General features: G+C 35.2%; 8 protein-coding genes, 3 long non-coding RNA genes and 6 other non-coding genes across 21 annotated transcripts; 4 read left to right on the top strand and 13 right to left on the bottom strand.

Annotated features, from left to right (window-relative positions):
- The first annotated feature begins 45,299 nt into the window (after window positions 1-45,299).
- On the top strand, window positions 45,300-52,466 carry LOC113703240 (protein ALTERED PHOSPHATE STARVATION RESPONSE 1-like). Its single transcript, XM_027224543.2, has 4 exons — window positions 45,300-46,939; window positions 47,209-47,384; window positions 48,883-49,106; window positions 51,495-52,466. The coding sequence occupies exons 1-4, from the start codon at window positions 45,955-45,957 to the stop codon at window positions 52,297-52,299; spliced, it is 2,190 nt and encodes a 729-aa protein (XP_027080344.1). The 5' UTR covers window positions 45,300-45,954; the 3' UTR covers window positions 52,300-52,466.
- LOC113703241 (uncharacterized) lies at window positions 50,623-51,698 on the bottom strand. The gene is made up of 2 exons (XR_011819656.1): window positions 51,559-51,698; window positions 50,623-50,909 (listed from the first exon to the last, which is right to left on the bottom strand). It is a non-coding gene; the product is annotated as an uncharacterized lncRNA (long non-coding RNA).
- A 1,221-nt stretch (window positions 52,467-53,687) lies between the features above and the next one.
- On the bottom strand, window positions 53,688-53,882 carry LOC113705093 (U2 spliceosomal RNA). The gene has a single exon (XR_003451742.1). It is a non-coding gene; the product is annotated as a U2 spliceosomal RNA (small nuclear RNA).
- Window positions 53,883-56,243: 2,361 nt separating this feature from the next.
- LOC113705105 (U2 spliceosomal RNA) lies at window positions 56,244-56,439 on the bottom strand. The gene has a single exon (XR_003451753.2). It is a non-coding gene; the product is annotated as a U2 spliceosomal RNA (small nuclear RNA).
- A 1,770-nt stretch (window positions 56,440-58,209) lies between these two features.
- Window positions 58,210-58,405, bottom strand: LOC113705139 (U2 spliceosomal RNA). Its single transcript, XR_003451788.1, has one exon. It is a non-coding gene; the product is annotated as a U2 spliceosomal RNA (small nuclear RNA).
- Window positions 58,406-60,701: 2,296 nt separating this feature from the next.
- LOC113705117 (U2 spliceosomal RNA) lies at window positions 60,702-60,896 on the bottom strand. Its single transcript, XR_003451765.1, has one exon. It is a non-coding gene; the product is annotated as a U2 spliceosomal RNA (small nuclear RNA).
- A 1,679-nt stretch (window positions 60,897-62,575) lies between these two features.
- Window positions 62,576-62,771, bottom strand: LOC113705128 (U2 spliceosomal RNA). The gene has a single exon (XR_003451776.1). It is a non-coding gene; the product is annotated as a U2 spliceosomal RNA (small nuclear RNA).
- Window positions 62,772-67,735: 4,964 nt separating this feature from the next.
- Window positions 67,736-71,304, bottom strand: LOC113704382 (group 2 truncated hemoglobin 3-2-like). Of its 3 annotated transcripts, none has more exons than XM_072061546.1 (5): window positions 70,991-71,303; window positions 70,630-70,686; window positions 70,375-70,505; window positions 69,016-69,160; window positions 67,736-67,953 (listed from the first exon to the last, which is right to left on the bottom strand). In XM_072061546.1, exons 1-5 carry the CDS (start codon window positions 71,125-71,127, stop codon window positions 67,851-67,853), a joined length of 573 nt encoding a protein of 190 aa, XP_071917647.1. In that variant the 5' UTR covers window positions 71,128-71,303; the 3' UTR covers window positions 67,736-67,850. The 3 variants fall into 3 exon arrangements, with proteins under 3 accessions (XP_071917647.1, XP_027082069.1, XP_071917648.1); XM_072061547.1 differs by having other exon boundaries at window positions 67,813-68,012; window positions 70,991-71,304; XM_027226268.2 differs by lacking the exon at window positions 70,630-70,686 and having other exon boundaries at window positions 70,991-71,296.
- Window positions 71,305-75,194: 3,890 nt separating this feature from the next.
- On the bottom strand, window positions 75,195-75,978 carry LOC113703671 (uncharacterized). Its single transcript, XR_003451505.2, has 2 exons — window positions 75,839-75,978; window positions 75,195-75,441 (listed from the first exon to the last, which is right to left on the bottom strand). It is a non-coding gene; the product is annotated as an uncharacterized lncRNA (long non-coding RNA).
- A 1,851-nt stretch (window positions 75,979-77,829) lies between these two features.
- LOC140012530 (uncharacterized) lies at window positions 77,830-79,624 on the bottom strand. Its single transcript, XR_011819703.1, has 3 exons — window positions 79,499-79,624; window positions 78,461-78,611; window positions 77,830-78,078 (listed from the first exon to the last, which is right to left on the bottom strand). It is a non-coding gene; the product is annotated as an uncharacterized lncRNA (long non-coding RNA).
- Window positions 79,625-82,199: 2,575 nt separating this feature from the next.
- On the top strand, window positions 82,200-86,883 carry LOC113703902 (serine/threonine-protein kinase AFC3-like). Of its 2 annotated transcripts, XM_027225408.2 has the most exons (12): window positions 82,200-82,628; window positions 82,832-82,955; window positions 83,660-83,686; window positions 83,775-83,928; window positions 84,021-84,069; window positions 84,492-84,606; window positions 84,779-84,870; window positions 84,951-85,095; window positions 85,375-85,439; window positions 85,546-85,643; window positions 85,762-85,864; window positions 86,054-86,883. In XM_027225408.2, the coding sequence occupies exons 1-12, from the start codon at window positions 82,527-82,529 to the stop codon at window positions 86,189-86,191; spliced, it is 1,212 nt and encodes a 403-aa protein (XP_027081209.2). In that variant the 5' UTR covers window positions 82,200-82,526; the 3' UTR covers window positions 86,192-86,883. The 2 variants fall into 2 exon arrangements, with proteins under 2 accessions (XP_027081209.2, XP_027081210.2); XM_027225409.2 differs by lacking the exons at window positions 84,779-84,870; window positions 84,951-85,095 and having other exon boundaries at window positions 86,054-86,657.
- Window positions 86,884-86,970: 87 nt separating this feature from the next.
- LOC113704868 (putative ripening-related protein 1) lies at window positions 86,971-87,717 on the bottom strand. Its single transcript, XM_027226738.2, has one exon. It carries the CDS (start codon window positions 87,693-87,695, stop codon window positions 87,093-87,095), a length of 603 nt encoding a protein of 200 aa, XP_027082539.2. The 5' UTR covers window positions 87,696-87,717; the 3' UTR covers window positions 86,971-87,092.
- Window positions 87,718-88,795: 1,078 nt separating this feature from the next.
- LOC113703670 (uncharacterized) lies at window positions 88,796-90,862 on the top strand. The gene is made up of 2 exons (XM_027225113.2): window positions 88,796-89,199; window positions 90,224-90,862. Exons 1-2 carry the CDS (start codon window positions 89,000-89,002, stop codon window positions 90,687-90,689), a joined length of 666 nt encoding a protein of 221 aa, XP_027080914.2. The 5' UTR covers window positions 88,796-88,999; the 3' UTR covers window positions 90,690-90,862.
- A 1,728-nt stretch (window positions 90,863-92,590) lies between these two features.
- On the bottom strand, window positions 92,591-94,950 carry LOC113703667 (putative pentatricopeptide repeat-containing protein At3g15130). Of its 2 annotated transcripts, XR_011819954.1 has the most exons (2): window positions 92,782-94,950; window positions 92,591-92,700 (listed from the first exon to the last, which is right to left on the bottom strand). XR_011819954.1 is itself a non-coding variant. In XM_027225108.2 (1 exon), the coding sequence occupies exon 1, from the start codon at window positions 94,948-94,950 to the stop codon at window positions 92,872-92,874; it is 2,079 nt and encodes a 692-aa protein (XP_027080909.1). In that variant the 3' UTR covers window positions 92,591-92,871. The 2 variants fall into 2 exon arrangements, 1 of the variants encoding a protein (XP_027080909.1); XM_027225108.2 differs by having other exon boundaries at window positions 92,591-94,950.
- Window positions 94,951-95,349: 399 nt separating this feature from the next.
- On the top strand, window positions 95,350-97,427 carry LOC113703668 (pentatricopeptide repeat-containing protein At2g20540-like). The gene has a single exon (XM_027225110.2). The coding sequence runs from the start codon at window positions 95,350-95,352 to the stop codon at window positions 96,976-96,978; it is 1,629 nt and encodes a 542-aa protein (XP_027080911.1). The 3' UTR covers window positions 96,979-97,427.
- Window positions 97,428-100,114: 2,687 nt separating this feature from the next.
- On the bottom strand, window positions 100,115-100,198 carry TRNAL-CAA (transfer RNA leucine (anticodon CAA)). The gene has a single exon. It is a non-coding gene; the product is annotated as a tRNA-Leu (tRNA).
- Window positions 100,199-102,086: 1,888 nt separating this feature from the next.
- Window positions 102,087-106,858, bottom strand: LOC113703485 (DDT domain-containing protein DDR4). Its single transcript, XM_027224864.2, has 11 exons — window positions 106,484-106,858; window positions 106,266-106,376; window positions 105,641-105,727; window positions 105,521-105,558; window positions 105,339-105,420; window positions 104,970-105,076; window positions 104,742-104,895; window positions 104,546-104,638; window positions 104,303-104,417; window positions 103,513-103,555; window positions 102,087-102,899 (listed from the first exon to the last, which is right to left on the bottom strand). The coding sequence occupies exons 1-11, from the start codon at window positions 106,670-106,672 to the stop codon at window positions 102,326-102,328; spliced, it is 1,593 nt and encodes a 530-aa protein (XP_027080665.1). The 5' UTR covers window positions 106,673-106,858; the 3' UTR covers window positions 102,087-102,325.
- Between the last annotated feature and the right edge of the window lie 5,530 nt (window positions 106,859-112,388).

Raw genomic sequence — 112,388 nt, 5'->3', positions numbered from 1 at the left:
TTGTGCGAGAGTTTAATTAGAAATATCTTCCATCAATAGTATAGGAGAAAAGAGAGGACGATTTCATTAGGCTACGTCAGGGAGGCTTAAGTGTATCTGAGTATGAGACTCAGTTCACTAAGTTATCGAAATTTGCTCCTGAATTGATAGCTACGGAGCAAAGGAGAGTGAGGCGGTTTGTACAAGGATTGAACGTAGAACTACAAGAGGCTTTAGCGGCGGCACAAATTAATACTTTCACGGAGGTTCTTGAGAAAGTCCAAATGATAGAAATTGCAAGGGCGCAAGTGAAGGCTTTTCATGCAAAAAAGAAAGGGGCGTCTAGTGGAGACCAAGGATAGGAACAAGGTGATCTAGATATGCCACACTCTAAGGAGGGTCGAGGAGCTGGTGGTGTGAGAATTTCGGGGACACCTATGGAAGTTACTCCAAGAGGAGCCTAGGTGTAGAGTACAACTGAAAGGTGCCTCACATGGAGATCAAACATCAATCCTTTGTGGATATTGTGGAAAGACCAATCATACTGAGGATAATTGTTGACGAAAGGCACAGAAATATTTATGGTTTGGTAGTGTCGAGCACCAGCTTGCAACCTGTCCCCACAGATCAAAGCTTAAACAACCCAATGTAGGAGGAAATAAACCCAGAGTGCCTGCCAGAGTGTATATTTTAAACCACCAACCGGTGCCTAACCCGTCTACAGGAGTAAAAGGTACGATTTATGTTTTTCATTGTTATGCCAGAAAAATACCCTGAATTATTTTCGAATAAATGTATGAATTTCGAGATCGAAATTCTTTTAAGGAGAAGAGAGTGTGAGGACTTCAAAATTCACCTATATGTTCCTTATAATTCTCTTTTTTTGAATAAGTTAATTTATAAATTCCTTTTACTACTTATTTTATTGCATCAATAGTTGTAATATATACTAGAATCGAGAGTTTGCCTATACGTTTATAGTTAGCGTAAATTAGGATTTTTGTGCACTTTGACCGTGTGATCACTTGATGAGGTGTGTGTACTAAATTTGGTGGTTAAGAGTGAGTTTTAGATAAGAGGAAGTGTGTGATTAGAAGTACTATTAATAAATTAGTGAATCATAAGTTAAAACACAAGTACGCGGAGTTAGAGATAATAGGTTTGAACCGACGTATACCATTTGCTATCGATTGAGTACACCACTTGAACACAACTTTATTACCTTAATGGCCTTGTTTTTATTTGAGCTAATCAGCCCTAAAATATCCTCTAAAGCAGTCGAAATTCTTGACTCAAGAAAAAGGAGAAAAGAAAAAAAAATAAGAAACCATCTTGTGGTGCCAAGTGTCAGAAATCCAAGGAACTTTGACCAAACTTATTTCTTCCTTCTTACCTTCTATTTTGGCTCATTTTCTTCTTCCTTTCTTCATGCTTGGCCAAAAGTCTTGGAGAGAAAAATAAGAGAGGAGAAACCTTCCATTTCCACCTTGATCTTGCTTGTTTGAGTTGAAACCACAAAAATAAATCGATTAAACTTGCATCTTGGTGCTTAAAAAGTTAGGAGTGGTGAAAGTTTTGGAAAAAATAGCTTGATTTCTCACTTTTAAGAAGGTTTTGTAAGGTATAAGCCTAGAACTCCCTTTTATCATTCTTAATCTAGCTAAATATGCTATAGAATCTTTTAATCTTGGCATATGATGGATGATTTTCTAGTTTTTGGTGTTGTAGTGAAAATTTTAGCTAGAGTTTATATTTTTCAACTTTGATTATTGATGTTTAACTAGCAAATATTGTTATTGAGCTTGAAAATGGAATTTGTGAAGTGATTTGTGGCATGATTGTAACTATTTAGAGTTGAAAGTTGAATTTCCAGCTTTGGCAAGTAAATTTCAGCATTTTCAGGTGAATTTCAGTCAATTTCCTGAGCTTACCGGTAGTTTTAGGAGATGAACTTGAACTTGTTTTTTATACCTTTCGAAACCTCTATGAATCTAGTTTTAAATGCCGCTGACGGAGCTCAATTTCGATTTTTCTACACCAAGTTATAGCCATTTTACCAAAACTGTTCAGTTATCCTGTTTTGGCTCCGACAGAAATTTTATATCTCTATTTTTGCCAATTTCGACCCTGATAATGTTTGAACTGGGATTGGATGCTTTCATCAAAGTTGTAGGCCTATGTCTTAGCTTCAAAACGCCATAAAATTTATCTCGATCTAATATACCTAGCTACAGTTATGACCAAAACACCGAAAGATGACAAATCTGACACTTATAATTTCCTCTTTAAACTGGTTTCCAGCTTTGATATCTATGGTGATAAGTTTATTGTTTGGTTGGTTTGGTTGGTTTTGAGGTCTTGAGTAAATGTATGTTGTTGGTTATCACTTGTGGTTAGATTGAAGGTTTATTGGCTTGTGAATCCAAATTGTATTTAGATGGGGAAAAGTAAGAGAATATGGGAAATGCTGCTCAAATTTTCGTTCGAAGGATAAGCGAGTGAATTTGAAACTTGAGCGATGATTTGAGGTCGAAGCGAACTTGGATTGTCTATAGTATTCAAGTTTCCGTTAGTAGAGGTATATAAGATGAAATTTTGCCAAAACTCGTACCCTTTAAAAGGTGAAAGTAGCGACCACTATAAATATGTTTTTCTCGTCTTTTAAATCAATTTGTGAATTTAAAAGTGTTAATCGCTTCTTTATCGAAACCAAACGAGCGAGCATGAATTTTCTAGAGTTTGATCAGTAACATGAATACTACTTAAACGAGTTTCATTTACTTGATTTTCTTTAAGCGAAACTCCTAAGTTTCGAACCCTAGTTGATTTCAAACTCTTAAATGATATTTTATCACAGATTTGGACTCCAACCTAGGAGTTGCACTTGAGCGTGATCTTGAAAAGCACTAAGTATTTGGTGAGTGTTTTCCAATGCATGATTGAACTTGATTCTTGAATGAAATGATTTGTTAATGCGATTGAAAAATACTTGACTTGTTTGGACGGGTAAGGGTGTACTTTATCGCACTTACCCTAATGCGATTTCTTACTGTTTATTGGTTATTATTGACTTGATATACCTGTACTTGTATTGGTGCATGTACTTGACTTGTAAGTGATGAGCGGTAGCATGTACCACTCTCAATCCAAGTGGGAAGTGTCTTTCATCCCTTCTCATTACTTTTATCCTCACCCTATTGGTTAGTCAGTCGAATCGAGCCTGTAAGGGTCTGATCGAGGAGACTAGCGAACCATAGGTACTACTGTTTATTGTTTATTATTTATCCTTTGGATTTGGTCCACTGGATTCGATATACTCGAGTATTACCACCACTCTTATTTTGGATTTCAGCCCCGGTAGGGGGGTTGATTGGTGGATGTAAATTGGTGTAAAGTGGAGATCCACGATCATGGTTCTGTTTTTTCAAACGTTGACGGAGTGTCAACGGGTTTGGATCAAGTTATGCAATAGGAATTTGGCTTCTGAGAGTCATCTGTATCTTTTTACCTGGAATTTGCTATTTGAAGTATTATTGTTTATTTCATGAACTCTTATACTTGCTACTTTGATAGTTCAAATTTTACATAATGATCAACTTGCTAATTGGGTATGCATGAAGTTTTGAAACCTCACTGAGTTTTAATTCACTCTATTAGAATTTTTTGTTTTCTTTACAGGGGGTACAAGCGAGGACGTGAGGCTGGTACAGGCTAGCATTGTCTAGTTTTTAAATTTTTGTGATTATACTCACGCTAGTGCTCGATTAGGGTTGAATGTATATGAAATGTTAAATATTTTGAGATATTTGGGAATGTATGAGCCTTGGAGCTTAACTTAAACATCAATGTACATTTAAAGTTTGGAACGGTTGTTTTTTTTCTTTCGAAGTTACAACTTATTTTCTTGAAGTGAGTGACAACTGGTGAGAGTTGGGCAAGCGGTTCGCTAAACCCTGGGGTACGCCCTAGGTGGAGGTGGGGTCGTCACAGATGGTATCAGATCTCTTATCCAATTCAAGCCGGGAGAGGGTTCTCGGACTGTGGGGATTGGCTTGTTAAGTGTGTAACAAATGTCTATTGTTGCGGACATTAGATATGTATGTTGGGTAGAAATCTGAAAAGTAGTTGATTTTCTCTTGAGACTAGGTATCTTGAGTGGTGAATTATCATATTTTCGGATTCTTGTACCCGAGTACCAAAGAGTAATTCCTTTATGATAAGTTGATATCTCGATTAATATTAGAATAAGTTTGGGTGGCGAAAGCCAAGACACGGGGAATGCGAATAGTCTGGACTTGGGAGATATTGAAGATATTAGTGAGATTTGGGACTCTTATTATTCAAGTGTACATACCTAGTTGTACTTTTTTGAGTTTTGATTAAGTGTAGTACTTGAGCAATACCTAGGGTTAATGTCCCATAGGGTATGTGACTTGTTATGATATGTATATAAAGAAAGTATTTTATTATAAATGTGTTCTATTATTTTCATTTTATGATTTGAAAATGCTTTTATCGAGTTTTATATCTACTTTATTTTGCTCATACCTATATCGTCTATTTTTGAAAAGAAGCATGGAGGATAAGCGAAGTCAGGGACGTGGGACTAGTCGAGGACACGATTCTAACCGTGGACGTGAGGTTAGACGAGTACAAAAACAAGTACAAGAATCGAGAGACGAGAGAGGTGCAACGGTTGACCCACAACTTGGATCCCGAGTTGAAGGAGGGGATCAGGTGGCAACGGCCATCCAGCAAATGACTAATATTTTAGCTCGATTGGTAGAGCAACAGGGTCAAACCCCTGTTAATCAGTCTAGGGACCCTGAACTAGGGAAAGATAAGGTCCTAGAGCGTTTTCAAAAGTTTTATTCTCTCAAGTTTCTTGGAGGACCAGATCCTGAGGTAGCCGAGAGATGGCTGGAAACAATGATCAACCTTTTCGCCGCCTTGAATTATACGGAGGAAAAACAGGTGAATTTTGTGGTATTTCAATTTGAGGGACCAGCCAGAGTCTGGTGGAATGTAGTTAGGGCTAAGTGGGAGAGAGAACGGACAGTATGGACTTGGTTGAAATTTGTGCGAGAGTTTAATGAGAAATATCTTCCACCAATAGTACTGGAGAAAAGAGAGGACGATTTCATTAGGCTACGTCAGGGAGGCTTAAGTGTATCTTAGTTTGAGATTCAATTCACCAAGTTATCGAAATTTGCTCATGAATTGATAGCTACGGAGTAAAGGAGGGTGAGGCGGTTTGTGCAAGGGTTGAACGTAGAACTACAAGTGGTTTTAGTGGCGACACAAATTAAAACTTTCACGGAGATTCTTAAGAAAGCCCAAAGGATAGAAATTGCAATGGCGCAAGTAAAGGCTTTTCATGAAAAAAAGAAAGGAGCGTCTAGTGGAGACAAAGGACAGGAACAAGGTGATCTAGGTATGCCACTCTCTTAGGTGGGTCGAGGAGCTGGTAATGTGAGAATTTCGGGGACACCTATGGAAGTTATTCCGAGAGGAGCCCCAGGTGGTAGAGAACAACTGAAAGGTGCCTCACAAGGAGATCAAACATCAATCTTTTGTGGATATTGTGGAAAGACCAATCATACTGAGGATAATTATTGGCGAAAGACAAAAAAATGTTTATGATTTGGTAGTGCTGAGCACCAGCTTGCAACCTGTCCCCTCCGATCAAAGCTTAAACAACCCAATGTAGGAGGAAATAAACCCAGAGTGCCTGCCAGAGTGTATACTTTAAACCACTAGTCAGTGCTTAACCCGTCTATAGTGGTAAAAGGTACGATTCATGTTTTTCATTGTTATGCCAGAAAAATACTCTGAGTTATTTCCGAATAAATGTATGAATTTCGAGATCGAAATTCTTTTAAGGAGGAGAGAGTGTGAGGACTTGAAAATTCACCTAAATTTTCCTTATAATTCTCTTATTTTGAATAATTTAATTTATAAATTCCTTTTACTACTAATATTATTTCCTCAATAGTTGTAATATGTACTATAATCGAGAGTTTACCTTTACGATTATTGTTAGCATATATTAGGGTTTTTGTGCGCTTTGACCGTGTGATCACTTGGTGAGGTGTGTGTACTAAATTTGATGGTTAAAAGTGAGTTTTAGATAAGAGAGAGTGTGTGATTAGAAGTGCTATTAATAAGTTAGTGAATCATAAGTTAAAACACAAGTACGCGAGACTTAAGGAAAATAGGATTGAACCGACGTGCACTGTTTGCTATCGATTGAGTACACCACTTGAACACTACTTTATTACCATAATCTCTTTATTTTTATTTGAGCTAATCAGCCCTAAAATATCCTCTAAAGCAACCGAAATTCTTGACTCAAGAAAGAGGAGAAAAGAAAAAAAATAAGAAACCATCTTGTGATGCCAAGTGTCGGAAATCCAAGGAACTTTGACCAAGCTTATTTCTCCCTTCTTATCTTCTATTTTGGCTCATTTTCTTCTTCCTTTCTTCATGCTGACAGCCCCACCTCCCCCTAGAGTATACCCAAGGGTTTGGCGGACCGCCTATCCAACTCTCTCCAGGACTAAATCACGTTATACGAAATTTATCAAGTATTAACCTCAACAATGAGAGCAATAACAATTACAACCTTAGATATATACAATTGTGGACATCAAATGCCCAAACAATCTCTAAATACAGTCTAGAAGTTAAACTTACAAAATAAAATCAAACAAGCCCACTAGAGAGTTAAGAGTTCCTACTCGAGCACTTAATAAAATTTATGCAAAATCTATGTCTTCTCCCATTCCCACTCTCACGTTCTTACCCCTGTAAGTAAAACAAAATTCATGGAATGAGCTAGAAACCCAGTGAGGTGCCAAAAAGTCATACAGTCACAAATTACATAACTAAACTTTTAATCGATCAAATATAAACATCAAATAATGAAATAAGTAAACACTACAATTCATACAAAGCATTCAAGTAAAAGGATACAGATGACTCTCAAAAGCCAATTTTTTCCGTTGCATTAACTTATTCCAAACCCGTTGACACTTCATCAACGTTTAAAGAGACAAAACAACGACCGTAGATTTTCACTTTATACCAGTTTTTCATCCACCAAACATACCCTTTACCGGGCGCGAACAGCAAATAGAACAGTGGTGGTAATACTCGAGTATACCCAAGCAAGAACAAGTATGGTCGATGAGATAACACTCCAATCGACTTAATCAAGATAGAAGGTACTGAGACGGGATAAGAGAAACTTCCCATTCGGATTGAGTGTGGTACATGCTACCGCTCAATACTGGGATCGATGAGTTAACTCCCTAATCGACTTAATCAGGATCAAAGTACTAAGACGAGATGAGAGGCACCTTCCACTCGGATCGAGTGTGGTACATGCTGACGTTCAGCACTTACAAGTCAAGCACAAGTACAAATACAAGTACAGGTCAATCAAGTTCAAGCGAGTACAAGATCATTCAAAAAGAGAAGGACGAGTGTGATAAAGTACACTCTCACCTCATCAAGTTCAATATTTAACACATAACACAAAGTATCATTTAAATCAAGACATCAAGAAACATGCACTTGACACTCACCACGGTAACAAATTCAAATGTTCGCCTTGAGTGCACTGCCGATCTCACTTCCCCATCCTGAAATCACATATATAAAGTGTCATAAGATCCACTACACCAAGTCACATTATTCAAAAGAAAATCAAGTTCAAAATGGTTTAACAACTCCAACTTAAAGTTGGAAATGAAAGTAATGACAGTTTTTGTAAAATGGCTAAAATTTGGTATAGAAAAATCAAAATTGAACTCCGTCAGCGGCGTTTGAAACTAGATTCAGAGTACTTTCTACCGTGAAACTTTCAGAATTTTTCACAATTCCTATGAATATCTGTGATTTTTCAAATTTGACTAAATTTTCATTCATGTTCTGTCTTTCTACTAGATAAAGCAGCCGCTTGAGATTCGATTTTGACTGACTTGTGGACAGAATCTTGCAAAGGTCACAGGTGAGTAGGTGTTAAGAAATTTCTTTGAAACTTGCAATGATTATGATTTTTTTCCTTTTTCTTAAAAGATCAAACTTGCAGCTGAAGACATAAATTAAAAGCAAAAATTTTATAATTCAAGATTACTAATTTACCCATTCTCTTTTCTTTTTTTCATTTTTTCCTTTTTTCATTTTTTTTCTTTTCTTTTCAAAAAGCCCACAAAATACGAAAATTTTATGTTAGAATGTACTAAAATAATGATTGTCGCGCCCTTTTTTTTTAAAATAAAATTTATGTGTTGAAAAAATGAGTTTTTGATTTTATAAAATAAAGAAAAATTTGAAAATTTAATTTAAAAAAAAGCCTAAAATGGAACTTAAATAAAGAAAAAATATGCAAAAAATAAATAAATAAAGGGCCTAAAATAAAGAAAAAAAGGGTCTAAAATGGGATTTAAAATAGGCGATGGTTTGAGCTCAAAAGAATAGTCTAAAAAGGATTTTTAAGAAAAAATAGGAGTCGCCATTTGGTATTGAATTTAGGTGTACCAAATCATTTAAAGTATATTTTTAAAATAATAAAACTCCCTTTTAGACGACTCCAAATCTTTGAAACAAGAGAAAAGAGTTTGGGAGTCACGGTTGAAAAAAGAGAAGGCAAAGATTTGATAGGTTCAAACCTAAGGCATCCTTTCAATCTAATCAAGGTTACTTGCGAGATTTAATCGAAAATTTTCCTATTCTAACGTATAAAACTTATCACGTTAGAATATTTCTATATGGATGCGAATCTAGACTTAAGGGGATATCGAAAGGGTTGGAATGTCTCTTCAAAATTTGATTTGTGCAAATCATATTAATTGTGATGGCCAAGAGTGATTCTTTGAAAAGATCACGAATATGCAAAAGATGAGATTCGAAGAAATAGAAAAATTATAATATATAGATATACATGACCTAAAAGAGAGGAATGCAACATAACGGGTACGAGAAAATAAAATTCGTGACACAATTTTCCTTCTTATAGAGAAGGAAAGAGCGTGCTAAAGCCAAGAAGTCATATTCGTTCATTTTTCATATTTGAAAGATGACTCTCCTAACTTAATCAAGCAAATAGACTAATCTATTTCTAATTCTCTAAATAAAATGTAAGTCTAAATGTTATGTTTCACGTACATAGGGATAAGGGAGATGATATATAGAGGAAAGATCGTGCAAGGTGAGAAAAATACCTTAAAATAAAAATATTCATGAAGTGCAATAAATGTCATACAAACATGTAATTCTAGCGCGTAGGCGGCTCTAAGGGTCTAGCATTAAACTATACTATATCTATAAGTTCCCACTAGCGTTGGACTAGTGAGAAAATAGGAAAAAAGGTCACAACTAACGTTGAACTAGTATGGTGATGTCATGCATTTATTATAAATAAATAAAACATATGAAGCATAATTAAAGTGAATAAACACATAAAATACATAGATCAAATAACACATAGGCATAATATTTAGATGCAAAATTCTAGAAAAAGCAAATAAACACATAAGCACACAAGTATGCAAGCACGTAAGCAAAGAAACGTACATAAAGATCTAACTATTGCATTTGGGGTTCTAACTACAATCTAAGGGGGGAATTTGAAAAAATAATAATCTAACTATTACATTCATCTAACTGATTACATTTTTGACAAAAATTAAATCTGTCTATTGCATAGCCTAACTAAATACATCTCTTGAGTATCTATCTATTACAATTTGACGTTAAAATGCCTTCCAAATAATCATCAAAAATTAAATATAATAAATAAAAGTTTAAAAAGAATAAAATGGGTAAATACAAGGAAAAACACACAAAACATGCAATCAAACATAAAAAACATATAGGAGCACATAGGAGGATTTAAAATAATACTAGAAAGTACCTCTCTTGAAGTAGTGGTTAAATAAGGTTGGATTTGTCCTATTTATACTCCAACACAACAAAATGATCAAGACACCAATTTAATTAACAAGTAAAAAGAATAAAATGTAAACACGTGGCAAATTCACTTTATTATTATAAAGAAATAAAAATAACCATGAAATTTATCAATTAAAAGCATTTAAATGAAGTATAATTAACAATTAAAGAAGATAGACAAATTATACTTAAGAAATCAAAGCTGACAGGGATCTAATTACAAAAATTAAGAAAGTTTTTAGGTCAAATTATATTTTTGAAAAATATAGGGGTCAAAATTAAATAAAAGATAAAGTTTAGGGACTGAATTGAAATTAAATTAGGAACCTAATTGATAGAAGTCAAAAGTTTTTAGGATCACAGAAAAATTACTCAAAAGATTAGGAGCTAAACTGTAATTTTCGTCTCTAGTCTTTTAAGATGAAAGGTTACTTGGGCCATTCTTCATTATTTCTTGGGCCAAAGATCATCTTGACCCAACGAAAGTTCAAAGTCAGAAGAACGGGATAGCCCATCTTTTTACCCAAGCACACCAACTAAAAAGCACGGGATTTATCCCCCCAAACCCATACCACAAACCCAAAAATAAGATCAAAACCTTTAACAAAAATCCAATCAAAATAACATTACCCAGATCTTACACTCTTTTTACTACACCCAACAAAACATTAAATCCATCTTAATTATGCTCTAAAATCTAGAAATAATTTGCTGAAAAACATGTATAAAATATACAAAAGAGGATCAAAACTTGAAGAGGGCAGATTTGATTCATTTTCACAACATTTTGAGTCTTAGTATAATTATACAAAAGTTAGGGGACAAAATTGCAAATATGCTATTACTGTCTCAAGCTCCACGCAGAATCATGCAACTGCTGCGTATATTGCTGCTACGAGAAACCAAGCAATATTTCGGACCGAACACAACATCAAAACCATCATTTGATCTTGCGTGAAAAGGAAAAATAAGACCTTTTTCTATGTAAAACAAAGATTAGCCCCAATATCGCAACAACTAAATACAAGATTCCAAGCTCATCACAAGATTATGCAGCTCATGTTCAAACTAAACAGAAATGGCAGAATAAAGAAAGAAAAAAAAATCTTGGTTCATGGTTGCAAGTGAAAAGTAGCCCGATTCATGGCTCTAAAATGAGCATTGACCTATTTTGGTTTTAATGAGATTTCATTAGGCCTCTAAACGGCCATTATCGAACCAGGAGTCATCAGGAAACAAGCATAGCAAAACCATGAAGTGAGAAAATGGAACCAACAGCAAGAGTGCAAGAGTTCATGTCCAATGGGTTTAAATCTTCTTGAAAAACGTGTTAAATTAACAAGAAGAGGAGTCATGGTTACCTGACAGCGTTTGTACGATCAAATGGACGTGAGATACTCCCATAAATGCTTGCTGATTTCTGATATGAAGCCAAGAAAATTTTGTCAGAGAGGTCGCAGTGCTGATGAACCCTCTTCTTTGGGCTTCGATTTGACTGGTTTGAAGACTTTTTTCTTAAATTATTTAAAAATAAAAGTTGTTCTACTACATTCAGGGATAGTGCAGAAATCAATAGTTCGCTCAAAAAGCTAAAATCGACGCTGAAAGTTGGCACGGAACCAGGCTGATTCGTCAGCCTGGTCAGAGATTTTTGCAGAACTTTTCTTGTTCTTCCTCTTCTCGTTTTCTCTCTTTTTTTGCTGCTTTCTCTTTTTATGCCGCTCTCCCCTCTGTTTCTTACCCTAAGGGCTGCGTTTTGTTGGTATTTATATGAAAAAAAGCTCCCAAACCCTAAGAACGAAGGTGGAGATAGAGCTGTTTTTCTTCTTTTTTTTTGTGTGTGGCTCATTTGGAGCCATCGATTCTCTTGTTTTTTGAAATATTCTTGATGATTCCTGCTGATATAAGTTGGCATTGTACTGGAAAGTTTTAGAGCAAAGAAAAAAAAAAAGAAAAAATGAGCTAAAATCAACTCCAAATGGCTAGCTGCCTCGTACCATTTCTTGCTTTTGGTACGAAGCTGGAAGAAGACGCATGCATACGGAGGTTTTTTTTTTTTTGAATCTGACTTCCATTTTTCTTTTCTTTTTCCTTTTCTTTTCTTTCTAATTTTTTCTAAAAATGAATCGAAATGATTTTCTTTAAGAATTAAAAAAAAAATAACATAACATAACATAAAGTAATAAATAATTTAAAAAATAAAATAAAAATAAAATAAACAAATAGATAAAAAATGAAATAAGAATAAAAATAAATAACATAAAATTTTTGGTGTCTACAATGACCAATAAATAGACAAAAATTTTGAAAGGATTTTGAAAATAGCAAAAATTTGATACCAACACTCTCCTAATTGTGTACATGCCTCTTATGGCTTTGTGAGCTTAAGCATAGCATGATTTCTATTTTCTCATTGAGTTAGTGCTCTATGGGATCCATGCGGTTTTCGACATGTTTTGTGCTATTGTGATATTTTTGCTTTATAGGGCAACCGTAAACTCCATCGATAGGGTTAGAATTGCCCATACATAAAGTGGTAAAATACACAAAAACCCCCACGTGGTATTGTCGAAAGACACAAAGCTCCCCTATTCTTTAAAAATCCTCACATAACCATCTTATATTTTTGACTAAAATGGAATTTGACCACTAAAGGTTTGTGACTTGGGACTTTATACTATTAAAAAAAAAGTTCAATTAAGGGGCTTCTTCCTTCGAGACTCAAAATTAATGGGTCAAATTAAGAGTTTTAAAAGAAACATAGTCAATTGAGCAACTCTCTCATTCAAGACTCAAAATTAGTTGGTCAAATTAAAATTTTTAAAAGTTTTCATCTTCTTTCCCAATTCACTTCTGCCCCTTACCATGGCTGTATCATTTTGTTCCTTCCCTCCCTTTCCACCATCACCGCTCGCCACCGTCTCCTCCTTCTTCAATCCTTCCCCGTACAACCCTTTCATCTCCTTTGCCTCTCCCTCTTATCTTTCCCGCCTCTTCTCCTCTCTCCCCTTCCTCCTTGGTGGCCAGAGGAGATCTAGTTGCTGAGATTTTTCAGTACTTTTATACAATGTTTTGTACATTATTATACTTCAACTATTTAGGCATGCTCAAGATTGTAATCATTCTAAGCTTTCCAATGGCTGCCATTTTACAGTCAACTTTCTATACAATGATCAACCACTTTGTTGAATTTTTAGTACCTCAATCGATAAGCATTTCCCTTCTCAAAATGATAAGTACTATTCCAGTCTCTAAGAACTTCCAAGAAAGCCCAACTTATGATTAGTTCACTAATTCTCAAACAAAAGCATCTGTGTAAAATGACAAACTAGAACAAAGCATGGACTTCTCCATATTTGTTCTTTATTGGTAGCCTTAAGGATTTGTGTTGTTGTAACTTGCAGCAAATTTTGAAATGGTGGATTTGGTTATATTATATAGTTCTTATATCGTGGATGCTTAATGGTATGCTTACTTCACAATACGAAGACATCAACAAAGAGATTGAGGTGTTTGGTTATAGTATTAGCTAACATAATAATCAAGAAAAAAGGGGAGAGATGGGGAAGGGGTGGGAAAGCCAAGGAGAGGAAGAGGAGAAAGAGAGTGAGAGGATGAGAGAGGGGAAAGAGGAACAGAAAGGTTGGGGAAAGTGGGAAAGAGGGAGAGGTGGTGGTAGCGGTGGCTGGCAGCGAGAGAGGAATGAAGATGAAGAAGGAGGTGATGGTAGTGGTGGTGGTGGTGGTAATAGAGAAAGAATGAAAGAAAAAAATAGAAAATAAAAGGAAAAAAGTAAAGAATAGAAAAATAAAAAAAGAAAAAGAAAAAAAAGGATATGACTTGCTATCAATGGTATAGCAAGACAAAAATCATTTTTCCACTTTAGTTAAAAGTATAAGGTGGTTATGTAGGGGTTTTGTGTCTTTTGGTGATACCACAGGGGGTTGCATTTTACTCAAATGATTAACCAAAGTTGAATAATAATCTGTCGAAATTTCATAGGGAGGGGAAAAGGGCTAATTTGATACTCCAACTTTTTGGCTAAAGCCAATATTGTCCTTCATTTTTTTATTTTGGAATAATTTAGTCCCTTAACTTATATTCTTTAGTTAATTTCATATTGGATCCTTAATCCAACGTTAGACTTATATGTAATTAATTATGTGTTGCAAACTGTCAAATAAAGTTAAATTCAATTAAAGTGATTAATTATGATTTGGGCTTTAATATATCTAATAGGATGTAGGTATTTAATGTGTAGAAATTTAAGAGTAATTTCTATTTCTATGATGGGTTGAAATAGGAATCCAAAAGGTAACAAAAAAGTTATCTGTAAATAGGGTTATGGTCCCTAGGTCACACGTTTTATTATGATTGCCGTATTTTTTAGTATCACAAAACAACTCTTTTTTGATATCCCTTCATCAGGAAAGATATCAAAGAGAACATTTAGTTTCTCTCTGAGAATTCAAGTACCAGTTAGTCAATATAAATTCAAGTACACTTTCGCAATTTTGCCGTTAATTTATTTCTTAATAATCACCATAATAATTTTGAATTTAATAGGTGATGATTTTCACCAAAAATTGATATAAACAACCACTAACAAGTGGTATCAGAATTAGATATGATTGATTATTAGGAAATAATTTGAATTTAGTAATTTATAGTTATTTAAATAAAAAAACTATGATTAATATTGGTTTTATTTGCATGGCCAACAAATTTTGGTCATAGTTTGTTTTGGTCATGATTATTCCGCGGTTCGGGTCATGATTGTACGGTTGTTGACAATCTTAAATTGTAGCTTTAATGTAATTTTATTGCTTATGTATTCGGTGAAGACAGTGTCTAATTCATGTGGTGATTTATGCTTGGTTTTTGGTTTCGGGAAGTTGTTCGTCTTTTTCCTATTTCAATAAAAAACCTTGCAAGCATGTTCATTGATTGTTTACTATTGTTTCATGACGCAGATATTGTGTTTTGACAATCATGGTGGGGCGTGCATGATATGTAATTTATTAATATGTTAAGGCACAAGTGATAATAGTTATTTTCTTTGGCTTGTTTCTTTGTTTAAAAATAAATATGCATATATTTATGTTAAAAAATTAGAATTTCTCCAATTTTAAAACCCTAATCAAGTTAAATAGGACATTTAAGTCTTACAAATTCTATAAAGTTGGCCCACTATATGTATAGTCTTATAAGGCATTTATGAATTTCAAGAAAATTTTGGACTTAAATGATAAATTTGGATCAAATTATGGATATGAATTTTTAATTTGATAAGTCTTGACCCATTTGACTGATTTTAACCAGATTTGAATAGTTTGACTGGTTTGACCATGTTTGATCATGTTTTGACCAGAGTTGATCAAAGTTGATTTCGATCAAAATTTTTGTGAAACTTGGGTAATTTTAAATTTAAATATTGGTATGATTATATATATTTTAAAATAAATTAATTGAAATAATATCCCACCAAAGTGATCTCTATTATGAAAATTAATTTATTCTAGAATATAACTAATTGAGTATTTGTAATTTTGTGAATATTGATCGGTTCAAAGGAAGGTCAATGTTTAACAAAATTTTATGTGCACTTGCGGTAATAAACATGTGATGATTATTTGGATTTTAATATGTGAATTATAAATTAGCCGAAAGAAAATTTTATTTTTGACATGTTATTATTGTCAGTATTTATTATTGCATCAAGATATCACTTAGAAATTAATATTTTTGTCCAAAGATAAAATATTAATGAAAGATCGATATCTTGATATGGGGTTACATTTATTTGAATTTATTATTATTTTGGTCTATGTGAGTTTGTTTTAATTATTTATATTTTCTGTTCAATTACAAATCATCTTACAAATATTACTACCAACATCAATAATATTCCTATATAGAATGATACAAATTTCAAGTTCTGAAAAGAAAATATCTTGATAGTTTTTGGAGCAATGGATCTCGATCTTGCGTTAAGGGTTGATTCCCATCTACATCTTACAGATCAGAGTACCTCTGATAAAAAGAGAAATAAGGAAATGTGAGAGAGATCAAATCGCTTGTGTTTGATGATTATTAAAAAGTTCGTTTCAGAAGCATTCAGAGGAACAATATTATAAATGACAACTACGGCCAAGGCGCTCTTTCAGAACATTGAAAAAATATTTGTCAAGAACGAAAATGTTAAAATAAGTACGCTCTTGACACGTCTAGTTTCAATGAAATATAGTGGTAAAGGTAATGTCAGAGAATAAATCATGAAGGTGTCTCAACTTGCTTCAAAATTAAATGGACTTAAATTAGTTTTCTTTGAAGAGTTACTAGTGCTTTTGATTTTAACATCTTTTCCTACACAGTTTAGTCAATTTAAGGTAAGTTACAACTGTCAAAATGAGATTTGGTTTCTAAATGAATTCATCTCACACTGTGTAGAGAAAGAGGAAATGGTGAAGTAAGATCAGAGAGAGAGTGCTCATTTGATTTCAACCACTAATAATAAAGGTAAAAAACATAAAAGAAAGCAAATAAAGAAGTTGCAGATACGACACCTCAAAAGAAACAACAAAAGAAATAGACTAATTTAGAAAATAATAGTTATTTTTTCTGTGAAATTGAAGGGCATAAAAAGAAGTATTGCATCAACTATAACGCTTGACATGCTAAGAAAGGTATGGTTCTTAATTTGATTTGTTCTGAGATTAATTTAATTTTGATATCTAGACACACATGGTGGTTAGATTTGGGTGCAATAAATCACATCAGTGTATCAATGCAGAGTTGTCTGAATTGTTGAAAGTCTAATGATAATGAAAGATATATCTATCTAGGCGATGGCAAAACAGTTCAAGTTGAAATAATAGGAGTTTTTAGATTATTATCAAAGATCAAATTTTATTTGGATCTTAATAAAACATTTATTATACCATCTTTTCGACAGAATTTAATTTCTATTTCTGCTTTAAACATTTATTGGTTTAGGTTCTTTAATGTACTATGATAATCTATATTTAATTGATATAATTACCCCATTTAATGAATCTTTGCATTTAAGTACTAGAAGAGCAAAGAGAAAATTAATCAATGAGAATTCGGCTACATTATAGTACAAGAGATTAGGTCACATCTTTAGATAGAGAATGGAAAGATTTGTGTCAAATGAAATTCTCAACCTCTTGAATTTTATAAATTTTGATGATTATGTTAACTATATAAAGAGAAAACAAATTAATAAAATGAGATTTGAAACCAACAGGTCATTGCACGTCTTAGAATTTATATATGCAAATATTTGTGCGTCATTTTCTACATCTGTTTAGTATGGTCAATAATATTTTATAACGTTCATAAATGATTTTTTAAAATATGGCTATATATATCTCATTTCTGAAAAATGCAGTCACTAGACGTGTTTAAAATTTTTAAACTGAAGTTGAGAACCAACTCAACAAAAGAATCAAAAGTATTAGATCTGATTGTGGTGGTGAGTATTGTGGTAGATATAACGGTTCAACTGAATAACGTTCAAAACCATTTGCTAAATACCTAAAAGAATACGGTATTGTCCCACAGTACACTAAGATAAGGAATATGATATATCATTCTACCTTACCAGAGCCACTCTGAAAAGAAGTACCTAAAATTGCAGCATAGATTCTTATCAGAGTTCTAACTAAAACAACTATCAAAATTTCTTATGACTTTTGGACAAGAAAAGAGTCTAATTTAAATCATTTACATATTTGAAGATATCCAGTTGAGACAAAACCTCATAGGCCAAATGAAAAGAAACTAGACTCAAGAACAGTTAGTAATTATTTTATTGAATATTGTGAAAGATTTAGGGGTTACAAGTTCTATGATCCCACGACTAAATGAAATTTCGAGACAGAAAGTGCTCAATTCTTTAAAGATGTCGAGTTTGAAGGAGAAGACACAGTTAGGAACCTTGTATTTGAAGAGGAATATGTTAGTATTCCAATAGATATCATTGATCTTGTTCAAAATCTTATTTCTGACCTTGATCGTGATACAACAAATCAAGACAATGTCGAAAAATAAACTGTTATAAAAGAACAAATTCTATCTCTTCAAAAATCAGTGCCATTAAGAAAATTTACTAGAGAAAGGAAAAGTGTAGTGCTAGATGATTACTTTATTTTTTGTTCAAAAACATTAGGATGACACTGAATTGATGGAAGATGATCAAATCAACTTCTGTCAAATCATGAAAAGTTTAAATTTTTAAAAATAGATATATGCTATGAATGAAGAGATTAAGTTCATGGAAGACAATAATCTCTGAGATCTTGTCTCATTGTCAAAAGGAGCAAAATACATTGGTTGTAAATGAATATTTAAAATCAAGAGAGATTCGAAAGATAATGTGGAAGGATACAAAATTCATCTTGTCGCTAAGGATTTTACACAAAAGGAAAGAATCAATTATAAAAAAAATCTTCTTTTCAGTCTCTTCAAAAGGACTCTTTGAGAATTATAATGGCATTAGTCGTGCATTTCAATCTTGAGTTATTATTTTGATAATGGTATTTCAAATTTTATTAGGTGATTATCTCATTTGATTTTGAAATGAATTTAGTTGATAATTGTATATATCATAAATTTTTTGGGAACAATTATATTTTTTTGGTATTGTATGTCGATAATATTTTACTTTCCAGTAATGATATAGGTTTATTGCATGAAACCAAGAGATTTCTAATTAAAAATTTTGAAATGAAAGATTTTGGTGATGCATATTTTGGACTAAGCATACAGATACATCGAAATTGCTCTTGAGGTATTTTTAGAGTATAAAAAAAAAAAGCAATATTGAAAAGATTCTTAAAAGATATGACTTGCAAACTTGTAAATCAGATGACACCCCTATAGGGGGGAGGGATGAGTTGGGTGGTATTGGGGGAGGGAGTGTAAGCGTGAGGTCTCGGGTTCGAGTTTTCTTGCTTACAAAAAAAAAAAAAAAAACAAGTGACACCCCTATAATTAAATGAGACAAGTTCGGTCTTGATCATGTTCTAAGAATGCTTTTGAGGCAAATGAAATATAAAAGATTCCTTATGCGTCAACAGTAGGGAGTCTAATATATGTTCAGGTCTGTTGGATATTGCGTACAACAGTAGGGAGTCTTGAGGTATTTATAGAAAATAAAAGACTGCATGCTCACGTATTGAAAATCATAATCTCGAGATCATTGAATATACTGATTCCAATTATGTTGGATACTAAAATCAACATCAGACTATATCTACTTGTTGGTTAGAGGTACCATATCTTGAAAGAGTGTTAAAGAGTCACTTATAGCCTCTTTCAGTATGGCTGCATAATTTATAATTTGTTATGAGGTGTCCAATCATAAAATTTGACTATAAAATTTTGTCACAGAATTACATGTAGTGGATGGTATTGAAAATCATTCAAATTATTTTGTGACAATAAGTCAGTAGATCTATATTTCAATAACAATAGGAGTTTGACAAAATCTAAACATATAAATATCAAGTTTCTGTCTGTTAAAGAAAGAATACAGAGTGGACAATTATCGATATAATGTGACGCCCCCATTTCTCCCTAAGGCGAACCAAAGAGTATCCGCGGGACGCCTGCCCAACTCTCGCCAGGACTCGGTACAATTCTCATTCAAACTTAATACAATAGTAACCAAAACGACAAGACAAAGTAAGGAAGTGCGGAAACTTCTATAAATAATATCCAATCTTACACCACAAGTTCAAAATACATCAATTTCTAAAATATACAATTGCCAAAAGGTCTAGTCGATTAAATTTGAAACCCTAATACAAAAGTACATTCCAAGGATTTTCTCGAGTTTCACTCCAAATCCGTTCCTGTTAAGGAAAACAAATCTACGGGGTGAGCAATTGCTCGTGAAGCCAAGAAACACACATGTAAGCACGTTGTTCAAGTAACAATCCCATTTGACGAGTAGAACAATGATATTCAAGTAAATAACAAATCGAGCTAGAAAAGTAAACAGAAACAATTCAAGGATATAGGAGCTCTCAAGAGCTATTTTTCACTTGCACGATCAAGAACCTCCACGAGTTGACACTCCGTCAATCGGGTAGGTTATAGTCTGTAGAACTTCACTTATCATGTTCCCGTTCACCGTTACATACTCCTGTACCGGGCTCGCCTGTCACTTGTTTGAGGCGATACTGCTCGAATATGCCAAGCAAGACCTCTCAATAAGTCAAGTTTATATTTTCTCACGGCTCGCAAAGGAGCCCGACCAAACCCGTGCCGGCTCGAGTCCAAGGTTGGCCAGTGAGAATTTGGGAGTCCCCCACTTAGCACTTATGAGTCGAGGAGATTCACTCCAACGACTTATGCAGCCATAGCATAAATAGTCACTTAAATATTTCACTTAATTCACTTAACAAGTCACTTCAAGCAATTCAAGTATTTCATGTCAAATAATTCAGATACATTTCACTTAAATGAGAACGAGTGCGATAAAGTACACACTCGACTCAGCATTTTCAAAATATTCGATTATCAATCACGATTAACACGTAACACGTATTTCACGCATTTGACACTCACCAAATAAAATAAGGAAGCAAGTACAATTGTGTGTTTAGGCGTCTCCTGTGAGATCCTCTTGAAGGTCCTCTTGAGTGCCTGAGCAATTAATAATAAACTATTACACACTATAGCTTAAAACCCCTAATTATCGAGGAAGATTACACCCTTGTACAATCTAATAAGAAATTATGAAAATAATCCTTAATTACTCGCAAATCGAGAATCAAAAGTGGGGTTTTAATAATGCAAAGAAATCTGATTTTTATCTTTGAAATCAAGTGCAGAACGGTTGGGCAATATCGAAGGAAAATGGAGAGTTCTAAAAACTCAATTTCCTTTTAAGGTTGGAAATTTCAGATTTGACAAGCAATTTTTGAAAAATCGTATCTCACTCTCTGTAGGTCCAAAATTAGAAACCTTAGTAACGTTGGAATATACTTTCAAAGTACTAAAAGTTCCTAGAAAACACTTTTCCACGATTTAAAATGGAAGACACTCAAATTTTGGTTTCAAATTGCTGATTTGGACTACCAAGACAGTTCCGGGGTTGGTTTTTGGCCAACTTTGGAAATTTGGCAAAATTCACACAATATGAACTAGCCTCTAAAATTTGAAACTCAATTAGAATTACAATCAAGGTAAAAAACACCACAAATGGAACAAGAATCGGAGTTTTGAGCGTCAAGATATAGCAGCTCAAAGTTGCTGAAAATTTCTCACTAAACAAGGATTTTCCAGATTTGAACATAAACTTTGAGACTTCAGTTGGGCATCGAGAAGGACTTGGAATGGCACCAAATTTTGTAGTATTACCCTACCATATAATGGTTATTCTTCTGTCAAATTTCATGTAAAAATTCACACGGAAGGTCAGTTAACAAAGCCACTAAAATTTCAAGAATTTCCAAGGCAAATCTGCCTTGTACTTCCATTTTTCTTTTTCTAGCTTTTGGCCAATGGAATCGACTCAAATCTGGTTCATTTATAAAGACAAGGTCTAAGAAACATCCAAAATATGTTTGGTAGGTGATTAACACCAAGAGTTTCAAAATAACAAGTCCCAATTCAAAATAAGCCATTGGCTAGCCAAAACTAGGGTTTTCTTTCTTTGAAGCAGGTTTGTAATTCTGCCACAAGTCACTCAATTCAACTTGGAATTGGGTGTGGTTAGTGGTGTTGGAAACTACATTCATAAAACTACAATTTCTAAGAAGAAATTATTTTGAAATTCTATCCATAACTAACTCATATTCGAGCAACAAGTCGTAACTCATAACAGGTTTTCTAGCACAGCAAAGAAACAGGACAGGTGACTTTGAAAGGCTGGTACGGTTCACTCAAGTGGAATCAGGGGATACATTATATACCGTTAAAAAACTAAAAATGTCTAGTTTCAAATGCCATAAACGACACTTGTTTTCGACATCAGAGCAAAGAGTTATAGTCATTTGAAATTCGCTGCCAGAGTAACTCTGGACACGTTTTCCAGCCATGAAGAAATTTCGAAATCCAAACATTTACCCAACCAAATCAAGTGATTTTTGGTAGAAACTTTCCACACAACCTATACAATATATTTACATCAAAATCAAGACAATTTGACCACAAGAAATTGCATCAAAAGGCGCGGCAAGGACAGGGCAGAACCGGCCCTTCCTCATGCATAACTTCCTTTGATTTTCTTTTCACTTTTTCCACTTATCTCTACTAGATTAATACTTAATCAACACAAATAACATCCAATCTCATCAAATCAGATCATCAAGTCCATTGTGAAATTTCATAGAATCCACTCACATGATTTTCTACAATCCAAAGCTACCCACATGAAGCTACAAGTTTCTAAGTTTAATCTAACTTGCAAACGCTAAGATTCAAAGGTTGGATGATGATTACCTCCTAGATGATGATAAACCAGAAAATTTCGGTCATTTGAACTCCAAGAAAAACTGTGAGAATGAAGCTCCTTTCCTAGTTCAAGATGATCTCCAAGTGGTTTTGAGTTTGTGGTAGAAATTTGAAGGGATTTGGTGCAAGATTGAGTGAGATGATGAAGAAGTTTTGGGTCTTCTTCCTCCTTGTGTGGCCGGCTGTCTTGAGAGAGAAAAGAGAGAGTAGAGAGTGTTGTTTAGCTTCTTGAGTAAGCTTGGTAGGTAAGGCCTTAAGGTGCACAAAAGTCAACTCTCCAAAAGTGCGCGACGCGCGCGTTTCGTGCCCGTTTTCTCGTGGGTTTGTTTCACTTGTGCACTAAACCTCCAATGCACTTCCTTTAATACTATTATTATTCACTCTTAATAGTCTAAAATTAAATGTCCAAAGTCCCTCAATTAGTCACGCGCGCGAAAACGCGAACTTCCAACTTGTGCGCGTTAAAATGAAATTTTTAAAAAATTCTTGTAACGATAGTATAACTAACTAATGTTTGGGTAAATAATCATGAAAATAACTATTTTAGAAATAAAACATGAGTTCTCACATGAGTGTAGTATTAATTTCTCAAATCACCAGTTAATTTGTACCAGTGCGTTTTTCGAAAAACTTTCGACGCGAGCACGGTATAAACTTAAATTTTAACGTACTCACATCTAATCTCTCAATTAATTTTTCTTAATCTACTATTAATCATTCTTAATTCTCCAAGATAATTGTACTCTCGGATAGAATATCACCTCAAAACACGCGTATTCATTATTCCTCATTTAAACGCACCTCCGAAAATTAAATATGCTAACGGAACGTTTTAAAAGCATAAGGAAGACATTGTTCCATATAAATGGACTTAAAATGGTTGAAATAAATTATTCGGAGAAAGCAGGTGAATAAATATTTAAATAAACCAATAACATTCGATAAAATAACAAAATTTTCGGGTTCTCACATCCTCTCCTCTTTAAAAGAATTTTGCCCTCGAAATTCACACCCAAGACAATATCATTCCCTTAATGGTTAAGCCTACCAAATCAATTACTAATTTACGTTTTCCAACCCATATTTCACAATTTCTATTCATCCCACTAGCAATCAAACCTTGATCTTTTTTTCTCCCCAATAGGCATTTTAACTTCCAAATCATGTGGCAACTTAATCGGTTTCATATCTACCTCATATAGGTAATGTTTTCACTTCTTTAATGCAAATATTATAGTCACTAATTCCAAATCATGAGTTGGCTACTTCTCTCGTGATATTGTAACTTTCTAGAGGCATATACAATCATCTCATCATGTATTATTAATATACATTCTAAACCATCCTTTGAAGCATCTGTATAAATCACAAAACTACCTTCTCCGCTCGGTAAGGCCAACATAGATGCATCGGTTAAACACTTTTCACTTTTAAAATTTTTTCCTTATATTTAGAATCCCAAATAACTTGCCAAGTCTTGCACTCTTAGAAAAGTCCTTGATAAACCAAAGGTAATATTCGGCTAACTTTAAGAACTCCAAGTTACGGTAGGATTTTTTGGTCATTTCCTCTTAAATAGCTTCCACTTTAGCTGAGTCAATAACAATTCCTTCCTTCGATATTGTATAATCTAGAAAGGCTACTTCTTCCAATCGAACTCACATTTATTGAACTTAACGAAAGTTGGCGCTCTCTCGGGGTTTGTAAAACTATTATCAAGTGTCTTTCATGATCTTCTCAAACATTAGAATATACCGATATATCATCAATAAATGCCACAACAGATTATTCCAAATATGGTTTAAAATCCCGATACATTATGGCCATAATTGCTACTAGTGCATTAGTTAACCCAAAGGGCGTAACTGAATATTCAAAGTGTTCCCATCTTGGATCGAAAGTGGTCTTAAACACATCAGTTTCTAGGATTCTCAACCGGTAATAGCTCTATTTTGAATTCAACTTGAATAATACCACGGCCCCTTGCCATTGATCAAAATTCTCGTTTATGTGAGGCAATGGAGTATTGGTTCTTAATGGTTACATTGTTCAAGTCTCGATAATCTATATATAGCTTCAAACTTCCATTCCAAATATGATATCCGGTCCCTTAATCGTTAGACCCATTAAATCTATCAAATATTTCCTTTCACCAACTCAAATCTCATAATTTAGTATATCAATTTGACAATTAAATATTGGGTCCCACTTCAACACCAAGTTCTCGATTTGATCCGAATCCCTGGTCATCTCCAAGACCTCAAGTTTGCCTACGCTCCCAAGTACAATCTCGATCACGTCTACTATCGTTCATGTCTTATTATCAATCTAAAGGTGTAGGGCAAAGTGCAACTATACACATAAGCCATGAAATCAATTAAAAGAAATGTAAATTTTCATATGTTATAAAAGACCATAATAGTTATATCAAATTGGGATAGGTTTATCAAATCATTTCAAAAGGGAAAGGGAAACAACAAGATTATAATAAAACGTGTCAAGTCGCCAAGATACAAAACAACAAAAGACTTTTCCCTTTTTCAAAAGATTAAATCTCCCAAAAGTGCCAGTCTAGTGTAGGGTAAAACTACAACTTCTATCTCTCGAGTGGAGTTAACCACCCCCACTCGTAAAACTTCCAACGCTTAGACCCCCTTCTGGCACTCGATTGCTTGGTGGCGGATCTAGCTGGCCGTTGAGTATTTCCTCTTTTTAGAGTTACCAGGGCAATTCGAAAACTTATGCTCGGTACTATAGCACCTAAAATATTTTCCTTGCTTTCTCCAGCACTCGGCCTCAGTGTGGTTAATCTTGCCACAGTATCCACAAGTTACGTGAGAAGTGACGGCTTGACTAGTTTGAGGATTTCCTTTGTATTTCTTCTCCAGTTCTACGTTCTGGCGTAGCAATTCAGTTTTCTCTGCATATTCTTGTTTCCACCGTCCTTCCCAATAGTCAGCCAATTTTCTTTGAAATTCTATCTCATTTCGAAGAATGTCTATTTCCTTATGCATTTCTTCCAAAGTTGTCATCTTACCAGTTGGCTCAAGTCAAATGTTAGCCTATCAGGCAAATCAAAGGATCAAAATAAGTAGTTATTCATAATGGAAGCTCGAGCCATATCACTCTTTCTTTATTTAACTTATAGGTTACTTCAACTTATAAATCTTACATGTTCTCTGTTTAATATGGACGAGCTCTTGAACCTCTACAAGATTACTAGTATTACTTGTAAACATAACGAATTACGGAGACTCTATTCCTTAAAAGTTCCACACCGTAATTCACTCTCCAATACTCACTTACAAAGTTGCTCGAGAACAAACCCTAACCTCTTGCTTTCACTAGTGCCTTATTTCATCCCCTCAAATCAATTCTACTATTTCCAGATTAGATTTTTCATGAAACCTAGATAGGCGAACTTCAAGAATCGCTCTATCCTCACACCTCTATTGGTTCTTAGATTGGTTGATTGGTTTAGAGCTTTAGTGCTCAGCTAATCGTGCTAGGACAGCAATCATATGGTCAATGGCAGTAGCTACGTGATTGTTTTTCTTCAGTTCTAGGGTTTTGGTTTGGCCCAATTGCCATTCCTTAAACATCCTCTTGGGTTTAGGTTGCCTAACCCCTCGCCCTCGGTCCCTTTCACTCATTTGGCTGCTCGTAAGTCTAAATTTATAAAGGCATGACATAAAATGAGTACATATAAGCGAAGTTTGAAAACTGACTCTTTGATCATGTAAAACGAAAATAAAAGGAATACACCGAAATAATCGCAAATGTGTACAACCTATAGCATATTTTTGAAGTCATAAGGCAACAAAGTCAAGCACCTCATAAGTAACGTTCAATTCCTTCAAAAAGGTAGGAAACATAGTCAAGCAAAACACAAAATGCAATGGCCTTTGAATAAGCATCACCCCGACTAACTTTGACAAAACCATTAAAGTAGACTAAGTCACTAGCTTAGTGATTGGTGGAGCCAGAAGTCTCTGCTACTTCGGTAGGATCATTTTCATTTCCTGCACTAGAAGTTTTAATCTCATGTCCCTTATCGATTATCTTGTCATTCTCCACTTGTTCAATCAAGGTAACACACCTAGCCATCGACTTATCCGTCCCGGTCTTAAATTTCGTGTAATACCCTAGCAAGTCGGTTCTTAGCTTTTTGAAACTTCTCACAAGGAGCCTTTTCCTTTTCCTCACTCCTCAAGTACATCCGTCTCCACTTCAGGAATTCTAGTAGTCTGGGCCTCCACAATTGCCCTCAGTCCTCGATTATCCTCTCGAACTATCCATGTTTCCTTGGATAGCCATCTCCAGTCATTGACCACCGTTAACACTCCGTTATTTGGGTATGAGTAAGAGTAAGTCCTCTGACAATCACATGGGGTCCTGATAAGGATACGGGCGCACAACAACTCCAACCTTGGGTCAAGGACCCTTTGATCAACATTGGTGGTCCGATGACAAGATCAAGAACCAAGAAGGTGAAGGAAGCTTTACGAGCCTTGATCATTCACCATACAAGCAAGGGGCAAGCTAGGTTTGAAGATTCGATAGACCATGAAGTTACTTTGTTCACTTGTACGTTTGAAGCGAAGGAATGATCTCATACTTGTTAGCCTAGTTGGTAGTTGTTTTAAGACGGACTAGTTTAGTAGTTGTTAGGCGTTTAGTATTTTATTACTTATTGGGCCTTACCGGAAAGCCTTAAAGAGCTGGCTCTTTAAGCTCTTTGTGCGGACCGAATTTCTTCCAGGTTTATTACTTATTGGGCATTACCGGAAAGCCTTAAAGAGCTGGCTCTTTAAGCTCTTTGTGCGGGCTGAATTTCTTCCAGGTTTATGTGGGCCGGATTTTGCCCTAGTTTTAGCCTATAAAAAGGCATCTCTTGTAAGAGTAAAAGACAGATTATTACAACCAGAAATCGTGAGAAATTTTCCTTCAAGTTCTTAATCGAACTTACTCTTGAATTCTTGAGTTCATGGCTTAGAATTCAATTCAGACTTTATCGATTAGCTTGTTCCCTAATCGTGGTGTCGCTTCATCCATCCTTATTTGCTTAAGGTTGCTGATTACCTTTGTGTGTCAGAGGTCTTGAGTTCATGAGAACAATCGAGTTCAATTTCTGTTGGGAGAAAAGATCCAACTCTGATAATTACAAGGTTGGGAGGTTCTAGGAGGGTCTTCCCCTAGGGTTGCCTATATCAGTTGGTAATCAGAGCATCAGGTTAATTCTCTTTTAATTGAAGTTGTTCATATCTTGTTAGTTTGTGTCTTTTGTCAAAAAAAAAAAAAACTGTAGCGATTACTGTTCATCGTTACTGTTCCGAATTACTGTTCATCATATTGTAGCGTACTGTTCACGTTACTGTTCATCCGAGTCAAAAAAAAAAAACTGTTTGGGTGCTGCCTTTTTGTGTTTTCTGTCCAACTTTTGTTCTTGAGTCTGTTATACTTGTGTTTGGGTTGTTAGGGTTTAAAGACAAAAAAAAAAAAAGTCGCGTACCTTATATTGTTTTAGTGTCCAAGTTGCTAGAGTATTGCTGGAATTTTCTTTTGAGTATTGCTGAAATTCTGTTTTTGCCTATTTCTTGAGTATTGGTTGTTGTTCTTGCAAACCCTAGACACCACAACATAATTTGGGGAAATTCTTGTGTTTCTTGAACAAATTCTTGAAGTTCTTGGACCACCAAGTCTTATTTTGAAAATTCTTGAACAATAAACCAAGAACTAGGGATTTCTTGGAATTGGCATAACCTTTCATCCGTTTTCTTGAACTTGTTGGTGTGATCTGAATTTGTGTTCCTTGAATAGACGAAAAAAAAAGAGAAAAAAAAAACGAAAGAGAAAAAAAAAAGGAAGAAGAGAAGGAATTGGCTCTCATACAAAGGAAATCAAGTTTCCAAAAAAAAATCGTGAGTTTCCAATTCTTGGTGGGTTCCCAAATCTTGGTTAATCTCCAAATCTTGGTTGATTTCCCAAAACTTGAGTTTCCTAATCTTGATTGGTTTCCAACTCTTGAGTTCCAATCTTGATTGAATTCCAAAGACCCCAAACGACCTCACCAGCCCCAAACACACCAGATTCTGTTTTCAAAACCAAACCAAACACCTTAGCCCCAAACCGCCTTGGGAGTTCTTGAGTTTCTAAAATCGTGAGAGCTAGTTTTGCAATCCGATTTGACTGAAATTTGAGGACTGATTCATAGATTGTTTGAGCACTCCAGAAAGCACCATTTATACTCCAAAATACTGACCAGAAACTCAGCAAAGCAACTGCTCAAAAAAAAAAAAAAAGTTCCAGCTTCAGGTAGAGTTTTGTTTTCTAGGATTCGCAAAAAAAAAATTCTGCTTTGTGTCTTGTTACTTATAGAGTAATTAATTCTGGAATTTTTGAGAGTTGAGTTGTTTTAAGAATTTTGAGAAGGAAAATTGAGAGTGAGTGTGTTTCCTTGAGTGATACACGAGTGCTTGCAAGGTAGACTAGGATACATTTGTTTTGCAGGATGGACAATATGTCTCAAGAGGGGAACATGCCTGAGCCGTCTGAGACCGACGTGTCACTCAAACTGGTGCTCCAAACTCTTCAAAAACAAGCGGAGAGACATGAATTTGCGATGGCACAAATATCCGACAGGTTGGCTACCATTGAGATGCGAGGTACCGGAGATACCCACCATAGGGTTTCGAGTGTTCAGAGTGCTGATCATGATGCGGATGATGAGGGGTATCATTCTCACACCTCATTTCGATCAAGGAGAAGCCAAGAGGGAGCGAGGGAAGGTCGAGGCCGACCTAGGAGAACCGATGACAATCTTGGTTCCATCAAGACTAAGATGCCTACCTTTCATGGGAAAAATGATCCTGAAGCTTATTTAGATTGGGTTAGGAGAGTTGAGCAAGTGTTTGAAGTCCACAATTACTCTGAAGAGAAAAAGGTGAAACTTGCGGCTATTGAATTTGAAAATTATGCATCCATTTGGTGGGAGCAAGTATGTGCCACAAGGAGGAGAAATAGGGAACAACCAATTGACACTTGGGCTGAAATGAAGCAAGTGATGAGGAAACGATTTGTACCCTTCCATTACACCACGGACTTGTACAATCGACTCCAACGACTCACCCAAGGGTCCAGTTCGGTTGATGAGTACCACAAACAAATGGAGGTAGCAATGATAAGGGCCAATATACAAGAGGATTCGGAAGCAACCATGGCAAGATTTCTTAATGGATTAAATCCTGAAATTCGGAAGAAGGTTGAGCTTCACGACCACTTTGAGCTACAACAAATGGTGTCTTATGCAGAGAAGGTGGAAAGGCAAGCCTTACCTATAAAGACACCTAGTGGCCGAACCACTACATCCTCTTCCACACCTTGGAGACGAGATCAATTGCCAACATCCAATGCTTGGCCAAGGCAAGGCAATAAAGAAAGGGAAAACAGGCGAATGGAGCAACCGTTCCATCCGAGTGCAACTCCTTCTAAACCAACCCCGCGACCAACTCTTCCAAGGACAAATACGTCTACCAACCAGCCAAAGGCATGTTTCAAATGCAAGGGAATTGGCCACCTCATGGCTCAATGCCCTAACCGAAGCATCATGTACATGAATGAAGAGGGAATGTGGCAAAGCGAAGGAGAGGAGGAATATGCGGACATGCCACCACTTCAAGAAGAGGGGAAGGATGCTGACCTGATTGAAATAGAAGAGGACCCCGTGGCTCGAACTATGGTGACTATGAGAGTGCTAAATGCACAAGCTCAAGAAGATGATCTCCAACGGACCAACATTTTTCATACGAGATGCAAAATTGAAGATGAGGTATGTCTCATGATCATTGATAGTGGCTCTTGTACTAATTGCGTAGCTGCTGACTTTGTCGAGCAAAAGCACCTTCCATGGACTTACCACCCTAAACCCTATAGACTATCTTGGTTAAATGATGGGGGGGAGGTCAAGGTGACCAAACAAGCTTTAATCGTTTTTTCTATTGGTCGATACAAGGACCAAGTTTTATGTGATGTAATTCCTATGCAAGCTAGTCATGTCTTGTTAGGGCGTCCGTGGGAGTATGATAGGCAGGCTGATCATATTAGACTCACTAATAAGTATAAGTTCATTATGGACAACCTCAAGATCACTCTTTCACCCTTGACACCTACACAAGTGTATGAGGAACAATTGCATCTAAGAAAAGAGCGAGAGAAAAGGCAACTGAGAGAGGCAAAGAAAAAACCGAATGTGCCTGAGGATGAGGGAAAAAAAAAAGTAGAGGCCGAGTTGAGTGAAAAAGAAAATTCGAGTGGAAAAAAACTTAGTGAGGCCGAGAGCTTGAAAGTGAACAAAAAGAGCTTCTATGCAAGTGTGCGTGAGGTAGGTAGGGCTTTGAATGCACAAAGTCTTCTCATAGTAGATCTGTACAGGGAAGCTGATTATTCTTCTTTTTACACACTAGGCATAACCGATTCTCTTCCTAGTGCAATCTACTCTCTTTTGCAGGAATTCAAGGATGTGTTTCCGGAGGAACTACCAAAAGGATTACCTCCAATTCGAGGTATCGAACATCAAATCGACTTTGTTCCTGGAGCAATTCTCCCAAATCGACCAGCCTATAGAGCAAATCCGGAGGAAACAAAGGAAATCCAAAGGCAAGTCGATTCCCTCCTTGAAAAGGACCAGGTACGTGAATCTCTTAGTCCTTGTGCAGTCCCAGTCATTTTAGTGCCTAAGAAAGAAGGGACTTGGAGAATGTGTACGGATTGTCCTGCAATTAATAAAATTACTGTTAAGTATCGTCATCCTATTCCTAGGTTAGATGATATGTTAGAAGAATTGCATGGGGCAATCATTTTCACTAAAATTGACTTAAGATCTGGTTATCATCAAATAAGGATAAAGGAAGGAGACGAATGGAAAACTGCTTTCAAAACAAAGTATGGTCTTTATGAGTGGCTTGTGATGCCTTTCGGCTTAACAAACGCTCCAAGTACTTTCATGAGGTTAATGAACCATGTTTTAAGGCATTTTCTTGGGAAGTTTGTTGTTGTTTATTTTGATGATATATTGATCTTTAGCAAGTCTTTAGATGAACATGTTGAGCATTTGCGACTTGTTTTAAGTGCCTTGCGTGAAAATAGGTTGTTTGCTAACATGAAAAAATGTGTTTTCTGCACTCCTGAAGTTAATTTTCTTGGATATATTGTTGGTGCAAATGGCATACGTGTTGATCCCGCCAAGGTAAATGCCATCTTAGAGTGGCCGACTCCAACCAATGTGGCTCAAGTAAGGTCTTTTCATGGTCTTGCAAGTTTCTATAGGAGATTTGTTAAAGATTTTAGTACTATTGCAGCACCTTTGAATGAGACAATTAAAAAAAATGTGGGGTTTCAATGGGGAAAAGAGCAAGAAGAGTCATTTAATAAGCTTAAGGATTTGTTAACTTCAGCACCTATTCTTGCTTTGCCTAATTTTGATGTAACATTTGAAGTTGAATGTGATGCTAGTGGGATCGGCATAGGGGCTGTCTTACATCAAAATAATAGGCCCTTGGCATATTTCAGTGAAAAGTTGAGTGGGGGAGCTCTTAATTACCCTACTTATGATCAAGAATTGTATGCTGTTGTGCGTGCTCTTGAAGTGTGGCAGCATTATCTTATGCCTAAGGAATTTGTGATACATACTGATCATGAATCAATTAAATTCCTTAAGGGTCAGGGAAAGTTGCATAAAAGGCATGCGAAATGGATTGCATTTATTGATTCCTTTCCGTACATCATTAAGTATAAGAAGGGGAAAGATAATGTCGTTGCGGATGCATTGTCTAGGAGGTATACTTTGATCACTAACATGAGCACTAAGCTACTTGGTTTTGAGCACATTAAAAACATGTATGCACATGATGACGATTTTTCTAATGTGTTTCAAGCTTGTGAACATGCCGCATTTCAAAAGTACTATAGGCATGAAGGTTTCTTGTTTAAAGAAAATCGCCTATGTATTCCCAATTGTTCGCTTAGGGAATTACTTGTTAGAGAAGCTCATGGTGGAGGGTTGATGGGACATTTCGGTATTGATAAAACTCTTGACATTTTGCATGAACATTTTTATTGGCCTAAAATGAGGCGTGACATTGCTAACATTTGTGATAAGTGTTTAAAGTGTAAGCAGGCAAAGTCAAGGAGTAACCCTCATGGATTGTATACTCCTCTACCCGTACCTCATGCTCCTTGGACAGACTTGTCCATGGATTTTGTGCTTGGTTTATCAAGATCTTCTAGAGGTATGGATAGTATCTTTGTTGTCGTGGATAGATTTTCTAAAATGGCTCATTTTATCCCTTGTAGGAAAACAAATGATGCGCGCCATGTTGCTGATTTATTCTTCAAGGATGTGGTTAGATTGCATGGAGTACCGCGTACTATTGTAAGTGATAGGGATGTGAAATTCTTAAGCTATTTCTGGAAATCACTTTGGGGAAAGTTGGGAACTAAGTTGCTGTTTTCTACTTCTAGTCATCCCCAAACGGATGGTCAGACTGAGGTAACCAATCGAACCCTTGGTGCTTTACTTCGAGCAATTGTTCAAAAGAACTTGAAAAAGTGGGAAGAATGTTTGCCTATCGCTGAGTTTGCATATAACCGAACCACTCATTCTACTACTACTCATTCTCCTTTTGAAATTGTTTATGGGTTTCAGCCGCTAACCCCTCTAGATTTATCACCTATTCCTGTTGATGAGTGTTTAAGCGCAGATGGTGTCAAAAAGGCAGAAGCTGTTCGGATCTTGCATGAGAAAGTTCGAGCTCAAATAGAGAAGAAAAATGCGCAATATGCACAACATGCGAATAAGGGTAGAAAACATGTTGTATTCGAACCCGGTGATTGGGTCTGGGTGCACATGCGGAAGGAAAGGTTTCCTGCATCTCGACGGACCAAGTTACATCCAAGAGGAGATGGACCTTTTCGTGTACTAGAGAGGATCAACGACAATGCCTACAAATTGGAACTTCCAAGTGAGTATGGCATAAGCGCATCTTTTAATGTGTCTGACCTATCCCCTTTTGACTTTGATACAGACTTTGAAGATTCGGGGACGAATCCTTTCGAAGGGGGAGGGAATGATAAGGATACGGGCGCACAACAATTCCAACCTTGGGTCAAGGACCCTTTGATCAACATTGGTGGTCCGATGACAAGATCAAGAACCAAGAAGGTGAAGGAAGCTTTACGAGCCTTGATCATTCACCATACAAGCAAGGGGCAAGCTAGGTTTGAAGATTCGATAGACCATGAAGTTACTTTGTTCACTTGTACGTTTGAAGCAAAGGAATGATCTCATACTTGTTAGCCTAGTTGGTAGTTGTTTTAAGACGGACTAGTTTAGTAGTTGTTAGGCGTTTAGTATTTTATTACTTATTGGGCCTTACCGGAAAGCCTTAAAGAGCTGGCTCTTTAAGCTCTTTGTGCGGACCGAATTTCTTCCAGGTTTATTACTTATTGGGCATTACCGGAAAGCCTTAAAGAACTGGCTCTTTAAGCTCTTTGTGCGGGCCGAATTTCTTCCAGGTTTATGTGGGCCGGATTTTGCCCTAGTTTTAGCATATAAAAAGGCATCTCTTGTAAGAGTAAAAGACAGATTATTACAACCAGAAATCGTGAGGAATTTTCCTTCAAGTTCTTAATCGAACTTACTATTGAATTCTTGAGTTCATGGCTTAGGATTCAATTCAGACTTTATCGATTAGCTTGTTCCCTAATCGTGGTGTCGCTTCATCCATCCTTATTTGCTTAAGGTTGCTGATTACCTTTGTGTGTCAGAGGTCTTGAGTTCATGAGAACAATCGAGTTCAATTTCTGTTGGGAGAAAAGATCCAACTCTGATAATTACAAGGTTGGGAGGTTCTAGGAGGGTCTTCCCCTAGGGTTGCCTATATCAGGTCCTAATTCAGCGAGTTGGATTATCTCTCCAATGAATTTCCCCTAAGCCTTTCTCGATAACAGATCACCGGAAGGCGTCTCAAGACGACTCAATACCATCGTTACCTTCCATAAATTACAATTAAAGTTAAAAGTTTAGATGGATCCAAGTATACTAAATAAACTAGATTTGATCATATCATACTATCCCACATATCTCTTACAAGATCGGAACTCCCAATTGTCCATTAATTCAAACCAAGGTGATAATTTCCATCCCTACAAGCGGTCACTTAACTTTCAAACCAGTTCCACAGTCCGACATTCTAAACTTTTAAATTTAGAATCATAGTTATTAAACTCGGCCCGGCCCAGCGGTCGAACCTGTCAAACCGATGGACCGGTCATTGGACCGGGCCGGATTTGGAATCAGATCGTTTGTGCAAAGAGACCGTTGACTTAATCAACGATCCGGCATTCGAACCGGATTAAACCGGAAACCCGGCCGATTTTGGCCGGTTTTGTCACTAACCGAATTTTGTGGAAAAATTATATTGCTGTTGTTGGAACTCGAACTTCGGACCTCTGCCCCAACACTACCACCTGCTTACCACCAAACTACTTCCAAATATGTTGATATAGCAGCTTTATTATGATATATAAATGTTTTTTCAATTCTATCTTTTTTTCTCTAAAACAAATTTATTTGGAATCTTTTAATAAAAATTTATTACCCTCCAAACTCTATAAGTTATAAAATGGATTTCAAAAATAACATATTACATAATTCATTTAAAGACAAATATTATTTTTAATAATGTTTTACACTTAAAATTCATAAATAAGCTAGATAATTACACTAAATATAGATAAAATTTTACACTTGAAGTTTGGTATATTAATAAATAACTTTATATTTGATTGATTCTTATATGAATTAATTATTTTATAACAAATTAAATTAAATGAGCTTTTGTTATGGCATTATTTATTACAATTTATATCATATATCTTATATAAATAATTATGAAATATAATATTTAAATATATGTAGTGACCCACCGGTTCAACCACTCACCCACCGGTTAAACCAGTAACCCGTTGACCCACCTCCTTCGCCGGGTTGCTTCCCAGGTTGGGTTTAATAATTATGCTTAGAATACATTACAAAGATCTAAAGCCTAAATTCTGATACCAACTGTGACACTCCCACTTCTCCCTAAGGCGAACCAAAGGGTATCCGCTGGACGCATGCCCAACTCTCGCCGGGACTCGATAAAATTCTCGATCAATCTTAATACAATAGTAACCAAAACGACGAGACAAAGTAAGGAAGTGCGAAAACTTGTATAAATAATATCCGATCTTACACCACAAGTTCAAAATACATCAATTTTCAAAATATACAACTGCCAAAAGGTCTAGTCGATTACATTTGAAACCCTAATAGAAAAGTACATTCCGAGGGTTTCCTTGAATTTCACTCCAAGTCCGTTCCTGTTAAGGAAAACAAATCTACGAGGTGAGCAATTGCTCGTGAGGCCAAGAAACACACATGCAAGCATGTTGTTCAAGTAACAATCTCATTTGATGAGTAAAACAATAATATTCAAGTAAATAACAATTCGAGCTAGAAAAGTAAATAGAAACAATTCAACGATATAGGAGCTCTCAGGAGCTATTTTCCACTTGCACGATCAAGAACCTCCACGAGCTGACATTCCGTCAATCGGGTAGGTTATAGTCCGTAGAACTTCACTTATCATGTCCCCGTTCACCGTTACATACCCCTGTACTGGGCCCGCCTGTTATTTGTTTGAAGCGATACTGCTCGAGTATGCCAAGTAAGATCTCTCAATAGGTCAAGCTTATACTTTTTCATGGCTCGCCAAGGAGCCTGACCAAACCCGTGCCGGCTCGAGTCCAAGGTTGGCCAGTGAGAATTTGGGCGTCCCCCACTTAGCACTTATGAGTCGAGGAGATTCACTCCAACAACTTATGCAGTCATAGCATAAATAGTTCACTTAATTCACTTAACAAATCACTTCAAGCAATTCAAGTATTTCATGTCAAGTAATTCAAATACATTTCACTTAAATGAGAACGAGTGTGATAAAGTACACACTCGACTCAGCATTTTCAAAATATTCGATTATCAATCACGATTAACACGTAACATGTATTTCACGCACTTGACACTCACCAAATAAAATAAGGAAGCAAGCACAATTGTGTGTCTAGGCGTCTCCTGTGAGATCCTCTTGAAGGTCCTCTTGAGTGCCTGAACAATTAATAATGAACTATTACACACTATAGCTTAAAACCCCTAATTATCGAGAAAGATTGCACTCTTGTATAATCTAAGAAGAAATCAAGAAAATGGGCCTTAATTACTCGCAAATCGAGACTCAAAAGTGGGGTTTTAATAATGCAAAGAAATCTAATTTTTATCTTTGAAATCAAGTGCAGAACGGTCGGGCAATATCGAAGGAAAATGAAGAGTTCTAAAAACTCAATTTCCTTTAAGGTTGGAAATTTTAGATTTGACAAGCAATCTTTGAAAAATCGTATCTCACTCTCTGTAGGTCCAAAATTAGAAACCTTGGTACCGTTGGAAACTATTTCCAAAGTACTAAAAGTTCCTAGAAAACACTTTTCCATGATTCAAAATGGAAGACACTCAAATTTTGGTTTCAAGTTGCTAATTTGGACTACCAAGACAGTTCCGGGGTTGGTTTTTGACCAACTTTGGAAATTTGGCAAAATTCACACAATGTGAACTAGCCTCTAAAATTTGAAACTCAATTAGAGTTATAATCAAGGTTTAAAACACCATAAACGGAACAAGAATCGGAGTTTTGAGCGTCAAGATATAGTAGCTCAAAGTTGCTGAAAATTTCTCACCAAACAAAGATTTTCCAGATTTGAACATAAACTTTGAGACTTCAGTTCGGCATCGAGAAGGACTTGGAATGGTACCAATTTTGGTAGTATTACCCTACCATATAAGGGCTATTCCTCTGTCAAATTTCATGCAAAAATTCGCACAGAAGGTCAGTTAACAAATCCACTAAAATTCCAAGAATTTCAAAGACAAATCTGCCTTGTACTTCCGTTTTCCTTTTTCTAGCTTTTGGCCAATGGAATCGACTCAAATCTGGTTCATTTATAAATACAAGGTCTAAGAAACATCCAAAATATGTTTGGTAGGTGATTAACACCAAGAGTTTTAAAATAACAAGTCCCAATTCAAAATAAGCCATTGGCTAGCCAAAACTAGGGTTTTCTTTCTTTGAAGCAGGTTTGTAATTCTGCCACAAGTCACTCAATTCAACTTGGAATTGGGTGTGGTTGGTGGCGTTGGAAATTACATTCATAAGGAAACAATTTCCAGAAGAAATCGTTTTGAAATTCTGTCCATAACTAACTCATATTCGAGCAACAAGTCACAGCTCATAACAGGTTTTCTAGCACAGCAAAGAAACAGGACAGGTGACTTTGAAAGGCTGGTACGGTTCACTCAAGTGGAATCAGGGGATGCATTATATACCGTTAAAAAACTGAAAATGTCTAGTTTCAAATGCCATAAACGGCACTCAATTTCAACATCAGCGCAAAGAGTTATAGTCATTTGAAATTCGCTGCCAGAGTAACTCTGGACACGTTTTCCAGCCGTGAAGAAATTTCGAAATCCAAACATTTACCCAACCAAATCAAGTGAATTTTGGTGGAAACTTTCCACACAACCTATACAATATATTTACATCAAAATCAAGACAATTTGACCACAAGAAATTGCACCAAAAGGCGCGGCAAGGACAGGGCAGAACCGGCCCTTCCTCATGCATCACTTCCTTTGATTTTCTTTTCACTTTTTCCACTTATCTCTACTAGATTAACACTTAATCAACACAAATAACATCCAATCTCATCAAATCAGATCATCAAGTCCATTGTGAAATTTCATAGAGCCCACTCACATGATTTTCAACAATCCAAAGCTACCCACATGAAGCTACAAGTTTCTAAGTTTAATCTAACTTGCAAACGCTAAGATTCAAAGGTTGGATGATGATTACCTCCTAGATGATGATAAACCAGAAAATTTCGGTCCTTTGAGCTCCAAGAAAACCGTGAGAATGAAGCTCCTTTCCTAGTTCAAGATGATCTCCAAGTGGTTTTGAGTTTGTGGTAGAAATTTGAAGGGATTTGGTGCAAGATTGAGTGAGATGATGAAGAAGTTTTGGGTCTTCTTCCTCCTTGTGTGGCCGGCTGTCTTGAGAGAGAAAAGAGAGAGTAGAGAGTGTTGTTTAGCTTCTTGAGTAAGCTTGGTAGGTAAGCCCTTAAGGTGCACAAAAGTCAACTCTCCAATAGTGCGCGTACGCGCGCGTTTCGTACCCGTTTTCTCTCGGGTTTGTTTCACTTGTGCACTAAACCTCCAATGCACTTCCTTTAACACTATTATTATTCACTCTTAATAGTCTAAAACTAAATGTCCAAAGTCCCTCAATTAGTCACGCGCGCAAAAACGAGAACTTCCGACTTGTGCGCGTTAAAATGAAATTTCTAAAAAATTCTTATAACGATAGTATAACTAACTAATACTTGGGTAAATAATCATGAAAATAACTATTTTAGAAATAAAACATGAGTCCTCACATGAGTATAGTATTAATTCCTCAAATCACCAGTTAATTTGTACCAGTGCGTCTTTCGGAAAACTTTCATCGCGCGCACAGTATAAGCTTAAATTTTAACGTACTCACATCTAATCTCTCAATTAACTTTTCTTAATCTACTATTAATCATTCTTAATTCTCCAAGATAATTGCACTCTCGGATAGAATATCGCCTCGAAACACGCGTACTCATTATTCCTCACTTAAACGAACCTCCGAAAATTAAATTTGCTAACGGGACGTTTTAAAAGTATAAGAAAGACATTGTTTCATATGAATAGACTTAAAATAGTTGAAATAAATTATTCGGAGAAAGCAGGTGAATAAATATTTAAATAAACCAATAATATTCGATAAAATAACAAAATTTTCGGGTCCTCACAGATAAACTCTATGGTTGCAAATCCACTTACTAAAGGATTGTCACCCAAAATATTAGATGAGCATACTACTGCTCATATGGGTGTCATGTTATTAAGTGATGTTCAATTTTAATAAAAATTTATTATTTTAAATATTCTTATGATATTATATTTTTTGATTATTAATATTTTAAGAATATTTTATGCATAAATAAGTTTGGATTTATTACACTATAATTGTGGTATGATTTGATCTCACAAATTTTAAGATGGATCAGTTGAAAATAAGCATATTATGATCACATGGCATGAAATTTTCATGCTACACATCCACATCATGATTCATGTCATTCAATTGCATCAACATATGTGACCATTGATGAGTCGAATTATGAAATTATAACAAAAGTCATTTTGATTCTATGTTGGTGTAATCGATGGACCGAATTGGCTGTAGATACATTTTGATAATGACAGTAAAATTAAACTCATACGGTTAATTGCAAATTATAATTATAAGATTACACCTGTAGTCCAAATTGGAGATTGTTGAATCCTTAATCCAACATTGGATTTATATGTAAATAATTATGTATTGCAAACTGTCAAATAAGATTAAATCCAATTAAAGTGATCAATTATGATTTGAATTTTAATATATCTAATAAAATGTGGACCTTTAATATGTAGAAATTTAAGGGTTATTTCTATTTCTATAATTGATTGAAATAGGAATCTGAAAGGTAACAAGAAAGTTATCTATAAATAAGATTATGGTCTCTACGTTACACATTTTATTATTGTCATATTTTTAGTACCATAAAAATAGCTCTTTCCATATCTCATCGTCAGGAAAGATATCAAAGAAAAAATAAAGGATTTTTTCAAGGAATTAGCAAATACGTGTTGATCTGAAAGTCCATTCCAAAAATCTCTGGGGATTCAAGTATCACTTAGTCAACATGAATCCAGGTACGCTTTCACAATTTTGTTATTAATTTATTTCTTAATAATCACCATAAAAATTTTGAATTTAATAGGCGATGGTTTTCGCCAAAAGTTGATATAAGCAACTACTAGCATTCATCCTTACATAGAGACACTACTGATTAATATTTCTCCGGGACAAAAAAATCAGCCAATCAAAGGCAATATAGAAAATAGAAATCAGGGTCAACATTAAAACAACAATAATGAAAATTTCCAACATGTAGAGAAGGACAACAAATTTTGTATCAGATTAGGGAGAAAAAACAAGAAAAGGCAAATATTTCACAAAAAAGAAAAACAGAAAGCTCATTATTTCTTCTTTTTCTCTGTCTCATCGCCACATCTTTCTAGCCTTAAAATGGTTGGAATTCTTCTCTTATTTCACAAGCAAGCACGAATACACAATAACAAATGCATACAAGTCCACTCAAGAACAACAAAAACTAAAGAAAACCGCATTTTAAAAAAATGTTTGCTAGCTTTGTCTTTGCCGGCAAAAATGGCAAGCTGACCCAACCATGGCAGTCGTTGTCCTTGCCCACCCAAAATCACATTTGATAGCTTTGTCTTTTGTTTTTCTTGCTAGTTTTAACTAATTTTCTTAATTTTATTCTAAAAAATGTTTTCAAATTTATCCTTTAATGGAAAGTTCTTTGGTTACAACCTTTTTTTAATATGTTACAATCCAATAAAAAGTGGGGGTTTCTTACGCAGACAAGAATTTTCTTAGTCATGCTTTTTATCAGTAAGTTTATGCTAAAATTATTTCTTAATTCTTTTTGGCATTTTTCAAGTTTCTAAACTGTTTATTTCCTTCTTTAGCTTAACACTTGGATGGGTAGTTTGGACGCAGAATTGATTCAGAGGCCTATCAAAATTAAGTTAATATTTTAGCATAAACTTATTAAATAAAAGTAGAAAAAACCTTGGACGTGTTTTAGATATTGAATTATAACAAGTTAATATAACATGGATATTGGATAGATAATGATAAGACAAGAAATTCGTGTATGACCCAAATCTAAATAAACAAAAATTGTTTGTGTATTCTAACAAGCCAAAAATGTTAGGGATTGATGCATGAGAGTTTCTGCAATGCTGCCTATTGCTAGTATTCTCTAGTTTTTTGGTGAAAGTATTGCTGCTTCCTATTCTTTGATAAGGTATTCAATACTTTTCTATTGTTGTTATTGTGGGATAAGTTATCTGAAAAGGTATCGAATGTAAATATCCTTTTGATATTGGTTGGGTGATTTGGCTTTGTTTGCAAATTTTGTACTTATTTTCTAATTCCTCCTTTTGATCTCGGTCTAATTGTGACTCTTTGATTCCTTAATTGCTTTTCTAATTTCTTGGCTGAAAGATTGTACATCTTACTTGATGGTTTCTCTGACCAATCTCTCCTTTTTCTCTAATCAAGCATGTTTGCTAGATTATGAATTTATTCATTATCCACGACGTCTGCTAATTCTTCTTTCTCATTGTTATCTCCATCCACGAATAGATCTTGAGTTTTTTGATAAATTTATTCAGTATAGAATTGCACCAGATTTTCTAATTGCATTTGCTAAAAAAATTTAATATCGAAAAATTTTCATCCACAGTCAATCTTTTAAAAGTTGTCCTCAATTGCAAGGGATGACCAATTGGAGCAAACTTCATTTTCTTCTATTCTATCATATGCGATCCGTCTTACAAGCCAATGATTGATTGCTCCTTAACCGAATGATTCTTATACTTGAGACAGACCAGTGCTAACATTTGAGAATCATTCATAAGAGTGTAAAAAATCATTCGGTTATGGAGCAATTAAATCATTGGATTGCAAGACAGATCATATATGATAGGGTAGAAAAAATTGAAACCCTCTCCTATTGGCCATCCCTTACAATAGAGAAGAAGGGATGAGATGAGACTTGAGAGGAGAAAGGAGAATGGTGGTAGGCGGAGAGACAAGAAAGGATGAGATGAGAGGAGAAAGGCGGGTAAGGGAGAATGAAGAGGGAGGATATGGTGGTGCTGGAAGGGTAAAGATGGTGGTGGGGTGCTTTTAGGGTAATAGGAGTTTTTTGAAAAAAAAAAAAAAACTATTGTATTTTTTGAGGTGTTTTTAGTAAGTACGATGTTTTAGTAAAAATTTTATATTTCTAAACACACTAAAAACTTGGATGACAAACAGAGCCGTTACATTGATTAGAAAAATCTTAGAAGCTTGGTTTATTATCCAACTAATATATCTTATTGTTAAATCTAGTTTATAACTATATGCCTAATTGGAAGGAATCGAATTACATGCTATGGCCTGCTAACTCCATCCCTACCATTAATTTACTTCAGAAATATGGAGAGATAACTTCAAATCCAACCTCAGTAGCCATACTTCATAATTTTTATTTTTTTTTTGCTAATCTACCATTTGTGACAGGCTTTACGAATTAGTTCCTGCTTTGGCTCGAGCAATTTGTTAGGGATCTGCAATTCCATTAGATGGTTGGGTAGCGATCTCCCGTGGAATTAGATTTTGGTTTCATTTGCTTACTCAAATACACTTGATGGTTTTCATCTAGTTTAATCAACACAATAACTTCTCATCAAACCAAGAAAAGATCCACCAAGAGAAAGATGGATCAGTGTGGAAGAAATTGATCCCATGATGCATGATGTGTTTGCTGGAGTGAATTGTTTGTAAATATTACTTTGAATTCAAAGTCTATATATATTAGTTAATCATTTGAATATTTGTCTGGATTCATTATACTTAATATTACTATATGCCTGTAAATAGATCATAGACCATTGTAACCAAAAAGTGAGAAATAAAGAAAATATTTCCCTAATTTCTTTCTTTATTCACCGTGTTCATGATAATTATTTCAACCTACGGGATTATCAACGTAATTAGGTCGACATGCATTGGAAAATTACCTCCCTTTAGCCCTTTTCTTGTGACACAACTAGACCTACATTACTAATCACATTTGATTAGTGAAGAATCATGATTATTAGCCGAAATAACAATGACCCCATTACTGTTGATCATGATAGTAGGCTATGCCTTTAGCAAGGTAATTTTCTTCGAGAAATATACTATTAATCATTTGCTAGTGCCATGAAATTTTACAGATCATGAAATGATAGATATAAACATAAAAAGCCAATGATGGGTGAGGTTAGGGACAGTTTTTCCTTCTTTTTTTTTTCTGTGAAGGAAACTATTTGTAAGGTACTCTTGAGTTTTACAGAGGGTTATGGAGTTAGATTAATTATGTTAGATAAAGACGAAGAGGTGACCAAAGTTCTAGAGGGGAATTCCTATGAAGTTCCTGTACTTCTAAACTGACAACCTGATGAACTTGAGAAACCTAGATATAGTATTGTCTTTTAACTCAAGCATTAAAAGTTAAAAAAGAAAAATGTATTGAGTTTATGTGAAATGTTTGTTGGAATAATTACTTATGGTTTGAGTTATCAAATAGCAAATTGGAATTATATTATCGAAGTATTTCTATTACATATGTTAGTTTAAAATATAAATTAATCTTTTTTACACTATCAATGATATATTGACGAGTTTAGATACTTACCACATTGTTTTAATTTGAATTTGAATATCGAATTTTACATATATTGTGCAGAATAGATCAGCAAAAGCCCATATGTGACTAGTGCTATTGATTCACAGCCATCAGAATGATGAAATAGAGACTAATTATGAAACTTGAAGGACCAATCTGGTTTTGCATTCAAATAATAAAATATGATTCTGCCGCGCGCTCTGCATATTCACTTTTGATACACCAGAGAAATGTTTCTCTATGCTATGCTATTGACAAGATAAAATTTCAAGAATTCTTAGGCAGATTTTTTTTTTTTTGCCCAAAAAAGACTTTCTTATTCTTGACACATAATAAGCACAAAAGTATAGGACGGTGAACCCGGCATGAAAGTTTGACTACTTTTTTTTTTTTTCCATTGACATTCACTTATGCATCTTTTGATAAAATTTGAGTGACCTCACTTTTTATCATGTGTACATAACTCAATTTTAAATACCTTTACAAGCAGGTAGTTTACCTTAAATTACATGATAACTTCTTTATCGTGTGGCTGAAATCCAAGTTTGAAAAATCTATCTATATTTAAGGCAATTCAATGTAGATTACAATAAAGGATGCCATCTGTTCTATGCCTTCAAATATTAATTTTAAGTATTCTATTTTCTTTTGTCTCTCTTGTTTAAACTCAAATAGTAAGAGTGTCAATTAGGTTTTTTGAGCAGGTTTTGACAAGTCTAGACTTGACTCACAAATAATACGAATTTTTAAATTTTAGATTCAAATTAAAAGACTCAAACTCAACTAATATTATTATATGAATTTTTTATAAATTTATATATAAATTATTAACATTTTATGTCATAATATGTATAATTATAATTTATAGATATATTTATATATATTTATATACATAATTATACTTATGTGGGTTGAGTTTTAATTGAGCATGAACCTAGTCTGGCTCAAGGTAGGCTCATATTTGGGTTATATTTAAGTCTAAACTTTATCCAATCTAATTGAAATTTAAGTACAATTGGTTTTTTGGGATCAAATAGGGTGGGCTTGAGGTGTCCAACTCCGTTAACAGCTTTATAAACTTATCCGTATCAATCAGGCAGTATATTATTCCGTTTGGGACAAACATTTCCGCAATAAACATCTCCGCAATAACCCAAAGGAAAGAGAACACAAAAAAGCCCAAAATGCAGATAGTGATAGACAGTTAGTACAAGTACAAACTACAAAACGCTGTCGTCCTACCTCGTGAAATGTGACCGTTATAGGAGGCTAATTTCAAAAAGGGTAATTGTAGACTGTAGACTAGAGATGATTGAGCTCCCAAGCTGCCATACACCCTCCCACATCCAACCCAACACACTCCCTGCACCATGCTCTGTATTCACTGCTCCCCTCTGCCCAAAATTTTTGTCCATATCTTCTTCTTTCCTTCCTTTTCTTTCTTGCTTTTCCAGTCATTTATTCATTTTCCCTTCCTGGCTTCCTCACCCCACCTTTCTCCCCCTCCAGTCCTCATCAGTCATCACCACCACCATCACCATAACCATCACCACCATTGTCCTTCTCCAGCCTCCTCATTTACACACACACACAGAGTGCACATTTTCATGTATTTTTAACTCTCTCCCCACCATCTTCTTCATGCAAAACCCATTTTTCTTGAACACTTGAAGCCCCCTTCCCCCTCCCCCCACCCACTACCCCAGCAAAAAGCAAAAAGCTGAGAAAAGGATCTTTACACCTTAACTGCATAATCTTAGCCTCTTGCAGACTCATCTGTGCACGTAGCCCCCATATTTATGTGATCTTTGGTGATTTTTTAGCTTTATAATACAATATCTGTCGAACCCATTTCGCTAAAATGCCCTGAGAATCTCTAGCACCATTTTTTTTTAATTTTTAAATTTTCAGACTGAAAATCCCAACTTTATTTAAACCTTAAAAGTTCCGAAAAGGGGGTTTTGAAAAAGATTGTGTCTTTTTTTTAAAAAAAATATTGTCATGGGTTGTACACAATCTAGAATAGACAATGAAGAATCAGTGTCAAGATGCAAAGAGCGGAGGAACCTTATGAAAGAGGCGGTTTCAGCTAGGAACGCTTTTGCTTCAGCACATTCCGGTTATGCCGTTTCTTTGAAGAACATCGGCGCCGCCTTGAGTGACTACGCACAAGGCGAAGCGCCACCATCCGCCACCTCGGCGGCAGCTGTCGGCATTGAGCCCACATTGGAGCCACCACCGAGGCCTCCTCCTCCTCCTGGGTCCCCCCTACCCCCTCCTCCTCCTCTGCCTAACTTTTCGCCTTCTCCATCGCCACCGCTCCAGCGGTCCGTGACCATGCCGGAATTTTCATCGTCGAAGCTGATGAGGGTGAAAATGAAGGGAATTGACGAGGATGAGGATGAAGAAGAGGAATTTGAGGAGGATGATGAGAGAAATGGTTCTTCATTGAGGCCTAGAAATAGGCGAAATGCGGTTGAAGAAATAGCTCCCGAGACCGCTGTAAGGACGCCTTATACGCCGCCCCCACCGGAGAGTAAAGGGATGGCTTGGGATTATTTCTTTATGGTGAATAATATGCCGGGTTCAGATTTGGGGGAAGTGGAGGAAGAGGAGTATATAATGGAGGAACAAAATGGGAATGAGGGTGGAAGATTTAGCAATGTGGGTGGCAGTGATGACTTCAAGACTCCAGAGAAGGTTGGAATTGATAGAAGAGGGATGGAGACGGAGGAAGAGGTGACCCCTGTGGTAGTAGTGAAGGAGAAGCAATTTATGCATTCGAAGACAGCGCCTGCAGGAATTAGTGGAGTAGGGAATGGTAATATTGAGAAAGTAGTAGCTAGTAGTAGTGGTGTTGATTTCTTGAAGATTCTGAGTGATGTTGATGATCATTTTCTCAAGGCTTCTGAGAGTGCACAAGAGGTTTCCAAAATGCTTGAGGCTACAAGAATGCATTATCATTCGAATTTTGCTGACAATCGAGGTTAGTGACGCTACAATTTGATGGAAAGTAGGAATCTTTCATTGGTGTTTTCCACTAATTTTCTTTCTGTTAGTATAACACTCCTGATTGTTTTTGTTATTGAGGGATATCATGGTTTTAAGAGTCATCTTTGCTGTTAGTACAGTTTCTTTGGCATCTGGAGTGATGCAATTAAATTATCAAAGATTTTCTTGGTATCAGCAGCTTGTGACAAAAGTTTCGGGCTGGTCATTTTTCTTCCAAGTCATGAACTGATTGCCAATTTGCAGGGCACATTGACCATGCTGCAAGAGTCATGCGAGTTATTACCTGGAACAGATCGTTCAGAGGTGTGCCAAATGGTGATGTTGTAAATAATGATCCTGATGCAGAAGAATACGAGACACACGCCACTGTTTTAGATAAGTTGCTAGCATGGGAGAAAAAGTTATACGAGGAAGTCAAGGTACGCCAATGTCTTAACTGGTTTAATACTTGTTATAGCTTTTTTTTTTTTTTTGGCACCTGCTTTCTAGGGAATGAAAGGAGAATTGCTCAGTACAATGTGTGTTTCGATTACATAAAGTGTCAAAAATTTCATGCATTAATAGCCGCCAGTCTGTTGAACAAATGGCTCAAGTAAATCCTTTTACAGTTACATGATATTAGCTTGTGTTCAGATTAACTGTAGTTCTGAAATGCACATGGAGTACACGGTATGCTGAGGATAGTGGGATGGACTACAATTGGTTTAGCCTTTTACTCATGCCTTGAGTTTAAACGGGCTTGGTGTGCCAAAGTGTTTTGCATGGTACTTATTGGCCTTTTTTTTTCAAAGATGTAGTTTAAATAACTCTGACACATTAAAATTAAAAGTAATGTTGTAACCAAAATATGTTGTTTTGAGTTTCTTCTCGCCTCCCAAATTGTTAAATTATAGTTAAACCACTTGTGGTTGCTAATCCTTTTTTTGACTTGATCAGAATTAATGTCCATGTCCCTCCCCCCGGGGGGTAGGGTGGTTCGGGGGGAGAGGGTGTAAGTGAGAAGTCCCAGGTTTGAGCCTTGCCACTTACACGGTATGCTGAGAATAGTGGGATGGACTACAATTGATTTAGCCTTTTACTCATGCCTTGAGTTTAAACGGGCTTGATGTGCCAAAGTGTTTTGCATGGTACTTATTGGCCTTTTTTTTTTCAAAGATATAGTATAAATAACTCTGACACATTAAAATTAAAAGTAATGTTACCAAAACATGTTGTTTTGAGTTTCTTCTTGCCTCCCAAATTGTTAAAAACATTGGAACTCTATAGTTAAACCAGGTTCAAGAGGGTGTAAGTGAGAAGTCTCAGGTTTGAGCCTTGCCACTTACACAGTATGCTGAGAATAGTGGGATGGACTACAATTGATTTAGCCTTTTACTCATGCCTTGAGTTTAAACGGGCTTGATGTGCCAAAGTGTTTTGAACTGAGTTTCTTCTCGCCTCCCAAATTGTTAAAAACATTGGAACTCTATAGTTAAACCACTTGTGGTTGCTAATCCTTTTTTTGACCTGATCAGAATTAATGTCCATGTCCCGTCCCCGGGGGGGGGGGTGGTTCGGGGGGAGAGGGTGTAAGTGAGAAGTCCCAGGTTCGAGCCTTGCCACTTACACTAAAAATATTTTAAAAAAAAATGAAAGGTCCATGTCTAAAGCAATCTAAGAAAGCCTAGGTCCTGTGCTAACTAGGGCTTGTCACCTGTCTCAGTTTGCGATGTAGCTTATTCTGTAATGATGTTCTTTTGCATGATGTCGAATTGAGAATTATTAGCATCATTTGGATCTCATTCTTATTTAAACAGTCTCACAGACTGGTGAACTTATGAAACTCTGCTTATTCTGTAATGATGTTCTTTTGCATGATGCCAAACTGCGAATTATTAGCATCATTTGGATCTCATTCTTGTTTAAACACTCTCACAGACTGGTGAACATATGAAACTCGAATATCAGAGGAAAGTCACTCTCTTGAGCAAGCTTAAAAAACGTGGTGCAAGTATTGAATCACTGGAGAAAGCGAAGGCTGCTGTTAGTCATTTACAGACACGATATATAGTTGACATGCAGTCACTGGATTCAACGGTCTCAGAAGTGAATGATATCCGTGACAAGCAACTGTATCCAAAACTTGTTGCTCTCATTAATGGGTGAGTTTTTGTTTGTTTCCTCCATTTGTTCTATCATCCTCAAAGACATGATAGGTTTGTAGAGAACAGGAGGTAGTTACTCTGAGCACGAATTTTAAAAATTTCTCCAAATATTGGACAGTAACCTTTCTTATGCTCATGGCAAAGCTTTTATTTGTTGGTCATGCAATGAATGCAATGACATGGTATACAATTTGGACCTCCACCTCATGATATCATTATTTGGTCCTTTGAATGGTATCAAATATCATATATTTTTTATGTGCTCCTTTAATTGAAATATATTAGGCTTGACATGCCAAAGGAACTCTCATTTGGACTTCCACTTCAATAACAGTTTTGGTCCTTCATATTGTAATTCTATTTGAGAAATGTTCTTTCTTCAATCGTTTGTGTAGCATGATAGCATTGTAATTCCACTTCTGTGTACTTTCTTCTTCCTTGCCAACTAGATAATTGTCTAATGGGTTCTATTAAACCAGAGTGCTAGACTTACTAGTGAATACTTTCCACAGGAAACAGATAGATTGAAGTTAGTTAGGTTGAAGTTACTCATTAACAGTTAATCTCGAGAGAGATACACTCTTAAGCAGTCTGGCTAATTATTGTTGATATGAATTGATTCTCTGGTTTGAGTTCTAAATTGACAGCTGGAGAATAGTAGCCCTCCAAACAAGTAGGTGATTTTAGGGGTGGCAATCGGGTCCAAATCAGGTTGGCGGGTCGGGTCCGCCAGAAAATCTGTTGACCTGAACCCGACCCGTCAACCCATTTCGGGTCAAGTATGCTGACCCGAACCCGAAAATTTCGGGTTGGTGGATCAACCCGAAACTTAATTTTAATTTATTAATTTATCACTGTAATTTCTAATAAAATCAATTTCTCACAAAACTAATTACATAATCAAGTAATAAAAATTTAAATAAATAATTCCAAACCAAATCTAAAATAAATTAAACACCGTAAAAGTGTTTTATCCCAAACAAAATATAAAATAAATTAAAACAGTATAAAAGCAAAAAATAATATAATATATTATTTGTCCAAATATAATAATTTCAACTTCACACAAATTAAATAAATTCATTTAGGATTAAGTAATTAATGCCTTTGAAAAAAAAGAATAACTTAGTTTAGTTAGATAAAATTATTTTTATGTTTATTAAATTATTTTTAATTCGTAAACGGGTCATATCAGGTCACCACGGGTTGACCTGAAATCGACCTGTTTTCTTTTCGGGTTCAACCCGATTCTGACCCGAACTCCCGAAACCTCAACCCAAATCCATTAATTTCGTGTTAGGTTCGTGTCGTGTTTTCAGGTCGTGTCGAAAATTGCCACCCCTAGGTGATTTGATAGAGGAGATGGCATTTCAGGATGAGTTGGAGAAATCAAAGTTGATTAGCTAGCTGAGATACATTTAGCAGCAACTCTTGATGAGCCATGACAGAGAGAAGAAAACATTATAAACAGTAGCTAAAAAAACAGTGCGTACTCACAGAGAGAGAGAGGAGATTGTTCCACTAAGCAGAGCATATCTTCTCTGATAATGTCATCGTTAATGGCAAGCAATTTTGAAACACTGGCTTCTTCTTGGTTCACTCTGAGTCAGCCATCAATCGTAGTTCTGAGTAAAGGGGGATGGGCTAGGTCAAGGCCATTTAGTGGAATGGTTTTGTTCCTGTATCTTTAGTGAAACAGCAGGTTTTTCCACATGAATTGGATGCGTTGTCTTGTTTGATGTTGAAGGTCCAGCTCGTATAAATGTCTTTGGCGCTTCTGGAATCCACTCTGTGGTGCATCTGAAGATTCAATGGCAGCTGGAATTTAAGTCTGGATATTCCTTGCATTTTGTTTCCAGCTATTTAGTCAGATTTTTGCTTTTTCATCTTTTTTGCTCCTTTAAACCATAGGCTGGGCTGTGAGTGGCTACATAATTTTATTCAACCTCTTAATCAAGTTTTATCCCCTTTCACATTTGAGCATCACTTGCAATTTAGATCCTTAAAAGGGACACAGATGACAGTGATTTCTTTCTATAAAATAAAAACTGTCTATATTTTTCTTAAGCCTCTTCCCTCTCCCATTCTCCTTACAACTTTGACATTTGAGTCCCATCTTTTGAAAAAATCTCATTTCTTTTTTCATTTAAATGTCTGGTCGTTCTATTTTTGCTTCTCATTTAAAGACTTTTTTTAAAGTGATTTGGCACTTGGTTCTTCTTTGCATGGACCTTGTACTGAGTATGTTTTGTGTAATTTTTCCTTAGTTCCTAACAATCTTGGATTCATTTCTGCTTAACCTTCTGGTCCTTAATTAGTATTATGGAATACAGTGAATCATGCTCTATCTGACCTGGAGTTTAATCTGTGCTTCTAATTTTGCAGGATGACCAAGATGTGGGAATCAATGTGGATGCATCATCAAGATCAGAAGAACATTGCTACTGACCTCAAATTGCTTGATGTTACTGCTGCTCCCAGAGAGACGAGCAAACATCACCACGAGCGCACTCGCCAGCTTTTACATCATGTCGAAGACTTGCATTCACATCTGGAAAAGCTCATGACAAATCAGAAACAGTACATCCATTTCCTTAACAGCTGGTTGAAGCAAAATCTCATCCCAATTGAAAGCAGTTTGAAAGAGAAAATATCATCACCACCCAGATCCCAAAATCCTCCAATTCAACCCCTCCTTCAAATTTGGCATGACCATCTTGAGAAGCTTCCTGATGACGCCGCCAAATCTGCAATCCATACCTTTTCTGAGGTGGTCAAGAGAATCCTTGTTCATCAAGAGGAGGAAACGAAGCTCAAGGAAAAGTGCGAGGAAACGAGAAAAGAATATTTGCGTAAGAGCCAGGCTTTTGAAGACTGGTATCACAAGTACATGCAACGTAGAACTCCACATGATGATGCAGACCCCGATAGGCCTGAAGAAACTAATCCCAATGACCCTCTTGCCGAGAAGCGGTTTGTGGTGGAGAGCTTGAAAAAGAGGTTGGAAGAGGAAATGGAAGCTCACCAGAAGCACTGCATTCAAGTGAGGGAGAAGTCTTTAGCAAGTCTCAAAATCGGGTTGCCTGACCTTTTCAGAGCTATGTCAGATTATGCTGAGGCATGTTTAAATGCTTATGGTAGTTTGAGATCACTCGCACAGTCACACAAGCCAAATGGAGTTTCTTCATGACTGTGTAACCCTTGCTTCACTATTAAGTTAGTACGTTCTTGGCTTTCCCTAGTAAACGCCTAAGTTGTTGTGGAAATCCTTTTTGTGTGAGTTCTATCTTGGAATTTTATGAAGGCGGACTTTTACTGTTTTAAATTTGTTATGTTATAATAATTAATCGTTTGACTTGTGATGTTGTTATAAATATTTCATAAATAACTTTAATAATTAGAATAATTTCATATAATGAAGATTTCATGAGATGATTGAGTAATTTTAATATTTAATTATACATGTAAATTTATCATGTCAATGAAAACATATAGCATTTGAAATCATGAATCAAAGTGGAAAAGTAATTAGCATTAAAAAAAAAAAGAAGAAAAGAAAGGTGGAAGAGTAATTGACTAAAAATCAATAATGTTAAAAGTCATAAATGTTAATATACCAGTGACGTTTCACTAAAAAAATTTTTTTTTTTTTTGGTCTTTAGTAACTTAGTGGTAGTGAGCATGAGTTCTAATTAATTCATGGAATCTGGAGGCAAGTTTAAAATAAGAGAAAAAGAAAAAACTAAAAAAAAAAAAAAAGAGAAAGCTAAATGAAGCAGAAAGGGCAAAAAAAAAATGCACAAAGTAAAAAACTAAAAAGAAAAGTCCCCGGCCATTTATTTGCACCTTTGTTGGATGAGCAAGGTAATCAAAGTCAACTGTCCGGTTGTTAGTCAAAATGGTCGGCTGGAACTCGGGCGGTTCTTCAACAACCGTTCCGATCTAATGGTTTAGTGGTTCAGCCGTCCGGTTCAGCACTTATGGGTTTTAGGACTGAACAGCCCAGAAAATAGTCCGATCGATGGTTTCTATGGTCCAACCAAACAGTTTCGGTTGAGTTTTAAAACATACACAGTTGTTTAGATAGCTACTTATTTGTAAAAATTTATTTGCTTGCAATTTTTAAAATATTTTTTTATTTTAAAGATATCATTTCAAAAAAGTATTCCAGTATTTTTTCAAAAAATTATACTAAATAATCTACTAGCCAAACATACTTCTAGAACACCAACTTGTGTGGATTTTTCGGGTAAATACTGGAGAACATGTTAAAAACTAAAAATTGTGAAAAGGGTTGAATTTTCAGGGAATTGGAGAAAATGTTAGAAACTAAAAATTTTGAAAATGGTTGATTTAAGTTTTCTTCCAAAAAGCCAATGTAAAGGCATCTCTTTAACTATTTATCTAAAGACATTACAAAATTTCAATTAAATTCTTGATTTACACTTCCAATTAAGATTAACAAAATTTAGGATTTAAAACTTAAATTAAATTTTGATTTGAACCCAGTTGAATTACTGCCTGATTTGTATTACAATTAAATTTTGATTTGTAACAAATTCTTCCAACTATGAATTGGTGGGGTGTGCCAGGCCAAGGCAACAGTGCAAAGCCCAAGCGACACGTAAGAGCCCCAGTAGCAAGCTACTGTATTGGGCCCTTCCCCTAAAAAATTAATTTAATATCATGTGGGCCAATGGCCCACGTATCAGATATTAAACTGATAAGAACAGATACTACACTTGATCTTAGCCAAAAGGCCGAGAAAGGTATGCTGTGTAACGTTGTCTCAACGACCTTTTATAGCGCCCTGTTTTCGACCGGTCCTTTTACTCTTTCTATGTGGGATGGGAAACACCGACTTTCTTCTATTTGATCCAAATCCTATTTTCACAATATAATGGTTATACTCTGCAACTAAATTGGGAAGAAATTTTCCTATGGCAGAATCAAGGAGATAATGGTGCAACAATTATTAGCTTGAATAGACGTAATTTTGATAAATATGCAATACTACATAGGTTTGAAGGTTGAGAAAGTCTTTGGATGGTTTTTTGTTGTGATAATTGGTTTGTAGTAACTCTTTGTACCACCCATGGTTGCTCTAGCGCTTGGATTTTGGTAATTTCTGTTGCTATTCTTATTGAATGGAATTCGTTTCTTTTGTTTTGGACTAAATCGAAATCTAAAATTATATACGGTAGCAGAAACAAGAATACCACATATGCAGAAAAAGGCTTGAATTGAATATATTTGCCATAGAGTTTGTTTATTGTAGACTAGTATGGTCGAGTGCACAAGGTGTTGCACTGGCCCGGGGTATACAATTTGCCATTTGCTTCTCAGGACAGACCTGAGAAAACAATTCCAATATCTTGATACCAAGAACCAAAACTTTTTAAATTTTCTTTCAATAAATTTCTTGTAAATATGAAAGGCTAAATTGACTTGCACCAAATTTTCATTGCATACGTATGTGGCATCTTTGTGTGGTGTAGAACCTCTGCCCAAATTTGGTTGCCTAGGCCTTTTTTAATAAATTAATTCAGCATTTAAATTTAATAAATTCATATCTTAACATGGTTAGACTATTTAGTGACAAAAAATTGAACACTTAAATTAATTAAGTAGCTTTGAATTTCTTAGCCAAAATTTATTCTCAAAAATAATTAATGAACTATTCGCTTAGTACTTAATGTGATATAAACTCAAATGTATCATATTTAGTATTTAACAATTCAATAATTTAATGAATTCAGATTTTAAATTTTAATTTTCAAACTTCAGTTTTTCTCTAAGCCATGGCATCAAGCATTCTGTCCTTTTCTTTTGGGTTAATAATGTCAATATGGTCTTTGAAAGTATTCCAAAGTGTCAATTTTGGCCCTCAAATTGAGAACGCCTCAATTTGATTCTCCAAACTAGGGGTGTTTCGCGAATCGAGCCGATCGCGAGCGGCTCGAATACGAGCTCGACTCGAGCTCGTCAATATCGAGTTCGAGTTAATTAAGTCGATCTCGAGTTCGAACTCGATCTCAAAAACATTAACCTCGTTGGCTCGCAAGCTCAATTATATATATTTTTTTATTTTTTATTTTTTATTTTAATAGTAAAATTACATATATATCCCTAATATTTTATTATTTGTTAAAAAAATTATTATTTTATTCATTTTTTAAAAAAAAATTATTTTCTATTTTTTAAAAATAAAATAATTATTATTATTATTTTTTATTTTTTAAACTCGAGCTCGACTCGAATTTGACTCGAGCTCGAGCTCGAGCTTGATATTTTGAGCTCGTCGAGCTTGAGCTCGAGTTCGAGCTTCACAAAATTAACTCGAACTCGGCTCGATTAGCCAAAGCTCGACTCGAACTCGGCTTGTTTGCATCCCTACTCCAAACTGAGTAGAATTTTCCAATTCAACCCTCATAGTCGCAAAAAAAATGTTTAAGCTAGTCAAGTAAACAAATTCTGTTGAGCACTTTAAAAATAATATTTTAACACATAGTGAAATATTTAGTGCTAGAATGGTCATTTAAAGGATCAAATTTCAAAATTAGTAAAAACAGACATATTTCACACATTTAGTGAAATATTTCTTTCTAGATTGGCTATGATAGAGTATTATTTGGAATAATTACTGTAGTATTTTTTGTAATGTGATGTATGTGAGATAAAAAGTAGTTGGGAGTATAAAAAAATGGGTTGAAAAATATGTTTATGATGTAAGCGAAATATTATTTGGAATAATTTTCTATTGAAACAAACTCACTCCTGCAAATTATCGGTTTAAAAAGCTTTATCGCCAGTATAATTTGGAATCTGCTCTAATTTTTAAAGTATTTATCATCTCGAAGTGCGGCTGAACCCGAGAAAGACGCGAATTATATATCATCTTAATCTTTGACATTTTTCTGCAAAATTCTTTTGCTGCTATTTTAATGAACAAAGAGATGCAAAAAATATGGGTAACTGCTACTTCTATTTTAAATGAATAAACATGCAAAAAATTCCCAAACTTCCAATTAAATTCTTTATTTAATTTTTTACACAAAATCAGCAACACTTGAGATTCAAAAATCTTTGTAGCAACACTTGAGATTTGTAGCAAATTTTTGTAACCTTGAATTGGTGGGGCGTGCCAGGCCAAGGCAGCAGTGCCATGTCAAGGCGACACACAAGAGCCCCAGCAGCAAGCTACTGTATTGGGCCCTTTCCCTAGAAAAATTAATTTAATATCATGCGAGCCGATGGCTCGCGTATCAGATATTAAACTGATAAGAACAGATACTACACTTGATCTTAGCCAAAAGGCCGAGAAAGGTATGCTTACTAACGTAGTCTGAAGAAGCTTTTATAGTACATTTGTCTTCAATTTGTGCTTTCAACATGTCCAATGTGGGACTCGGGAACAACCGACCTTCTTTACTTTGAACCAAATCCTAATTTTCATAGTGGCAATTTAATCAAGAAACAAATAATACCCTGAGGCTCTATTTGTTTGACGGGAAAGTTGTGTAATTAAGTATATCGTAGGAAAAGTGAAGTGAAGTAAGATAAAGGAAAAGAAAACTGACCTTCCTACATGTGTTTGGTTAAAAAAAATGATGAAAAAAATATAAATTTTTTTGTTTGTTTAGTCTAAAAGTTGCAAAAAAATGGTTAGTGTATTCATTAATAGAAAATATTCTAGATCGAACTTCTCCATTTTTTATATTTAGTATACATAAAAACATGTAATAAATATAACATTTTGTATATTGGAAGAGTTATTTACCTCAAAATTAATCACACTCTTTAATAATAAGTTCATATATTATATGTGTAATAGTTATTTCACAAATATACAGGCATATAAGAAGAGCATAAAATGTAAATGAAACAAAATACTAACATCATAAAGATTCAACAAATTACTAATTAATTAATTATTAAAATAAGAATAAAATATCTAACTGCGAGTTGGTTTTTTGAATTGTAGATTTAAGATGTTCTATTTGTGTAGAAGTTTAGAATTGAGGAAATAATTTAGAAAAAAAGGAATTTTAAAAGAAATTGAATTAGTTGAAACTTTCCAATGACTCACTCTCCTATCGAGTTTTGCAAGAAAAATTTGCTATAAAATTTATGTGACGGGTCCCATAAATTTCCTAGCAAACAAACATTTAAAACTTGCAAAAAAAAAGTTATAACCTAAGATTTTAAAGTGAATAATAGGTTGCGTGTGGCCTAAATAGCCTTTTTGAGCCCCTCTCTCTCTTCTTTTTTTTTACTCGTGCTCCTCATCACAACTCATCCCATCCGCAACCTAATTGTCAAGACTCTAGAGTTCAAACCTTAAACTTTGACGGCAAGAAGAATTCTAAAAACTGTTTCCTAACCATTGGACCAACCCTAGTGGTTAATTTTTTTGAGCTCCTCATATGAACCCTTTTCGTCCCAACTTGGCTAGCCATATCCATATTTCAATAATTACAGTTGAATTACATGAAAAATTTTCCAGGTCTATCACTATTGCACCATCTTGATGAATGATGATTAATTTGCCTCCAGACCTTTATCCATGGCTACTGAATATTCCAGCCTTGGCTATTTCCCCATGGGGGTGATCCTTAGAAGAAGAGAATGACAAAAAAATGTACAAAAATGAGTGATGATTCCCGCAAGAAATCGGTGGCTACTCGAGAAAAGGAGCCAAGAAGCAGATAACTATGTCTTCATTCTTAATCAGTGCACCAATGTTGGCAGAGATGGCTCTTCGTTGATGTCAGAACAGCTGCCAATATTGCTTGGAAGACTACTGTTTTCAATACAAGATACTGCCAATCAATTATTACAATACAAAACCAGTGTTCATGAGAATTAATCATTAAGTGTACCAAGTACAAGCCAATTAATCAATGGCGGGTTAATTACCACCACATATATTTAGTTTTTTCCACATATAATTAGACACGTTGTGGTTGGCATGTGCACATAACATAAAGGTTTAGCAATTTCAAATTCAAGAGGTGCTTCAATGAGATCAATCTTTCTTTATTTTGTTGGAACTATGTTTAGTGAGATCGCAATGCAATGGATTTGTAACTGTGAATTGGTGGGGCGTGCCAGGCCAAGCCAGCAGTGCAATGCCAAGGCGACACACAAGAACCCCAGTAGCAAGCCACCGTATTGAGCTCTTCCCCTAGAAAAATTAATTTAATATCATGCAAGCCGATGGCTCGCGTATCAGATATTAAACTGATAAGAACAGATACTACACTTGATCTTAGCCAAAAGGCCGAGAAAGGTATGCTTCATAACGTAGGCTGAAGAAGCTTTTATAGTTCATTGGTCCTCATATTGTGCTTTCAACATGTCCAATGTGGGGCTCGGGAACAACCGACCTTCTTAATCTTGAACCAAATCCTAATTTTCATTCCGGCATTTTAATCAAACAACAAATAATACCCTGAGGCTCTATTTGTTTGACGGGAAAGTTGCGTAAATAAGTGTATCGTGAAAAAAGTGAAGTGAAGTAAAGTAAGACAAAGGAAAAGAAAATTAATTTTCCACACGTGTTTGGTTAACAAGAAAATGACGCAAAAAAAAACAAATTCTTGTGTTTGTTCAGCTAAAAAGTCACGAAAAATGGGCTAGTGTATTCATTACTAGAAAATATTATAGATTGAATTTCTTCATTTTTGGTATTTAATATACATAAAAGAACATGTAATAAACATAACATTTTGCATATTGGAAGAGTTGTTTTCCTAAAAATTAATCACATTCTTTAACAATAGGTTCACATACTATGTGTGTGTATTAGTTATTTCACAAATATATAGACATAAAAAAAAGTATAGAATGTAAAAGGAAAAAAAATTAATGTCATATACACTCAACAAATTACACACCTGAATTAATTAAGTGGCATTAAATTTCTTAGGTAAAATTTGTTCTAAAAAATAAGTGATGAACTATTCACTTATCACTTAATGTAATATAGACTCAAATATATCATATTTAATATTTGACAATTCAATAATTTAATAAATTTAGATTTTAAATTTTAGTTTTCAAATTTCAATTTTATTAAACACCCTTAGCTTTTCTCTGAGCCATGGCATCAAGCATTTTGTCCTTTTCTTTGGGAATGTCAATATGATCTTTGAAAGTAGTCCGTCAATTTTGGCCCTCGAATTGAGAACGTCTCAATTTGATTCTCCAAACTGAGTAGTGTGTTCCAATTCAACCCTCATATAATCGCAAAAAAAAAAAAATGTTTAAGCTGGTCCAGTAAACAAATTCTGTTGAGCACTTTAAAAATAATATTTTAACACACAGTGAAATATTTAGTGCTAAAATGGCCATTAAAAGGATCAAATTTCAAAATTAGTAAAAACAAACATATTTCATACATTTAGGGTCTGTTTGGTTGGAAGTAAAATGTTTTCCTTGGGAAAATATTTTCCGTGGAAGTAATTTTCCATGAAAATCATTTCCCTTTTATCATTTTCAAGTGTTTGATTAGCTTATTGAAAATATTTTCTTACTTCATTTTTCTGGTGTTTGTTTAACTTTTGAAATATTTTCACTTTTATCTCTATCTTTACTTTCTACACATTATAACTACATACTTCTTCCCATGCAAAATAAAAAAATTTATCTCATTGTTTAACTTTAAAAAATCTTGGAGAAATGTATATATGAATAAAAAATATCTCCTTAAGCAATAAACAAATTGCTGGTCATTTAGTGTCAAATATCAATTACATGCAATGCTTATTGTGACATATATCTTGCACTCTCACAGCTGAAAGTTTCTCTAGAAAAGAATGTCCCTATTATACATAATTAATTACTAGCATAGGATGAGCAAGATGAGATTTTTTTTTTTTATTTTGAATATACTAGGGGGAGGGTTGGGTTGGGTGGTACGGGGGAGGGAGTGTAAGGAAGAGATCTTGGGTTCGAATCCTCCTGTTTACACTAAAAAAAAAAAAAAACATACTACAAGATGTTTTCAGTAAATTTAGAACATACTACAGGCGGGATGCATGCATTTCGAAAAACAACTTCAGTAAGTTTGGAAGGAAAGTTGTTTTCCATAAGATGAGTGAAAATATTTTACATAGGAAAATATTTTCAGTAATTTTTGTGCAACCAAACACGGGAAATTAGGAAAATATTTTCCTGGAACACATTTTCACCCGAAAAAAACGGACCCTTAGTGAAATATTTCTTTCTAGAGTGGCCATGGAAAAAAAAAAAAAGTGCCTTTTGTTCTGCGAATTATCAGTTTAAAAAGCTTTATCGCTGGTATAATTTGGAATCTGCTCTAATTTTTAATGTATTTATCATCGAGAAGTGCGGTTGGACCCAAGAAAGACGTGAATTATATCATCTTTATCTTTGGCATCTTTCTGCAAAATGCTTTTGCTGCTATTTTAAATGAACAAAGAGATGCAAAAAATATCGGTAACTTCTACTGCTATTTTAAATGAATAAAGATGCAAAAAATCCCCAAACTTCCAATTAAATTCTTTATTTAATTTTTTACACAGAATTAACAAAACTTAATATTTAAAAAATATTAAATGTGAATTGGTGGGGCGTGCCAGGCCCAGGCAGCAGTGCAAAGCCCAAGCGACACGTAAGAGCCCCAGTAGCAAGCTACTGTATTGGGCCCTTCCCCTAAAAAATTAATTTAATATCATGTGGGCCAGTGGCCCACGTATCAGATATTAAACTGATAAGAACAGATACTACACTTGATCTTAGCCAAAAGGCCGAGAAAGGTATGCTTCGTAACGGAGTCTGAAGAAGCTTTTATAGACCATTTGTCCTCAAATTGTACTTTCAACATGTCCAATGTGGGACTTGGGAGCAACCGACCTTCTTTACTTTGAACCAAATCCTAATTTTCATTGTGGCAATTTAATCAAGAAACAAATAATACCCTGAGGCTCTATTTGTTTGACAGGAAAGTCGTGTAAGTGTATCATGGGAAAAGTAAAATGAAGTAAGATAAAGGAAAAGAAAATTGACTTTCCTTTATGTGTTTGGTTAAAAAAAATGATGCAAAAAAATATATGACTTCTTTTGTTTGTTTAACCGAAAAGTGACAAAAAATTTGGTTAGTATATTCATTAATAGAAAATATTCTAGATCGAACTTCTTCATTTTTTATATTTAGTATACATAAAAACATGTAATAAATATAACATTTTACATATTGAAAGAGTTATTTACCTCAAAATTAATCACATTCTTAAATAATAAGTTCATATATTATATGTGTAAATAGTTATTTCGCAAATATATAGGCATATAAAAAGAGCATAAAATGTAAAAGAAAAAAATACTAACATCATAAAAATTCAACAAATTACTAATTAATTAATTATTAAAATAAGAATAAAATATCTAACTACAAGTTGGTTTTTTGAATTGTAGATTTTAAGATGTTCTAATTTATGTAGAAGTTTAGAATTGAGGAAATAATTTAGAAAAAAAGGAGTTGTAAAAAAAATTGAATTAGTTGAAACTTTCCAGTGACTCACTTTCCTTTCGAGTTTTGCAGGAAAAATTTGATAGAAAAATTTATGTGATGGGTCCCATAAATTTCCTAATAAACAAACATTTAAAACTTGATTTTAGAGTGAATAATAGGTTGCGTGCGGCCTAAATAGCCTTTTTGAGCCCTCCTCTCTCCTCATCACTGCTCTTCCCCATCCCCAACCTTATTGTCAAACTCTAGATATCAAACCTTAAACTTGACTATAGGAAGAATTCTAAGAACCCTTTCCTAACCATTGGACCAATCCTACTGGTTAACTTTTTTGAGCTCCTCATATGAACCCTTTTCGTCTCAACTTGGCTAGCCATGTCCATATTTCAATAATTACAGTTGAATTAAATGAAAAATTTTCCGGGTCCGTCACTATTGCACAATCTTGATGAATGATGCTTAATTTGCCTCCAGACCTTTATCCATGGCTACTGAATATTCCGGCCTTGGCTATTTCCCCATGAGGGTGATCCTTAGAAGAAGAGAATGACAAAAAAAAATGTACAAAAATGAGTTGATGATTCCCGCAAGGAATCGGTGGCTACTCGAAAAGGAGCCACGAAGCAGATAACTTTGTCTGATGCGTCCTTCATTCTTAATCAGTGCACCAATTTTGGCAGAGATGGCTCTTCGTTGATGTCAGAACAGCTGCCAATGTCGCTAGGAAGACTACTGTTTTCAATACAAGATACTGCCAATCAATACAAAACCAGAATTCATGAGAATTAATCATTGAGATAAAAGCGTACCAAGTACAAGCGAATCAATCAATTGCGGGTTAATTACCAACTACCAAATCCAAAATTAGACACGAATTCAAGGGGTGATTCGATGAGATCAATCTTTCTTCATTTTGTTGGGGACTAGGTTTAGTTAGAGGGCAATGGAATGGATTTGTAACTGTGGATTGGTGGGGCGTGCCAGACCAAGGCAGCAGTGCAATGCCCAGGCGACACACAAGAGCCTCAGCAGCAAGCCACTGTATTGAGCTCTTCCCCTAGAAAAATTAATTTAATATCATGCAAGCCAATGGCTCGCGTATCAGATATTAAACTGATAAGAACAGATACTACACTTGATCTTAGCCAAAAGGCCGAGAAAGGTATGCTTCATAGCGTAGTCTGAAGAAGCTTTTATAGTTCGTTGGTCCTCATATTGTGCTTTCAACATGTCCAATGTGGGACTCGGGAACAACCGACCTTCTTTATCTTGAACCAAATTCTAATTGTCATACAGGCATTTTAATCAAGAAAAAAATAAGTGTATCATGAAAAAAGTAAAATGAAGTGAAGTGAAGTAAGATAAAGGAAAAGGAAACTAGTTTCTCACACGTGTTTGGTTAACAAGAAAATGATGCAAAAATAAAATACAAAATCTTTGTTTGTTTAGCTAAAAAGTCACGAAAAAATTGACTAGTATATTCATTAATAAAAAAATATATTCTAGATTGAACTTCTTCATTTTTGGTATTTAATATACATAAAAAACACATAATAAATATAACATTTTGCATGTTGGAAGAGTTGCTTACCACAAAATTAATCACATTCTTTAACAATAAGTTCATATACTATGTGTGTGGTTTAGTTACTTCACAAATATATAGACATAAAAAAGGAGTATAAAATGTAAAAGGAAAAAAATATTAATTTCATATACATTCAACAAATTACTAATTAATTAATTATTAAAATACGAATAAAATATCAAACTGCAAGCTAGTTTTTTGAATTGTAAATTTTAAGATGTTTTGATTTATGTAGAAGTTTACAATGGAGGAAATAATTCAGAAAGAAAGAAGTTGTAAATAGAATTAGTTGAGACTTTTCAGTAACTCGCTCTTACTCTCTTATCGAGTTTTGCACGAAAAATTTTATAGGAAAATGAGTGAGAAAATTTTATGTGGTGGGTCTCATAAATTTCCTAACAAACTAACATTTAATACTTAGAAGAAAGAAAGTTACAACCTAGGATTTTAGAGAGAATTATAGGTTGTGTGTGGCCGAAATAGCATTTTAAGCTCCTCCCTTTTCTTTTTTTTCTTTTCCTCCTGCTCCATGTCACACAAGACTCACAACTCTTTCCATTCACGATCCAACTACCAAATCCAAAATTTAAACCTCGAACTTGATAGCAGGAAAAACCCTTCCCTAACCATTGGACCAATCGTAATGGTTAACATTTTTGAGCTCCTCATATGAACATTTTCGTCCCAACTTGGCTAGCCATATCCACATTTCAATAATTACAGTTTTACTCTATATTAGGAACAAATAATTAGGACAAAATTTTCGAGTTGCAGAAACAAGAACAGTACGGTCTTCAATGATTATGATCTTGAATCTACATATCTTGATAAAAATATGTAGTATAGCATAAGTTGGACGGTGCAGAAATAGAGTTGGACCATCCTCTTGTAGTAGTTAAATCTGACATAGGTCTTTGCTAAGTAAATTGTTCGACTGCGAATTAGTCCTATTTATGTCTATGCCTCCAATTAAATTCCTCAACTCTAATTTTTCATTTTTTTTTTCCCGTTGTCTGAAGCATCTGTCAAAAACAAAAATGTCTCAACTTTTTGACCTTTGAAAACAGCCAAATCCAAAAGTTGATATGCTGGTAAAAGCAGTGGGAAATCTCCATAGCACAAAAAGTGGAATTAGAGATGTCATAACAATATTAATTAACCTGAAAAGAAGAAAAAGATGCTCCTAAAACACCTTAAAAGTTAAAATATTAAACATGGACTTTTCTGGGAGAAGATGAGAGATCTTTCGGCTGGCTGTCCTAAACATGCTTTTAGAGATTCCTTCAATTGAAATTACGAATTAGCAGCCTAGCAGTTGCCGTCACTACCTAGTAATCCTCGTGGCCAAAATGATGGTGCAGCCAAGAATGCCTTTAACTAATATGGCTTTTCTGGGTCCATTATGGTTCTTAATTTAATTATTTGCTAGTAATTTGTTGCTTAAACAATTGATCTACTACTTGTTTGTAAAACGTGTTTTAGAAGTAAGAATATAGAATATTGAATCTCTATCATCCAATAGTGCAACTAATTGGATATATTGCTACGAAATTGAACTTTTCTATTTTCTCTGTTCATTTTAACTTTTCACAGGAGTTCCATTAATATTTTCTTTCAATGTATAGGACGGGGCAAGAAAACTGTCCAAGGTGAAAAAAGTTGCTAGAGCAACTGCCTTGGTGGTGCTATAGAAGCTCATGTCCTAACAAGTACAGCATCCTGAATTACTTGCATTTATTTTCATACATGTTTGGATTGCTATTTTTAAGAGATTTTGAAAAAAAAAATGTATTGTAGCAATTTGATGTATGTAAAATAAAAAAGTGATTGAAAAATATATTCACAAAAAACGTAAAAATTTTTCTGCAGAAAATCACAATCCAAACAAGGCGACAGAGGTCATGCTATTCTTTTCTGTAACGTTTCAATTTTATCGGATGTCCCCGAACAGACATTTTCATATGGTACTCTACTTAGTGTAAGTAGCAAATAGCAATGAAAAATTGTCATCACTTACTTCAAAAAGAAAAAAAGGAATTGTCATCACAAAATTGCACATAGTAGCAGAAAAGTATATGATTTTCGACGAATCTATGATCTTTCTTCTATGAAGTAATTATCACGTGAAGTATATGTAGCTTTTGCCTTTTTGATAGTGTTGATGGATTTCTTGGTAGACAGAAATAAAAAAAATAAAAAAAAAAAGAGAGAAGGAAAAATGGAAAGTTAAACATTAGAAAATAAAAAGGAAAGTAGGGAAATTATGGCACCATCCTTGCATTACAAGCCTTTTTCTCTCATAGGAGTAGATTTTAATTTTTTACAACAAAGCAACCACTAACTTTAACTATATTCTATTATCATAAATTCTTTTAAATCGTTCATTGCAATAAGTCATCTAGTAAATTATTCATTGCAATTTAAGTTGAGTCATATTCAGGAAATGTAAATGAAAACAATATATGCAGTTGTGTGCATTGACATGGTAATTTATTCGTGTTAAATTAGTGTCTATCGAGCATCGATCAGGAGAATGAAAAAAGAAAAGAATTAAACTCTAGACAAACAATTGCTTTAGTAGTGGCATAATTTTATTTTACAAGATAATTAGCTATTTTATTCATTTGCTGGTGAAGACAAGATATTGTGGTAAAAGTGATAAAGATGTTTTCTCAGTAGCTAGTTTGATAGCATAGTTTAGTTTAGCCATCTTTTCACGTCACACCAGCCAATTTTCTCAGATTCTCAAGTAGAACCATCTCCTCCTGATAGGATAATTTCATCCAACAAAGTCTAGAAATGCTGTTGTAGAAGTTTTTAATTCGTGGATTTCCGTTAAAATCTGAGGATAAGCCTACTTTCCACAAATTACTTATCTCTTCATTAAAGTAAGTCCTCGAATCTTCCCAAGTATGAAAGCCAAACTCTTGTATCCTCATGCACTCTGCCTCTCGTTATTAAGGTCTTATGTAGCCTTATCTGAGCTCCAATAACTAACTCATAAAGGACTTCCAAATTGTGTGTAGAGCTCAAAATTTGCAGGTTAAATTACTTATTCTTGAGTAGCATTTTGCAATGAGCATCAGATGCTGGAACAAGTCCAGGAGTGCAAGCGTCCGGTTAGGCCAGGCCAGCTTTAATAGAGAATATGAGACTGAACCAAGGTGGTTAAAGTTCTGGAAAAAATTCAGAAGACGCAAGAAGAAAGATTGTTACTCTTCAATGTCAACGCAGACACCATATGATCCAGAAACTTATTTGCAGAATTTTGATGAAGGGTCAGGGACACTGGAGCCAGACAATCTCCTCAGGTCCTTCTCAGCTCGATATGCCAATCCATCAAGCTTGTCATGTAGGAGAGAGTTTCTGGTGGAATTATGCAGTCACAGATTATCTATAGAGTAGTTGTGTTTTCCATCCTCTCAACAAAAGGTATGTTTTGTATATGGGCATCAGGCGTTTCACAGTTTGTAAAGAGTGTATTTGTTTGTTTTTTTCTTCCCCTTTCTTCTCTGATGTCATTGTCTGAAAGGAGTTTTGAGCTTTCTCAGTTCATCATTCAAGCCAATTAACTAGAACTTAAAAGGAAAAGGAAATAGACCTGAACTTTGCTGGCTTTTTAGTCTTAGAAGCATTTAATATGCTCTCTTCTTCATCAGTTCTGGTGAAAACATTGTAGAAGTCATTTGCAACATTCCTATGGCCATGACTTTGTTTAATTATTGCCACATTTAGAACAATCAAGCTGGGTAAAATGAGTAAAACTCTTCTCAAAACCAAGAGATGGAAAGTATCTTTGAGCTAATTTTCATCTCTTTTGAAGTCTCATCTGCCCCAGCAAGAGTTGTTGAATAGTAACTAAATCTGAAACAGTTTCATCTGCTTCCCTCTTGCTTTATCATCTTTCTTAAAGCTTTGGCCTTTTCTAAAGCACTTGGGCTTTAACTTTTTTAGTTTCGCCATGCAAGCAAAGCAAATAAATATGCTCTATAGCGAAGCCTGTGATATTCAGAGTCAATAAAGAGTTTAAGTCGGGATGGACAAGCAAAATTTCAAGCAATTGCCTCAATGCTACATGCCCATATAGTAAATCCGAAGCTAACAACTTTGTATGTTACTCTAGTGAGACATAACGCAACAAGAAGGCAGAAAATGGCAGGTTTTTTTCACTTCAGTAGTTTCAAATTATTGCGAGTATTGTTCATTCCACTAGTTTTACATTTCAACAGTTAGTTTGATTTGATCACAAGCAAGCATATTAGAGCTCTGTTAAGAGGGAACATGGGAACTCAATTAAAAGAAATCTAGATGAGTGGCAGCTTGATCTGATCTCTGCAGCCAATAAATTCCCTGTGCCATCATCATCTGCTACTTAGCTTAATGAAACCTTCAATTGCGATTCCAAAGTAAGGGATTAAAGCATGTGCTGGGAGCATTAGTATGCCTTGCATGGAAAGCATCCATCCAACGCAATGCGAATTATAAGATTTCAGTTCGTAGTGCTATACATAAAAGGGAAGTATCAATCCCCTGCAAATGGAATTATCAATATTCAAGATTTCATTGATGACAGTAATGTTTTATGGATCTATTTCGTGTAAACCACGTACACACTTCAATTTTGATTAGTGTAACAATCAATCTTGTCATCATGAAGTTACACTGCACCGTGTTTGCCTGGATGCTTGCAATTCTTGCAAGGAGCTGCTTGATTCTGATTCTTCAACTCATCTCCAGCGACGAGAAAGAATGCAGTGTGCCTGGAATGATTATTTGGTAATTAACTATGATACAATTCATATACAGTAGGCATATTCACCTGCAATAATAAATTCGGGATAATATCAGAAACCTCCCCTGGGGTTTTTCATAATATCATTCAGGTCTCCTGAGGTTTTTAAAATCTCACTTGTCTTCCTTACCAGCTTGACAAGACCAAATGTGCCTATCAAAGGTCACAAATTGACAACACTACCCTTGCACTATTAATAACTACTTAACCCAAAAGCCAAAACAAAAAAGAGAATTTTTAAATTAAAAAAAACGTAGATAAACAAAACAACCAAATCGCTACTCAATATGGGGGCAAATTGGGTTGGGTTGTAAGGTGAGTGGGTCATAAGTCCAAGACCTCCCATTTACCAGAAAAAAAAAAAAATTGCTATTCAATAATGATCCACATTTCTTAGTATCAAGGTGGTGGTGGGACAATAAAGTCCTTTGGTAAGTTAGATCTAGTCAAAGCCAACAATTTAGAAGGATTTGGAAAGCAATTAACACATTGAAAAATTTTGTGGGACAGTTAAGGAAGTCAAGAAATTTTTTTAGGAAATATGTTTTAATACATGATGTAATTTAAGTTGTATTGAAAATTAAAATAATCTCTTCATACGTGTGATTTGTGACATAAATTCTACTTATAGAAAAAATTTTTATAAATAAGTCCATAATTAAAAAAAATTAATCAAAATATGATAGAATGATGAAATATATATATATATATCTAGGAGTATACTATTTTTTTGGTTAAAACTTCATTAATTATGCTAGGTAATTGTTGTTGTATATCTAATAAATTACTCGTTATTGCATTTATAACCACTCATATTTTCAATTTTTTTCTTTTTAACCGTATTTTATTTTTTTATCATTGTTGTAAGCTTCATAAGTAGGATAACATAAAAATGGTATTGGCATAAAAAATTTATCTTCCTTGTATAAGTGAGATTTTCAAAACCTAAGGGGCATGAAGTGATATTATGAGAAATGTCAGGGGAGGTTCCCGAAATTATCCCAATAAATTGACCAGAATTGTATTGTACCTGAAAAAGTTCAGCATTTTAGTCTTAGAATCCAAGTCAATATCTGAAGTTGCGTCCAAGGCTTGTTGCATGTGGTTTAACCACCTCTCAGCAGCTCGATGGGTGACTGGAAATGGACGATGGCGTCCAATCAAAGCAGGATGGCCTGCAACAACAGTATATATCTGATCGACCAAACATTATAAAAGCGTAAAACCAAGTGATAAGGAAGAGCTCCAGCCAAAGGGGGGGGGGGGGGGGGGGGAACTGATGGAAGAGAAGACAAAAGAATATTTTTCTCAAAGTTGAGTCCTTTCTTTTGCAAGGACATTGCTTTAGATCTACTATAAATTACATCAACAATACACCAAAGAAAGGAGCCCAATCCACAACAAAACCACATTGTACACCAGGAATATATGTCCCACAAAAAAGGCTGTACTAATCAAGACTCAGAGACATAGGTACATCTATTCATGAGGCTCAAAACATTTTGAACCCGGAAGCATGTTGTCCACAATTATCTCAGCTTTGCCATCTCCTTTTTCCTTTTTCCACTTCATTTTGCTTTCATTTCTGGGCACGGGGAGAACAGGATGTGTCTCTTTTAAACTGTTCATGGGTACAAATTCCAGGCTTCATGCTCAGGTGATACACACCATGCATTATGTCATTAATGCAATGAAGCCTTAGGTGATTCAGATCCAATCAAAAGTGAGTGAATTTACTTGTAAACTTTACATAGATGAAGGGACTCTCTAATGATAATGGCATTCAAAAGCTCTCCACAATTGTTAAGCACAAAAATGTATCCAGTAATACAATATTTCATACTTGAAATACTTCTGTGACTTTCACAACCCAAAATACCTAAATTTAAGCCATCGAACAATGACCCATTCCCTTACAGCTACCAGCTCAGAATCATCAACTTCAGATGTATCCAAACTAATTAAGAAGCAACTCCTTAAAATTGAGACTCAAAAGCTAGCTCAAGACCTTGTAAAAGCCACATAAAATTTCTCCCCCCATCCACACACCAAAACCGATAAGCATTAGAAAAAGTTCAAGTAGATGGCCAAACTACACGTTTCTTTTGATTTAGCAATTCTATTTCCACCTTGTAATCTGAGTTCTTCTAACATCATCTGGCTGGCTAATTAACTCCAGCAAATTAAATATATGCATTCACTGTACATGTATAATTTAATCTGTGACACGATGCATTGAAGCTCAAACTACGTGAAAAAACAAAGGATGATATCATGCATTCTCAACAACCATGCTTTGTTGCATTCTGCCAATTTGATGGAAGACCAAACCACAACCAAAATCACAACCTTATAATCAATATAAAGATTATCCAAAATTCCTTGCTACCTTTTCTCTGAGAGTAAAGAGGAGGCCCTCCCATTCTTTGCACAAAGAACTCATACTGATTTTGAATGGCATCTTCCTTCTTTGACTTTGAAAATATTGACCTAAACCACTCTTCCTCATCAGCATATACCCTGTTTTCCATTTTCAAAAACCCAAGATTTATTAAAAGAGAAAAAAAAAACTATGTAAATTGATTTGTACATGTACTAGTTAGCAATGCCTAATATATAATAAGTTCATATATAAGCCGTATACCTAACCATATAGAAAATCCAAGTTCCAATTTTACCAGTTCTGCAACCGATCTGCTCCCTATAACTCCAAAAATACTTTAAAATTAAGACTAACTCCTTCAGTCAATTACGGTAATCATCATTCATCCGCAAACAGACACCAAAATAGGGGAAAACAAGAGAACTGCAGAGAAACAGATAAAACAGGAAAAAGATACAATTTTTATTCCCAATCACAGAGCAGAGATATAGATTCAGTTTATTTATTCATCTATTTTTTGGTGTATCATCTTTCCGCGGATTTCCCAAAAGACCCACTAATTCAATTAGCAAAATAAATCCCAGAAACAAAAGCAGAAAAGAAAGAATCCCGTGTTTGTGACCTCTCATAGAAGTTGGTGGAGAGGTTGATGAAAGTCTGGAGGCCGAGCTTCTCATAAAGATTGGTGCCGTCGATAGCAAAGGCGTCCTCAGCGTCCACCCCACTCCATTCCGCCGCCTTCTCCTGCAGCGACTGCATCTTTCTTTCTTGGTTTAGTTAGAAAATCACGATTTTAAAACTTTTAGCAATATGTCTTTTTCTTCTGCTGCTGCTGCTGCTGCTGTATACTGTGTGTTGGAGTAATATATGGACGTTGAATGCAATTAGAGGGCCGTAGAAATCGCGTGGGAAACACGCTTTTGGGTGGAGGATGAAAGGGACGTGACAAATTGGAGGTATGGATGGAAATTTTCAGGAGGATAATATCAGAAACCTCCCCTGAGGTTTCTGTTAATAGCATTTAGCACCTTCAAGGTTTTACAAATATCACTCACGTTTCCTATTAATTACAAAATGACTACTATGTTGACCCTTACTTCTTACGTAACACACACATCAAATAAATAGTTAAAAATTTAAAGAAAAGAAACAAAAGTCATTTTCTTCTCTTTTCTCTTTCTCCAATATTCTATCTTGTCTATTTTTTTGGATAATTATGTGGTTTGATTTTTCTTTTTGCAAATGATCATAAACTAAATGTGTTTAACCTTTTTTCAATTTGAGTGACTATGATATAGTGTGATATGATTTCTTTGGTTATTTTGATTTGATTTTTATAGTGATTTAGTATAACTTAAAAGTTTGGATCATGGGTTGAGAAGAGATTGAAAAAAAAAATAAAGTTCATAAAAAATTGGTTTTGATCATATAAAGTTGAATTGGTGTTATTGTATTTCTTTACAAGTATTTTTTTTGTTTCAAATTTATACTTTTACAAGTTATGACTTTATGATGTGGTGGCACTACTTAAGATTGCCTTTTAGGTAGTGGTTTTTAATAGAGTAAATAAGTAATTTAAGAGTATTTTTGTTTAGTAAAAAGATCAAAAGGGTAGTTTACAGTTTTTCAAAATTTTGTCATACAAATAGCAAAAGTAATGGAGGTAAGTAATATTTTTAAAATTTGAAGGATATTAAGTGATATTAAGAAAAATTTTAGGAAAGTTTCTAATATTATCCCATTTTCAGGAGGCGGTATGGAATTTTGATTTCTAATTTTCTTTTGGGTGACGACAGATTCCTTTCTGGGCTAGTTGGATTGGAGATTCTGTGGGCTGCTATGATCTCATGTGTATGTTTGGTTCTTGGTTTATTTCAATTTTCATGGGAACAATAAAAGAATGGATAATAGCACTTAACACTCACGAAGTTTTAAAATATCACTTATCCCTTTTGATAATTATAAAATAACTATATATTAACCCTCGTTTTATGCATAACACACGTATCAAATAAACGGAGTTTAAATTTTTTTAAAAAAAAAACAAAAGCAAAAGTCATTTTTTTGTCTTCTCCTTCTCTCCAAGATTTTATGTTTTTTTTGGATGATTATGCGATTTTTTGTAAATTATTGTAAACTAATTTGTTTTAGTGATTGTGATAGATTGCAGTACAATTTATTTGGTTATTTGATTTGATTTTTATAGCAATTTAGTGTAACTTAAAGGTTTAGGTCATGGATTAAGAAGAGGTTAAAAAATAGGATTCATAAAAATTTGGTTTTGATCATTTAAAGTTGAATTAGTACTAATGTATTTCTTTAAAAGTATCTTTTTTATTTTTAAAATTTGTATCTTTACTAGCTATGACTTTATAATGTAGTGGTAATACTTAAAATTGTTTTTTAGATGGTTGTTTTTAATAGAGCAAATAAAGTGGTTTAAGAATATTTTTATTTAGCAAAGTAGCAAAAGACTAGTTTAGAGTTTTTAAAGATTTTGTCTCGCAATAAAAAAAGTAAGTGATATTTTCAAAATTTTAAGGGTATTAACTGATATTAAAAGAAATCTCAGGATAGGTTTCTAATATTATCCCATAAAAGAACTTCTGACTTTGTGGGGCGTTGACGTAAATGACTTAGTACTAGCTAATCATGCAGTGTGGACATGATGAGGTAATAGTGTGTATGGGTCTTATTCTTGGTCCCGTTGGATATAATTAAGGGACAATTACACGTAGGGTTAATCACATTTTATCCCATTAAAGAATACCTCATTTCTCAGTTTACCCCCTAACCTTTAATTTTGTTCACTTAACCCCCTTTAGGACAAAATTGCCCTTACATTATTTTGACTTTTCATTTACCTTATTTTCCTTTCTTTTATTTCTTTTTCTCTTTCTTCTTTATTTAATTCTTCCTCTTTCCCACAAAAATCTTCACCTTAATGATTGAAATTAAAAAAAAAGAATTGCAGAGATCTATCTTTTCCTTAAATGATTAAAAAAAAATTCAAATCACTTTCCTAAAATACAATTTTTTTTAGCCTTTCAATTCTTTTAATTTTGGGTTTTCCTCTTTCCTTTCTAGTTTCTCATTTTATTCCCAAGAAAATATCTTAAGATGAAATTGTGACCTGATTAATAATTATCAATTGAAATTTGTGACACGTGGCATCATACAAAAAATCAAAATTAGTTTTTGATGTCTTTTAAACCTTCGCCCAGAAATATGCAATTACAAACTCAAAACAAAAATTTTCGTGAAAATCGAATTTTCTATTGGAAAGGATGATAGAGAGAAGAAAGAGAAAAAGAAATAAAAAAAAGTTCCTTTCTAGTTTCTCATTTTATTCCCAAGAAAATATCTTAAGATGAAATTGTAACCTGATTAATAATTATCAATTGAAATTTGTGACACGTGGCATCATATAAAAAATCAAAATTAGTTTTTGATATCTTTTAAACATTTGCCCAGAAATATGCAATTACAAATTCAAAACAAAAATTTTCGTGGAAATCGAATTTTCTATTGGGAAGGATGATAGAGAGAAGAAAGAGAAAAAGAAATAAAAGAAAGGAAAACAATTTCATCTTATGATATTTTCTTGAGAATAAAATAAGAAACTAGAAAGGAAAGAGGAAAACCCAAAATTAAAAGAATTGAAAGGCTAAAAAAATTGTATTTTAGAAAAGTGGTTTGAATATTTTTTTGATCATTTAAGAAGAAGATAGATCTCTGTAATTCCTCTTTTTTAATTTCAATCATTAAGGTGAAGATTTTTTTGGGAAAGAGAAAGAATTACATAAAGAAGAAAGAGAAAAAGAAATAAAAGAAAGGAAAACAAGGTAAATGAAAAGTCAAAATAATGCAAGGGCAATTTTGTCCTAAAGGGGGTTAAGTGAGCAAAATTAAAGGTTAGGGGGTAAACTGAGAAATGGGGTATTCTTTAAGGGGATAAAATGTGATTAACCCTTACACGTACACTACCTAAGGTATGTGAGAATTGCACATATAGATCCCTGGTAGTTTGAGTAATTAATTTCACATATTTGTCCTTGCCCACTAAAAAATAATCTGTGCATTTGATAAAATTCAAACCTAAATGACTCTATTATTCAAGTCATTCACTCTCTACCGTTTAAGCTATAAAATGCAATCCTTCGAAATTGTTGCATCTCTCTCCCTTGGCCAACCTTCTACCATGTCTGACTTGTACTACCATCACAAAATTCATTTGTTGGTAGTCTAGTTCTCTTCATATTGCTTTCATCACAATTTGCCAATTATCTCATCTTTGCCTACTCTAACATCCAATACAATTGGACTCCTTCAAGTTAGTATGCAATATTCTTCTTTTTTTGTAATTATTGTTGTTTTTTATAACTTACTAATTCCTTTTACCCTTCTCTCTATCAAGTTTTAGTCATTGTCTTTCAACCTATATTTGGATTAGCTGTTTTTAAAAAATTTCACTGTAGCACTGTATATGAAAAATTTTTACTATAAAATTTTTTTGAAATATTTGATATATCGTATAGATGGGATGTTTTTTAAGTTATTGTTTATTAATGTAACATTATATTTGAAAAACTTGTTTCTAAAAAATGGCTAATCCAAAAGAAGCAATCATTATTTATAATAAAAAATTCCATGTGAGTATATGTGTTTATCAAGTGCCATTAGATTAGGTATTAATGAGCCTTTTTGAATTGCTATTATACGTGTCCCTTTTTTAAGCTCCCAATCTGTGACAGCCCCACCTCTCCCTAAGACGAATCAAAGGGTTTGGCGAACCGCCTGCCCAACTCTCGCCGGGACTCACTCACTCACTACAATCCTCAATTCAATTACAATATAAATCTCAAATATACATCAAATGTTCCTCAAATTTATATATCATAAGCGAAGCGAAAACTACTTCTAAGCGTGGAACGTACACATACATCCATTTCAATTCCAAACAGTTACACTAGCCCAACTATTACACAAAATGAATTCAAATCTAAACTGTACAAGATATATGCCATCCAGTCCCGCAAATAACGTAATACAAGCGCTTCTTTTGCCTCGAGCCTTGTGAAGGGGACAAAAAAATATTTTTAGAGTGAGTTAGAAACTCAGCGAGTAACCAGTAAAATCAGTAGTCAAATAAGTTTCACAATAGTTCATTTCAATGATGTCATGAATCAAGAATCAAATATACGTTTATTGCCCTTGTGAGCCAGTGAAATCATTGTACTTAAACATCCAACGCTCAAATTGATCCAGTAACAGTGAAACAGTGATAGATAGCCATTTGCTCCAAGTAAACAGTGATGGAGACGTTGGTGTTCGGCACAAGATTTCCCAAAAACTCATTGAAACCAAATCATATCATGAACTCACATGCAAGCACACATGATATGCAATTGAGTAAATAATGCAAGAAACAATTCATAAGTAGCTTTGGAAATAGTTTGGGGTCACTCACCATCCACGGCTCTTAATCCTCATCCATCATAGACAGTTTTTCTCGATCAAATCCAAGTTCTTCATTCTACCACGAATTAACCCAAACTCACAGTGATTAAACGTTCTCAAAGATTGGACAGCACTTCCCCTTAAATTCCTTATTTTCCATCCTACAAGACATTACAAATCACATCTCAATTCAATCATAATAAAGCCCCAAAGTCATACACAAATTCATCTCATTTCAATAGCCGTTCAATAGGCTCAAAGTCATACAAGTACGAAATCAAACTAGGAAAATGTCCGGAAATGAAGTTTAAGTTATAAAACAAAAGACAAATTTGCCGTCGCTTAGCGTAACGGGCACAACCAAATCTACGCTTATCGGATTGGGGTGAAATTTATACCGTTTCGAAGCTAAGGCAGAGGGTTACAATATTGATGAAAACCACTCAGTCCAGTTTGTAGTGTATCTAAGTCAAAAGTCCGGATTACAGAACCAAAATCTCACATTCAGGCTAGTTAACCGCATTATACGTAAACAACCATAACTCAGGCTACCGAAGTCCAAACGAGGTGATTCTAGGGGCGTTGGAAAGTAAGACATAGCACTACAACTTTTATGTTTTGACTAAATACTAGTTCAGTATGTATCAAGGTGAACAAATGCGACCAACTTGGTGCACTGTCAAAACTGTCCATTGGACTAAACCTATGGTAATCAGGCGTATTTCGGTCTTTTTACAGGTTACGTTACTCCGATTGAGCTGAAATTTTGCAGGAAACTATAAAACATCATTCTCTACAACTTTCATGTTTTGAACTAAGGATAATTCGGTCCCTAACATACTCAAACAGAAACGGACAGAACTGAACCATAAGAAATCTCAATTTTGGAATTTTCTCAAACCACCATAGAAATCACCAAATCCTCCACACAAACCCACAAAAGTGATATATAAACCATCATTAACCCTTATTAGCATCTTACAACATCAAAATCAACATTTCTACTCAATTGCTATAAGTTTTTACAAGAGTTCAAGGCTGCTTTACCTTCCAAAGGTGGGTTCACAAGGTTGCACTTCAAGAACCAAGTTCCTTAACTTTCTTTTACTCTAACTCCCAAACTTGTTGGATGGGTTGCACAAAATCAGAATTTTTCTCTTGTTTTTCCTCTTGTTTCTCTCGGTTTTTCCTTTCTTCTTTTCTCCCTAGAGTTGGCCAAAACTCACATTGTTTCTTTGGCTTTGGTCTTGCTAAGAAGATTAATACTAAGTCCCTTGGTCAAAATCCACTACCTTTTTTATTATCCAATGAAAATTAAGCTTAGGAATATCATGGAACCTTTAGAAAGTCTAGCAACTTGTAATTAACCAAAAGTCACACTATGGCCCAATTAAATTCACAATCCTACCAATTTACTCCACAATTTACATACTTGATATATTCCAAAAACCTAATTACACCTCAATTACTCCACTAATCATCCAATCACAATAATTACCTATAATAAAATATGTATTGTCATACATAAACTCAATTACATAATAACCTTTTAGTCACAAGTAAAACTAGGGTTTTGATTTAAATTTAAAATGTCCAATTAAAAAAAATAATGTGTTAAAACAAGACAAAAGAAAGAAATCGAAATTTTAAAAAAATGAGGGAAAAACGTTGTCCTATAATTCGGGGTATCACAATCTCCCCTCCTTAAAAGAATGTCGTTCTCGACATTCCAACTTGTACGAATCAAGTCAAGAGATCCCGCAAAAGTCAAACAAGCATTTCCAAGCAAGCCTAATCCTATTTGTCTGATTTTCATTCCTACAAGAAATCACTGATATTTCATCAGATCCACAGTCCGGCATCCTAAACTTGAAGCCTAGGATACACTACAGAGATCGAAAACCTAAGCTCTGATACCAACTATGACAGCCCCACCTCCCCCTAAGGCGAACCAAAGGGTTTGGCGGATCGCCTGCCCAACTCTCGCCGGGACTCACTCACTCACTACAATCCTCAATTCAATTACAATATAAATCTCAAATATACATCAAATGTTCCTCAAATTTACATATCATAAGCGAAGCAAAAACTACTTCTAAAGCGTGGAACGTACACATACATCCATTTCAATTCCAAACAGTCACACTAGCCCAACTATTACACAAAATGAATCCAAATCTAAACTGTACAAAATATATGCCATCCAGTCCCACAAATAACGTAATACAAGCGCTTCCTTTGCCTCGAGCCCTGTGGAGGGGACAAAAAAATATTTTTGGGGTGAGTTAGAAACTCACCGAGTAACCAGTAAAATCAGTAGTGAAATAAGTTTCACAATAGTTCATTTCAATGATATCATGAATCAGGAATCAAATATACGTTTATTGCCCTTGTGAGCCAGTGAAATCATTGTACTTAAACATCCAACGCTCAAATTGATCCAGTGATAGGGAGCCATTTGATCCAAGTAAACAGTGATGGAGACGTTGGTGTTCGGCACAAGACTTCTCAAGAATTCATTGAAGCCAAATCATGTCATGAACTCACATGCAAGCACACATGATATGCAATCGAGTAAATAATGCAAGAAACAATTCATAAGTAGTTTTGGAAATAGTTTGGGGTCACTCACCATCCACGGCTCTTAATACTCATCCATCATAGACAGTTTTCCTCGATCAAGTCCAAGCTCTTCATTCTACCACGAATTAACCCAAACTCACAGCGATTAAACGTTCTAAAAGATTGAACAGCACTTCCCCTTAAATTCCTTATTTTCCATCCTACAAGACATTACAAATCACATCTCAACTCAATCATAATAAAGCCCCAAAATCATATACAAAATCATCTCATTTCAATAGCCGTTCAATAGGCTCAAAGTCACACAAGTACGAAATCAAACTAGGAAAATATCCGGAAATGAAGTTTAAGTTATAAAACAAAAGACAGATTTGCCGTCGCTTAGCGTAACGGGCACAACCAAAGCTACGCTTATCGGATTGGGGTAAAATTTATACCGTTTCGAAGCTAAGGCAGAGGGTTACAATATTGATGAAGACCACTCAGTCCAGTTTGTAGTGTATCTAAGTCAAAAGTCCGGATTACAGAACCAAAATCTCACATTCAGGCTAGTTAACCGCATTATACGTAAACAACCATAACTCAGGCTACCGAAGTCCAAACGAGGTGATTCCAGGGGCGTTGGAAAGCTAAGACATAGCACTACAACTTTTATGTTTTGACTAAATACTATTTCATTACGTATCAAGGTGAACAAACGTGACCAACTTGATGCACTGTCAAAACTGTCCATTGGACTAAACCTATGGTAGTCAGGGGTATTTCGGTCTTTTTACAAGCTACGTTGCTCCGATTGAGCTGAAATTTTGCAGGCAACTATAAAACATTATTCTATACAACTTTCATGTTTTGAACTGAGGCTAATTCGGTCCCTAACATACTCAAACAGAAACGGGCAGAACTGAACCATAAGAAATCTCAATTCTGGAATTTTCTCAAACCACCATAGAAATCACCAAATCCTCCACACAAACCCACAAAAGTGATATATAAACCATCATTAACCCTTATTAGCATCTTACAACATCAAAATCAACATTTCTACTCAATTGCTATAAGTTTTTACAAGAGTTCAAGGCTGCTTTACCTTCCAAAGGTGGGTTCACAAGGTTGCACTTCAAGAATCAAGTTCCTTAGCTTTCTTTTGCTCTAACTCCCAAACTTGTTGGATGGGTTGCACAAAACCAGAATTTTTCTCTTGTTTTTCCACTTGTTTCTCTCGATTTTTCCTTTCTTCTTTTCTCCCAAGAGTTGGCCAAAACTCACCTTGTTTCTTTGGCTTTGGTCTTGCTAAGAAGATTAATACTAAGTCCCTTGGTCAAAGTCCACTACCTTTTTTATTAGCCAATGAAAATTAAGCTTAGAAATATCATGGAACCTTTAAGAAGTCTGGCAACTTGTAATTAACCAAAAGTCACACTATGGCCCAATTAAATTCACAATCCGACCAATTTACATACTTGATATATTCCAAAAACCTAATTACACCTCAATTACTCCACTAATCACCCAATCACAATAATTACCTATAATAAAATATGTATTGTCATACATAAACTCAATTACATAATAACCTTTTAGTCACAAGTAAAACTAGGGTTTTGATTTAAATTTAAAGTGTCCAATTAAAAAAAACAATGTGTTAAAACAAGACAAAAGAAAGAAATCAAAATTTTAAAAAAACGAGAGAAAAACGTTGTCCTAAAATTCGGGGTATCACAATCAATCTCCATAACTACTAATGAAAAGCATTATGCAAAAATCTTTATATTTACCTCTCGCTATTTGTACAATGAGGAGTCTACTTGACTAGTTGTTGATTAATTTAGATGTTCTTAGAGATTGTGACAAGAATGGGATTAAAGGGGTGGTTGTGGCTTGTGTGAAAGGCAATAAATTAGCGATCGTTAATTTTGATGTTTTTTAAAAAGGAAAATAGGATGGTGACAGTAACTTACCACAAAGTTATGGACAAATCATCATCACCAGTATATAACCAAGAAATTGCCAACTGGCATCTTTTGTACATTCAATTTGTCATTCTCTATTTTTGACTCAACACCTTTGTACTCTCCCTCTCTCTTTGCACCAGAATTCTGTAACTACCAAGATTAATCTTTCTATGGACGACAACATCATCATTCATGCCTGCTACATATCTCACTTCATCTCCTAAATATTTCTTTTTTCCCATTAATATTCTTTTTCAAAACTTCTACAATTTATTTAGCCCATTTAAATAAAATTGACGCATAAATAAATAAATGAATAAAGAAAACAATTTGTATAATTCAAGGAGCAAAAGAAAGCAAAACTATTCATGTAAGTTTGGTTTCATTCCTATTTGTGATCCATTTTCGGGGCACACTCATAAGTCCATTATTTAATTTTAGACTCGCTGCTAAAGTGAAATGATCGGCATGAAATTTGTTGGATGCCAATTTATTATGGGTTGGTGGCTAGAGAATTTATTAATTTGGGTTGAAATTTGGGATCTGTAATTTGAGTGGAGTTCAGAATCAAGAAAATTACTTGATTTGGGGTTATATTGATGGCTGTTGGATGTTTCGAGGGTGTTGTGGCTGGGTGTGGTAGTTGACTAGGCTACAACGGAATTATTGTCGTGGCGAGTCGGTGTTGGTGGATGGAACGATTGTTGGCCTTTTTTTGGTTATTTCCGTTTGGATTAGCTGTATTTTGAGGTATTTTTAAAAAATTTTACTGTAACAGTATATATGAAAAAATTTTACTATCAAATTTTTTTGAAATATTTGATTTAGTGTATGGATGAGATATTTGTTGAGTTATTATGTATTACTGTAGCATTGTATTTAAAAAACTTGTTTTTGAAAAAATAACCAATCCAAACGGAGGTTTTTAGCATTAATGGGTTGGGAAGACGTTTGTGAGATTTAATCTCATAGCGTCCATCATCTTACTACTACTCTTTTTATACTTTTTTTTTTAAAAAAGAGTTTGAGGTTGTAGAAGTTTAGCTTTAGGCAAAATATACATACCATTATTTACAATCCACACAAAATCTTTCACATTCTCACAACCACACAAAGCTATCATTAATCAATCTCCATTCAAAGGAAGGATTCATGGATTTTAGAGGAATTTTTAATAAATTTATTTAGAAGAATGAACTATTTACGAGGTTGTCAATTGATTCTTTTATAATCTATTACTACAATTAAATGATAATGAACAAATTATATGCATGCAAGGATCAAAGGAAATTTTTGGCTAATTTTTCATACTTATAACTAGAATTGTGAAATGAAAGTTTTTTTTAAATATTCCACAATGCTTATTCTTTTAGTCCATTTTCTATTCATATTTTATGCAGTGTCATTATGTTAATAAAAAATGGCACGACAGCCTATTCTCCTCCTTTAAATTCATAAAAAATTTTAAATTTTAACTTTGTTGGACATTTATATATGGCATGGGAAATAAATCGCAAATGACTACAAATTATTAGAAATCATTTTGAGGCAAAAGTTGAATTGAAACTCTCAAGTCTAATAGGTTTTAAACGGTTAAAAAAGGTACAACTATCATTATATCAGTAGGTCAAAGTGTATACAAATTGGGTATAAAATTTTTTAAATAAAATTTTTATTTTTTAATTATTTTTTATATCACATACATCACATAATCAAAAATAAGTTGCAATAATTATTTCAAATAATATTTTAAATATTCTTATATTCAAACTTCTCTGAACTCCAATCTGACCTCAGCCCAAAAGTACTTTGTCATCCCACTCGTACATGAAACCATTTGAGCCTAGCACCAAACAAAATGAGACTGTCATGGAGCCCAAAAACGGAAGGCCCACCTCTCGACAACAGAAAGCTTATTATTAAACAGATCCGAATCTTCCATACCACAGATGAAATTCACAGATTTTCTTTTTCTTTTTCTGTTTCTTTTCTTTCTTCACTAAATTCTAGATTACTTTCCCCAAATTTTCCACCTGATGATAGCATCCTCCGAAATTCATGAAGTTTTTGGCTTAAATTTTCCATCTTGTCTGCAGAATTGGGTCTGATTGGTTGCAGAGAAGATCAAAATTTGCGCTCTTGAAGCCCCAACAAATTGCAGAAATGGTAGGTATTGAAGCCGAAGAAAAAGTGGAGCAGAGCCAACAAACGAGAAAACGACGCCGTCTCACCTGGGACGTAGCTCCTTCGGCAGAACAACCTGAGGTACAAGTTCTTTTTCCACTAGTAATCTTTTCAATTTCCAAGAATTAGGTTTAGGGTTTCTTCTTTTGGGAAATAGAAACCAGAAAATGTGAAATTTTCAGGATAATGTTTTCTTCTTTTTTTTTCCAAATATATATATTTTTAGTTTGTTGGGTTTATGGAAATTGTTTTCTTTTTCTTTTTTTCCCCCTGTTTGGATTTAGGCTGAAGAGGGAGAAAATGGGCGGAAGCGTTGGGCGTTGGTTCGCCACGTGTCTCCACCGAGGAGAGATGATGATCCAGAGGGGCATTATGTGTTTAGTATTGGGGAGAATTTGACTCCAAGATGTGAGTTTTTGTTTTGTTTCTTTTTTGGAAGATCTTCTTTAATATAACTATGGAAATGTTGTGGGTTTGTTTGTAAGATCTGTTGGACATACTTAAAAGTTTGCATGGTTTGTTCACTTTGGTCGTCTTTCTTGCTTTCTTGTGATTGTTAAGTTTTTGAGTTCACTGATGAGAGGTGAAATGTCAAATTTGGTTTAGTTTAGATCGATAAAGTTCTTAAGATTGGTTACTTCATTGATGATCAGTGGTGACGTCAGTAGTGACATTGTAGGTAATTGAAAAAGAATCTTTTTGAACATTGAGATAAACAACAACTTAACAAAATCACTCAATTTAGTTAGATTGGACTAAGAAAAAGAGTTGTAACTTGGAATAGTCATCGTCAATTGGAGCTTTTTTGTTTCTCCAATTGGATACTAGGAGTAAATTTAGGAGTTCAGTGCTTTGTAATTGCTTTGTATTTTCATTTCCCCGTTGGTAATGGTGATAGTGCAGGTTTTGACTGTAAATTCTAGTTCTTTTGTCTTGTTTTAGTTTCAGTATATGAGCATTTTCACATAATGCTATCAAGCTTTTCCATTTCTTTACTATAAGTTATTTTGGAAAATGGGTGTTATATTTTTCTAATACTGCTTGAGCTTGTTAAAATTTTGCTTCTTACAATCAAAATGTTGAGACCTGTGTTCCTTCGTCTCCTTATGCAGATAAAATACTCAGCAGGATGGGTGAAGGTTAGCTGTGACATGCCTGCTTATAACACGACCTTACCTTTTTTGTCAATTCTTCTTGAACAAAATCAGCAAGTTGCTAGTGCTGTAGGCACATTTGGCCGGGTTTTGGAATGTTGGGATCGTGAAGCACGAAATTATGTGGCTATAAAAGTAGTTCGCAGCATACACAAATACCGTGAAGCAGCAAAGATTGAAGTTAATGTACTTCAGTGTCTTGCTAAGAATGATAGAGGCAACTCACAGTATGTGATTACTATTTGAGCAGTGCTCTTTATTTCCACACCATAATTCGCAATGCTTGATTTGCAATAATATGGGCTTTCTGTATGTGCAGTTGCGTGCAGATTCGAAATTGGTTTGATTATCGGAATCATATATGTATTGTAAGTATTCCAGTGATGCTGCTTAAGCAATACTTAAACTTCTCTTTCCTTCTATGGCATTAAGTTTTGCTATTGTGGGGTACCTATACACTTCTAGATGTTAAGCATAAGTTGTCTTGACTCTTGAGGCATTGAAGGATACGTCGAATGCTTCACCTGTCTTAATTCTTCCAGTCTTGCTTTTCAGGCTACATTCTACAGTCCTGTTTCTTGCAAACTCTTTAGGCTTGTTGGTCCTTTCTGGTTAAACTTTGACCACCATGCTATAGTTGTAGTGTATATGCATGGTCTTCTGGGTATATGTAGTTATTAGAATTCATTGTTTATCATAATTTACAGTTAATTTGTCAATAAGTCTGTTAGTAGCAATGATGGGAGCATGACAGACAATTTCGTTCAATGCATTTTAATGGTGTTATCAGGTGTTTGAGAAGCTTGGACCAAGTTTATATGATTTTCTAAAGAGAACTAAATACTGCGCACTTCCTGTGGATCTGGTTCGGGAATTTGCACGCCAGCTTTTGGAATCTGTAGCATGTCTGTTGACTGATCTTTGGTCCATTTGTTTTCTCCAAACACCATGTTGATTTATCTTTCTTACCAGTTGCCAGTTATTTCCTTTGGTCTTTGCTATTCAGGGTTTGGTTGTTTACTAATATGTTTCTTGATTCCATTTAAGATATTAATGATCATTTGTCATGTTAAACAGATATGCATGATTTACGGCTAATTCACACTGACCTGAAGCCAGAAAATATACTTCTTGTGTCTTCTGATTTTATAAAGATCCCTGGCTGCAAGGTGCATGGTCATATCTTGTTAAAACTATTTTATAACTATAAACTGTATTTCTTGTATTAATTAGCTCTTTCACTGTACAGACAATTTCAGATGAAACTAATTTCAGGTTCTTGCCAAAGTCAAGTGCTATTAAGCTGATTGATTTTGGTAGCACAGCATCTGATAATCAGAACCATAGCTACATTGTCTCCACGAGGCACTATAGAGCACCTGAGGTTATTTTAGGTAAATGGTCACTGCTGGAACAGAAACTTTAATATATTTTAGTTGTGTGCATGCTGCCTAGCCAAATTAATGGAGGCAGAAATTGCTGGAAATCTTGAATGAGGACAGAAAGTCTGTGTGTGTCTATATAGGTTGGCAAATGGGTGTGCATAAATGAAACTTTACTGTCTCTAAGAGGGTTCCTTTGAACATAGTTGACGAGTCTGTGAGCTGCCTTCTATGTATCTACGGACAAATACATGTATCTTACTCATCCTTATAAGTTTCAACTTCTTGCAGGTCTTGGATGGAGTTTCCCTTGCGATATGTGGAGCATTGGCTGCATACTTGTTGAACTTTGTTTGGTTGGCCTACTTCATATTTCTGTTTTTCTTCAATTTTCTTCTTCCATTTAACACTTTTAGGGGTAAACAACCTGTTAAATATGTCAAGCTTGTGGATATTGTTTAGGGTGAAGCATTGTTCCAGACACATGAGAACTTGGAGCACTTGGCAATGATGGAGAGGGTATTAGGCCCTCTTCCAGAGCATATGACTAGAAGAGCAAAGTAAGTAAAAATTTATGAGCTGCCTCCAAATATCTCACATTTCTCATTGACTGTTTTTTGTGCTTCTTTGCTAGTTTAGTTGTTCTTTTCCTTCAATTTTTTGGCGTTGTTTTTGCAGCCGAGGTGCAGAGAAATATTTCAAGCGATCACGGCTAAACTGGCCAGAAGGAGCAGTTTCAAGGGAAAGTATCCGAGCTGTTAAAAAACTGGATCGCCTAAAGGTCTTACTGGTTCCGTTCCTTTCTTCTTGCTTCCATTTTCCGCCTGGTTGCTTGTGCTTTTTATATGCTTGCCATTGAATTATGGATTAGAATAAAATACGTATCCTGAGTTCTAGTCAGCATGATTTATTCAGTTGTCGTTTCCTGTCTCAGGGCTCTTATCCTACCTACTTTACTTGTTTAATGCAGAATCTCATATCACGGCATGTCGAATTCTCCAAATCCTCGTTTGTTGATTTGTTGCATGCATTGTTGAAGTTTGATCCATCTGAGCGTCTCAGTGCTCGACAAGCTCTTGATCATCCATTCTTTAAGGACCCAACTTAAACGGCAGGGAACTGTGTAAAGAACAAAACTTCACCATGTTAATGTGTGTGGGCAATTTTGGAAGGTTACAGGCGTGGGCTTGCCAATTGCCTGCATTGCTGTTCTGTTGTATATCTTGAGCTTAATCGACTGCTCAGTGCTCATTGGCATTGCTATTTCTTGGGCTAATCTATCGAGGGCCCAATTTCCCACTTTCGCCGAAAAAGCGTGAGAAGAGTGTAGAAACCTGCCTGCTGGGTTTAGTTTTAGAGTTGCCTAGTTCAGTCATCTTCTTGTGAAGATTTTCACGTAAATGCTAGTATATAGGTAGTTGGAATCTGCAGTAATAATCATCAAAGGTCTTGTGCTTCTCATGATGGGAAGGCTTGACAACCAGAACATCTGCAACCTTGGGATCACGATGCTTCTCTTTCGAGCTTGTTAAATTCCTTAAATGTGGAGGATCAAACTGTACATTTACATCCTATGTGTGGTGTTTGTGATACACAAGTTTGTACATGTGGTGGAGCCTGGGTACCATATGGGGTTTCTGTTCTTTTCGTGGAAATTTGGTTCGAACGAAGATGGAAAGGAAGCAAATAAAGAAGATCCAGTTGGTGAAATAGTCAATTTAATGGTTACTATATGTCAAAACTAGTAAAATTTTTCTCTTCCAACATCTTATATGTCATAAAGGCTTTTCTAGCTCTTAATCTGCTTTTCCAATTTGCTACTTGTACGTGTGCAGGTGCATCAATTCCACCCCAAGTCAATAACACGGTACTTAACTACACGTCTTTAGATAAAACGTTACATTCCTTGGGTCTTTAGATAAAATTCATTTTTCTGCGACATATAGCAGGCCCTCAAGTAGATCAAATAAGCACATATCAATTACATATAAATATAGCCACAAAGAGGATTAGTCCTCGGACCAAGTGATTTCAATAGAGCCAACATCATCAGGGTCAGAAATACCCAAGGCTTCCCACACAGCTTTTGAACCATCAACAATGTTGTTAGGACATGGAGGCTGGTAGTCATGGTCGTCATCACATCCCATAGTCGAGTCACATTCATCGACAACCATGGCTTGTACACTTCGACCATTATACCTAACGGTGATGTTGTTGAAGCACCTGCTCCCTCCATCGTACCATCCAGTCGAAAGAGCCACGATCGGTATGCTATTGGAGTGGTAGTTGTCATCACACTCTGATGGACCGCCACCATCTCCACCCTTCTCAAAGCTATTTATAGTAAGAGTAGCTCTTGTTTCTGGAGTAATTGAAGGGGAACACTTGTATGTTTTGTACTTCTCGCCTGCCTTGCAGCAATCAGAATCATTTTCTTGATTGCATTGCCCTGGAGGGGGTGTTTTGCCTGTTATTGTCCCGCTTGGCCTACAGGCCCCAAGTTTGGTAGGCCTAGCCTCTGAAACATTGGAGTAATTTGGTAGGAGAATCAAGAGCAGTAAAAGGGATGCTGGAAAAGTAATGCTTCTCATTTTTGGTTCTTTAGGCATGCAGCAGGTATTGAAATGTTGTTTGATGGATGATGCAGTTACAGGATCGAATGAGGGGTTTATATACAGTTCTGACAAGTAAAACGCCAAGACTGTGCTCAAAGATCATTTGGCTTGTGATCTCTTGCATTCAAGAATTCCAAAGGAGAAGTCAAGCAGATTGTATATGGCTGTATGCGGTATGCCATTATCAGTGCTAGTGTGAAAGTCATCAGTCGCTAGCAAATGAAATAACCAAGTTGGTACGTCAAGATGGTATTTCTCTTTCAACTTTACTTCCACGGCCGGATCAGGTCTTTTCCTGAATGATAATATGGCAACGTTAATAGTAGAAGTCATGACAAAAACTGACTTGAAGATGGAACATGGATAATGGTTGTCCCCATTTTTAGTCAGGTTATGGATGAAATATTTCTTGATGCTACTTTAGTTGTCTTGAGTAGAGTATAAATACCTCATTATTTGGGAAAAAAATATTCAATTGCATCATAAACACGTTTTCTAATCATTTAATTTTCTTTCTAAACATCTTTTTTATCTCACATACATTATATCACAAGAATATTCTAATTTATTTTAAAAAACTGTTCAAAATGGTCATTCAACTAATCAATACATATTTTTTGTGATCAAAAGATATATGTTTTCAATAGTTGAGTGACTAAAAATGAAAGTTTTTATTAATCGAGTGCCTAAAAAACAAATGTTTTTATTAGCTAAATGATTTTTTTCCATCAAGAGATTAAAAACGTGCATTTTTCATTTGTGAGGGACAAAAAATTATCACCACACATATAAAGGACTTAAAATATACAAAACCAATATGTTAGAGACGAAAGAACAACAATAAAGGACGTAAAAGGTACAAAACCAACGTGTGAGAGATTATTTCTATGATTTTTTCAAAAAAAAAAAAAAAAGACTTAGATACCAAGATCGGAGAATCTATATAATTTAGTGATTTTTTTTTGGCACATTAAAAATGAAAAAAAAAAAATTATCAACAATTCTGAAATACCACAAATGCCCTCAAACATGCTCCTATTTTCAATTTTCACTCTCGAGTCACATGACTCTAATTGTTAACTGCGAAAACAGGCAGATTTGTAGCACTGAAAACCCCTGTAGCTGCTGTGGAAGGAAAACCCCAGAAGAGTGAAAGGGTTTTATAAATCCAGGCATTTGCAAGAAAAAAACCCTAATCAATCATCTTTACAATCGTTCTAATCAAACAAGATTTTCATATAATTAAGACGCATATACAGACATTCAAGAGTGTGAGTGTGGGGGAAATCTGGGAAAAAATGTCGTTTAGGTCGAGGGAAATGGTGAAGAGGATAGTGAAGAAGATAGGCGGTGAGAAAAATCTGGCACCCGGACTCAAAGATGAGCTCAAGAAATCCGTACCCAATTCCAAGGTCGTCATGGGTCGGGCCCACCGCGGCCTCTACGCCGGCCGCCACATCCAGTTCGGCAACCAAGTCAGCCACGACGGCGGTAACAAGTCCGTTCTCCTTTTGCAACCTATATCACATTTCATATCTCATCGCCATAGATTAGACATCTTATTAGTTACTCCCACCCTGTTCATTTTCGTACTTTCGGTAAAGTTTTCTCATTTCGACTCTTTTTCTTTTTGGAATTTATTTTAAATTTCTGGGCTTTTCGACATTTTAATGCTTCGTCATCCCTTTTTTGTTTATTGCGATTGTTTCTTGACCGGGAGAAATGCGTCCGCTGGGTGTCTCTGTGATTTGGTCCTTTTCATTTTATGGGAATTTGTATTGTGTGAAAGATAGTGGAGGAAATTGGAAAGCGTGTTACATGCAATTTACCGAATGTTTGCTGTGTGATGCTTGATATGCTATGTGTTTAGAGTTGTATTTGAAGCTCTGAACTGTACATGGAGAAATTAGATACTGGCCGAGCAGATGCTTTGATGCTGAGAGTGAAAAACTTTCATATTTCTGATCAAATGCAGTTTGACATATACCACTTTGGAGGAATTTAAGATGACATTGATACTTGAATTATAGTATTTCCAGTTCCTATTATTAATAGTCCAAGACCAGAGTTTTTTTCTTTTTTCTTTCTGTGGTGAAGTGTCTGTTGATATAATTATCTAAGGATCCTTGTCACTGTTTAGACAATTGAATTATGATATGAGGGTGTGTCAAGGTATAACCATTGAAGTCATATCGAGATACGGAACTGGTAAGCAATTTTAACTCCTTGATCTTTCAAGATGCCAAATTAAGCATTCACTGTGTTGATAAATCTGCATCTGTATTCTCAATGAACTTTAGTACGAGGACAGAACAGGATTCAGTAGTGCTATGTGCTAAACTGCAGGAATTAACCAAACTTTCTAGAGCAGTTATTGCAGGAGCATTTACAAGTTTTTGTGCTCTACATAGATTCATTTTGTTTTCTTTTCCCATTCTAACTAAAGGTATATCTAGGAAATTACCTATGAAGTGATGAGAAATTGACCTGCCAGAGAACTCTTTGTTTGGTTAAACTGATAGGTCAAGAAGGTCATGGAAGCCCAATGTACAGGATAAGCGGCTATTCAGTTACATCCTAGATCGTCACATTAAGGTAAAAGTAACCACTCATGCCCTCCGCTGCATAGACAAGGCAGGTGGTATTGATGAATACTTGCTGAAGACACCATACCATAAGATGGACACTGAAATGGGACTCTACTGGAAGGCTAAGATTGAAAAATTGTATGAAGAGCTTGGCGAAATGGAGGTTGTTTTCTTTTCACCTGAAGATGAAGCCAAATTTGAAGAGCAATTTAGAGAGTTGAAGGTAGAACAGAGGGCAGCCCGCAGGGAAGCCAGGAGAAAGATGTATGGTTGGTCAGGTAAATCAGAGGCAATAGACGAAGGAAGAGCAGATGCCGAGGGAACTCATCAAGAAGCTGCCAGACATGGAGAAGGAAGCTCAGATGCTGATATTCATGAGCCCCAGGTTGCCAATGCTTGAATGTTGGATTGTCTTTTGCAATGCTGTTGGATTTTAGTTATAGTTCCTTCACATTCTGAAACTTCAATTTTGTTGTATATTTTGCAATTTTGGAATCAACTCCCGTATGTCAAAGATGATGGTGCAATTGGCACTTGCCATATGACGCAGGAACTAGTAGATCTCTTTTAGCATATGGATTGGCATTTTTACTTAATGGGGTTTCTGTATATAAAAATGTGCCATCAGATTTGATAAAAAGCCTCTGCTGAAAGGGGTACGGTTTTGATCATCAATATGACGTTCGTAGAAATTAAAAGTTAGTTCTATAATAATACATTTTCTAGCATCTAGCAATTCAAGTAATTTCCATGTCTGATTCATACGAGGCATCTTTTTTGTTGTTTCCCCCCCTTTTTTGGGTCAAACGTCAAGATGCAAGGCATCTAAGATATGATCAAGTCATGTAGAATGTTATTGCCCAAAGGGAAAAAAAGCAATGTAGAATGCATAGGCTAATCATGTACTGGTACAGCTTTGGTTTGTGACTACCATTCTTCATACTTGTGTTTCTGGTTTTAAAGCATCCAGTTCTTTATTACCCTGCGTCTCTGCTGTTCTGCGAGTGAAGTACACTGTCTTTAGAAAGTAATTTGCCTAAACGCATACAACCCGAAGGATGTTCTTGTACCAATCAACCTCTCGATTTCTAAGAGCTTGCTTTTTTTTATTTTTTGTTTTTTCATCTACCAATCATTTACTGCAAAGTTCTTGTACCTATAATGTGCTTTTACCACCTAAGTGCTTGAAGAGTACGCTGGCACAGGTGGAAAAGGTCACAGCACACAATGACAATGCGGTGGCTTCCACAAGGATATCTAAACCGCTGAGTAGTGGCAGCTGCAAGGTTAGCATCCCATTTTCTGGCCACCTAAAATGGAATGTTCTCTGGTGACTGATTATCTCTTCGCCATAGAAATTCTTGTCAACTGCCTCACGTACCAGTCCAAAATTTGTGGGCATATGGCTAACCTAGCATTTGAGAGCTACGAGGCTGAGGTGAAGTTCCGACTTGAAATCCTGTTCTGCTTCCTCAATGCTGGTGTTTCCTGAGATGTTGGAGCTGGAGCTTATGGAGGACACATCATTTATAGCGCTTGTGATTTCGACTGCAGCATATCTGATGATATACCCGCCTCAGTAGTTCAAGGCTGAAATTGAGCACCGCAAAGCCAAAAGTTGGAATTTAGTAACTTTGTGCTTTTGATAGGGGAAAAAATCTTGATTGACATGAGATTAACACACACAGGTCGTATAGAAGGTAAAAACTTGTTAAAGCTGCCATTGCATGGCTCAGAAAACCATAATAAACTGATAATTAAGGACATGCCTGCTAATGTTTAAACAATATTAGAAAAAGCACAACTGTCTCTTCCCCGTAATTGGCATCAATGTTGGCCAAGTGTTTTCACAGCATCAGTGGAACTAGCATTGCTTGTGATAGATAAGACAATTTACCATAATTTCCTTTTGAAAAAATAAGAGACGTGGAATGCTGCAAATTGGAAGAATGATCCATGGACTCTCTGTAGTCGCAGATCAGCTGTGAATCTAATGATCTGTTTCATTTCAAAATGGATTACCCCAAAAATAACATATCTCAGATTCATTGCTTCAAATATATACTTGGAAGATAATTCATTTATCCTCATTGCTCTGTTCTGCATCAATTGTAGTGAGGCTTTTTAGTTCATACGACTCACCTTTGGCAGCAGAATTCATCTATTCATATGGGAAGTACGGCACTGTCTTTCTTCCCAGGGATTTATCTACCTTTGGAGCTGACTCTGATTGCACTGGATTGTTCAATACTTTCTTTTACTGAAAGACAAGACGTCATATGGACTGAAAACAATGGAGCTAGGAGGAGAATTCACAAAAATCTTTCATAAGGGACAACAGATAAAGTATCAATGGATATCTCCAAATTTGGAGAATGGAGCCTGTTCTAACATCAATAATCAGCCAAACTCTGCACAAACAAGAAAAGAGAGATTTGGTTGGATTTTGCATGTGAAAGACGGCGAGAGCGAATGCAGTACAAGCAGCTCACCTATTTTATCCTGTGGGGAACCTCTTTTCGGTTCTTCTGGAAGTCCTTTCTTTAAGCTGTATTTCTGTCTATTGTATTTCATCTTTCTGATTACCAGTAATCTTTACAAGAACAGATTCCATTTTCAAACTTATGGAACCTATTGGCATCTCTAACCAGAAACACCTTGTTCAAAATCATTGACAGACCCTTAATAAATTCATGACAATCCCCACAAACCCTCAAGTTTTTGAAAATTCGAATTGGCTTTTCGTCATCTAGTCCACCACAAACCAGAGCCAGTCCAATGGCCAACTTCTCACTGTGAAGTCTCAATCCTTCTTGCTTTGACTCCTCTTCAACATCGTGCAATGAAAAACTTGTGTCATATGCATAACCTATCTCTTCTTTCATTCTTTTCTCCATTTCTTTCAGAATATCATGGATGCTTTCAAAAAGTGGGTGTGCATCATCTCCGTTATAGAAGAAGTGGATCTGTTTATCAATTTCAACCCAACTACGTCCAGCTTCTTTCTTCAGGCCTTTTGCCTTCACTATTCCTCTTAATTTCTCGCACTCTTTCCAGCAACAAGCATCAGCAAAAATATTTGACATCATGACATAATTAACTGGATTGTCACTGTCCAGTCTCAAGAGGATTTCGCCTACTTCTCTTCCAATCTCAACATCTCTATGAACTCTGCAAGCACTAAGCAATGTCTGCCATATGCCTATATTTGGTTTTAGAGGCATGTTCTCAATGAGATGTTTTGCTTCTCTCAAACGTCCAGCTCGACCTAGGATATCAGCCATGCAAGCATAGTGCTCTACCCTACGTTTTAGTCGATGATCATTACAAAATCTTCTGAAGTATTCTTGGCCTTCTTCAACAAGTCCAGCATGGCTACAAGCTGAGAGTATAGCCAAGTAAGCCACTGCATCGGGCTCAACATTTTCCGACTGCATTCTCTTGAATAGATGAATAGCTTCGGTACCAAGACCATGCTTTCCGTATCCCGTGATCATAACTGTCCAGGAAATGACATTTTTTGCCAGCATATCACAAAAATACCTTTCAGCTTCTCCTATCAGGCCACATTTGAGATACATATCAAGAATTGAATTGGCTACAGAAATGTCTGTACGGGTAGGTTTCTTTTCTGCATATGCATGCATTTGCTTTCCCAGCTCTACAAGAGCAAAATCTGCAAAGACGCCCATCATGCTTGAGACTACAAACCCATCAACAGGAATACTACTATTCCGGAGCTCTCTGAACAAGTCCAGGGCCACAGATAGATTCACTTCCTGAGCATATCCTATTATTAGCGCTGTCCAAGATATCACACTCTTCAGTTCAACGTCATTAAACACCTTATGCGCTTCAAATAAACGTCCACATTTGACATACAAATCAATTAGAGACCCTGAAACGATTTTCTGGTTAAGAAAAGGGATTCCTCTCACGGTTAGAAAAGCATGGATTTGAGTTCCCTCAAGGATGGCTCCAGAAACAGTACAAGCTTTTAATGTGCTTGTGAATGTGTATTCATCTGGTATTTCTCCCAGTTTTTGCATCTTTTTGAACAACAGCAGAGACTTCGCACCCTCCCCTTCTAGGGCATAACCAGCTATCATCACATTCCAACTTATTAGACTTCTGATAGGCATAACATGAAACAAATATTCAGCATCAGATATTTGTCCACTTCTCGAGTACATATCAATGATCGAATTCCCAACCACAGGATACCACTCATATCCTCTTTTACTACACAAACTATGAATCTGCTTCCCGTTTACCAGAGCACCCAGAATTCCACATGCCTTAAAATTTGTCGAGAAAGTAAATTCATTAGGCTTAACGCTTGAAAGTCCCATTTCACGCAAGAGCAATAAGGGTCGTCTGGCATCACCCTCTTGCAAATACCCACACATCAATGCTGTCCAAGAGACAACATTCCTATCAGGCATTCTATCAAACACAGCGCGCGCGAATTCAATCCTACCACATTTTCCATACAGATCTATGATGTCGTTGTTGATCATCAAATCCAACCCATAACCCTTTCTCACTACAGCTCCATGAACTTCCTTCCCCTGATCATACAAAAAATTCTTGGAGCATTTTCTTAATAGTTCAGCCAATCTTTGACGTTCACTCATCAACAAACTTGCACCTTGCTGCATTATACTACCAAAATACTGTTTGCCTCTTTACCTGAATTTCTGAAACGAGAATCAAACAACTTAAGCACCACTTCTCGAGTCTTTTCCCTTTGACTTTTGAAACGCCAAAAGATTGCCAGATTAGTTACCGCAGCACCTCGAGATGTCATATTCCGTTGTTCTGACAATTCAGTCTAGTGACCCTTTCTCGGGAATGAACCCCAAAATGTAATCTGTGAGACCTGTTCGATAAATTTCCTGAATGAGGAGTATCTATATGCATCTATGTGTTTGTTTATTTGTCTACATCAGAACTCCAAGTTCCAACTAATAAACCAGAAGCCTCAGCTGGCAGCCTGGTAGAGTTACTCCTACTTTTGGATAATTCCCAGAAAAAGTTTGGTTTTATTGAAGTTGTTAATGGCCAGCCAAGCAGGATTCTTGACAATGAGAGGGGTGGAAGATATGCTCTTGCCCATGTTAAGAAATTGCAAGAATATGTCACACTTGAAGAGAGTACATTCCCAAATGGTCAAGTTTTCTCTCGCACAAAGCAATTTCTTGGTGACCAAAATGGTGGATATTTGTGTTCAAATTGGTGAAATACAGTATGCAAGTTTGCTATTCAGGCAGGTTCTTGAGCCTAATATTTTCTTGTGCAATGCTATCATTAGAGCCTATACAAATAAACAGATGTATCTCTTGACAATAAATGTATACAAGCAGATGCTAAAACAGCCACAGGGTGAAGAGCCCATTTTCCCTGACAAATTTACATACCCTTTTGTTCTTAGGTCTTGTGGAGGACTTCTGAATGTTTGTTTGGGGAAACAAGTTCATGGGCATGTTTGTAAATATGGGTTGAGGTCTAATAGAGTAATAGAGAATTCAATGCTTGATATGTATGTGAAGTGTGATGACATGAGGGAGGCTCATAAGTTGTTTGACGAAATGGGTGAAAGAGATGTGATTTCGTGGAATAGTCTCATTTCTGGGCACATAAAATTGGGTCATTTGAGGAGGGCAAGGTCATTATTTGATGAAATGCCAAATAAGAATATTGTGTCTTGGACAGCAATGATCTCCGGGTACACAAAGTTGGGGTGCTATGGTGACGCTTTGGATGTTTTTCGGAGAATGCAAATGGTTGGTGTTGAGCCTGATTGGATTAGTTTGGTTGCCGTGTTGCCAGCTTGTGCACAGTTGGGTGCTCTTGAGGTTGGGAAGTGGATTCATTTCTACGCAGAGAAAAAGGGATTTCTGAGAAAAACTTGTGTATGCAATGCACTGATTGAAATGTATGCAAAATGTGGGAGTTTGAATGAGGCTTGGCAGTTGTTTGATTGCATTTCAGAGAGAGATGTCATCTCATGGAGTACGATGATTGGAGCGCTTGCAAATCATGGACGAGCTAATGAAGCAATTGAATTATTTGAAGAGATGATTAGGGCAAGGGTTGAACCAAATGAAATAACCTTTGTTGGTCTTCTATCAGCTTGTGGACATGCTGGTTTAGTGAACGAGGGTTTAAGGTACTTTGACTCTATGAGAAATAATCATACCATAGAACCAGGGATAGAGCACTATGGATGTTTAGTTGATCTTCTTGGGAGGACAGGGTGCCCTGAAAGAGCTCTCAAACTTATAAAGAGCATGCCAATGGCGCCAGATTCAGCTATATGGGGTTCGCTGCTCAGCTCTTGCAGAATTTATCGGAATCTTGAAATTGCCATTGTGGCAATGGAGCATCTCTTAGAGCTTGAACCAGATGACACAGGGAACTACGTCCTGCTTGCAAATATTTATGCAGACCTTGGAAAGTGGGACATTGTTTCAAAAATGAGAAAATTTATTCGAAGTAAGAGCATGAATAAAACACCTGGTTGCAGTTCGATTGAGGCGAACAATTCAGTTCAAGAATTTGTATCAGGAGACGATTCAAAGCCATTTACCAAGGATCTGTATTGGATACTGAATCTAATAGCATTGCAGCAAAGTGAAACCAATGATCAGATAGATGCCATAACCACGTTAGAGGATATTAGATAAATCATGCATAGTCAGAGAAGCATTCAAAATTTACTTTTGCAGTATGCTGTGGAAACTGCAAACTGTCATTTCTGTGCTCTCTTCAGGAGTTCTGTTGGTGGAAATGGCTTTTCAGTAAAAAATACATAGCACTTTGTTGGTAGAGGGTGATTTTCTACCTCTTTCCTCAACAAATTAGATGCAAGTTTGAAGCTTAAGTAGTTGCATTGAAGCTGGGGCCAAGCATCTTACAATTATTAAGCTATACAGCCCTAGAAGCATGCAGTTTCAAATTATAGAATTAGCTTTGGAAAGAAAGAGTCAGCTCAAAAAGCTTTGGATATCCTGCTGTCAATTCCTTTTAGAAGGTACACTAACTTTAACAGCTCTGAAGGTTTCTTGCTCCCATTTGAAGGCATACCACCTTTTCTTCTAGCAATAAAGTTTCAACTAGTACAATCATTTGGAAATGCTCTCTTCTCTTTCTTTTTTTTTAAACTCCAGTTTAGTTTGGTAGTTTTGGAGAAAGAAGAATATTTGTCTACCATCAATCAAAAATTTAAATTCAAGATGCAATCAACTATCATAATTTTGGTGTTATTATCAATCCAATCTTTGCCGGGTAAAGGCCGCTCGACTAACAGTATGTAATTACGTTCTCATAATTTTGGTACTTTAATCACGTTAACAATACTCTGACTTGTAATTACGTTTTTCTTTTTTGGCTAGGTAAATCAGTTTATATATTCAGTTAAAGTTTTCATTTGTAGGTTCTATTTCCGGGAAAACCGTTCCAGGATTCACATCATTTTAGTACACGCTAGAACAGCAAGCCTACAGAGGTCTTTTTGGTCAGTTACAAGTACGCGAATCACACACATTCTGCATTCACTAGATGAATGTCAAGAATTGAAAAATCGTAGTTCAGAATACTATCTATCACTGAAAAAATAGGAGCTGCTTAGCAGTTTCCACAAACCCAGAGTATGTTCTCCTATTCCTTGATGGTTATTAAGGGATGGTGAATCTCCAAGGCAAATCTTTACAAACTGGGAAAGCGCAGGGAATGAAATTCCCCTCAATTTCTGCATCAGATATTATCATCTGCAGCAATAGAAACAGGACTCGAAAAACCCACAAAGTGCACACATCAATTTGAATCAAAGCATTATAATTTGAATTAACAAAATGATGAAGAACTAATTTTAACTATCTTAAATATTTGAGGCATTATTCTACATTCTACATTGAAGCACAGTAAAAGCGCCAAATGACAACAACTCCTCGGCAGAGATTATTAACTGCTACATGACAAAGCCAAAACAAATTTTACCAGTCGAGTTTTCCAGCCAAAGAAAGGCCACAAATAACCGTTACTGCATAAACGCTACAGTCCATGAAAATCGCACCTGTGACATCCTGCAAAAGGAATGCCAATTCCAGAGCACTCCCAAGTTGATCAGCCAAGCCAGTCTCACCAACCGAAGGACTGCTGGTTGGTTGCTGTTCAGGCCTCGCTAAACCTCTTTGCCTTTCTAGAAGCCGTGCTACTACAATTGTTACATTGGTCAAGAGAAGTAGATAAAGTGGTCTGAAAAATACAACGCTCTTAAAAAAGCTGCTACCTAATATTGGAAACCCCACAGAAGCCAAAACTACTAGTATGGCCACCACTAGGGCACACAAAGTGCGAGTACTCTCTGTCGCTACAATTTCCGATTTCACTGCCTTAGGTGAAACAATTTTGTGAAAATAAGATATTGCCTCAAAATAGTGGCCTTTCTGGGAGACAAAAAGCTGAGGATCCTGAGCTGGTGATCCTTTGCCATCAAGATCAAAGGAAGATACTTTAGAGGATTCCATGCTACTCTCACATTCGCGCATAATTGGTCCACCTCTGTCCCCAGTCATAAAATGCTCGCTAATTTCACTGACAGAGTCAAGACTTGGTGGCAGTGAGCCCGAGGATTTATCCTGGGTCTGGGGGGAAGCAGCGTCTGTGAATAAGAGAGTATTAAATGACAAAATGCCATAGACAAACGCAATATCAACATGATCTCAACTATCATACACATAAACTATTGCCATTTTTCTGGGATAACAATAACCATCTTTCTGAGAAACAGTGCAATGGCTGCATAAGCAGCAAGAATCATGTAGCGGAGAAGTTCACAGATTTCACCAAAATTGTCAGAAAATCGGGACTCACAGATATGGCGCAATCAGTAACTACTTTCTCGTAATTGGCTTGCTGCACTAAAACCTAGTATACAACAGATGAAATGAATTTTCTTCCCCTCTTCATCCCCATCCCGAACTCCACCAAAAGGATAGACAAATATCAAAACAGTAACAAGACAAAAGCCATCTTCACCATTACCAAAATCTAAACTTCACAGAGAAATTGCTAAAATCAAATTGATATCGCGAGTCCAGAATATCAATAGCAAGATGACAAAATATTCTCCAACCTTATATCCAGCTCAAGAAGTTATGCGCATGAAGAAACACATTCCCTAAAACCTTTTACTAATAAATTGGAAACCAAATCTCAACATCTTGGATTCAATTTGCGCACATCCAAATATCATATATTAAACGCGTTAAAAAAATTATGCTAATTACAAAAAATTAGGACAATTAAATCAGACAATGTGATAAGTTTTCATAAGCGGATTGCTAAGAAATGTTACTGCGCGTTTACCGTGGGACTGAGAAATCGACGGCGGACATGAGGCGGTGTGGGAGTGGGAACCGTGCGATTGATCGGATTCGGAATCGGATGGGAGGGTTCGGATTTGGCCGGTGATTAGGGCTAAACGATCGGTTCCTCTGTCGACTATGCGACGTCGTCGACCTTCCCTGCCGCTGCTCATCCTGCAATATTCCTCGGTTGCTGCCGCAAATCTGTATTTGACGTTAGAAAGAATAAAAGAGAAATGGGAAAGACAAAATCAATTACTACAAAATTGTAAATTAAGTTGGAGATTTTCTTTTTCTTTTTTTTTTTCTTAGAGACGAAATTGAAGTTAGAGTTAAAAGACAGGAACTAAAGAAGATATTGAAAATATTTTGTTTTCTTTTTTTAGTGCATAAAAGAATATTTTTTTGTTTTGAAAATGTAATAAAGAACCAGGGGAAAAAGGTTTGTGAAACGTGTCAGAAGTGGGATTTGAACCCACGCCCTCTCACGAGGACCAGAACTTGAGTCTGGCGCCTTAGACCACTCGGCCATCCTGACTTTCGTGCTCAGTTTGCTGCTAATCGACTTATAGGTCATGTTGCTGTGAATTCAACAACGACCACCGATTTCTTCTCTCCCACTCAAAGCAGATTTTCTCGTCTTATTAAGGGGATTGTTATTTCTTACTTGAATTATGCTTTGGTTCTATTGGTCCTCCGATAATTTGTAATCCTCGACCCACAGCGATCTAGAAAAATTTAGGATTGTCTTTGAAAATATCTAAACGAAACGTCAAAAAATCTTATCCAATAGTATTAACCAATACCAATTTACATCATAGAGCATATAATAGAGAGGTAAATTATTGAATTAGGTTATGATTCATTTAAAAAAAAAAAAAAAAAAAAAAGGTAAACTGTGGCCAGTAGATTTCTTAACATATTTTGTCCTATTTAAATTGGGATAATTTCAGAAACCTCCCTCAAGGTTTCTTATAATATCACTCAACTCTCCTAAAGTTTTTAAAATTTCACTTACCTCCCTTGAGTTAACATTTCTTGTAATATTTTAACCGCCTTGGAGGAAATACAAGAAAGAAAAAACTTTTGTTCTAATACTATTCTTATATTATCCTAGTTATGAAATTTATAACAACAATAAAAAATAAAATAAGGTTGAATTTTTATAATGTGTAAATTTCTTAATCGTAAACTATTTATTTTAGTTGTATTGGAACAAAAACAAAAATTACACCTTGAAAAATTCACAAGTATGAAGAGATTATTTTAGTTTTCAATACAACTTAAACTACATCATGAATTAAAATATATTTTTCCAAAAAATATCTTGACTTTCTTAGTTGTAACTGCGTACGAAATTTTTTAAGGTGTTAATTACTCTCTAAAATCCTCCTAAATTGTTGATCTTGATTAGATTTAATTTTTTCATGTCCTTTGCTATTCTACCATGACTGCAATGGAAAGAAATATGGACTATTATTAGCTAATAATTTTTTTAATTTACATTTTTTGCTTTTAAAATTTTATTTTGTTTTGGCTTTTTGGTTAAATAGTTATTAAGAGTAAGGGTAATGTTGTCAATTGGTGGCCTTTGATAGGAATATTTAGTCTTGTCAAGCTGACAAGAGGAGGTAAGTGAGATTTTAAAAACTTGAGAAAAGTTGAGTGATATTATGATAAACCCAGTAAAGGTTTCTGAAATTATCCCATTTAAATTTCTTAATTACACCTTTACCCCCAAAAACCTGTATCTTGCCTGATCGCCATATAGCTTCCAATGAATTACCATCCATTCCTGACTAATGAGCTGTTTTCCAAATTTGGCATTTGAAATTAGAAATAAGGAAAAGGGAAACGAGTAGACCTTAACACACTTCAACGAACCTTAGGAAGCGGCAGCAAAGCTGACCATAGAGGAGCAATTGATTGCCGAAGTACCTATTTCCTGAATGTCTCCTCTTTTATCATCCAGTAATAGTAGCTTTTACAGGTTTACCAATAGTACTCGTACTGCCCTGTGATAAAGTTTGCTGAAAATGCCTTTACAAAAAAAATAAAAATGAAAAAAAGGAAGAAAAGAAGCCTGCTCAAATGAGTCTTCACTCTTCAGTGAGCTGCTTTCAATAGGGACCTCGCCATAAACCATTAATCCAACCATCACCTGTAGAACCGTCAAAGAAAACATGAGAAAGATCTTAATAGTTTGTTGAATGGATTTAAAGACAGAGAAACAATAGTTGCAGCCGCAGCAGCTAGCGGCACCGGCAATTTGCTAGTGTATTACTGACAACAGCAATACTCCACTTGGCTTAACATTCGATCTTGCTTTTATATTCAGAAGATACGTTATCAACTCCAAGTTGTGCCCAGGTAGTCAAAGTACAACAGCTAGAACTGGTGCTAAGTATTCATCAACATACTGAGGATGCAAGGAGAATTAAATAAACTGCATTAGCTATCAAAATGAAGCCTTCAAACAAGGGCATCATACGGTTTAGAAAGCCTGATAATAGTGCCATGGATTTAAACATTCAAATTCGATCTAATAAAGTTAAGCTGATCTACCACAGCTTCTAGTATTTCCAATAGCAAACTACATTTTTACATCTGTCAAAATTTTGTTTCTGAAAGACAACACAATTAGTAACATCCCTTGTTACCTAACCTACTTCCAATCCCAATTCTTTGAGCTGCCTGATGCATCAATGTCAGTAGCAGCAGCCTGTGATGCGTTTCTGCAGATTCTTACTCTCTTGTTCATATCTTTTGGCGACTTTTCATCTTCTGAATCAGGGACAATACCAGACTCCAAAGCAGTGTTGACTACAGGTCGTTGCCTCAATCGGTTCTTTGTAGTTAAGCTTACAATTTCTGGAATTTTCATGTTGGTATTCCCACCATGTCTCTTACAGCCACGTGAAGCATTGGATTCATGGACTATCCAACCATCCAAATTACGGAACACAGGGTTTAAACTGTTTTTCTGGTCAACATTGTTGTTTCCCTCGAACAAATTTATTACCTCTTTGTCGACATCAACACCAACATCCTCAGAACCATCATTTGCATTCAGACCCAGATAAGTGAATTGATGCTTCTCAGAGTCGGTGTCACTCTCAGTAGACTGACTCTCCCTTGAGTGGCCAGAATTTGAAACATCAATAGAGAGAATTTGATCCTTTCTTCCCCGCACATCATGCTTCACTTCACACCTTAGCTGTTCAGTTGTCTTCTTGTTTCTGAAATGCAAGTGGGATTTAGCAGGAGCAATATCTAGCTAAGTTTGAGATATGTAACATCTCCCATGGCACACTAGTTTTGATGTCCAACATGGTATGATGGGACACTGAAGGAAGAAGTACCACTATTGAACCATTAAATCTCAAAATGATAAGAAAGCGATTAATAAGGCTAGAGATAACTGGAAGCTGCATGCCCTTTACACTAGAGTCACAGAGGCCCGTCAGGCATGGCATAATGTTCAGGCAGGGTTTACAAATAGAAAATGCTCTTCAAGTCAGATTAGTATGTCGAAGCTATGATGACTTGGAGGGATTATGACTGTCTTAAGTACATCAAAGGAAATGCTGATTGATGAAGTAAACACATTGAATTATGATTGCCTAAGTAGGTTTCTTCTTATTATTGGCATGCTTGAAGCAGTTTGGACCTTGACATAAGCTATTCTGGAATATTGAGACAGACACAAGTAGAAATGTCAAAGCAAAATTGTCCTCAGAGAAATTCAAATAATGTGCCAAAGACATCATTCAAAGGATTATTGCAACTATTGAAGTGCAACCACACGGGAAATAAATATAAGCTATAGAAAGCAAGATTCAGGAAACGTACTGTGCCACATCTATTGCCTCCTCAATGGCTCTATCATATTCTTCTGCAGAATATTTACATATTAAAACCAACTCAGTTTGAAAACATAGTAGCAAAATCATATGTATCAATAAGTAACGCTGCATATAAATGAGCAAGGGGTTTGCCAAAACAACTAGTTTTGACTAAACTTCAGTTTGTTTTTCATCTATCAATGCTTGCAAAAGTTCCTTTTTGGTCTTGGTTGCATCAAGCTTATGGCTCTTTCAAGCCTACATTAACTAAGGTGTAGCATCTGATGGACAAAATCTATAACTGTTTCACATTAAAAAAAAAAAAGAGTGAACAATGTAAGAACCCACTTCCTCAAAAGGCTTGACAAGAAAAGTAAAGAAAAAAGCCGGCAGAAGTTCAACAGTGGAGTTAAAAATGCAACTCTAGTTCATTGCTACTGGATGCTTACACATTCTTTGGGGCAAGATCACTAAGAATTAAAGTTTACAATTAAATAGTTACAGCTGGATAGAAGTCCTGGTAATCTTGTCTCAACTAGAATGTCTAATTCGAAAAAAGAATATTCTATGAGTATTCTTTTCCTTTTCTATTTTTGGGTCACTGGGATTAAACCATGTAGGCCCCTATATCTGTCAAGTCTGTACACTTAAATTCTGTAATCCATGATGTTTGTACCACTGCATTAAAGAGGTTCACATGCACAATCTTATGCTAAGTTTGGACAGCAGTTTGACAAGTGGAGTCATATGGAATAGGTTTGGAAAGTAAGTTAGATAAGTGGTACGACGTGCCATACCAAATTTATAACTGACAGGCCTCAATCTACGGCTAGAACGAGTTATTGCCAAAGTTCGTGAAACATTCAGAAGCCTTTCCTTTCTTTGCTGCTGCTTCAGTTCCCTTTCTTTCTTCTGTTTAAGGAAACTAACAGAGATGCATTAACACCGCAAAAGCAATGCAGAAATACTAATGTTGCTATACCTACAATAACAACAAGAAACTTTAAGTCACGCATATGAAGGAATTTCAGGGCACTAACCTTCTGAAGTTTCTCAAGAGCAGGCATAATATCAGCCTTGACAGCCTTGCCAACTGCTACTTCCAACTTAACTTTACTAGAAGAGAACGCATTCTAACAATAACAAAGAAAAGAACATTTTCATTACTTCTAGTACTCAAAATGATCAACTGAAGGATAATGTTATTTCCCGCTTTGCAGGGCAACCATGTCGTACCAACACTTCACGAAATTCCTCAAAATTAGTTGCAAGTGTCTCCCAGTGAGAAGTTATCCCTAGCTTGTTTCCCTTGACCTTAGCTTTTGGCTTAAAGTCAAACACTTGAACTTCCTTGTAAAATCTGTGACCAATGACTGCATTGCCATCAGACCTACCACAAGAAAACCTTAAATAATTTTATCCATAATTTTCTCACATTTTTCAAGTGCACTGTTGACAGATTACCAGTACAAAGTCCCATTTCCATCTCCCCCAAGCTTCTCCTTTTGAAAAGCGGAAACTTCACCTCCACTTTTTATGTTGTCATTGATATAAAACACAACATCGTCTTGCTGTAAGCAAACAAGACATGTTATATTGACAGCAAAAAAGAAAGATATCTTTAAGGTCATACCGAAAGAAACTGTTACTTGAAAAGCAAACTTCTTTGCTTATAAATCAAAAGATGTTAGCAAACATGTGTGACTGAAAAGCAAAAGATTTTATACTCTTCAAGACAATTCAGTATTCCGTATTTGCATGGATGAAAACCAAAAGACTTCAGAGAAATACAAGTGGGCATGTGAAAGAAAAATAAAGGGGAAGATGTAATACATCAGCTCGAATCTCACAAAGTGCTTTGAGAATGAATAGGCGAATCGTAGGATCAAGTTCCTTGTATCTGTTCATCTCTTCTCTGGGAAAGTTCGGCCGTCACCAAAGATAAGCAACTACTGAGAATTATCAGCCTAGAAGACATCAGGCATGAAATGTACCCAGAAACTGAAATAGCATACCCCTTCCCAGCAGTCAAAGGAAAATCTCCTTCGGCAACCTGCAATAATTAGACATTTCAATCTATTGATTTCTTTTGAATTACACCAGATTTGCTACATTTTAAGTCTCTAGTGGCCTACCCATGGCCACCACACTGAAAGCTTCTTAGAAAGTATAGACACCCAAGCATCAGAAACATGCTGCACCTTGCTTGGTGGGAGTATCCCCTGACATAAGGTTCAAAACATAAGATAAGTGATAATCACACAATAGGTTAAGAAATCTATAGCAGTCAACTTTTCTCAGATTACATTAAACATCTATGTCAGGAAACTAGGCATTCATTTGCAAAATGCAAAATAGGGAAGAAGGTCATTAATTTGAAAGATAAAGAGTATCTAGGTTCGTAAAATAGCAGACATATTTGTGTTACTCTCGCAAATAATACCGAGATGTGTTCTAATTGCTAGAACTCTCCTAATTACCCTTCCAATCGCAATACCTTAGTTCATGGTGCAAGTGAAACCACAGTAAAGAAAACGATCAACACTTCTTTTTCTTTTAACTCCAGACATCAAATGTTCGATGATTTGGCAAAATCTTTCCTTTCGCGAATATAAAACCGCGTTTAACAATTATTAGTTTGCGTTGAACCCCAGTCATTAAGAAACTGCCAAGTACTATCCATTATGCAACTTTTTCTCCCTTAAATATAAATATGGAAAGCATTAATAGAAGGAAGAAGCGACGGCAGAAGAAGAGAACCTTCAAGAGGCAAATGTGAAGCTGAGCAAGTGACTCATTTGGTTCGATGAGCGCCGACTCGATTTCTTCAGCTGAAATCTTCAAATTGCTCTTGATTACGGGCTCAAAAACCTGTAAAAAGCAGCAACATTCTTCAGAAAGTTGCGAAAAAGATAAAAAGGCTTGGATTTTCATTCTAATCCAAACGATTTTGAAAAGAAGGAAGGAATTTTATTTACGTTGAGGAAATTGAGGATGGAAGCTAACTCCCAGCGCTGACGCAGCTTTTTCCGTTGAATCTCCATTTCCGAGTGCAGTGGCGGTGGCGAGGCTTCCGCCTCCACCTCCTTAATAAAGACAACGTCGTCGTCCTCGAGCTGGTGCAAATTCTTGGCTGTCGCCGTCGCTCGCTGCCGAGTCACCCGCATATCTCTATGCTTTCATGTACTCTGTCAGTGACAACAATTTTTTTTTTTTAAGCATAGGCTGATAGAGACAGAGACTCTGTGTGTGTGTGTGTGTGTGAGGGAATTTATGGATTGTGAGTAGGAACGGACTAACGCAGAGAAAGGGAGAAAGGGATTGCAGGTTAAGGAAACCGTACGCTTTTAGAAGAAGAATTGGGGTTATGGTCATGGGGAAATTTCCCGCCCAAATTTTAGGTGCTTTATTTTTCCTTTTTTTTTAGTGCATATATTTTTTGTTCATTTTATTTTATTTGATTTTGTTACACGTTGTTTGGATAAGAGTTTATTTGGATGATTTATTTGAAATAATTACTGCAGCATTCTTTATGATGTGATGTATATGAGATAAAAATGTGATTGAGAAAATAAAAAAGTGATTGGAATTTGTAAAGTAAATTATTTTACTTCAAAAATTGTTTGTCCAAACACACCACATTGGGGTGGGGGCCACAGTGCGCTCTAGGTGCGTTTCGATAAATAATTTTTGAAGTAAAATAATTTATTTCACAAATTTCAATCACCTTTTTATCTCACATACATCACATTATAAAAAGTGCTACAGTAATTATCGACTCCTTTGGTCAATGTTGTTTTGGTGTTTACTATTTTGTTGTAAAGTTCAATTTGTGTTTCTTGGACAGATCCTTTCATCGCATATTTGTATAATGATATACACTTTTTTTTTTTTGTGTTCTTGAACACTCATAAAATGACTGACATTTGCCAAGATTTGAGTTTCTATTTATAGCTTATATTGTGTTTTATTGAGTTTATTGCCACAATAATCTTCCTCTTAAAAGATATTTCCAAACTAATGTGGTTACAAAATTTATTCCCTGGTTTGGATAGAGTATTATTTGGAATAATTACTGTAGCACTTTTTGTGATGTGATGTATGTGAGATAAAAAAGTTGTTGGGAATATAAAAAGGTTGGTTGGAAAATGTGTTTATGATGCAAGCGAAATATTATATGTGGACTTTAAATATGGAAAATTAATCATGCTTAAACTTTCGCTCTTATCTTATTTCATTTTGAGAGGTAAATCCCGATTAAAATGTTAATAATTACTCTTAAGAGCTTAGTTGTTATTCACATTAGACGAATCATTAATTATTTTTCAATAGTTCTAATTTTACTACTTCTTCTCTATTTATTATTCATTGTCTACCTCAAGGCAATTCTTGATATATTTGAATATTTCTAAAATAGTCATAGCAACTAAAAAATTTTCTTACCATGTGTATAATGAATTGTCATACAGATAAGCTAAAAATCATTAGAGATCTATTGTGTTAATTCATGATTTGTCACTGTTAAAATGCACAATGATAACTTTTCCAAATATCAACTATTAACCAACCTTGGTGTTAATTCTAGTGCTAATCATGACTTGCTTAGATTCTCTATGATGGATCAAAAAATGCAAGACTTTTTTTTTCATTTCTCTTTTCCTTTAAAATCGAACTTTTATAGTTCATGTTAAATTATGATCATTATCTTGAAATATTTACTAGTGTGTCATACAATCAATTTTCCAAAATTTTTTGAAATGTATAGAGTCCAGTGTTCATCGTGTATGAAATTGCATGTAACAATAAATAAAGAAAGGAACTTGCGATCTAACAATTAAGAATAATGCTAGGGACGAATAATGGCAACCAAAGAATAAAAGCGAGATATAGCCGGAATATAGGATATATTCTGGTGAGGTGATCCCATAAGAGTGCACAATAGGTAAGGTATGGCATTATTGTTTCCATGAAAGGGTAAATTTTTTTTCTACAAAATTGTTACAATTCAAGGGATAGTTGATAATTTTAAAAGACTAATTAATATGGATTTACTTTCCCTTTTTAGTTTGCCTGCATTATGCGTGTGGGGCACCAAATAGAAACAAAAAAAAGCTTGTAATATAAGGGAAAAAATAATTACAAGTGATTCTTTTTTTTAAAAATAGGAATCTTATGTGGCAATAAATGGATTAACAAGGGAATAAAAACTAAAAGATAAATACTTTTTAATTATTTTTTTGAGAAAGTAGATTGTTTTGGCCAAAAACTCGTGTTTTATTACGACAACTTTTGTAAAACTATTAGTGCAATGTTTTTTTTTTGAATTCGATTTTACATATTTAAAACAATATAATCATTAGACAATTTATACTGAAACTTAATAAAAAAAATTGTCAAGAAATTGCAATCCTGAAACGAAGCGGTTGGTGTCTTTTTAATTATCTTTTTGCACAACTTGAACGAGTAGATCTTTGACCTCGTTTTTCTTTCCCTATAAAATATTTGTGCATGTATTTTATGCAAAAGAAGCCTTGACCATTAATTACAATCATTGAGTATATTTGGATAGGGGATTATTTCGAAAAAAAAAATTGAAATAGTAATATAGCACATTTTGTGACATGGTTTGTACAAGATAAAAATGATACTGAAATCATAAAAAAGTGATTGAAATACGTGCTTATAATATAAACAATATATATATTTGCAAATAACTGGCAATCCAAACAAACCAAATATTGTAACTTCTCAATTTCTTGATGGTTCCAAGGTTAGTCTTCTTACACATTAGTAAGATTCGATGCATAACATATATGCAAAATTTAAATTTTAAATTTAAATTATAATTAGTTGTCATGTATCCAAATCCTTCCGAAGGCGTTGTTTTGATGTTGCCTGGATTTGGCCCTTCCCGGTTCCAAATGCAAATCATGTCAAAGGCAATTACCACCACGCTTTTTCTCTTCAAATGATAACTAGACGTCATTACAGTGACCCCCGCTAATAACGCTTTCGTTATTCGGTATTAATTGAAGTGCCGCTAGTTCATATGTTGATTCCAAAACTACCCTGCATCTCATATTTCCAATAAAAGGGCAAATTTCTAAAGTCAAGACTCATTTGGGGCTTAATAGAATAAGTTTATTTAAGACAAAAGTACATTAATCTCGTAATAAAAATTAGCAATCGTTAATGGCACGCCATTTTTCAAAATACATTCTCACTATCTTCTTAGTCATAAAATAATAGATTGTTTAAAAAACAAAGTGGATTTGCTAGCCACATATTTTTAGGGGTGTAAACGAGTATAATTAAATCGAACATTCTAATATTCAAGTTTATTTAAAATTTTATTCAAAATTGACTTGTTTATTTTTTGAACTAAGTTTGAGCGAGCTTTTATCGAATTTGAATGTTATCGAATATAAAATGCTGTTTAATCTTGATTTAACTAGTTGGCAAATCAAACTAGAATAAACTCTTACTAAATCAAACTCGATTCGAATATCAATTAATTTGATTCATCTTTTTTACCAAGCAAGTTAAGACTTTTGTGGTAATAAACTAACCGAAACCCCGAGGAAACCACAAAAGCCGGCAACTTTGATTCATCTTTCAAACATACATATTTCCCGTCCTATAAGCTGTAGCTGCTGGAAATTGCACAAGGCAATGGATAAATCTGCTAGAAGCACTGGTTGGAGGAAAAAAGGAACAGACAATTTGTGATGAGCGTGATGGTTAAATTTAATTTAGTGCTTAAAATTGGAAATATGCATTTGGGTAATCATTAAGATGCACAAAAATGTCTTGTCATTGTAATCAATGCAAATCACCATATCAGTAACAAAATATGCTCTAATTAAATACGTCAGTCCAACGGAGAACACAAAAAGCACCACGGACACTTGCTCATTTTTGTTGGAAATGACGTAAAAACCTATAGCCTACATTCTCTAACGCTTTGAATACCAAAATTACCCCTAAAGCATAAAAGATCGTTTTGCATTATTTTTGTTAAGACCAATACCCTTCTGATTATAAAATCTTAATACTTAATACATATACATAATTGATTAAAGTTGTAAAGTTCTACTGAAGAATAATGAACAAGTCCAAAAATAATAGACAACTCCTAACTACAAAGATTGGTACTTAAGAGCTACTGAATAATTTATACTCACTGGAATTTATAAAAATCATAATTTTGAAAAAATTTCCTCCATTATTAATGGTACAGCAATCTAGGACTGATGTAAGAGTGGTGAAAATTGAATAAATTGAAAAAATGGAATAGAAAGAGTTAGCGGAAAATGCATAAGGGGTAATTTTATCTCTTAAAATAGTTTATAGGTTTTTTTTGTCATTTCATTAACCAAAAAATGAGGATAGTGTGCCTGGAATTCTTTTAGAGATCAAATATCATTGGCCTTTCTAGAATTGGCTCTTATAATAAATTTGGGATGTTATTGCCAAAGAATTTATCCTAGTGAAAATAAATGGTGGTGGAAAATAATTCCTTTCTAGATTAGGTATGGAAGGAGGAGAAGACACAAAATAATTATTTGGAAAGGGGAGTTAAAAAAGAAGAAGCAAAACTCATATGTAAATTAAGCAATAAAAGATAATGTAAAAGAAATAGATATCTTTACCTCCATTTTTATCAACTTTTAGACGGAAACCAAACATAGAGAATAAATTCAATCTCTTCCATTTCATTCCAATCTTTTTCTTTTTCTCTCATTATAAAACATAAAACAATTCAAATAAAAAGAGACCAAATTTCTTCCGTTCAATTGTTTCCTCCCATTCTTCTAGTCACTGTGTTATGGTGTAATAATCCATTATATGTAAAACTTATCGTACACACGAATAAGGGCCAGCAGTAGAAGCAAAATTTTTCTTAAAATGGTTTAAAAAACACACAAGTTTGTTGGATAAATAATTATTAAATTTATAGTAGTTTTTGTGATTTGATGTATATGAAATAAAAAAGCGATTGAAAAAATTTATTAAAAAAATACATTTATAATACAACTTTTTGTTTCAAAATTTGACTAATCCAAACAAATCCCCAATCAAATGGAAGTGCCTTCCTAGTCGTGATTCTTTCCTTAAAAGACACGGATTAAAGACTTCTACAATTATCACCAAGAATTTTACTATACAATGTTGGCATTAATTTAATAAATAGACACTAGTATAAAAAAAAGTAAATGCTAATATAATAACATACAAAAAACATAACTTTTTTCACTTATTAAAAATTGTGTCAAAAAAAATGCAATCTTAACTATCCAGATGTAAATACATCCTTTTCTCACAATAAATTGCATTCACGGTTGTGATTACAGAGAACATTGAATCTTAATCCTAATGGGGCCATGGTAAAATGCAATCAGTCTTGATATTCTACTCTAGCTCTGTTTGGAAAGTATATTTTTTTGGATTTTTATATAAAATTTTATTGTAACTTATTATAACGTCAGTAGAAAAACTTGTATGTTTTCAGGGTTTGGAAAAATTTAAAACTTTTCTTTTTTCTTTTCTTTTTCTTTTTCCTTTTCTTTCTTTCTGTTTTTTTTTCCTTTCTCCTCCACACTAGATCAGCTTCTTCTACCTTTCAATTGCCAGTAGCTACCCCTCTTTTTTTTTTTCGCCCTTCTCTCTCTCTTTCCCTCCCCCCCCCCTCTCATTCTCAGTCTTTCCTATCTCTTTTCTTCTTTCTTTCTCCCTCGCTCCCTTCCTCCCATTATCAACCCCCCTCTCTTTCCCTCCTATGATCGCTCATCATTAAGACTGCCAACGGGTCGGGTTTGGATCCGGACCCAATAGTTTTTTCGGATATGGGTTGAGAAATAATTTCAATACCCGGATCTAGAC

Source organism: Coffea arabica, chromosome 8e, assembly GCF_036785885.1.
Source record: "Coffea arabica cultivar ET-39 chromosome 8e, Coffea Arabica ET-39 HiFi, whole genome shotgun sequence".
NCBI classification, from domain to species: Eukaryota; Viridiplantae; Streptophyta; class Magnoliopsida; order Gentianales; family Rubiaceae; genus Coffea; species Coffea arabica.
Note: the sequence above shows the minus strand (reverse complement) of the source record. Positions and strands in the feature narration are given on the sequence as shown.

What these genes read in the sequence shown, in the direction of transcription:
- LOC113703240 (XM_027224543.2), top strand. Translation starts at nt 45,955, where the DNA reads ATGGGTTGTACACAATCTAGAATAGACAATGAAGAATCAGTGTCAAGA. An exon ending in AGTTATACGAGGAAGTCAAG is followed by an intron (nt 47,385 to 48,882) that starts GTACGCCAATGT and finishes ACACTCTCACAG; the next exon opens with ACTGGTGAACATATGAAACT. An exon ending in CTTGTTGCTCTCATTAATGG is followed by an intron (nt 49,107 to 51,494) that starts GTGAGTTTTTGT and finishes CTAATTTTGCAG; the next exon opens with GATGACCAAGATGTGGGAAT.
- LOC113704382 (XM_072061546.1), bottom strand. Translation starts at nt 71,127, where the DNA reads ATGCAGTCGCTGCAGGAGAAGGCGGCGGAATGGAGTGGGGTGGACGCT. An exon ending in TGGATTTTCTATATGGTTAG is followed by an intron (nt 70,506 to 70,629) that starts GTATACGGCTTA and finishes AATGGAAAACAG; the next exon opens with GGTATATGCTGATGAGGAAG. An exon ending in AAAATGCTGAACTTTTTCAG is followed by an intron (nt 67,954 to 69,015) that starts GTACAATACAAT and finishes TAATCATTCCAG; the next exon opens with GCACACTGCATTCTTTCTCG.
- LOC113703902 (XM_027225408.2), top strand. Translation starts at nt 82,527, where the DNA reads ATGGTAGGTATTGAAGCCGAAGAAAAAGTGGAGCAGAGCCAACAAACG. An exon ending in CTTCGGCAGAACAACCTGAG is followed by an intron (nt 82,629 to 82,831) that starts GTACAAGTTCTT and finishes GTTTGGATTTAG; the next exon opens with GCTGAAGAGGGAGAAAATGG. An exon ending in AATGATAGAGGCAACTCACA is followed by an intron (nt 83,929 to 84,020) that starts GTATGTGATTAC and finishes CTGTATGTGCAG; the next exon opens with TTGCGTGCAGATTCGAAATT.
- LOC113704868 (XM_027226738.2), bottom strand. Translation starts at nt 87,695, where the DNA reads ATGCCTAAAGAACCAAAAATGAGAAGCATTACTTTTCCAGCATCCCTT.
- LOC113703670 (XM_027225113.2), top strand. Translation starts at nt 89,000, where the DNA reads ATGTCGTTTAGGTCGAGGGAAATGGTGAAGAGGATAGTGAAGAAGATA. An exon ending in AGCCACGACGGCGGTAACAA is followed by an intron (nt 89,200 to 90,223) that starts GTCCGTTCTCCT and finishes TTAAACTGATAG; the next exon opens with GTCAAGAAGGTCATGGAAGC.
- LOC113703667 (XM_027225108.2), bottom strand. Translation starts at nt 94,950, where the DNA reads ATGCAGCAAGGTGCAAGTTTGTTGATGAGTGAACGTCAAAGATTGGCT.
- LOC113703668 (XM_027225110.2), top strand. Translation starts at nt 95,350, where the DNA reads ATGGCCAGCCAAGCAGGATTCTTGACAATGAGAGGGGTGGAAGATATG.
- LOC113703485 (XM_027224864.2), bottom strand. Translation starts at nt 106,672, where the DNA reads ATGCGGGTGACTCGGCAGCGAGCGACGGCGACAGCCAAGAATTTGCAC. An exon ending in CCTTTGACTGCTGGGAAGGG is followed by an intron (nt 105,421 to 105,520) that starts GTATGCTATTTC and finishes GAACTTTCCCAG; the next exon opens with AGAAGAGATGAACAGATACA. An exon ending in AGGAATTTCGTGAAGTGTTG is followed by an intron (nt 104,639 to 104,741) that starts GTACGACATGGT and finishes TGTTATTGTTAG; the next exon opens with AATGCGTTCTCTTCTAGTAA.